The sequence below is a fragment of the Malus sylvestris genome, chromosome 3 (assembly GCF_916048215.2).
Source record: "Malus sylvestris chromosome 3, drMalSylv7.2, whole genome shotgun sequence".
Lineage (NCBI taxonomy): Eukaryota > Viridiplantae > Streptophyta > Magnoliopsida > Rosales > Rosaceae > Malus > Malus sylvestris.
Window position 1 is genome coordinate 18483262 of NC_062262.1, and position 144179 is coordinate 18627440.

The 144179-nt window shown below is 37.0% G+C and overlaps 6 protein-coding genes, 1 long non-coding RNA gene and 2 pseudogenes across 12 annotated transcripts; 4 read left to right on the forward strand and 5 right to left on the reverse strand.

Moving 5' to 3' along the window:
• Positions 1-9079: 9079 nt before the first annotated feature.
• On the forward strand, positions 9080-27099 carry LOC126615211 (ubiquitin carboxyl-terminal hydrolase 8). 4 transcript variants are annotated; one of them, XM_050283004.1, is made up of 13 exons: positions 9080-9533; positions 18416-18667; positions 19586-19727; positions 20760-20819; positions 20898-20990; positions 21185-21529; positions 21669-21809; positions 21901-22071; positions 22185-22442; positions 22585-22733; positions 24325-24870; positions 25589-25862; positions 26586-27099. In XM_050283004.1, the coding sequence occupies exons 2-13, from the start codon at positions 18513-18515 to the stop codon at positions 26700-26702; spliced, it is 2451 nt and encodes an 816-aa protein (XP_050138961.1). In that variant the 5' UTR covers positions 9080-9533; positions 18416-18512; the 3' UTR covers positions 26703-27099. The 4 variants fall into 4 exon arrangements, with proteins under 4 accessions (XP_050138961.1, XP_050138962.1, XP_050138960.1 ...); XM_050283003.1 differs by lacking the exon at positions 9080-9533 and adding an exon at positions 17863-18124; XM_050283006.1 differs by lacking the exons at positions 9080-9533; positions 18416-18667 and adding exons at positions 19164-19301; positions 20263-20536.
• A 5307-nt stretch (positions 27100-32406) lies between these two features.
• Positions 32407-35363, forward strand: LOC126617043 (uncharacterized; annotated as a pseudogene).
• Positions 35364-46323: 10960 nt separating this feature from the next.
• Positions 46324-53538, reverse strand: LOC126616426 (putative axial regulator YABBY 2). 2 transcript variants are annotated; one of them, XM_050284476.1, is made up of 6 exons: positions 53197-53538; positions 50774-50902; positions 50074-50221; positions 49169-49217; positions 48927-49002; positions 46324-46738 (listed from the first exon to the last, which is right to left on the reverse strand). In XM_050284476.1, exons 1-6 carry the CDS (start codon positions 53266-53268, stop codon positions 46625-46627), a joined length of 588 nt encoding a protein of 195 aa, XP_050140433.1. In that variant the 5' UTR covers positions 53269-53538; the 3' UTR covers positions 46324-46624. The 2 variants fall into 2 exon arrangements, with proteins under 2 accessions (XP_050140433.1, XP_050140437.1); XM_050284480.1 differs by having other exon boundaries at positions 50074-50215; positions 53197-53530.
• A 995-nt stretch (positions 53539-54533) lies between these two features.
• On the reverse strand, positions 54534-56926 carry LOC126616019 (uncharacterized). 2 transcript variants are annotated; one of them, XR_007620964.1, is made up of 5 exons: positions 56739-56926; positions 55612-56064; positions 55375-55510; positions 55194-55294; positions 54534-55033 (listed from the first exon to the last, which is right to left on the reverse strand). It is a non-coding gene; the product is annotated as an uncharacterized LOC126616019 (long non-coding RNA). The 2 variants fall into 2 exon arrangements; XR_007620963.1 differs by having other exon boundaries at positions 55375-56064.
• Positions 56927-63845: 6919 nt separating this feature from the next.
• Positions 63846-66827, forward strand: LOC126615773 (protein STRICTOSIDINE SYNTHASE-LIKE 3). Its single transcript, XM_050283671.1, has 4 exons — positions 63846-64315; positions 64896-65171; positions 65686-65853; positions 66122-66827. Exons 1-4 carry the CDS (start codon positions 63987-63989, stop codon positions 66522-66524), a joined length of 1176 nt encoding a protein of 391 aa, XP_050139628.1. The 5' UTR covers positions 63846-63986; the 3' UTR covers positions 66525-66827.
• A 23-nt stretch (positions 66828-66850) lies between these two features.
• On the reverse strand, positions 66851-70856 carry LOC126615774 (uncharacterized; annotated as a pseudogene).
• An 8419-nt stretch (positions 70857-79275) lies between these two features.
• Positions 79276-82316, forward strand: LOC126616744 (succinate dehydrogenase subunit 6, mitochondrial-like). Its single transcript, XM_050284841.1, has 3 exons — positions 79276-79569; positions 80844-80946; positions 81977-82316. Exons 1-3 carry the CDS (start codon positions 79372-79374, stop codon positions 82129-82131), a joined length of 456 nt encoding a protein of 151 aa, XP_050140798.1. The 5' UTR covers positions 79276-79371; the 3' UTR covers positions 82132-82316.
• Positions 82317-95710: 13394 nt separating this feature from the next.
• Positions 95711-102768, reverse strand: LOC126615671 (E3 ubiquitin-protein ligase RHF2A). The gene is made up of 9 exons (XM_050283539.1): positions 102608-102768; positions 101975-102115; positions 101849-101895; positions 99885-99947; positions 99680-99788; positions 99182-99567; positions 98989-99096; positions 98489-98844; positions 95711-96022 (listed from the first exon to the last, which is right to left on the reverse strand). Exons 1-8 carry the CDS (start codon positions 102611-102613, stop codon positions 98535-98537), a joined length of 1170 nt encoding a protein of 389 aa, XP_050139496.1. The 5' UTR covers positions 102614-102768; the 3' UTR covers positions 95711-96022; positions 98489-98534.
• Positions 102769-109377: 6609 nt separating this feature from the next.
• Positions 109378-110358, reverse strand: LOC126616969 (uncharacterized). The gene has a single exon (XM_050285068.1). It carries the CDS (start codon positions 110134-110136, stop codon positions 109720-109722), a length of 417 nt encoding a protein of 138 aa, XP_050141025.1. The 5' UTR covers positions 110137-110358; the 3' UTR covers positions 109378-109719.
• Positions 110359-144179: the final 33821 nt, after the last annotated feature.

The window sequence follows — 144179 nt, forward strand, 5'->3', positions numbered from 1 at the left end:
ATTCTTCTTTCCAAGATTTGAAGAGGAGGCAAAATCATACCCAGCCTTTGACATGAGTTTGTAGGCGTTTGGGTCGAAACCTTCTTCGGTTCTTTTGGTTGGAAGATAGTTTGGTTCCGGCCCATTTGGCAGGGGCTTTACGAAACCTTGTGGTGGTTTTGAAACTTTAGCAGTGCCTAGCCTTGTCAGAGGTAAAACTACATTTGTCTTGAGTAGCTTTACATCGTCCTTGTGTATCTATGTGTCATCTTTGCTTGTTCCAGTTTCGAATGGGGATTGCTCATTCTTTCTTCTCGACATTGGGATGTATCGAAAGACGGGTGTGTTTGATCATTTTGAGGGCGTCACACTCCCTTTGATTGTTGGGGCTTAGCAGGCTCATCATCGTTTTTGCTTGAAGATGACACAGCTTCATTTTCTTGTTTCTTGGGCATGACTTGCCACTCTTGTTTCTTAGGTGCGGCTTTGCCTGTGGATTTGATTTCTTTTAGAAGAGCTTCGGGCACTATGTCTTCATCCATATAGAACTTGGCCTCCGCACAGTGTGATTCAGCTTTGGTGAAGGGCTCGGTGTCGCCTTGTATCACCTTTACTCCTTCTCAGTAGAACTTTAAGCATTGATGAAGGGTGGACGACACTACTTCATTCTCGTGGATCCAAGGCCTTCCTAAGAGCAAGTTGTAGGAAGTTTTTGCATCAATCACGTGGAATAGCGTGCTTAATTTAAGTTCGCTAATTGTCATCTCCACTTAGATCATGCCCATTGCTCTTTGTCCTCCTTGGTTAAAACCTTGGAATAAGTGGCGGCTTCGGGATAATTCATCCACTTTGATGCCGATTGTGGTCATTGTTGACTTTGGCATGATGTTTATAGGCGACCCACCATTCACAAACATACGGTTGATTTAGTTATCTTTTAGATACCTAGAGACAAAAAGAGGACGATTATGAGGCTTTGACCCTAGCAGCAAGTCTTCGTCAGTGAAGTTGATTGTGTCATGGGTGGCACATCATGTGGCGTATTCATATGGCTGAAGCTTCAAGGCTATTTCGTCCTTGCTTTCTTGCACCTTGTGGTTGTTGGGACTCGCCAAGATCGCTTCTAGTGCTTTTTGTATCTCCTTGGGCAATCGTAGTGCTTCCTGGATACTAAAGTGTGCCTGCAAGCTTTCTTTGGGCGTGAGGGTCTTCTCTTCCTCAATGGCGATAACGTTGCCTTTTGAAGGCTCTTCTATCTCCACTTCAACCATGTGACAGGCAACAGTAGTGTACTGTTGGAAGAAGTCATTTGGGATGTACTTGTGCAACGAGACATAAATGTGCGGTTCTTTGCTCTATATGTTCCCCTGCGTACGTTGGCTTAGCAGTTTTTATGTTTCTTTTGGGCTTCTTATTGTTGCAGTGGCGGTGCTTTATCCTTTTTCCATCTTTGGCCATGTGGCTTGTGGTCTTGGCTTCCTTGGCTTTTGTAGGTCACTAATGTCCACCCTTCTTCATCATTGGTAGGTTCATTTTGGTCGCTTGCCCTCAGCAATAGTTGTGCAGAAGGTGCCATGTAGCTTGAGCATGAACGGGAGTGGTCATGCGTCACTTGGAGAGACACATGATCAAAGGATCCAAACGCAATCGTAGTAGTATGTGTTTCGGCCGTGTCTTCAAGGTCAAGCTCTATCTGCACTTGTTGTGCTAACTTAATGATAAGCTCATTGAGGATGAAGCACTTACTGACATGATGACTTATGGTACGATGGTATTTACAATACCTAGGATCGTTAATGTGATTCATCTTTTCGGGGTGCTTGCATTCAAGTAACTCAATCACCTTCTTTTCCAGCAAGTCATCTAGCATTGCAGCCACGTTAGAGTCAGAAAAAGGGTACGTCTTCTGCTCTAGTTCCTTAAGGTGTTTTTGTACCTATCTTGGGTGCAAGAAAGCTCGCATTTTTTCATCTTCTTGGTTTTATTTTTGGAGGAGATCTTGATGGGCACATAGGAGGTCTTGATGGGGGTAGTCTGGACAGTAAAATCTTTTAGCAGGTTTCTTTCCAATCTTGTCTACCTTTGGGGCGACCACCTTATCCTTCTTGAAGTCGGTGATTGGCTCATTCTTTGCATGATTGGCGATACTTAGCTCCATGTCATGGGAATGAGTTGCCAGATCCTCAAATGTTCTCGATTTTATGCCTTAGAGGATGTAAAGTAACCCCCAGTGCATGCCCTGAACATACATCTCAATGGTGGAGGTTTCAGAAAGCCGATCTTTGCAATCCAGACTTAATGAATGTCATCTATTGATGTAGTCGACGACAGGTTCATCCTTCCATTGCTTTGTACTTGTCAGCTCCAACATATTTACGGTGCAGCAAGTGTTGTAGAAGCGATTGAGGAATTCCTTTTTAAGCTGGTCCCAACTGTTGATAGAATCAGGCTCGAGGTCGGTGTACTAGTCAAATGCATTACTTTTTAGTGAGCGCACGAACTACTTGGCGAGGTAGCCTCCCTCCATCCCAGCATTGTTGCAGGTTTCGATGAAATGGGCAATATGTTGTTTGAGATTGCCTTTTCCATCAAATTGCATGAATTTTGGTGGCTGATAGCCCCTTGGCATCCTCAAGGCGTCAATCTTCTTGGATTATGGCTTTGAGTACAGCACAGAGTCATGTGAGTTTCCTTCGTACTGTGCCTTGATAGTGCTTGTGATCATCTCTTGCAGTTGTTGAATAGAGAGAGATCCCATGAGTGTGGTAGCTCGGTCCACCTCCAGCTTCTCTTTGGCTTTCTCCACTAGAGGCTTCTCTTTTTCATCAATTTCTCTCTTTGGTGGATTAACCTTTGGGTCAGTTTTCTTGTCATGCAGCGCATCTAGACGGTTGACGAGTGTAGCAATCTGCAAGTTCTTTTCCTCCACGGTCCTTGTCAGTCGTACGATTGCTTTGCTCATTTATGCCAGCTGCTCTTCGATTGAAGTCGCACCAGTAGTCATAACTTGTATGGCTATAGGATACGAGCTGCTGCTTGAGTCGGCATCATAAGTCAACGACTTGGATTACCTCATCGGGCTTTCTTCCCTTGGTGCTCTTAGTGAGGCCAGGGTGATCACGAGCTCGTGCCTCAGGTGCTCTTGCTCCTTTGGCAAAGTTGATGTAGGGGTGGAAGGCATGGCAAAGAGAGCTCTTGCCTTGCTTCAGGTTGTTGAAGGAAAATTTTTTGTCCTAGCCAAGAACAAGTAAGAACATTTGAATACACATGCAAACTATTAACACATTAAAGTAGGCATGCATTAAAAAACAATTCATAAAACCCATGACTTTCAAAGCCTAGTATATGGTGAACCAAAAGACTTTTTAACAACATTAAAGAGAATTAAGAAGTTAGAGATTCTTTACCCTTGAAGCTCATCCTTGTTTACACAAGGGATTCACCCAAGTGGAGGGCCTTCAAGTCACCTCCATGCTCATTGGATCTTCCTTGTGATTTTCCTCCTTTTAGTGCTCCTTTTCTTCTTTGAGGATTTGAGGATTAGTTCTCCAAAACATCAAAAGCTTGATGTCTCTAAGTCTCCACACCAAGGATGAAGTGTGAAGATGAAAATGGATGACTTAGAGAAGAAAAGATTGCTAGCTAAATCCCCTCTAAGTGGCCGGCCTCTTTAGAGAAAATGAGAGAAAGTGTTTCACCTCATTTCACCAAGAAAAACCCTAATAAGAAATAAAGCTATAAAGTTGATTTTATACTTCATTTCAAGTGAGTGGCAAACTTGTAATTAATCCAAATTTGCAACCCCTCACCCTATGGCCGGCCTTACCTTGTTATTGGGCTAATTTGCCCATTTTGTTTTAGTTGTCATACAACTTAAATATAATGGGCCTTGTGGACCAAAACGCTTTTGGGCCCCGAAGCCCAAAACCAACTTAAAAGCCTAATACGAACATTTCGTATAATTAATTAACTAATTAATTAATCTTGACCATTTTTCAATTAAACAATTTAATTGCATATCCATCTTATTTATTTCTTCACTATCATCCTTACTCGGTGTACGATCCATTAGGTTCCATTCAACGAGGTAGTGGGCGATTGTTACTCTTAACGATCGATTGTGAATTGAAACCACATTTCAATTCTCCCTTAGAATTAGTGTTTGCTAATCATTAGGGCTTCCACAAACCATGAGTGACACCTAGCAGTATGTCATGGTTACCCAAGCTAAGTAGAATTGGTTGGAGAACCTATCCAGTTACAACTACAATGCAATACGGTCATTCTCTAATACAATACTCTTAATCACATTGTTTAAGTGATAGTTTGTTTCATGTCTACTATCCAATGTGATACTTCTCTATATGATTTGGAACAAACTTCCTAAGTCATATTCATATGCTTTGGCCAAAGACTCCCGAATCATATCTTAGAGTATTCTCCTTCCACCATGGAAGGTTAGAGATCCCTTGTTGTACATTCATATGCCTACATGACTAGATAGCTTGATCTCAACAATGCCGTGGACACTCCAATGGAATGCCATTTAACATGATCAAAGATCAAGGACCTAACCATTAGACATCTATGATGCCTCAGGTCAAAGGACTACTTTGCATATTGCAACTATCGAGTTCTTACATGACATGTATGTTTGAACTCTCTTTTGATCGTTGTTCAGTGTACTCGATTACTCTTTCGAGCACCTATGTGTTTGTCTTAGTGTCCAACACTAAATGACTTGAGACTTGTCATACTCGCGCTGGAGTCGACATAACACATACTAACCTTAGCGGATTGTCAATGCCCAATTGGCAATCCTATGGCTAGGAACGTTTTAGGAATGAACATAAGAGAAAGGTCTCGTTAATCTAACTTACTTAAATCACTTATCTCTTAGATCAAATACATTCCTTGGATTCCCTTATTGCTTAAACACAAGATACAATAAATAGTGATTAACAATAAGCTTTGCCCTTCATTAAACATATAAAAGTTTAATACATTAAGTATTCCAAAAGCTATTACATCAAATGAGTGGCTTTGTGGGCATACTTCCAACAGTTGTGACGCCCAAAGTGCCATTACTTGCGGCAATGACAACTTCATCCTTTCTTGATGCCATGTGTGTTTCTTGTGGATTTGAAGATAGAGATGAGAGGTAGAGAGGTCCCACCGGGCGTGCTAAATTTGTAAAAATGAAAATTTTGTAATGAATGAAATGAGAACACGTGTACGAAGTTGATTTGTATTGATTTGAATTTGTAGGTTACAATCTCTATTTACAATTTTCCTCTGATTCATTTTTCAAATTTGATGTAGATGTGTAGGTTGTTGATCCAAGGGTCACGATGACTTGATCTCGAATGAACGATTGAACGATTACTTCAAGTTTTAAGCTTGAAAACAATGCGTGGATGGTCTTCACATCAAAGTTGTTGCAAAGGTGGTGTAGATGTGAGATTTTGTTGATTCAAGGGCCTTGACAACTTGAACTTAAATCGAACATCGTTACAAGTTTTGAGCTTGCAACAAAGTCTTGAAAGAATCGACACAGGTGCTTGTTGATTCTTCAAGGAGTGCTTCGGCTTTGGTCGATAGAAAGCTTCGGCTTTGTTTATGTGTTCTTCGAAGATAGTTTTAGTAGCATATTAGTCTTCAAAGATTCGTGTAGAGGTTATTCTCAATGTGTAATTTTTTACCTTTATGCTTGTCTGAGGACTTTGTATTTATAGACTTCTTAAAGCTTGCCTTTGGATGGATTTGGCTTTAATTTGTGTCTTGATTCGTCCATGGGAGAATTTAGGCATGTTTTGTGTCTTAATTTCAGCCACTTTCCCTTATCTTGGTTGAATTATATAGGGCTTGTTGCCTATTTTGTGAGCAATCTTCAATTCTTGCTTGTTTTGTGAAGATGTTTTAGCTTTCTTTCTAGTTTTGAGAGATTTTGAACTCCTTGCCGATTTTAAGAGATATTTCTCCCTTTTGCCGAATTTTAGGAAGGTTTTGTACTTCCTTTGCTTGATTTATGCCATGTCATTGATGACTTGTCCATTTGTGATGAGTCATATGCCGCGTGGAGCTTTGTGATGCATCATTTGTATGCAACGAAATTTATGTCTACAGATGCTTTTAGAGTTATCATGGTAATGGTGGCACATTTGATTTTTTTTTAATCAAATGAATGTAAAAACAACTTTCTTAAATGGTAATTTGGAAGAAAATATATAAGTAGTACAACCTAAAGGCTCAAGAGAGTAAGGTAAGAAGAATTTAGTTTGCGAATTGAAAAAGTCCATCTATAGATTAAAATAGGCATCAAGACAATGGTACTTAAAGTTTCATCCAGTTGTCAAAGAGCATGGCTTCATAGAAAATCTTCAGATGCCTGCATCTACTTAAAGGTGAGTGAGAATAGTTTCATTATTTTAGTGTTTTACGTTGACTGTATACTACTAGCCTCTAATATCTAAGTCTCTTGGACGAAACCAAGTCCTTCTTACAAAGCAATTTTGAAATGAAAGATTTAGGAGAAGCTTTCATGTTTTGGGAATTGATATTAAAAGAGACGAGAAAAAAGGTTTGTTGGGACTGTCTCAAAAGGGATACATAGAGAAGTTTTAACATCTTCATATGGCACCATTGAAATGCCAATCTCGCAAAGTGACAAACTGAAAAAGAATCAATGTCCCAAGAATGATATAAGAGAGAAAACATGAAAGGCAAACCATATGTATCTCTGGTGGGGAGTTTAATGTATGCATAAGTCTGTACTAGGCTAAACCTTGCCTTCACAATTAGTGTTATTGGGAGATTTCAGTTTAATGCAGGAAATGCACATTGGAATGCAGAGAAAAGAGTGTTGAGGCGTCTTCAGAAAACCAAGCCACACATGTTAGTTTATCAAAGTTCTAACAGTTTGGTTTTGAAAGACTATAGTGATGCAGAATTTGCTGCTGTCCAGATGATCTCAAACCAACTTCAGGTTATGTTTTTGTAATGGCTGGAAAAGCATTTTCTTGGAAGAGTGTCAAACAAGATATGGTTGCAGCTTCTACTATGGTGGTAGATATTTATCTTGTTGTGAAACTGTGAATCAGGCTATATGGTTGAATAATTTTATTATGGATCTTTGAGTTGTTGATTCGATTACAAATCCTATTCAAGTCTTTTGTGATAATAATGCAGCAATTTTATTCTCAAAGAACAACATAAGATCAACTATAATAAGAAAAATTGGACATCAAGTATCTCGTTAAGAAAAGGTGCTGGCAGGATTGGTCAATATTTGATTACTTGGAGACAAGTTCTATGATTGCAAACCCCTGAATAAACCAGTACCAATTGCAGTTTTCAAGAAACACATTGCAAAGATGGGAGTGTTAGCTGATTTTGATGCAGTAGAATAGTGGGAGCTATATGTTAATGATTTCAATTATCATGTTCTCATATACAAGTTATTATTTTATGCATTGAAATACATATAATAAGCCATTCTTAACTAAAAAAGTTAATTGTTACTAGTTGTTAAAGTTTCCTAAAGTATACAACATTTTATTATGATAATATATGTTTTATATATATATATATATGTTTGGATGACAATTCAAGGTATTGTTATAAGGAAACAACCAAATGAGCTTCAATTTGAAGGATAAAGACAAACTGTTTTAACAGTAAGGAGGACTCAATGTTGGATGCGTTATAGATATATATACAATCACATCTTGCATAAGTGTAATTATAGAGATAATGTTCATTAGAATGAATACCTTCCTTTAATTCTTCATGAATACTGACTTATGACAAAAAGTTCAAATCATGGACTTTGGTGATTCTAATCTCATAGCCATTCAAGCATGATTCCATAGAGTAAATTGTAGCAATGGTCCCTCAACTAAAAATCCATTATCATTGGTCCCTCAACTCATACGGTCCTTTTCATTAACTTCATCAGAATTTTGTCAAAATGAGTTATGTTAGAAGGACCATTGCTACAATTGGGGTCCCTCTACTCATCAAAGCGTGTAGCTATGGTTATTTTCGTGAACTTTGTCAGAATTTTGTTAAAATGAGTTATGTCAGAAGGATCATTGCTCTAATTGAGTTAAAGTTGAGGCACTATTGCTACAATTGGGGTCCCTCTACTCATCAAAGCGTGTAGCTATGGTCATTTTCGTGAACTTTGTCAGAATTTTGTTAAAATGAGTTATGTCAGAAGGATCATTGCTCTAATTGAGTTAAAGTTGAGGCACTATTGCTCCAATTAGGTTAATGTTGAGGGACCATTTCTCCAGTTGGATTAAAGTTAAGGGATCAATGGTAATAAATTTTTAGTTAAGGGATCATAGCTGTACATTTTGATGAGTTGAAGGACTAATGGTAATGAATTTTTAATTGAGGCACCATTGCTCCAATTGAGTTAAAGTTAAGGGACCATTGCTACAATTTACTCTAAAACAAGTGTACTTTAGTGAGAGTGTAGATTTTGTTAATAGCTGCACACTTGCTTTACACGTGCTTAAGGTCTGGGATCATAAAAGATTAGCATCGACTGTGTTTGTAAGCTGCCAAGGAGTGCATATATTTAGGTTTCTTTGCAAGAACAATCGTGATGACATTAGAGTTATTACAACCTGACATAGATGTTTCAGTTTTGCGGTGATAAGCAGTTCGATACGGATTACATAATGGGAAGTGTCATTGTTTTTTTAATATCCTGAATATTTTAGAAATGTGACGTGGATTTTTATTTTTATGTTTATGTGGAGGAAATCGAAGATAAATCGATTTATGGTTGTGACATTCAAGTGGGGGAAATGAAATCCCATTTTTGGATGTTATTATTAAATTAAGTATTTTGGTGCTGTATTTGTAGTTACGACACATTTATATTTACGGAGTGAAAAATGACAAAAATGCCCTACCTGGCTAAATAGAATTATACGAGGACATATTTTATCCTCATATGTTTTACCGTATTTCTTGGCATATTTGGATAGAGCTCTATCCTACGAGTACGTAGGCGAAAATCGTTCGTGAAAAAGAGTTTCAACGAAGGAGAAACGGTTAAATGCGAGGATAAAATGGTAATTAAACATTTTCTAAAAGGCTTCTAAAAAGCTGGAGAGGAGGGAGAACTGAGGAGACCCGAATCTCCCTTTGACCCGTGTGAGACTCGACTCTCGACCCAATTTCTGGGCAAGAAATCCAATGCTTTCTCCAGCCGTTCACGCAAAGACACCACCTGTAGGCGACTCCTTAACCTCCCTTGTTCATTTTCCACCCATGTTCAAATGGGTTTGACCCTATATTCGTGAAGAACTAAGACGAAGGGTTTCGAGGGCTTCACGGTATCGATCCGCTGTTTTTGTGAGTCACGCCATTGATTACCACCATCGATCAACTTCTCTCAACCCCAGGAACAAAGCCCATGTGTTGGTTGAGGCGTCATAGCTTGTTTTAGGGTCGAATCAAGAACACCCATTTTTAGGGTTTCCGACAGATCGAGGTTGATTTCAGGTGTTTCCCAACCGAATTGGACTTCGGCTCAGGTATGAAAATTCTTCCCCGTGGTTTGTTCTACAACCTTGTAAAATTTGGTAAATTTTAGAGTTGGTTGGAATTCGTGGTTTTCGTTCGCCAGAAACCGCCACGTGTGGTCAGAAGGCTGATTTTGTATTTTTAAGCTAATTTTGATATTCTGAGATAATATTTGATTTTCGTTTGATGTGATTCGATCATGTGGATGTAGTTTCATTTTTATTGGCCGCTTGAATATTGTTAGTAAACGGTTTAAATTAGATGCAGCCATGGAAGAAAATATCGATAATATCGGCAATATATCGCCGATATTATCGAATTTTGCCCAAGCCGATATTTTAAGTGGTATCCAAGGGGTTTTCGTCCAAATTTCACGATATTATCGCGAAATTTCGGAACTGTGCAAGTCGGAGACGAACGCCGGAGCTTCTACAGCTCCGGCCGACTGTAAAACAACCTCCTAGACTCCGATCTAGGTATGAACATGAAATAGAAGACGAGAGGAACGTTTTTATAACGTCCGTTTACCGTGAAACGGCCGGAGGTGTTCGGAAAGTTCTTCGACACCCACGGCCTCGCCGGAGATGGGTGTGCCTATTCCCAAGTCGATTTCATCCTAAAAACCTTGCAAAAAGACGAGATAGAACTTCAATTTCATATCTAAGCTTCGATCTAGAACATAAAATGAAAAACCCAAAGCTTACCTAACCGGAGAAATTGAAGGAACTCGCCGGAGCAGGTGCGATGGTGTGCGTGTGGGTCTCGGTGCAGAGAGAAAGGAGAGGTGTATGTGGGTCTCGGTGCAGAGAGAAAGGAGAAGGAGGAGCAGAAGGTCGTGGTGTGTGTGTGGGTCTCGGTGCAGAGAGAAAGGAGAGGGAGAAGCAGAAGGCTGTGGTGTGTGTGTGGGAGAAGGGAGAAGAGAGATCGAGAGATCTCTGTGTGTGTGTGTGTGTGTGGGAGAAGGGAGAAGAGAGATCGGAGAAGGGAGAAGAGAGATCGAGAGATCTGTGTGTGTGTGTGTGTGTGGAAGAAGGGAGAAGAGAGATCGGAGAAGGGAGAAGAGAGATCGAGAAGGATCGAGAGAGAGAGACAGACAGAGGTCGTGTCTGCGTGTGTGATGTTTGTGTGTGTGCGTTGTGTGCGTGTGTGGTTGCGTGCGTTGTGTGTGTGTGTGGGTTCCTCCTGTCAGGAGGACACATGACTCACTCAGGATTCCCGACAACTTTTACAATTATTTTGACAATTTCAAACCACTTTTACAATTATAACTTGTATTCTTTTCAGACCATGGATGGTGGTTTCATTCAAAACCGTGTGCTGATATTCTTTCAAAATGTGGAGTATCAGAGCCATTGTGATATTCTTTCAAAGCTGCCATTGTGATATTCTTTCAAGAGGTGGAGTATCAGAGCCATTCAGAGCATTTTCGTTTCTTCTTCTTCCCTTACCCCTTTCAAAGTCATTCCAGATCCATTCCAAAGCTTGAACACAAAGGGTTCCATATTTAAAGTAAGTTTACAAACTTATAATTATATTATTGTAATTTATACAACAACAAAAAAATTTGTGTGGACTCGTATGTTAATTTTTTTAAGTAATTAATACTTGCATGTTAGTTTTTGTAAGTAATTAAGTAATGTTAACAATTACATGTTAATTTTTTTAAGTAATTAAGTAATGTTGTATAATTATTCCCTAGGATAATTTTAATATGTTTAATGTTATTTATTATTTTATTTCCCTTACCATTTTCAAAGCCATTCCAGATCCATTCCAAAGCTTGAACACAAAGGATTCCATATTTAAAGTAAGTTTACAAACTTATATTTATATTATTGTAATTTATACAACAACAAATAAATTTGTGTGGACTCGTATGTTAATTTTTTTAAGTAATTAATACTTGCATGTTAATTTTTGTAAGTAATTAAGTAATGTTAACAATTACATGTTAATTTTTTTAAGTAACTAAGTAATGTTGTATAATTATTCCCTAGGATAATTTTAATATGTTTAATGTTATTTATTATTTTATTTCCCTTACCATTTTCAAAGCCATTCCAGATCCATTCCAAAGCTTGAACACAAAGGGTTCCATATTTAAGGTAAGTTTACAAACTTATATTTATATTATTGTAATTTATACAACAACAAATAAATTTGCGTGGACTCGTATGTTAATTTTTTTAAGTAATTAATACTTGCATGTTAATTTTTGTAAGTAGTTAAGTAATGTTAACAATTACATGTTAATTTTTTTAAGTAATTAAGTAATGTTGTATAATTATTCCCTAGGATAATTTTAATATGTTTAATGTTATTTATTATTTTATTAATATTAGGTTTTATTATCAAATTGGATTATTATTCATTAATATTAGGTTTTTTTATTATCAAATTGGATTATTATTCATTAAATTAGATTATTATCAAATTGGATTATTATTCATTAAATTGGATTATTCATTAAATTGGCTTATTATCAAATTGGACTATTCATTAAATTGGATTATTATTAAATTGGATTATTATCAAATTGGATTATTATTCATCACTATGTTTTATATTAGGATTATTTTTTTATCAAATTGGATTATTATTCATTAAATTGGATTATTCATTAAATTGGCTTATTATCAAATTGGACTATTCATTAAATTGGATTATTATTAAATTGGATTATTATCAAATTGGATTATTATTCATCACTATGTTTTATATTAGGATTATTTTTTTATCAAATAGGATTATTATTCATTAATATTAGGTTTTTTTTTATTATCAAATTGGATTATTCATTAAATTGGATTATTATCAAAAAGGAATATTATTCATCACTATGTTTTATATTAGGATTATTTTTTTATCAAATTGGATTATTATTCATTAATATTAGGTTTTATTATTCCATATTATTTTTTTAATTACTTAAATTTTTACAATCATTTTCTTTACGTCATATTTAATTCTTCTGTAGAATAACTTTATTATTTAGGTTCTCTTATATAACTGTCATCACTACTATATTTTTTGGCCAAAAAATATTTGTCTAATTTTCATGAAAAATAAATGTAGGTACATTTACGATGTCCAGTGGAGCTACTAAACGTGATCCAGCTTGGGAACATGGATACCCAATAGACGGAAACAAACATGGCACAATTTGCAAATATTGTGGTCGGGTAATGAAGAGTGGCGGAGTGACACGACTTAAGTACCATCTTAGTGGATTAGATCCAGCAAAAAATGTCCAACGATGCGATAATGTCCCCCCATAAGTGAAGGCATTCATCAGCACATTATTAAAAATTAAAAAACAGCAAAAGGAAAAGATAACACAGGGAATGGAAAATATTCGAGCTGGGCTACGGGGAGAAGTCTATGGCCAAACGATTGACAGTGATGATGATGACGATGAGGACGAATGTGATGATGACATGGGACCTGAAGAACGACGCAGTTTGAAACAAGCATTACGTGCCTCCAAACAGTCAGCATGGGAAGGAGAACACCTTCATAAAATTCCTAATAGAGCACAAGGTTCCGGGACAAGTGGTGGTGCACAAATAAGACGGGGAGGCAGTCTTAGAGAATCACAACCAACACCACCAATAGCCCCAAGTTTATATAAGTCATCCAAAGCACGTCAAAAGAGTGTTTGGAGTTATTTCATTGGAGGTAATGTGAAGGAGGGAATGGGGTATCTAATTAGCAAGTTCTTTATCTATGAAAATGTCCCTGCTGCGAAGGCATCATCACATCATTTCAAAAATATGGTAGTGGGATGTCAACACGCCGGTGTTGGAGTACAACCTCCCACTCCCTATGAGATAAGAAACAAATATTTGGATATGGAGTATAAAGACATTGGCGAGTATGTTAACAAGTTGAGGTCAAAGTGGGAAACTAATGGTTGCACAATCATGTGTGACGGATGGACCGGCCCGACCAGATTGTCTATCATAAACTTCATGGTATACTCCAAGGGAAAGACAATTTTTTTTAAGTCTGTTGATGCTTCAGACCATATAAAGAATTACAAGTATATTTACAAATTATTGAGGGATGTAATCATGGAGGTGGGAGAGCATAATGTTATCCAAGTCGTGACCGACAACGATTCTACATTTGTCAAAGCTGGAAAAAAGTTAATGAAGCATCATAATGTGTTTTGGACATCATGTGCAGCACATTGTATTGATCTTATGTTTGAGGCAATGGGGAAAAGAGAGAATGTTGCTACTGTGGTCAAAAGAGCTAGAACGATCACAAATTATATTTACAATCACGGTTGGTTGTTGGCAAAGATGCGTGAATTTTGCAAAGGAGAAATTATTCGTCCAGCTACCACTCTATTCGCCACCAACTATATTGCATTAAACAGCCTACTTAAGAAGAAAGCAGGGTTGAATCAACTATTCACTAGTGACGATTGGGCCAACCACAATTTGAGCCGCTCAAATACAAGTCGTATGGTGGAAAGTATAGTGCTTGATCATGCTTTTTGGACTCAATCAGAACATGTGTGTCAAGTGTTTGAACCTCTTTACAAAGTTTTACGGATTGTTGACATAGAAGTGTATCCTACTATGAGGGCAGTATATGAGTTGATGCGTGTAGTGAAGGATGAATTGGAAAGAAAACATGGTGCAAGGTGGGTCATAAAGATAATTGAAGACCGATGGTATAAAACATTATACCACGATTTCCATGCAGCAGGTATAAATTATGTCATAATTTGCAATTCATTTCTTTAGTTGCATAAGTATTATTTCTCTTATTAGAGTATGTGTTTCTTTGAACAGCATATTATTTGAATCCCTGATACCAATACAGACCCGGTGTTGGAGATGATGGTAACCTTATACGTGCTGTACATAATGTATACTCTAAATTAGACCCTGCATCACCAGCAGTTTGCCAATTTGGAAATGAGGTACACAATTACTTAAATTATAATAATTACTTTGTTGGATTAAACTAACACGATTTATTGAATTCAGCTAACATGGTTTAAAGATGCAAGAAGAACTTTTGGAGAACCAACATCAGTTGTTGCTCGAACAAATATGTCTCCTAGTGAGTATAAACATATTTCACTATAAGTTTATAATAGAATTTGTTGGAGTTATTAGGCTTATCAACATTGTTTTTCATTGTAGCTGAATGGTGGATCATGTATGGGACCGATGCACTAACTGCGAGAAAGTTAGCAATCAAAGTATTATCACAAACAGCTTCCTCATCTGCTTGTGAAAGAAATTGGAGCACATTTGCACTCATACACACAAAGCAAAGAAATAAGTTGGCTCATAGTAGCTTGGAAAAATTAGTTTATTGCTACTACAACATGAAGCTTCAAATTCGAGATAAGGAAGCAGAAATAGATCATGTCGACCGTGGTGACCCACTAGATGTGTTTGATATTGTTGGTGAAGATGATGATACAGAGGGTAACCAACTTTTTCAATGGATTAGACCTCTTCATTTAGATGATGATGAAGGCAACCCAGCTCCCAGAGTTACTGAAGAAGCACGTAATGAAGGGATAAATGTAGAAAGAGTATTAGAGGAGGAGGTGGGATCTAGCAGCGCTGACTCTTTGGAAGAACTTTTGCGCCCAAGACCAAGAAACACTGGAATTCCACCTTCTTCCAATCCTACACAACCACAACATCGTGCTGATACTAATGATAGCTCTAGTACAAGATCAGGAGACTCACCTACCACCGGAGGTGGGAATGATGAAGGACATAGTGGAGCTGGAGGTAGTGGTGGTGGATATGGAAACTATTATGGACCACCTTCCGAATTTATGAGCCCCTTCACTGGTGAGGCAAACTTCACGCATGCAACACAGGATGATGACCATGGCAATAGGCGGGCAGGACCAGGAATTGGTGCCATAGGGAAGGACTATACTCGCAGAGAAAGAGGCAAGGGGATTTTGTCAAGTCAAGAAGATGACTCGTTATCTAGAACTTCGGACTCTGTTGGAGTGGGAAGTAGTAACTATGGTAATACTCATAACCAACCATTTCCCTACCCTTCATATCCCATTCCTGTTGGGATGGAATCGAGCGATTCATGGAAACAATCCGAGACTCAATCTTCAAATGATTTTGCTTATGAACAAGGTCAACCAATCTCAGATCCATATGGGTGGCATGTTAACAATTACATGCAAAATTATTTTGGGGATTTATCATTTGATAACTACTCTTCACAATACACTCACTCTACACATAGAGATGATGAAGATAGTCAAAATTTTGAACCTCATAGGAACTCTATGTGGTACTAAGTCACTCATGTATCTTACCATGCAATGTATAAAGTGTAAAATATTGTACTAATTCATTATACATAAATGATTATGGTGTGTTTAGACTTCTTTCATTAATTACTACATATTTTCTACACTCACAATGTTTGTCAGCTCGCTATATAATCAACTTGATAATGTTAAATCCATCATGCAATGTATTTCCTTCCAATTTTTTGTGATCAACTAATAGATAATTGACTAAATAAACATCCTGCAAAGTTTCAATAAAAATTTCCAAGTTTTTCTTACAATTTCCGTGGTTTCCATGTAATTTTTATCGATATCGATATTATCCCGATATTTCCATCGATATTTCCGTGTTTTCGGACTACCGATATTTCCGATATTACTGATATTTTCTTCCTTGGATGCAGCCATAAAATGACGGAATAAAAATTATTGTGGTTAATAGAGTATTGATTAACCATGACTTTGTTTTTTACCTATCACTGAGAATCGCTTCCAAATAAATTTTGGATCGTTACAATGTTGAACACCACCATCTACATTATAAATTTAGGGTCCCTGCTCTCATTTGGCAAGCTATACTAAGCCTTGGTCCAGCTTTTTTTATGTTTGGTAAACATTCAGCTTCAACTTTTTTTCACAGTTTTGGATGAAAAAAAACAAAAAACACAAAGCTGCAAAACCTAGCTTTGAAAAACCAATTTTTTTCACATCTGTTTTACATAAAAGTTTATCAAACACTATAATACTGTTTTTTTTCTTTCAAAAGCACTTTTACAAAAAAATTTACCAAACAATCTGCTGTTTTATTTCACATTTGCTTATTCTCACAACACAATAGAAACAGTTTTTTTTTTCAAAGCATAACAATACCAAACCAGCCCTAAGAGCACCACGCCCCATAAAGTAAGAGTGACAAGCAGCAGTAGAACCATATATAACCTAGCTGCAAGCCTGCAATGGCATATTTAAGTAAGTATTTCGGACCATGTGAGTTAGCTGGATTGCACCACCTATTGCTAATATTTTACTAGACGACATGGATTAGATAGGTGTGCAGAAAATGAAATACCTCGGCACATTGCAGAGGCTTTTGCACTTGACAGCAGTCCAATCTTAGTCCATGAGTAACAAGTATGTAACATGTTGCCACTTCAATATTCGTTCAATGGAGAGTGAGCTTACCATTCCATAAAGTCCATATGGCACATGACTTGCTGCTGAAATTTTGAAGAAAAAAGGCAAGTTATAAAAGATGATTGCTTGAGCATCACTCGAATTTACAATCATTTGATAAACCTGATCGTGATCCAAAGCAACCATTGTGTTCAGACTCCATTTCTTGCCTTCATTCTTCAAAGAATCAGAATCTTTCTCCGCAGTCTTTGCCCCAGGCTCTTCTTCATCCACCCAAGAGAATGAAACAGGCATTAGCGTAGTCTGTCATGGCGCGGAAGATCTCAGGCAGGCGAGTTTTGAGACTCCCAAGTGACTTCTCCCTCACCTGGATACAGTGCCTCTGGTGAGCTTCGCATTCCTCTTCCATTCTCTTCTTCAAGCTCTCAACAATGAATTTCTTCTCTGAGACCGGGTCCTTGGGAATTGCATCTTCACCTCTCTCCTGATCCATTTCAGCGTGCCTCTGCTCGTACTTTTGGTACCAGTGTTCGAATGCCCGACTTTTACGTAGAAACTCCTTCCGTGTCTCCTCGAACTTCTCTTTTAGCTTCCTCTCTTCCTCCTGATGAAGTATGATGGTCTTTATCACAGCCGCAAAGGACGATATTGCAGATTTTGCGAGTTCATCACGAAGCCAAATGGTTTATTAAATGGTTTTTAATTCCATTTTTTAATTTTTTTATTTTTAATTATTGGTTTATTAAATGATTTTTAATTTAAATTAAATTCAGATTAATTTAAATGATCACGTTATATATCACATAAAGTAATATATAAATGTGGTATAAAAACATAAGAATAACATTACTGATTAATTTATATTAAAAACCCGTATAAATATAAATATATATATATTTTTTCCCTCCTTTGAATCCTCTTCACATAAAAAAGCTCCATTTGTTTCTCTGCAAATCCGCCTTTCTGCATCTCTCTCTCTCTCTCTGATGATCTGCATTTTCCGAACCTGGTTTCGAACTCGTTCCTAACTCGCTCATTCTCTCTTTCTATATAAATAACATACACAAATAGAAAGTGAATGGAGGGCGTTGCTCTCTCTGAAGATCTCTCCGATTCCACTCAGCGTTCCGACTGGGACAGCGACCAGAGAGTCTACTTCATTCCCTACAGGTCTAGCTCCTTCGCCTCTCGATTTCGTTTGCGTTTTTCACTTCCCACACCACTGCATTTTCCAATCCAAGCTGGTTTTTCTTTTCCTCAAATATTGTATGCATTTTAGTTTATGGGAATTTTCCAGAATTAGAAATACTTGGGGTTAGATTAGGAATTTGAATTTTAGAATTTTGTTGTTGTTAGTATAGTTTTTTTGTTTTGTTTGAATTCTAGATTTGGGAGTGTCTGAATCGTAGGGTTGTGATTGGATTTATGCACGGAATGTTCATATGTGAATTGGGTTTTCAGTTGGTGGAGAGATGCACAGGAATCGGTTTTGGGCGATTCGGATGGGAAGAGAGGGATTTTGTACGTGACGTCGCAGGCTTCTTCGTATGCGGGCCCTATGAAGCTTATCAACAACATTTTCAACTCAGATCTTGTGTTCAATCTCAGGAGAGAGGATGATGGTGTACGGAGTGGTGAAAATGTCGAAGTCGGTGTCTCAGGCCGAGACTACGCATTGGTGCCCGGAGAAATGTGGGTTCAGGCACTCAGATGGTGAGTGCTTTTTAGATCAGCTTTTTTTGCCATTTTTATGACATGGGCTGTTTTGAATATGATTGGAATGAAACAAGAGCCAGGTAGTAATGAGAAGTACCCTGTTAATCCAACGTGGTCCTTTTTCCCCCAGAATGGTCTGTGTTTGATGTTGCCTCTTTTGCTTTAAATGCTTTTTAGTCACATGAATAGTTGGCAGTACAGTCCTGTGCCCAAACTTGATTATTGTTGTACATTTTACATGAAATTCACAGGCATTTGTGGCCCTGTAATGGTATCGCACATTTAAGTGGTGTTTTGTTGTCTTATATTGAAATGGATTGATGTGAGTTGTTAATTATTATTTCCATGAATGCTGCAAGGAATGTTTTGCAGGTGTTTAACTGCTTAAATTTTTACCCTTGATTTGGTTCTACTTCTAGATTAGGCAGTTGAAATTTTAACCCTAACCTTCTAAGAGCAAGAAATTTTGAAAAAGATTGATTGTTCTTTGACTAGACTGCAGCAACTTAATTCCTTTAACGTTATCCTCATTCCAATTATGCAGTGTGAAAATAATCCCCTATATTTTGAGAACAGTTAACGCTTGCTCTTGCATTAACACTTGAAAAGCAAACCTTTTGAGCTCTCCGAGGTATGTATAATGCAATTTTGCATATTTCAAAATGACTAAACCCCCTCTAAATGCTAAGGCAGTCATAATAGTTATATTGTTTGTAATTAGTATTTCCAATTAAGTACATTGTTGATCTCAGAGTTCTGTGGTAATGAATCAATTTGGTATTTTTGTAACTCATGGAATACTATAAACGCGATGCATTTCCCTGAGTGTGAAAGTCATGGCATACTATTAAATTTTAGGGGATACACATAATTTGTTGAGTATCTTAGCACTCTCCGACTGTTGTCTACATGTAGGCATAGTGATTCTAAAGTTGCGGTGAAGGGCAGTAAGAGTTTTTCAGCTGCGGAAGATGACATCACCGATGTCTATCCACTGCAACTCAGACTTTTTGTTTCACGAGAAACAAATTCATTGGGAGTAAAGGTTACAAAAAAGGTCAGCATATGTACTTAATGTCTTGTTTCGGTTTTTTATATTCAGGTTTTCATTTTGTTTATTTTTAGCCTTGGATTCTTAATGTTTGGATGACTAAGATTTGAACTACTAATGATGATAGGTTTGTGTGAACAATGTGCATGCGGGCCATCTTTTGGAAAAGTTTGAAGCATGAAAATAATGTCACAAACATACATTTTAGCTGGAAAAGTCTGCAACATCAGTTTACTAGCTGTGTTACAGTATAGATAACGTTTTTCTCCCCCAAAAAGTATACAGTTAATGATGCAAGACATCATAAAAAAATTTCTTTCATTTTGGATGGATTCCCACTTTCAATTTATGCATCTCTCACGCTTTTCATCTTTCCCATAATTTTCTTTTAACTTAGAAATGAAAAATGTTGATATATGAAATTGATTTATTGCTGAACCTACTATCATATATATGCTTTTAAACTGTTATTCAACAATGTGTTTCTAACTTCTGATGAATTTTTTTACTTTCACTTGCACTGCTGCGTGAACAAGTAAAGGATGGAAGAGTATTTGTAATTATGAGTTCATTGGGCTGCACCTTTTCTTTATATTCTTTTGGTGAACGACCTATGTATTATGAGAATCACATATATTCCCACATCACATGGTAATACATAATGTCCTGAGCCTCTCCACCTGTTGCCAATTGGTTTTGAGTTGGATGCTTTGATTCTCTCAAGGTATCAAAGGATGCCATATATGTGTCAGGCCCAACAGCTTCATCTACTTGCCACAGCACCCAATTTAGGTTGTCCACATGTTTGGCTCAAGGTGAGTGGGCACATTGAGGGAATCCCACATTGGGAATTTAAACCCTTTCAAAGTAGTATAAAGTGTTTTCGGCTTCTCATCCATTGCCAATTGGTTTTGGGTTATATGCTCTATTTTTTCACATGCAAAATATAATCTGCTGATTCTGATTATTGTGGGATTCCATTGTCTTCCACATCTTAAATTGATGTTCTATTATTTCATTTGTGCATTTCTCTTGTAGGATAATCCAGTCGAGTTCTTCAAGAGAGCCTGCAAAATCTTTAGTGTGGAGTCTGAGATGGTAGTTAAGTTCATTATTTAAATGTGTTCTGTTATCAGGATAAAGTGGATGGCTTTTTAACCTCTGTCATTGCACCAGATACGCATCTGGGACTTTTCGGGGCTGACAAACTTATATTTTATAAATGAAAGAGCCAAGTCTCCTAGAGACTTTCAATGGGAGTCAGATGAGGTAAGTGGCAGCTTGATACAATACATTTGTTAAAACTTAATTCATACTCATCAATTGTTGATACACTGCATGCATACTCCAGAATCTGTTTCATGTTTCTCAAATTGATTACTATTCTTGCTGTCTTCTCATTTTTTTTATTTTTATCATTTTGGTGCACAATATCTTATGGATGGAATTTTATGTTTGTCCAGATACTGTTGGAGTTGCAAGTTTATGGGTTCTCAGATTCCCTTAAGTGCAGGGAAAGGAAAAAAGATGAGATAGCCACGCAACATTCGACCATCGCAAATTCCCGTTCTGGTGCTTCAGTTATGATGAATGGTTCTGCTGGAATCACAAATTCTAACTTCATCCGTTCATTATGGGGAAGCTCTTGCGAAACCTGTTCTATAGGATTGACAGGATTACAAAACCTTGGAAATACTTGTTTCATGAATAGTTCCATCCAGTGTTTAGCGCACACTCCAAAGCTTGTTGACTATTTTCTTGGAAATTATGGTAGAGAAATAAATCCAGACAATCCGTTGGGCATGAATGTATGTCATCTTTCGATGCACTCTTCATAATTTATGACCTGATGTTGTGCAATGAATGTGTTAGTGAGATATTCCTCACTTTATCAAGTATATATCTATCTTTTTTTACTGTATTTTAACTTTATGTACTCTTTGTCAGGGGGAGATTGCTTTAGCTTTTGGAGATCTGTTAAGGAAGTTATGGGCCCCTGGAGCAACTCCAGTAGCCCCAAGGCTGTTTAAGTCAAAACTTTCTCGATTTGCTCCACAGTTTAATGGCTTTAATCAACATGATTCCCAAGTTAGTGGCCTTTCTTGTTTCCAGAATTGCTTTTGTTTTCGTTCAACATTTACAAGGAGTTTTCATTTATCATACCATAATATTGTCATAGGAGCTCCTGGCTTTTTTGCTGGATGGACTTCATGAGGATCTTAATCGTGTAAAATGCAAGCCTTATGTAGAAGTCAAGGATAGTGATGGTCGATCAGATGAAGAGGTAGCTGATGAATATTGGGAAAATCATTTAGCCCGCAATGACTCAATAATTGTTGATGTGTGCCAAGTGAGCATCTTTCTCAGATTTGTCTCTTTTTTTTCCACTCTTTGCCAAATTAAAATCTGAACAGGAATGCAAATTGCTTACTTTTGTGATGCACATGATGATGAGCCTTGCAGGGTCAATATAAATCAACATTAGTTTGTCCTGTTTGCAAAAAGGTCTCTGTTACATTTGATCCATTTATGTACCTCTCGCTTCCATTGCCTTCAACAATGATGCGGACAATGACTTTATCAGTTGTCAATACCGATGGGCATTCTCAACCATCTCAATATACCATTACTGTACCCAAGCATGGAAAACTAGAAGATCTCATCCAGGGTTTAAGTGTTGCATGCTCATTGGGGATTGATGAAACCTTTTTGGTAGCCGAGGTATTTTTCAGTATTAGAATATCTGATAGGAGCTCCTTGAATGCTGGTGATATTGGATGATACACACACAAAAGTACAATATATATATACACCTGTCCTTTTGTCCATATGTTGATCTCTGAAGCTATATAGTTCTGTGCAGATATACAACAATCGCATTATACGCTATCTTGAGGAACCAACTGATTCATTATCTTTAATTAGAGATCAAGACAAGCTAGTTGCTTATCGGTCGATGAAAGATGTTGAGCAAGTCCCCTTGGTTGTGTTCATGCATCAGCTGATGGAGGAGTAAGTATTATCTTTATTTTGAATCTTATTTTATTGTAATATTATGTATGCAAGTTTCAGACTTAGGGTGTAAGAAGGGGTGCTGTGAAGGACTTCTTTTGTAATTTATACTATACCTCAATCATAAATTCATAATGGATGATAACCTGTGTCAGTAATTTAAATGTATGGGTAAATTCACCTGTGTAAATAAATGTAAATTAAAAAAATAAAGTAGCATGTTCTATAATCCAATTATATATATTCCAAACTTATTTGTGAAATTTTAGTTGCCTACTAGGTTCACCTGCGCACAGAGCTTGCATATGATTTCTTTTGAGAATCACAGTAATTTTAGACCAACAACAAGGTCGACCAAACCACATTCATTGCATGGATGTGAATGGCTTTTGCCGTCTCTGTTATAGTTCGTGGTCCTAACTGTTTGTCCTTTTAAGATAAATCTTAGAACCGTGAACATTTTAATCTGTGAGAATTTTCTTCAGACGTATGTGGCAGTTTAGTTGTTCATGCAAATGAGGCTAGAGTAATCCATTTTAGACACCGTCAGGTAAGATTATAAAAACAACAGAGAGTTCTTGACATCAGCAATGATATTGACATGCTACGACAATCTTAAGCTCTCCTAATGTTTGATCGCAACCTGATATTCTTGTTGGCTTGGGGAACAGATACAATCAGAAATCCAAGCTCTTAGGAGACTTGAATCTGGGGTTTGCATGTAACCTGTTGGGCTGCTCATGGCTTGGACAGGTTTTTTTGTAGTATCAAAACCGGATTCACCTCTTCAGGTTGCATGGTCTGTGGCCCAATGATAACGATACACATTGGAAAATGAGCCTGCCCATTCATTAATTTGGAGGATGGCAATGTGTTTAGAACAGTTCAGAAAGGGTACTTCTGAATTGAGGGCTCAGTGGAGATGAAAGAGGAAGGAAAGTGAAGGCTAAGAATCGAGAGGGGGATGTGAGGCTGTGACCATGAGAAGGGTTGATGTCCCTGTGGTTTAAAGTGTGGCAGTGCAAGAGATTTGGGGTGGCAGATGGGTCGGAGACTTGGAGGAGGGCATATTCAAAGAGGCTGCTGGAGAGATTAGAGATGGATTTGCTGTTTTTTTTGTTGGTAATCAGTAAAATAGAAAATAACCGCCAGGAGACTATGTCCACATAGTAATATCAGTATGATGTAAAAAATGTGTGTGTGTTTTTTTTTGGGTTTATTGGTGTTGCCTTAAAAATCCAAAACCAAGGCTGAATTGACCTCATCTGGTTCCCCAAGAAAGACTGATTTGATCAGACCAATCAGCCACTAAATTTTTAGCCAAAGCAATATGGGGGTGTGTTCATCTTTTACACCCATCATTTTGAGCCCTATAAGTCGTAAGTATTAAGACAAATAAATATGCACTCTGATATGTTCTTTTCTCAGATTATTCATGATCTCTTTAATACTAGGAATTATTTCCATAACAGCTCCCTCAACCATCTTATTTCCGTAACACAGAACTTTCATTTCACATTTCAATAAGAATTTTTTATTGTTCTTGTGACATTGTCTGCCCTCAACCATCTTATTTCTTCTATATTGTCAGGCAGCACATGCATGGGAAACTGACCTCTAGCTTTGGAATTCCTCTTGTATCAAGGCTACCCAATTCTGCTAGCGGATCCGATATATGCAATTTATACTTAAAATTACTAAAGCCATTTCAAACACCTGCAAAAGATTCCCAAGAATGTTTTGATAGTTCAAGGGGCACCATTCTTGAAGAAGTCACTAGAACAGAGGATTCCATACCTCCTGTTAAAGACGGCGGTGTGAACCCCTGTAATGGAAATGGGGCTGACTCACCCTTTGATTCTGAATTTAAATTTTACATAACAGATGAAAAGGGAATTTCCAAGGATAAAAAGATACTAATGAAGGAGATAGAAGAGAGGAAAGAGACTAAGCGGTTGAATGTTCTTGTATGTTGGCCAAAAAAATACATCGAACAATATGATACTCGCCTTCTTAGCTCATTGCCGGAGGTTTTCAAGACTGGCCTCTTTGCAAAAAAACCTCAAGAGTCTGTTTCTCTGTACAAGTGCCTTGAAGCATTCTTGAAGGAAGAGCCTCTTGGACCAGAAGACATGTGGTCAGTGGGTACATCTTGAGCCTTTAATTTTTGGCTTTAAAAGCATTTGTGTATACCTAGGAGTTGGAAGAGCTGAAATATATTGATATCTATGGGTGTATTCACTTGCTTTTTGGTATAGCCAAAGAGCATTTGGTATGTTCTGTGAAATTGTTATTTGTTTTACTCATTCCAGTACTCTTGACCTCAAATTTGGTATGAGATCTGATTTTTTCTATAGTTTATTTATTTATTCATTCATTTATTTGTGGATTAGGATTTAAAGCTCTTCTGTCTGATTTACAGTCATTATTATTGCTTATGCAAATACATTTTCAGGTTGCATGTGAGGTCATTGACTTTTTTATTACAAAATTTTGACTTCTTCACTTGTCCATCATGTTTGTTCGAATGAATTTTCTACAAATAGTTCCTTACATATGTTAAATTAGTAATTTTTATGTCTATCACTGTTATCACAACACCCTCGTCTACTCATCGAATATTGGTAATTGATCTTTTAATACTCAAAATAGTGGTATTTCAAGCGTTACTTGTTATTTTTGCTCAGTTTTCGGAATCGACACTCAGAAAGTGGATAAAGTATATTCTCATGGTTATGAAGTAGAACAGTGTATTTGGAGTTGTACACGACCTCTTATCCTTTTTATTGGTTATTAGATTGTGAGAACTTGCTGTCAAGGTATTTCTAATGTTAGTACTGTTATTACTATTTTAGGTATTGTCCTGGCTGCAAAAAACACTGTCAAGCCAGCAAGAAGTTGGATCTATGGAGACTGCCGGAGATCTTGGTCATTCATTTGAAGAGGTTCTCATATAGTCGGTTTTTTAAGAACAAGCTAGAGACATATGTTGACTTCCCTATTGACGATCTTGAGTTGTCAACATATATTGCCCACAAGAGTGGCCAGTTATGCAATCGTTACATGCTCTATGCAGTTAGTAATCACTTTGGAGGCATGGGAGGTGGTCATTATACTGCATTTGTCCACGTAAGTGGTGTTTCTTGCTCAATTTTTACTTAGAGTTACTATTTTCTTATTTTCTACTCTTTAATCTGATGAACTTCCCATATACTATATTTTTAGTTATTTTCTTGACTCAATATTTCTCTGTTTCAAACACAACGAATAAAAGCAAAAATGTTTCTATTTCGAACTCTTATATTATTACTTCACTTAGTCTAGTAATACTATTATCCATTTGCCGAATAAATCTAGCACGATGCAAGCCCTTAGCTGGCTTAGGCTCCCTGGAACTAGGTCCTAGTTTCTACCGTTTTCAGAGTGGTTCTTTCGTGGTGCACTAAGGAAATTAGGTTTCAATCTTTTGTAGCCTACTCTAGAAATCTCACAAAGCGTGTGGCCACTCTTTGATCTTAGTCCCACATTAGTGAAGTGTCAGGAATGGAGTTTGCATGATTTCGTTGCGCCTCTGCAGCTAAGAGTTTATACACTTGGGGGTTCAAAACCTTTGTAACCTCTCTGATCTCCCATTGCTGTAGATTATTACATTGGAATCTCCACCATGTTACATAAATAATTTGAAAGCATGCAATAAATATAGTTTTGTACCTGACATTGTGTGTAATTTGTAGTTAAGTTGAGGCATAGATTCCTATTATTTCCCTTTTCTTGTATGGTATAATTAAATGTGTACGTTAACTTATGTTGGTTGACACAGAGCGGTTTAACTGAATTATTTTTCTTATGTAGCATGGGGGTGATCGGTGGTATGACTTCGATGATAGCCACGTTAAACCTATCAGTCAGGACAAGATAAAGTCTTCATCTGCTTATGTTATTTTCTACAGAAGAGTTGTGGAAGTGTGATATCAGAGTAGAGACGCATCTTTGAAATCCCATTTGAAGATCAATCTTGTCGAATATATATAGTTGTTCACCTCAGTCCTAGGACTAACCGCAGAAAATGCCATTCTTTTGCCGTTGGCATCGATTAGTTCAGAAATTTCCAGCATGGATAAAAACGAGGGAAGTTCTTATGCTTAGAGGAAGTGCTGAAGATGATTGTAACATAGTAGCAAATTGAAGGGATGAGCGACCATACGGAGGATGCTATGTGAAGTTATAACCATCCATGAAGAGACGTTTACTACCCGACTAGAGAGATTTCTGAAAGGGTCTGCTCTATGAAAGTGTAATGTTTGCTTTTAGATATTGCTGATGAGATTGGTATTAGATGTTCAATGGGCAATTCATTAATTTGTAATTTTGTGCTAGCATTTTGGCGATCTTCGTTTCTCAGTCATCTTGTAACCATGGACCGCTGGAACTAGGTACTGCACTGCCGATGACCTTGGGGTTGTGTGGCGGTAGTTCTTCCCTTGCTGCTGATGTGGCCCCAAGTAGGAAGAACGAAATGTCTTCTTTTATTTTTAATCACTGTTCCCACCTAGGCTTTGTCTAGGCGTTAGGCGGCTGACCACCGCTTCGATTAATGCTTAGATGTTTGAAAATTAAGAAGGGGCGCCTAGACTTGCTGGCACCTGCATAAACAGCCTAAGCATCCGCCTAGCCCGCCCAAACTTGCTTAGGCACCCGTTTAAGTCGCAACTCATTTTGATAGAAAATAGATAATTTTAATTTTGCATTTTATTTTTTTCAATAAATTGTAAAAGACTTGTTGAATACTTAAATGAACACATATTATATGCTTGTTCTCCATGTTTTTCATTATGTTTCAATACTTCATAATATATATGTCATTCCATTTAATAGTTTTTAATGAAGTTATATATATTCAAGTATAAGCAGACACTTATTTATATAAAATATAATAGATTTACTTAAATAGCCCTAGCCTGCTATTCGATTAGTGTCTAGTGTTTTTTAGAACTTTGTTTTTTATTGGTTGATAAAATAGGGCATGAAAGAACTGTCTGGTTATCTGTATAATTTTCATTTGTTTTTTCTATTAAACAAGTCCTTTTGTTATTATTTTTCAAACTTTAAGTTTCATTAATTGCTCATTTCTGTATCTGGAGAACAACCGATTTGGCTTGGCTCGAGTATACCGTGACGTGGCTTTACGTGTCAATCAAATTGTCAATGAAAGGAGGGCATGTATTGATCACGCAACTTGGAGGATGCATGCATGCATGTATATAATTTTGATTAACATTGAAGGTGATTCCAAGATCTTGATACATGCAGTTAACAAGTATATTCAAGTTCCTTGCCAAATTTTATATATCGTCAAGGACATTTGTGCATCAAATTCCTAACTATACAATAAATCATTTCTTCCGAGAGGCCAACATAGCAGCAGATGATTTTGCTACATTAGGACACAACTATAGTCTACATTGTAGGAAAAATGTTTAATCAAGATTGACTACATTTGGATTTCTGGTACATTTTATTTTATTTTATTTGTAATATGTGTTTCTTGATTAAAAGAAACACAACATAATTATATTTAGAGCACTATGTTTTCTTCTCTACAATGTTTGATTATATTGGTAAGTTTTTTTATTTGTAATATGGGTGCATTTGATTTTATGATATATTTGGATTTCTTGTACATTTTGTTTCCTGATACATTTAGAATCTAAACGTACCAAAAATCGGTATGTTTATTTTCAAGTGTAGCATAAGTTTTAAATACATTTTTTATATAACTATACGAAAATTTAAAAAATTACTGAAGTTTTCTTATTAAAGTATCAATGACTTTTTTTTAAGGAAGGAGGAACTAATTAAATATAATAAAAAAAATAAAAAGTTATTTTTTAGTGATGATGAGGAATTAGTTAAACTTATTTTTTTAATAGAAAAAGTCACGAATTTAAAATTTCTAGATCGCAAGAAATTAGTTGTTAGCTAGCTTAAGAGAGATGTGTGTGTGTGTGTATAACTATAAAAATGTTGAGTTGACAATTGATCAAAACATTTTAATCAAATTTTATAAAACAACATATGTTTAGTCTTAAATATTTAAAAAATATAGGGGATTCTAATTATTCCTTTTTATTTTTCCACCAAGATTAAAAATTATTTCTGTTTGTTTCAAAATTATGTCTTTACAAAGCTTTTCTCTACGATACTTGTATATTGGTATATTTTTCACAGATATCAATAAAAATGACGGTTGTAGTCATAGGTGAATATACATGTGGAATTACTGGTGGAATGACGGGCAACAATGTGGTTCGTTCGATGGAACGCGCATGAGCTTCCGAATGGTCCTCTTAACGGATTAGGATCTTTTTTTAATTCTCTTTTTTAGAATCTTAGGGATGAATTTATCTTAGCCGTTTATCGTACATCGTTCGATCCGATTTCGTTAGATACTGTTTGTATTCAATTTTAAATAAAAAAAATTCAAAAAGATTTTTGACCTCAGGATGACTGATGAATGAATAGAATGAACTGATCCCTAGATCCTTACATGTCTGAGTCTCGGTTCTAATTTGTCTCGAAAGGAAAAGCAAGAAGCGATCTTGTGATACTTAGACATTGGCAAGTTTATCAAGATCAAAGTCCTCACACTCCCTCCCTAATATAGATCTTAATACAGTAATTTCGCACTTATTTAATCCAGATTCGTTATTGATAACCTGTAATCGTTTGTACTATGTCTGATTATATATTGCAAAATGTGTTACGTTTAATATGTTGTGAGTACGTACATTTCCGTTACGTGGTCAAGAAATTCTAAAATACAAGTGTAACAAATATGAAAATGAAGAACGTTACAATGACGGTGAAGATGAACAGAGTGACCCCTAGACCATTAAATTTAGCTTCAGTGAGGTCTGAGGAATCAACTGGCGATATTGCACGCGTGCTTTGGTGACGGGAAAGAGTTGCACTCCAAGCTCCGAGCTCTCCGGCGAGTTTCAAGCTAGAACTTGATAATTCGACCGTCGCGAATCAAGGTTTTGACCTTTGTGAAACCCCTGTTCCTCGTTTCCAGAAACCTTTGTTTTGGTAAGTTTTATGATCTATTCATGTGATTTTTTGGTGAAAGAATCAAGCTAAACGAAGCTCATTTTTTGGAAATTCTGCAGTTTTAGTGAACAGACGACATATTCGTTCATTTTAACGGAATCATCCAACGGAAAGGTATATCCCGTTATCCATTTTAGTTCATACTCATCCAGCCCGTGGTCACTGGCAACGTACACACTTGCGTGTTGCACTCATACTGGTAAATGCTAGTATTATTTGTTGAGTTGCTCAGGTATGACTTCTGATTGAACATGATTTCCTTAACTATATATTGTAGTAGATAATAGTATTTAGTTTTAAATTATATGAGGTTTTTCAAAATGGGGGTTAGTTTGTTTGAAATGATTATGATCCACTCACACTTTATTTTTCGCTCCCTCATGACCTAGCGAGACCAAGATGGCATCTGATGACGTGTGGCCTTAGCAGTACAGTCTTCCTATGGGATAGGGTGATTCCTCGTCCATTATGTTTTATCTAGTTGTAATAATGCATGATCATACTTTCAATTATGCTTAGCACAACACATATTTTGTTATTACTGATGTATGCACTAGTGTTATGCTCTAAACTGATGTGATAATAATGGGGTTATTGAAACCTAATGTGTCCCCAAGTTGGGAGCTTGTTGTAGTGACTTGCAGGATAATTTTAGTACTTAATAGTAATGAGTTTTTTAGTTCAAATTTATTCACATATTTATTACCTATGGTTTCGTCATCATATTGGTGATGTTTCGTCATTATTTTGGTGATGTTACATTATCAATTTGGTGATGATCAGCACATCTTTACTCTTAGTTTGATGGCTATTTGGATCAAGGTTTATCAATTACGCCTCCATCCGTGACTGTGGCAATTTTGATTTCAACAATTATGACAATACAAGCTAAAGGCAACCAGATTTTCCATTAGGAATCATTGGTAGCTCGTTGACCTTGAAAATTCTGGAACATTTGCAATGCCAATGTATAACAAAAGTCGTCCCATTCAATAGTAGCTTAAACAGATGTAATCCCATCATCAAAATTATTTTATTCTGTACCTTTTTAACGATTTAACAGCTTTGAGTCCACAAATGCTAAAAGTTGTAAAATCGTGAGCTTCTAAAACTAGATCAGAAGCTTGCTCGGTTCTATAAAATTATGCAACACACAAAATGCATTTATAATCTTAACTTATTTTAATGTCGAAAAAGGAAGGTGTGGGTACTATGCTATGTTTTTTTTTAACAATCCATCAATACCATTCATTGCCCTTGAATGACGTAAATTATATAACTCATTTTAGCTTTCAAGTCGATGGTTTCCAACATACTATTGGAAGTGATATCTTGTTTCACAATGGGGTGCCAAAAACTATGTCCATTACTTTACCATGTATCCAGAACATAATATTGATATATGTTGATGCACAAAATCAGTGAGACTTTAAAACAACGTAAAGTGTCAAGTTTGTGACCTTCACTCGGTTGCTTCGGTCACCTAGTGATGATAATATGTAAAGAGATAGAGATGAGGAAGCAAACACAAGATGTATGTGGTTCACCCTAAGTTTGGCTACGTCCACAAAGTAGAAGAGTTCTCATTAATAGTGCAGGATTTACACAAATACATAGGTTCAAACATAATAATCATTAGTGGATTCTAAAGACTTGTTTAAGTACAATAATGACATTCGTCCTTAATTGTAGGAGAATGATCTTCTTTTATAGTTGAGAAGAGTCTCCGGCTTTCATCCGCGGTCGATGCAGGACTCTAGGAGCTTTATTTTGACGTTGACACATTTCGTGATGTGATTGGTCTCTTGGGTGGAGGGAAACTCTTGTGCTTCGGAGGGGTGCCTCAACATGAATCCCTCAGTGGGTCCTTGAAGGTATGAAGTTGACCGGTGCTTGGTAGTTTCGGGATTGGTCAAGTATGATACAAACACTATTCCCCTAAGTTCCCAAATGAGGAAAGCTTCTCGGTTGGGGACTTGAAAAATCCAAGTCACTAAGTAAGCACGAAATTTCTTAGTATCGAAGTGTAGTAGCATATAGTGGGAGTCCCCCAAGTTTCAAAGCTAAAATGATAGCTGAAAGAGGTGGCTTGATATTCTTGAGTCTTTGAAGAAAAAAAACTTCAAAAATTATCCCTCTATTTTTTTTTTTTTTTTGGAAGTAACCCAAGTATATATATATATATATTTTTTTTTTTGGATAAATTACATAAAACTACCTCAACTATGGGTCGAACCACAATCTTATACCTCATGTTTTAAACATTGCAATGTCATATCTCAACTTATGAATTCATTGCAATGTTAGACATCCGTTAACGTTTATGTCAATTTGACTATTAAATGATGATATGGCAGGTGTGGGGCCCACTTCTTCACCAATTGAAATAAAAAAATAATTAATTAATAAAAAAGTTTTTTTTTTACAATAAATTTATTAAAAAAAATCTCCTTCCTTTTCTTTTTTCAAATGGGTTTTTCAAAAAAGGTGAACTCAAAGAGGGCCCACTGAAGATTGAATCGAAATTTGAAGACCCAATTGAAGGTTGTTCAGATGGGGAAGATTTTAGCGAAGAACAAGAAGACCAAGAATTCGAAGGGAAGGCAAAAGCTTTCGTCATTCTTCTTTTTCCTCCACGTCGCCGAAGAATGCCTTGTTATTAACCCAATGCAGATCTACGCCATAAAGTCTTTGGTGAGCATATTTTAAGGCTCGTCAATGAGAGCTGAGGAAACAGAGGGACGACAAAAACCCATTCTTCCTCTTCATCCTTAAACACAGCCAAATCCACAAAAGTCGACCCTCTAGACCCCATAAACAAAACCCAGATCGTAGATTGAGATATATATAAGAAAATGTTAGAGATCAATCTGATGGTTAAGGGGCTTTAGAGGTCTGAAAGAACGTTTAGGAGGCAGGGCTCGTCTGGGTTGATTTGTGACGACAAGTTTCTACAATAGGCGTTGAACCAAGGTGAGGCAGAGAAGTAGGCGGAGGCAACTCAGGAAGCTTGGGGCAGTGCGAAATCCAACTCAACAGGACCCACCATGGAGCGGAGCAGATCGATCGGAGAAAGAAGCTATCAGACGATCAAGGTTTAGCCACAAGCTATGGACCCATATTCCTAGAAAGTCTCTGACTACGGGATATGCAGCGCGTTTGGAAAACTGAAGCTAGCGTCGGCGTGTCGACTAAGACCAAACAAACGGGGATTTTCTGTTGATTTTGCTGTGTTTAAGAGAAAGGAGGAAACAGTTAATGGATGCATATTTTCATATATTTCCTTTGGATTTTGTATATATGAATGGGTTAAATGCACTAATTTATATTGTTTTAATTTATAGGCATTCAATACGAAAGTTATGTGAAAAAGAGTGAAAAATGAGCTTTTCGGGTGTCTAGAGTAATTCCAGTACAGCAATACGCTAATTAACTGCACCAAGGCATATGCGTTACAACAAGAAGATGAGATTGCAACAGTTTTAGAATCAAATAGAGATGAGAATGCTATTCAATGGAATCTAGGAGAGAACTTAATAATTAGTTTTATTATTTCCGTTTATTTTTTATTTCTTAAATAAGGACATAAAGTCCATTAGGGTTAGTAATTAGTATGCTTTTAATTGCCTTTAAGCACTTGTTTGCTGTTTGTTTTATATAATGAGATCCTTCTTCTTATGATATGGGGGGTCAACCACAAAAACAAAACCAAAAATCATTTATTCTACATAGGGGGCTACGGCAAGGAAGACCAAGAGGAAGAGCTACTTTGGAGTTTTTCTTTGCTAGGGCTACGATGTAGCCTAATCATGAATGCTTAATTGCCTTGTGGCATTGTTATTATCAAGTTTTTATTTCATATTGAGTATCTTTTGCTATGCGTGATGCGCTTGATTTTTATTTAGATGCTTGATCACCATCTAGGTTTTAATTAAGTTGATTTGATGCATGTTAGAGTAGATGTCATACTTAACTTGGGTTTAGCTTCTGGCAATTGATATCATAACCACCTATTTGTAAATGCCATACAATTAGGGTTTGTGTGATTTTCCAACGATTTCCATAAAGCTTAATGGGTTCTTACTTGTTTAAATCCATCTAGATGCCATAGAGGGTTAACATGTAAGGATACTTTTGATGTAACCAAATGCCATGGCCGTCGAATAATTTAGGGAAAATCAATCATCAATATTGGGGAACTACTTGAGCATAACATATTAAGGGAATTAAGTATGATTGGTTACGGTGAATTTGGATGCCCTAAGTTTTATTTTCTTATATTTATAATTTTATAATTTCATGTATTTTATTTTTAAAGTCATGTTTCATTTTTAGTTTAATTCAAATCGTATCTCTTTTTCGTTAAAGCTTCTCAATTAAATTTGTTTCAATTTAGTTAGTAAGATTTTAGAATCAATTCGATCTCTGTGGGATGATATTCGTGCTTATATGCTATACTATCATTTGATTTGTATACTTGCAAGCACAAAAATTCGAGACTTAATGAGTTTAATTTTGGTTATCTAATTTTCGCAACAACAGTTTTTTTTAGGGTAAATTACATAGTAACCTCTCAGGTTTGAGGTCTATTACAACCCCATACAACAACTTTAAAGCATCTCACTTTCATACATCTAGTACCATTTTATTTCAAAATAACACCTCCGTTAGATTTTCCATCCATTAGTCTATTAAATGCTGATGTGGCTGCCACATTTGTGCTGATGAGGCTGCCACGTGGCAAAAAAAATAATTTTTTAATTTTTTTTAAAAAAAATCTAATCTTCTAAATATATATAATAATAAAAAAAAAAACCTGAAAGCTTTACCCGCAACCCCCAAAACCAGAAACCAATTAATCCCAAACCCACCTCCCCATTAATCCCCCAGAAACCCAGCGCAGCAACCTCCTCCTCCCCCCCACCCCCCAACGAACCATTCTCGTCAAATCCCCCTTACCCCGACGATTCACTCCCGTCAAATCCCACCCCCCTCCTCGACGACCCACTCCCGTTAAATCCCCCTTCCCCCGACGACCCACTCCCGTCAAATCCCACCCCTCCCCCCTCGATGACCCACTCCCGTCAAATCCCACACCCCCCCTCGACGACCCACTCCCGTCAAATCCCACACCCTCCCCCCGACGACCCACTCCCGTCAAATCCCACCCTCCCCCCCCCCCCCCCCCCGACGACCCACTCCCGTTAAATCCCCCTCCCCAACGAGATGGGTTTTTTTTTCACCTTTTCTTTTCTGGGTTGCAGATACTGGGTGCAGAGGAGGAGGTGGAGGATGGGTGCACGGTGGGTTTGGGGAAGACGAGAAGGAGGAGAAAAGGGTGCGTTGCAGGGAAGATGAAGATATGGGGCTTTTTTTTCTCTCTTTTTTCTTTCTGGGTTGCAGGTTGGGCTCGGATGGGGGTGGGGGAGATGGGAAGATGGGTGCGCGAAGGAGGTGGAGGATGGGTGGGAGTGGTTTTGGATTTGGGCTACAGGGAGGGAGGACGGATTGGGAAGATGAAGGAGATGGGTTTCGGCGGGGTATAGGTTGGGGGAATATGGGAGCGGGGAAGAAGAAGGTTGAGGGCTTTTTTTTTTTAATAGGGTTATATTATAAAATTTTTAATTAATAAAAAAATATTTTTTTTTTACCACGTGGCAGCCACATCAGCACAAATGTGGCAGCCACGTCAGCATTTAATAGACTAATGGATGAAAAATCTAATGGAGGTGTTATTTTGAAATAAAATGGTACTTGATGTATGAAAGTGAAATGTTTTAAAGTTGTTGTATGAGGTTGTAATAGACCTCAAACCTGAGGGGCTATTATGTAATTTACCCTTTTTTTAATTAATTTTAACTTTTAAATAAAAATTAGTAATTTTGTTAATAATTAATTAATTTTTTTATTTCACTTGGGGAAGAAGTGGACCCAATTCCTGCCACGTCAGCATTTAATAGTCAAATTGACAGAAAAATTAACAGAGGTTGAACATTGCAATGAATTCATAAGTTGAGATATAACATTGCAATGTTTAAAACATGAGGTATGTCACTGTGATATGACCCATAGTTGAGGTAGTTTTATGTAATTTACCCTATATTTTTTCTTAAGCCCAATTCCTTCTTTCTTTCTTTTTTTTTGTGAGAAAAAAAATATGTGGTTGAAGCCTTTTCCTTACCTAGCTTGAATGGTTGAAACTTTTTCCTTTGGGCACATAACTTGAATGGTTGAAGCTAGTCATAGGACCCCATAAATTGATTTTGCTTCACACTAACTTGATCAAAAGTGTGTAAAGCTTTTTACATGTTGTAGTGTTGAAGCTTTTTGGTTGAAGCTTTGTAGGTGAAGATTTTTAGGTGAAGATTTTTAGTTGAAACTTTGTAGGTGAAGCTTTGTAGGTGAAGCTTTTTGGTTTAAGCTTTGTGGGTGAAGCTTTTTGGTTTTAACTTTGTGTGTGAAGCTTTTGGTTTAAGTTTTGTGGGTGAGCTTTTTGGTTGAAGCTTTGTACGTGAAGCTTTTTAATTGAAGCTTTGTACGTGAAAATTTTTGGTTGAGGCTTTGTAGATGAAGATTTTTGGTTGAGGCTTTGTCGGTGAAGTTTTTTTATTGAAGCTTTGTTTTTTGGTTGAAGCTTTTTCTTTGGGCACATAGCTTGAGTGGTTGAAGCTAGTTGTAGGACACCATAACTTGATTTTGCTTCACACTACCTTGATCAAGAGTGTGTGAAGTTTTTTACATGTTGTAGTGTTGAAGCTTTTTGGTTGAAGCTTTGTAGGTGAAGATTTTTGGTTTAAGCTTTGTGTGTGAAGCTTTTTGGTTTAAGTTTTGTGGGTGAGCTTTTTGGTTGAAGCTTTGTACGTAAAGCTTTTTAGTTGAAGCTTTGCACGTGAAGCTTTTTGGTTGAGGCTTTGTAGATGAAGATTTTTTGTTAAGGCTTTGTAGGTGAAGCTTTTTTTTGAAGCTTTGTTTTTTGGTTGAAGCCTTGTAGGTGAAGCTTTTTGGTTGAAGCCTTGTAGGTGAAGCTTTTTGGTTGAAACTTCGTAGGTGAAACTTTATGCTTGAAGCTTTGTAGGTGAAGCTTTTTTGTTGAAGCTTTGTAGGTGAAGCTTTTTTGTTGAGGCTTTGTATGTGAAGCTTTTTGGTTGAGGCTTTATAGGTGAAGCTTTTTGCTTAGGCACATGGCTTGAATAGTTGAAGCTATTCCTAGGGCACCATAATTTGATTTTGCTTCACACTATCTAGATTAAGAGTGTGTGAAGCTTTTGACATTTGTAGTTGCCTCATATGTGTTGAAGCTTTGTTGGCCTTTCCACATGTCATAATTAACAATTAATTAATTGCTTAATTAAATAATTAATCATTATTTCAAAATAATTATTAATTAATTAATTTTAGAAATTTAAAATATTTTTTTGGCAGAATTTTTTTGGCCTTTTTTGGCCTTAAAAAAAACTAGAACAAGAAAATGTGGGAGAGACCATATATATAGATTTTGCTTCCACACTTTTGAGCAAGAGTGTGCGAGACAAACCACATATTGTAGTAGTTGAAGGTTCGGAGAAACCATATAGATTGATTTTGCTTCACACAGTCTTGATCAAGAGAAGCTTTCTATGAGTTGTAGTATTTGCATTGTTACAGAGGGGAAATGTCTGGAGCAAATGCAAGAGGGTTAAAGAGCTTGATCTTTGTATACCATGCACTGAAGCCTTTGTTGGCTTGTAATAAGACTTTGTTGATAACTATAACCCTTGTTGGGCAAAAGTGCTCCCCCAATTGGGTTGAGTTAAGCTTGCTTATCCCCCTTTTGAGTTGTAAGGCTTGAGGGTTTTTGATTATTTGTGAATGCTAAGATTTCAAATGTACAAGTTGTACCTTCCTCACCTAGTTGGTGGGAAGAATGGTGAGTTGCCGAGACAAAAATGATTATTAATAGTATTAGTTGTACTCTTCATCACCTAGTTGGTGATACGAAGGTGAGTTCCTTCATCATCTAGTTGGTGATAAGAGTGGGAAGTTACCTAATGATATTAGAGTATAGGTTGTACCTTTCATCACCTAGTTGGTGATACGAATGTGAGTTCCTTCATCACCTGGTTGGTGAGAATAAGGGCAAGGTGCCAAGGCACATTATAGGAAGTGCCGTTATGTATGAATGTGTTGAAATGTATGATATTTATGTTGATTAACATGAGTGATGCTTATGAATGTTTTGCTATGCATGAAGGAATCCATACTTCGGATATGTGAACCATGTTGGTTGTAACACTTAGTTTCACTTCCTTTGTGCCAAAGTACGCATGTTGAAGCTTTGAGTTAAAGTATAGAGGTAAGTCAGTGTAGACCAAGTGTTCTAGTGCTAGGAATGTAAAAGACATAGACGAAGTTGTCTGAATTCCCTCTTCATTAAATATTTTGCCAAATGGCTTGTGTTACAATAGATCTCAAACGATTGAGGGTCAAAACATTTATAATGTGTATGCCTTCTTATAATAGCCTTTCCTTTAGCACCTAGTCCCCCATCCCAACTCTGAAAGAACAAGGCTTAACCCCATGGTCATAATAGTTAAAGGTACATTCACCCCTGGTTGTCTTGATACAAACCTTTATCCTTCTTGTTTTAATGAGCTTGCTAAGAGTAAAGATCATTCCTCTTACCAAGAGACGAATACGTTTGGTGACTTAGCAGTAGCTAAGTGAGGTAAAAGAGGATAAAATGAGTGTCTGAATGGCTAAAACCTCCTCACTTGGTAGAACTTAACTTTCACTCCCCACTTGTTGATAGGGCTTAACCATATAAGGGTTCCCTTGGTATGTCATTATCTCGGCAAAGGCATGATTGTAAGCTTGTAGCATCACCTCAGAGTAAGTCCTCCAAATGTTAACATTGATCATGTACTTAAAGAAGCATTCACATATGCCTACAGTGAAGACCCTGAGTGTTGTTTTATTATCTTCCTCAGTGTAACGAGAGTACTCATGGCTGAAACAACTGGCATATTCACGCAATGACTCGTCCGATTTCTGACTAATGGTGTATAACTCATCATCAGAATGTAAGCGATCAACTTGGAATATATGTGAGCCACGAAGAGTCTTCTTAACTCAACGAAGGAATCCACCATATTAGGTTGAAAACGACAATACCAATTGAGAGCTTCACCAAAGATAATTAAGGGGAATATAAGACATTGTTCCTCATCATTGTTCATTCGGCATGCCATGGTAGATACGAGACGTGGATATGCTCAATTGGATCCCCCCCTCCCAAGTATACGATTGTAAGCCAAGCTTCTATTTAGTTTTTCCTTGTAGAGGGGTGCAAAGGATCTTCCTTGTTAGAGGGTCTGGCCTTGGATGATTCCAATAAAGTATTTTGGCTTGACCCTCGACCTTCAGCTTATTCACTTCTTTGAGGAGCTGCAAGATAAGGGGGTCCTGAGTGGAGTCAAGCACTATTATAACTCTTCTTTGTAAGTTTCCCTCATCCTTTGGAAGTAGGGAAGTTTGGTTAAAGGCATGTGGCCTTTTTTGGATTCACCATACTCATTTTCGGGATGTATCCATTGGAAGTTCCTTAAGTCTCCTACACCTTCTTGTCCCTTAAAGGTTTGTCATTCTTTTCCTATATTGAAGGCTGGCCTACGTTGTGGTAGGGGACTGAACCCTTTGATGACCTTTGGATCTTTAATCCTTGAGCTTATATGGATGGGGTTTTCTCGACAGTCGCAAAAATGATCTTCGATCTTTCCACTCATTCTACAAGGAGGTGCCTCCATTCACTTCTCCTGTTTCAGGTTGAAACAGCTGGGTTAAGAGAAGTCTCACGTTGACCAACACATTAATAGGTAGTTTGCTCCTCATTAGGAGTATCCATGTTGAAGACCGGTGACCTTCCATGTTAGGGGGCACCTAGGTAATGGTTAACATCCATAGGGGCAATGGGCTCGTGAGATTGAGTCTGCCTACCCTCGTGGAGCATCTCGAAGAGTTTCTCATTCTATTCTTATATGATCTCATTCATCATTACTATCTTGTTATTCTGAGCCTTAAGATCTTCGACCTTAGCCTGAAGAGCAAACTTCTTTCTTTCCTTCCTTTATTATCTCACACTAGGCACAAAAGGGTGTTGTTTTGCGTGCTATGGCTTTCTTTGCTTCCCATGTTGGAAAGGGATGTATGATCAAATGAGAGTGTACAAACGATGGAAATTAACTTGACAAAGCTGGAGAGAGTAGGAATAAGTGTCGTTCCCACAGACGGCATGTTGATGCACAAAATCAGTAAGACTTTGGAACAACGTAAATTGTCAAGTTTATGACCTTCGCTAGATTGCTTCGGTCACCTAGTGATGATAATATGTAAAGAGATAGAGATAGGGAAGCAAACATAAGATGTACATGGTTCACCCTAAGTTTGGCTACGTCCACAAAGTTCTTATTAATAGTGAAGGGTTTACACAAATACATAGGTTTAAGCATAATCATCATTAGTGGATTCTAATGACTTGTTTAAGTACAATAATGACATTTGTCCTTAATTGTGGGAGAATGATCTTCTTTTATAGTTGAGGAGAGTCTTCGGCTTTCGTTCACGATCGATGCAGGACTCTAGGAGCTTTATTCTGACGTTGACACCTGTCATGATGTGATTGGCTTTCTGGGTGGAAGGAAACTCTTGTGCTTCGGCAGGGGTGCCTCAACATGAATCCCTCAGTGGGTCCTTGAAGGTATGAAGTTGACCGGTGCTTAGTAGTTTCGGGATTGGTCAAGTATAGTACAAACAATCTACAATAAAAAAATTAAGAACAAAATTAGATATATTCTTGATTATATATATGTAAATATTTATATACTACTTTGCCATTTGGAACATGAAACCGGTTCTCCTTATGTAGAGCATCATGCAAGACACAACCATTAGATGTAAAGTATAAATAAAGGAGTATGATTCTCTCCCCTCCTATTCTCATCCCCTTCCCTCTCCTCCTCTTACATATTGCTTTTTGTCTTATTGTCTCTATAAAAAAATCAATATAAGATGTTGACGTGACTTAACCGTGACTGGTCAAATAGGAGGGGAGAGAATCCTCCTCCATAAATAAAAGCTTAAATTTGGACCACAAGCTCCTAACATATTAGTGGAAATATCACTTTTTTCTATCTCAATATTTTTGTCTTTTCTCAGCCATGGTTGTTACTAGAATGTGAGTTCTAGTTCTTTAAGACAACTCCAAATAAAAATGCCATAAAAGAAAATAAAATAAGTCTAGAAAAACTAATATAAAATTACCAAACAAAGACATAGTTTTTGTGTTTTGTTTTTAATCAATTACCTCAACCATCGCCACTTCTCTCTTCAGAAGTACCAATAATACAAGGCTGATAGTCTAAACCACAACTTTAAACTTCAAGTTATGCCAAGTATATTTAAAAAATTATAGCAAATTCTTCGGTGGACACATTTCTTGTGTGAACTAATCACCAATTAATTCTTTGTAAAAAAATTCCACAAAGCCATTTAAATTCACTCTTGCTAACTCGTAAATGTTCAATGAAAGTTGATTATTTTCCATCAAACAATCGGTTGAGGTAAGATTGTCTTTCTTGATCTTAATCATGTGAAGGTTCGTTGACAATAAACCTCTCACTATATTAGTGCATTACTATGACTATACCATATATAATTGTTTAGACAATTGTTTTCCTCTTTTTACTATTTTTCTACTCATTTATAGAACGTCTTTTATTGGCCATACCTATTTGATTGTATGAATAAGATGTACTGTGATACACTCAAGCATCAAAATTAAGGAGACTTCTGCAAAACAAACAAAAACACAATTGGAAGAAAGCCCCCTTGTATGTTTAGAATATCCACGATGTACCAATGAACTAACACAAAAAACACAAATAAAAACAAGGAACTAACATCAAAAACCATCCTAAACTATAACAAGGAACTAGCACAACAACATATGTTTATCAGAAAATAATAAACATACTAGTAAAATTCACTATTGGCGTAGGAAATCCCGAAAAGCTAAAAATAAAGTTGAGGCGCTAACCTAGAATAGCGATGCACAAGTAGAAAATCTTGTCGAAATTTGGAGCATTAGCGAATTGAACAATGCAGCATATCCTTCTCAGGTTTTATCATGGAATTTGGTGCTATAATTGTGAAATTTTGCACCCTGATTTTGAAATTTGGCACACGCTATATTTATCCTCTATGAGTTTGCAAATCTCGTTGTAGTTGGAATTGTGAAATAATGCCTATTTAGACGGAAATTAAACTTAGAAATCTTTATCCCTAATTTTCACTTATTTTGTTGTGGAGAATTTGTCGTTTCCCTCGTTTGTAGGATTAACACTTATTTTGTTACGATTACATTACGCTACTCTTGGATAGGATTAACACTAATTATTTTGGAATAACTTCTCACCCACCTGCAAAAATGTGCTCCTGGGCAACTATGTCAAATCACATGTGTTATTCAATCGATACAATTTTAATATGGAACAAACCATTCACATTGTCTTGTGTTGCCCCACCATCGGCAATTTTGGCTCTTACATTGGAACTTGTTCACTTTGAACTCAAAACTTTCATGATTTTTTTTTTTTTTACCACAATACGCTTGATGTGACTTTTGTCTTTGAAGGTACCATGAAGAACAAGTTTTTCCATACGATTCTCACTGTGCCTACCCACCTCAAGATCCAGCATTGCAAATGAAAATTGAAGGTGTTCCTCTGAAAATTAAACGATGTCGTGTCTTGTAGACTGACAGGAGTATCCCCTATATAGGCCATCAACATGAGTAACCAAGCTTGGAACTTTTTATTCTGGCGAGGAGTTTCATGTACATCATGATAAGGAGGCTGAAGGGCACACCCAACAACATGTTGTACTCAATGACGATTTGTTGCTGATTACTTACTGGGGGATTTATAACACCATCGACCATGGTCGCTTAACCAAAGGCTAAAGGGGATAGAGCTTTGCACACTGGTACCATTGTTGCAGTATAGTTCAACAAATAGTCAACTGAGTTGTTGTCTTCATTGATAATGTATTTAATTGTACCAACTAAGGTGGTGGCGGAACCAGAATTCTTTGTGGGAGAGGGCCTTTCATATATGTATTGAGAAAATTTTCAAACTCATAGCATGAGCAATCGAAGTGATCTTCACAAAACTAAAAGACCCATTAAATTTAATAAAGATAATCAAAAGAAATGTATAATACAAGTAAGTGGGAGGTAGAGGGCAAGGTAACCAATAAAAAAAAATTGAAATTATAGGAAGAAAATACAAAGAAATTTGGTTTGAATTGTTTGACAGAAAAAGTAGGGCAAAGAAGAGGGCTGCAAATAATAGTTGAATATGTTGCTTTATAAATAAAATTAAAGTTGATTTTAAAACCTCATCCCTAAGTTTCACTAATCCATAAAGACAAAACAAAGCAAAATTGTTAGAAAAATATAAGATACGATGTCCTTCGACTCAACTTCTTTACGAGAACAATTCATCTTCTTCCTCATGCCTTACGGTTCTATAACTGCAAACTTAAGGCCGTTAGAAATTTCTTACACAATGATCAGGATGGACCCAGGACCACTCTGGTCCATTAGTGGCTCTGCCCATGGGTGCAACATACTTCATATAACGATGTGAGTCAACTCATTTGCCGTTGATAAATCGAGAGTCTTTTCACGAAGCTCAACCTAGCTTGTGTTGCATCTTCCCATTGCAGTATAGCTCATTGCGATGGAGTGTTGGTGCTTGTCTTACCTAATTTTAACACAGAACAGGGTTTTCAGTTTTGTGCAATTTCTTTGGTAGTCTGCAATTTCAAGTTCAATTCTCGCTACTTTTCACGGGTTGGTGTGGGAGATGCCAGAACCACTACTCAAGTTTAATAAAGGCATAATCAATGCTAATTCATAAAGGGTATTCTAGTATTTTACATTCATTGTTTATGGGTGTTTACTATATCAATTATTTGTGAAAGGAGAAATGCTAAGAACTTTTTTTTTTTTAAAGTATGAATCTTCATGAACTCTCTGTTACTTCATAGTTTAACGTTCTATTTTATACTAAAATTATAAAATGTTGTATCGAAAATATAAGATAGCAGAAGATCTATGAAGAGTGCCATTTTGAAACAGCCACTTTAGATTTCTTAGATGGATGAGACATGGTGATTTCATTTCAGCGGTTCCCTCCCTTCAAAATCAGTAAAGACTGATATGACAGTGCGATCCGGACATTCATAAAGCTACTAAAGTAAAGTAAAATCACCCGTCCAGTCCATCCTTCTGGACAAGACTCACTCACTCTCACCCACACATGATTTCAAAATACCAACTACATGATTTGACGTTTCAGATTCTCTAATCTTAACCGAATCCCAATAGACAAACCAATCCAAATCCCCACTCCCTCCCTGGGTATTAGTACTGTATATGGCATTTTTATGGGAACAGAGATCCAAGCCGGATCTTCCTCACTAAGTCCTAATGATCTAGAAATTTGGACTTTTGAAATTTAATTTAACGGTTACAATTATTATCACTTTTAGAAAGATCGTTCTATTTGTAACCGTTTGATCAAATTTCAATGATCCGGATCCTTAGAATTTGGTGGGATGAGATCCGGCTGGGATCTCTGTCCTTTTTACGGGGCCATTTACATAATACTGCTCATTCTACAGCAATATAAGTGGGCATATTTGCAGGCGTTACAGAACAGTCCACATTTTCAACAGAACGTACCAAGTTAAATGATGGCAGTACCATTTACGACCCCACGTCTCTCATTCTTGCTTCCTCTAATCAACCCTAGGTGATGATAATCACACCCATCAACGGCGAGTGAACTAGCTAGGGTTAACCATGCACGTCAGCATGACCAAAGCAATATGCATGCATCCTGCAGTTTTATGTGCATGGCCCCTTGAAGATGCATATATAAGTTGGATAAGTTTCTTAAGTTGCTTAATTAAGTTGAGCAAATGAATTTCCTAAGTTGAGAGGATGCATGCATGGAGCAAACAAGCAATCAATGACTTAATTAAGTTGAGTAATGCAAATTTCAATTTTTAGGAATATTAGTGGGTGGGGAATTAACATATTAGAGGTTATTTTAGGACTAATAGTGGATGGGAAAATAGCATTTCAATTTTTTAACTTTTTATGGTGGGTGTGATTATAATGTGGATGAGAGAAATAGGACATTGGAGTGGGTCTAGCAACTCTCTAATTTAATTTTAAAATAATGGATGTGAACAAAAGTCAAAGGACCTTGGTAAAAAAAAAATCAATTAATGAGAAAAAGGGGTTTTTGAACTTTAATCCTTGAAGGAGATTAAAATTCAATAAAAACCTAGTGTTAGATTGGATATTGATTTTAGTCCTCTAACGTGTACTTAATCCAAATTCATATTATATTTTTGTTTTAATATTTAATAGATATCTTATTTAATGTCATTACATTAAAATTTATACTCATTATACACATTTAATTCATTAATTTTATTTTACTTCCTCTAATTAGTGTACCTACTCGTCCATATCATAATATGTTTTACTAAATTAGTGTACCGGAATGTCCATACCTAAATATATTGTAGTGAATTATTGGCACATAAGAAAATATGCAAAAACATACGTGTACTGAAAAATTTCGTACCTAAATATATGATACTAAACTAGTGTACCGAAATGTCGATAATTAAATATATTATACTAACCTAGTATACCGAAATGTCCGTACTTAAACATATTATATTAACCTAGTGTACCGAAATGTTCGTATCTAAATATATTGTAATGAATTAGTGGCACATAAGAAAATATGCAAAAACATAAGTGTACCGAAAAATCTCTACGAAAATATTTTCTTATATAAGTTACTTACCATAATGAGAATTAAAATTGATAATATTTTCAGAAAATTTAATTTGAACACCATAAAATTATAAATAAAAAATAGAGACATTGAATACATATGTTGTGATTAAATAGAGTCTAAGGACTAACATCAGTTTTTAATCTTGTATAAGATATTTTTCTAAATTTCATCTTATTTAAATATTAAAATCTAGTTTTCTAGAGAGAAAAAAAAGAAAAAAGAAGAAGGAGGAATGAGAACTTAATTTATCCATTAATAATTATCTGAGCTCTCTCGGTAAGAGCAAGTGAAACATGAAAGTACGTTTGCATCATCTATATATCTTATGAATAATGGCATCTCTCTCTCTCTCTCTCTCTCTCTCTCTCGTGTTGCTTTCGTACAGCTCGATATACACTGATAAGCTGGCTGTACAATTATAAACAGCCAAACATATTGGTGTGTATTAACCTATGGTTCCTCCGGGTGGATTCCCAGATGGATGGAATATCACATTGGTTAATTTTGTGGTCCTTCCACCCACAGAGAGAGAGAGAGAGAGAGAGAAAGAGAGACTATGGTTGGTAAATCAACAAATGCATGTTTAACTGTTTACTTAAGAGAATCAAATATGTTCAACGTGAACGAACCACAATAGTATATTTGCTTCTTGGCAGTTAGGGAAAATCAATTTAAACACGTAGCTATAGATAGTAAAAACAAAGTGAGGTTCTAAAGAGGTTTCCCAGCTATAGGGTTAGGAGACTTCATCAACCTCAATATTTTTTAGTAGTTGCGTCATACATACATATATATAGAGAGAGAGAGAAGCCTGCAGGTGCTTCTCACAGGAGGGGGTATATTGTGTATACCGGTTTTGTTTTAGTAGAAGCCATTAGACTTTTGAGTTCCCTCTCCTGCAAAAGCCTGGTCTAGCTTTGGTTCCCTGTTGGCATCCAGCTTTAATCCAAAGTGAATGTGGGGAAAATGTGCCCACTGCAACACAAACGACCTTTTTCTCAGTTGATATATTTAGTTTTTATTCTAACTAGCACATTGATATTGTATCATAAATGTATTATCTATAACTACTCATAATACTGCACAATCTTAAAGAAAAATGCACATATTTCATACTGCAGATGCTCTATTAAAGAGTGTTATACCTTCTACAATTAGGATGCCTGCAATTTGTGCTCATGTTTATGCATCAATATATTTGGTGATCTTTATATCTATAAGCTGTTAGAACAGATATATTGAGGATCACTCATGCATCTTTAAAAACTTCGATATTGACAACTGAATTTATGAGCTAAGCCACTGGGGTTAGCCTAGTGGTGTGAATGGATAGGAGTAAGCTACGTCAAGGGTTCCAAACCTTTCATTGTAACCAAAAAGTATGTATGAGCTAAAAGAACGTATCAATATTGTATAAGCAAGTCTAAGTAACTAAACCCTAAACCTAATACATATATAATCAAGTTGAATGTGGTGCTGAGAACGCCATTCATGCTGTATGGGACTTAAAGCCTAACTACTATTCTGATTGAGGACAATGATCAGAAGGCTAAGGTTGTGCTTAAAAAATTTTGACCAGACATTAATTTCCTTTTGTCCTAGACAATGTAATAAGGAATAGCTTATTCCATTTCTAGAGCTGCACTTTCTTTAGATCATCCTTTATTATTTCAGTTGGATGTTGAGCCCCCAAGGTCTTTACATTTCTTAAGTCTGATTTGAATGTAAATTTATCTTCGAGTTAATCAGTAATTCGATATGAAAAAAACCCTACAAAAACAGATTGAAGTTTTTACAAAAGGCCTCAAGGCAATTTTAAGTCGGGCTACTGGCCACTTAAAGTAATGGATGTATACTTCCCAGTATGAAACACTTGCATTAATTAACAATTGCTAACATCTTGTCCTATGGATGTACTGATAAATCTTGCGCTATCTTAACCATCAAGTAGATTTGTAGTCTTTACTTCACATACTTAATTAATTTGTTATTAGTCAAATGCTAATTAGTGACAGGCAATTAATCCACATAAAATCCAATCTCGATCCTTGTTATATGTTACTCTCATAATTCAAGTTCACCATGCAGTTTTCCGTAAGTTTTTACTTACAATCTTCAAATTGCAAAAGCCGATGGATAAGCTATTTTGAGAGCTTGATCTTTCATTATCTTCCTGATTCTTCCCTTGGCCTTTTATATTAATTAGGTTATTATATTTAAAATGATATAACATTTTATTCCAGATGTAATGACATTCCCCATGCAAGTCTTCTCTACTTATGGCACTCATGATCAGCGTATCCTATTTTTCCAAGACTTGCCAAACCGTGAGTTTCCTCTTTAACCCCGGCCGGAGTCATTTTGAGGTCACAAAATATTTTTAATATAAGGATTGAGTCAATCATATTGTAAGATGTCAATGTGAAATTTTAACACGTACGTGATATTGAAATTAGTTGGAGAGGAATATTGTTTCAACTGCTAGAAAATGAAATGACCATTCACGGATGCTGAAATTTTAAATTAATTATTGACCTCAATAATTTTTTCTATTAATTTAAATACTATTCAACCTCTAATAAACTTTTCTTTGAAGCTTGCATCTATATGAACTAAGAACCTTGTACGTAGTTTGTGGTCTGTTCAATTTTATCTAAAGAAAAATTTGTAAACTAAAAACTAAAAGGAAAAGAATTACAATCATGCATGGTGCGTACTAATCATGATGAGAAACTTAGTTCTGATTTTAATAATTGTTATTTGATTATTAATATTTTTATTGCCAAGATTGTTCTTTGATTGGTTAGTCACCATATTAGCACACACCTATCTGATTGGGTTTTTTTTTTTTTTTTGTTAGAATTGTTCTTTTAATTAATAAGTTCTCGATTATTATGATATATCGTATGACTCTTAAGTTATTTTCAAGAGCCATATATATTCTAACACATGAATTATTTAGTAACATGGGTTCTCGAAAGCAAGAATCAATCACAACTCACTATAACATAGTATGGATCAACTTGGTGGTTCCATTATATATATACTACCAAAATAAAACTTGATAGTTCTACTATATTGTAATGAATTAAGACAAGGTCTCCCATATATATGAAAATATTGAGAGACATGATGGCTGCTTTTTTTGAAACCCATAACTTACATTTTTAGCTGCTGTGCTAAAAGCTTCCCTATGGCTAATGTCAGGATTACTAGCCTTAATCCTTTGGATCTCCTCCCTAGAGAGAGAGAGAGAGATTTAAGTTAATTATCATATCAGTAATTCATCTTCAAGGGTAATTCCATCTCTTAATAATAATAATAATAATAATAATAATTACCATTATCGTCAACTTGTAAAGCAACAAAATGTGTGGCAACACCAATGATTAAAAATAAACTTACTTGATAAACCTGTTATATGCTGAAGGAACCCGCTGTCTTTTCTCTGGTGCTATATATGTTTAACAATTAATTTGAAGAAATTGGTTAGAAAAATAGGACAAAATTACATCAGTATTAGATCGAGCTAAAGGTCGTACCCAGTGCACAAGACTCCCGCTTTACACAGGGTGGAGAGCTACCTAGGTAAAATATTTTGTACCTCATTCCAATGATATTATTGAGATTGAGATCATACACACATATATATGGCTAGATTCCACACTTCAAAAAGTACAACCTGTTAATTTGTTTTTCTGAAATATATATTGTATTAAAATGTGAAAGTATTAATACTCATGAGCATATATAGTTTCTAGGACATTGCTATCCATTAACTGATGGGTTCTGAAATCTGCTATGAAAGGTCACCATCCTAGTTGGCCCGTGAGAAGTGAGGACAAATCCCTAATTGAGCACTTGTAAATGGTGTTTGCATGCTTATTGTTCAAACTAAATGGCTGTAGATTTTTATTTTTTTTTCTTGTACATATTCTATTTGAAACCAAATCTAATTAAATTGCACATAGAGAACCCAAACTCGAATGCACAGGATGAAGCACATTCAGCTAACCTAGGTACGTAGTTGGTTTGCATTTAACAGGATCATCTTGAAGAATTAGGTGATTATTGTTCCTTGTTATTTACTTTTTTCCAATTGTGTGGAGACACTTAATTTGCTCAAAGCTATCATCATAAGATAATTAACCCAGGTAGTTGGTTTGCATTTAACATTTGGTATGAGACATTAAGTGGTTAGGGGGTGGGGGGTAGGTCTGGTCGACTTCATTAATTTGAAGTGACTGCAAAAGATATGTCATATTATTTGTGTATAAGAGAGAGAGAGAGAGAGAGAGAGAGAGACTCACGGCGTATGGGAGAGATTCTAGGTTGGTCATGAAGCTCTAGAGACTCAAATGCATGACCAAACTTGTTGGATTTGGATGATGATGATGATGATGATGATGAGCCGCAGTTCTTATTTGAATCCTCAGAGCTCAGGTGTTGTTTCTGTAACTTTCAATTAATAAATTATTAACCAGCAAACAACCAATTAAATTACATTAAAATTATATATATATATATATATATATATGTATATATCAGTCAAATCACAGTCAACACCTTGGCACCAAAAGAATTTGAAATGAAATTTCAGAGACACGCTCATCACGAAAATACATAATAATAAGTTGGTACTGGTTGAATAATCACTGCTTGATCGATCTTTGAAAAACGAAAAAACACTGTCTAATCCTTAACTGATCACGAATAAATTGACTCGCACACTTCATAAAACTACCTTGTTTACACACACACCCATCAAATTCCTTGTGGAAATTTAGGGAATCCGAGTCAGAAAAATATTGAATATAATTACCTAAGAAAGGAGGCAAAATGTACATTTTAACTTGTTTTACAAATATTATTACTAATCTAACTTAAACCAAAAGAATGGTAGGGTTTGAACCCCAATACAGTAAGCTTAAAAGAAAAATCTATCAACTAGGCAATTCACAACTTGCAAAGCCAAATGCACATATATATTTAAATTAATAGTACAATTACCTGGGGATCTTGATGAGGAGGAATAGTAGTCGACTGAAGGGAACCTCCAATATTAACAGAGAGCAGATTGGCACAATGCCCACATCTCACCGTCACCATATTCATTGAACTATTGCATGGAACACTCACCTGCATCCAATCGGTTCAGTTACCGATCAGTATATAATGTAAGAGGTACATTGAATTATTACCAAAATGCTGTATTCTTCTTCAAAGGAAAATAAATTAATCACTACAATACTAATTGGTGTGAGATTCTAGCTAGGTTATTGCTTAGTTCCATGTTGATTGATTTTTTTTATTTAATTTGTGGGCTCCTGAATCTTAATTTCTTGCTCTCTCGCACACACGCACTCAAAAGCGTTAATGTAACCATCATATGAATATGATCGTAAGCAAACCCCTATTAACCAAACAAAGTACAAATCCTAATTCATAAAACAGAAACAAATCTTGTATGAGAATAAACCAGATTGCATTGATGGACATATGATCATTATGAAGAACTCTATCAATTGAAAACAGCAATACATATAGGACACACATCAGCGATAGGAGGACGAATAATTTATTTATAAAGGAGAAGAGGATGAAGAAGAAGAAGAAGAACAAGGAGAGGAATGAAATGCCTAAATGCATATCGATGCTGAAATCCTCTTTTCTCAAATTAACGAAGTACTGCAGAATTGATCTCAGACCACACATGGGTAAATAACTATAAGGTCTCTTAGCCCCCTTCATTTAATTACTTAAGACACACACACACACACACACACTCTCTCTCTCTCTCTCTGACTCACACGTAGACATACAGAAACTCACACGCGCACAGAGATACTATTTCTTTTCTTTCCCTTTCGGTGCCCCTTCTGGCTTTTCTGCCTGACACACCCGCAAGGAAGATGATAAAAGATAGAAGGAAATAGCTCAATGCATCTCCAAAGAGAGAGAGAGAGGACGAAAGAAAGCGACGTGACGGGAACGGAAACCATTAAAGGCCATGACCAGCAGCATTAACCACTCACTCTTCTTCACTATCAAACATAACTACTCATGATTAAAGGAAGAGAGCCTGAATTATCATCATCATCAACTACACTAATTTAATCACTGTACATTCTGCTGCGTACTCTCCAGTGTTTAACAGCTTCATTTTCCGTATATATACTTTCTTTTTTCTTTTTTTCTTTTGTCGAAATCCGTATAAATACTTTCTCAATTATCACAAAACATAACGTTCGGAAAGGAAAAAAAAACAAAGGAAATCATTTTAGAAGGTTTAATTTATCAGAGGCACCTTGTGATGAAACAAAGAAGAAAAAGAAGCACTATTTGCTGCTCTCTCTCTCTCTCTCTCTCCCTCCCTCCCTCCTTAGACTCTATTCACAGGTTTTTATAAAGAGTAAGGAAAAGGTGCCTTCTGTTCTTCATTGGTATTCAAAACCTGAAATATGCAACAACTGGATCACATTTATTCATCGAGAGAGAGAGAGAGAGAGAGAGAGAGATTAAGTGAGGCAACAACTGGATCACATTTATTCATAGAGAGAGAGAGAGAGAGAGGGAGAGAGAGAGAGATTAAGTAAGGAATGAAATGATAGAACGACAAAAGAAGATGAATCAGTACTGCCATGGCTTAGTAATAAATTAATATTATATATAACCCTACAATTTAATAAATATGCATATATAAGTAGCTTGAGATGAGAGTAGGAAAATGCATAAAGTTGTGCACATATAGCTTGGGATCTGAAACTTCAACCCTAGCTTATAACCTAGCTACTTGTTGCCCTAGTACATGGCCACGAGAATCCCGTAGCGGAACACATTCAGGAGATTTGTTTGCTATCTTTAGCCGGAAGCAATCGTCCCTCACTTTTGAAATTGTTATAAATCCACTGAACTCTTTATGGGGTCGATCGATTGCAATTCTACAACCACTGGTCGATGTTGACGTACATAAAATGAAATTTTCTGATTATTTTCATCTACTGGGAGGCTTGCAGGCCAAACAACCCAGGTACAATTCTTCATAAAATATAAGGTAGGAGACAGATTCTTTGATCAATTCCATGTGACTCTCAAGAATTTGCAATTCTTGGCGTCAATTCGAGTACTTAAACTTTAACAGGAAAAAGGGCATTTTAAGTAGTCGGTTAAGGGACACAATTGTTTTATATATTCATAAAAACCCAGTTATAGATTCTTCTACACCTTTAACTAAGTTATTATTTTGGGGGGCATAGAGGGACATGACGAATCAAATTCATTCTTGATCTGAAAGCTAAAAATATGAAAGCTCGGATATTGGTCAATTCAGCTGTTGGAAGACATGGCACAAAGAAACCTGATAATTGAATAATTAAGGACGGACATGACTAAGAGAGAGAGAGAGAGAGAGAGAGAGAGAGAGAGAGAGATACCGCTAAAATGGTGTTGCAGAAGTTGCAGTGAACATAACAAACGCGTTCGGATGCCATCAAATCCATTGACATAATATTTCAAAGCTTAATTTGTAATTTATAGCCTGATCAGGTAGTATTTCTTGAGAGAGAAAGGCTAAGGTGTGAAACAGAAAAAAGAACAAGATATAATTTGTTATTATTAAAGAAATAAAAATGTACAGAGAAATGAACACAAAGACAAAAGATGAGAAAGCAAGAACTTTTTATGAGAGAGAGAAGAAGAGAGAGAGTGAGGATGGGACTAGTCTGGTCGGAGTGGAGTGGGAATAGATGTAAAATGTAAGTAGTGGTTTTTGTAATATGGATTTATAAAAGGCGGTTTTATGGGAAAGGTTGTTTGTGGATCATTTGAGAGAGAGAGAGAGAGTGTGTGTGTGTGTGTGCGCGCGCTCGCGTGAGAGGTGGTGGGCGTGGGGTTGGGTGTGTTATGATTGAGGGAATGAGTGGGTCGGAGTGACCTATCTCTTAAGTCTTAACCCTCCTCTTGGCTTTCTGTAGCGGACGAGGGGGGCGTGATTGAGATATTTATGCTTGGAATGTTTAGGGAAGAGAGAGAGAGAGAGAGAAATTAATAAAAATAGATCTTATTATTGGGATAAGATCAATGAAAGAGAAAGGAGCTTATGAGAACGAAACAAACACATGTACAAGTTTTTATCCGTACAAATAAAACAAGATGTGTATGAGTTTTTATTGACACAAAATGTCACGTAAAATATATTTACACCATATTATTTGTCATCTGAAAGACGTGCTTAGGATTTCTATCATGTATTTGTATTATGTGTGTCTATCAAGTGTCCAAGCTAGAGAGAGTCGCTACAAAAAGAAATTCATTTCCAGACGAAATATTCATCAGGCAAATTAATAAGGTTTCATCGTCTATACATTTGCCCGATGACATTTCGTTGGCCCATATCCATTGCATAAAACCCGTCATTCAAATGTTTGCCCAATGAATTGTCTTATCCCATCAAGCAAAGTATACTTGCCCAACAAGTTGTATTTGTCGAGTGAAGTGTGTTGACCTACTTAGCCCGATGAATGGAACTTGCCTGATGAAACGGTTTCATTGGGCATTCGGAAATAAAATAAAATTATAAAATCTTTCACCTGACGAAATAATCATTGGGCAATTAATTTTAAAAAATAAAAACTACATGCTCGACGAGTGTTTTCATCAGGCAATTAATTAAAAAAAATACAAAACACATGCTCAACGAAAACATTCGTTGGGCAACCATCGTAATTTTTTTTTAAATTCAAAATTTAAATTAATTAATTAAAAAATCTAAATAAACCATAATGTTAAAAAGTATGTTTAATTACACTAAAACTGAAATATTCGTACAAATTTATGTAAAATATCCTAAACTAACTACCACTAGGGTGGCTGGTGGGATGGCGGCTAAAAAGGTCGCTCGGAGGATCAGGAAGGTGAATAACAAAAGCTGTCATTGCTTAGGCAATTGCATCAATATGTCACCGAAACTCCTCCCATCACTAGCGATGCGCTTCTTCCTGAGCTTCTTTTCAAGCTTTTTCTTCTCGCTGGGGTAGGTCACTAACTTCATCTCCATCTACTGGAGTCTGGAAGACGTCCCGCCTAGAGTCTGAGGCCCCCAACCTGGCCCGCTCTTAAGTCGTGTATCTCCTTGCCTTTTTGTCGCCCAACTCCGTCGATCAACAACTGTAGAAACATCTTTGGATCAGATGTCAGCTCCTCTATTGGCATGTCTGGTTGCTGCTAAGAAAGGTTGGCGAGATACTCATCTTTTTTCTGCAACATAGAAGCCTACAAAAAAGGAGAAACCAATAAAGATTATCGATCATAATATTTACTAAATTTTGAAATTATAATTATGAACGTAATACTTATGTAAATGTCATCAGCCATCTGGTTACTAGAATTGGCATGCGCATCCCCCAATCCTTGACTTCAGGGCAAAGTTTACCTTTCTTACGCTGTTCTTCGACCCTATAAGTGAGGGGTTAAGAATGAGAGCGATGAAGGTACGGCTTCGCTTCCTGATTAGCCTTATTTGCCCCTGATTTCCTATGTAAATTAAAAAATTAATTAAATTTAAAAAAAAATTGGAAAAACAATGAATTGGAATTAATTTTTTTAAAAACTACCGAAATTCTGATCTCTGAAAATGCACAACGACTCCCACTCGACCATCATCTCCACAAACTCTAGGGGTAGATCGGTAAGAGCTTTAGCAGGAGATGCACACGTCTAGTAGTACACGTGCAGCTCGTACTTCCTCTCCTTATACCGTCAAGTGCACACCCGATTTATGTACTTAGTTTAAAAAATACATTAAATAAGTAAAAGTAATACATTAAAAATTTTAAAAATTTCACACTTACCGAGATCTGTCTCATCATCTCCTTTCGCATCTCAAGGGAAAAGTTTTTCCATGAAGAGGAGAGCATGGGGTACTTGGTGTGAATGATGGCAACAATGTCATGAGTCAACAAGCTGTTGACCTCTAAGTTCGCTCGCCAATGCAGTTGGCTGTAATCGACAACGATCTTATTTTGCGTTATAACGAGCGATCCAGTTCGAATACAAGCCTCTAAAACTCCCCTGCATCTTGAACTTCTTCCCAGCTCAGTTTCCCTTGGGTGCACGGCGACAGAATTGGCATCGGCCTCAGCAGTGTCAACATGGGGGTTGGGGCTGGCAAAACCTTGTGCCGTCTCTGGCTGTGAACACGCCCAATAGATTGAGGCACCTGGCCTGATGAAGCAGATGTGGTAAGGCTGGCAGTCGAGTCGGTAATGATCGCCTGGGTATCTTTAACGCTGGATCACTCTAACCTGAACCGGAGGTAAAGTGGCAGCCAATGGTGATCAACCACAATGACATTTGTGAAGAAAAAAAACACAATAATTTCTAAAATTTCACGTAATTTCCAATTTTCCTACAAATTTCTTAATTTTTCCTACAAATTTCATAAATTTCCCTATTTCCTACATTTTCCCCAATATTCCTACAATTTTCACATAATCCTACAACTTTCACCTACAAAATTCACAAAACTCCTACAATTTTCACAATATTCTTACATTTCACAATATTCATACAATTTTCGCAAATTCCTACAACATTCACATACTCCTACAATTTTCACTTATTCCTACGATTTTCACATATTCCTATGATTTTCACAATATCCCTACAATTTCACAAATTCCTACAATTTTCCCCAATTCGTACAATTTTCACATGTTCCTACAGTTTTCACATATTCCTACAAAGTTCACAATATTCCTACAATTTTCACAATATTCTTACAATTTTCACAAATTTCATCAAGCATCACACATGCAATTTATATAATGAAACAAATGAGCAAACATACCCAGTTTTCACATATTCCTACAAAGTTCGCAATATTCCTACAATTTTCACAATATTCTTACAATTTTCACAAATTTCATCAAACCATCACACATGCAATTTATATAATGAAACAACTAAGCAAACATACCCTTGATTATTGGGGAAGAGAGAGCACAAGGAGAGAGAAAGCGCATAGTGAGAGAGAAAGAGAGAGAGAGACCACGATGAGAGAGAGAGAGACCACAGCGACAAAGAGAGCACAAAGAGAGAAAGAGAGCAGATAAAGGGAGGCATAGAGAACAGAGAGCTAGAGAATGAAGCAACACAAGGAGGAAGAAAAAGAAGGCTCTCGGTGTTATAAAATATCAGATATTTGCCTGATGGATAAGTTCGTAGGGCAAAGGTCTTAAAAAGTGTGCCACATGTAGTTTGACTTAAAAAATTCGTTGGGCAGACTGACGTGGGCAAAGGTTGTATAGAAATGTCTTGTGGTTAAATTTTTGGTGAAAAATGGTGGGAAAACATGTTTGGCCAACAAATTTTACAAACTTTATCGGGCAAACTTCTTTAATCTGGGGATAAATTTGATTTTTTGAAAAAACAATTGGGAGAAATTTGAAAGTTTGCCCGAAAAAATAGTGAAGTTGGCTCGACAAAATAAGCCAACTTCGTCGAGTAAACACCAAAAGTTTCATTTTTCTCACTTTTTAAATTTATTTTCAAATGGTTAAAAGATCATCGAATTTGATTATCAAGTCAATTGAGTGTATGGTTTTACCCTCAATTAGCATCCTTGCAAAAATCATTGAATCAGAGCTAAAATAATTGTTTAGTCGTGAAGATACGCTTCTAACTGTCGAAGAATTTCGTCCCGTTACCTAACCCCCAAAAGTTTGTTTTGCTTATTGTTGGCATATGCAGTCTCAAAGCAACTGCAAACAAGTTTGACAGTTGATCATTCAAATTAGCTATATAGAATACGTATCCCGTCAAAACAACAGATTCAACAAACAGTTAGAGTTTATTTTATACTTCTATTAAGTATAACGTAACATTTTTGTGGTAACCACTAGTGTAAATATTTTAATTTGATTATCTGGTCTGTTCATTGTATTCTTCTAGGGTCCTTGCAAACAATCATCAAAATTGAAGCTAAAATAACCATCGTGATGATACGTTTCTAACCGTCAAAGGATTTTGTCCCATTACCTAATTGTCAAAAGTTTGTTTTTGGCATATGCGGTCTTGGAGTACATACCCATTGACATTTGAATTGTTGAAATTAATTTTGCTGACTACGAAAATCATCAAAGGAATTGAATATGCCAAAATGCTCTCACCTTTGCCCAATGAAAAATTTTTAATTTTGCCAGATAAGACCCTAAATCCCAAACCCTAAATCATAAAATATACTTGCGTACAACGAAATTCGAAAGTTCATCTTGCAAATGGTGGCATACTACACACCAAATTCTTCCCTTGGCGCGAAAACTTTGCCCATCAAATGTTCTTCGTCGGGCAAATAGCTTTGAAAGAACTGAAACGTTGACCACGCTTGCCTAACGAACTATTTTATTCTATCGGGTAAAGTTACCTTGTCCAACAAAATATGATTTATTGGGCAAATGATAATATCTGGTAGTGAGTGAAGATGTTTTGCCTTATTACTCGTTCGTCATTATTTCTCCTTGTCATTTCTTGGTTTTCAAAAAATTTTCCTCCACTTAATGGGAAAAGGCTTTGTTGTTGTTGTTGTTGTATGCATGTTCAATATTTGTATTATTTTCATTTTTGGTTGATTAACCTTAGAGGGAAAATGTTTTGGTCTCTTATTTCGACATGACATTTATGTGTTGCATCCCAATCTACTTTTTAATTCTACATGGTGAATGAAGCTTTCACCACACCTAACCTAATATTATTATTTTTTTTGGGAAATATAATCCTTTTTTTGTCAGAAACTAGAAAATCACATTAAATTCCGAGATTAATATATGTTTGCATCGTGAAAATTGCCTACTCTCTCAAAAGTAAGTCCTCTTCATAGATTTTCTGCCACCGCATATTTTTTTGCACAATTGTCATGCCAACATCATGAAACATTATGCCAAAAACATAAGATAACAGAGAGTCCATGAAAAATCCTATTTTGAGAGAGTGTCCTTAACATTTCTCTAGCATCCCTTCCAAAAATGTTAAGTAATCACTTTAGACCAAGTTGATTCCATTGATACTACCAACCATGCATATACACATGATGCTACAACATGCTCAACCTATGTTAAAAAATATATTTGGACTAATTACATTCATATCTTGGGTAAATTGTACTTGTGGGGGTAAATTTGTCCTTGTGGATTCCATGCCACACATATTATAAGCACATGCAATATAATTTGTATGTTATGATGTATTTTTTTAAATAAAATTTAAGGGGGAGAGGAATTCAAAACTATTACAATAATTTAGGCGAGGGGTGAGTTTCAAATTCAAGACATATGGGCAAAAACCCAACACCATATCCACTAGTCTATTGAACCACATGCGCTATGATGTATCCTCATTAACTAGAGTTTGTCATTTTGTCTATATAGACTTATACCATGTGGAGCTAAGTCTAGTCGCTACACAAACATCTAACATGATTACATCTGGACATCATAGTACAGTAGTGATGTAGGTTATGACTAGGAGACGTCATGAAATTACACAACATCATAACATAAAACGTCCGAATTACAAGAAAGGTAAGTTTACATTATAATTGTTGAAGGTTATACTACAAGGTTGCTTATGATGCTAAAGTTGTAGTTAATTAATAATACAAAATGACATTATTACTATAAACAAGGTAGGTCATTACATTGTCAATGTTCTATTGCAATGTAAAGGTAGTTTTTTTTATACTTAGATGTGACTGAATTACAATAGCAATGTTTATGATTACACTATTGACGTATTACAATATAAATATAGGTTATTACAATGGGACGTAATGAAATTACACAACACCGTAACAACTTGAATTACAAGAAGGTAAGATTACACTATAATAATTCAAAATTACACTCGAAGGTTACATACTTAAGATAATGTTATAGTTAATAAGACAGAATAGGGTTGTTATCACTATAACAAGGTTGATAGTTACATTGAGAACATTCTATTACATTGTAAAGGTAGGTTTTTACAAGTAGTCATGATTGAATTACAATAGTAACATTTAAGATTACAAATGTAGGTTGTTACTACAAACAAGATTACAACGATGGTTACTTACAATTTGGTCAAAAATGCATTGGATCAGGAAGAGAGATAATGAGAGACGATGGAGGTCATGTTAGTGGTGGCTAATTGTGGCGGCTAAAAATCAAACTGGCGACCGTTTCAACGATGGTCACGATGAAGATGGAGATAGAAGATGAAATTTGAGAAGGTGGAGACTAGAGTAGGTTGTGGTGATGGTTTCAATGGCTGCTGCTATCACGAAGATGGTTATCTGATATAGATGTCGCTGCATTATGGGCTATCCTCTTCTACATGTTCATTGTCATTGTCAGCGGCGAAATGGATGATATTCAAATGCTGTCGTTCATGGCATAGATATTTGATAAATATTGTTGATATATACTAGACATATGCTCACACTTTATATGTGTGTAATTGATTTTGTCTATTATTTATTATAAAAATATTTATATTACTTTTTTTAAGGTAAAAAAACTTAAACAAAATAAAAATAAAATTAGATGTGGAACTTGGAAGAAGGGGGGAGGGTTAATGAAGTGGGAAACGTGGGTTAGAAAAACCTTCTTAATTTATATTTAATTTTTCAATAGGGTGTGCTATGATTACCTGGTGTTGAGGCCCAAAAATGTCACACGCAAATCCAACTAAGCCTCGAAGCCCAACAGTCATGCAAGCCTCTATTCAAGCCCAAATACATGCAAAGGTGCTGGATCGAGGAAGACATATTTATGAACATGCCATGCTACGGTAATTAGATCGGATCACGTCATGCCTATTTGTCACACTAGTCACTATTCACGCTAAGCCCAAGTCACATGTCGGGGGCTTATCAAGTGAATTGTGGTGTGAATGGCTATGGAAGTTCATTGGGTCTACGTGGAGTCAAGATTGTGGAAGACTTTGGGTTGCTTGGGAGCCCAAAAGTCCAAGCCCATGACCTTTGTATTCCGCGTGAGTAAGTTTGAGAGAGAATTAGCCTAGTTTGCCTCTTTCCCTAGCAAGCCAACTTTCTTAGCTAGGACCAAACCGGATTCTTGCATTAAATGTATGCTAAACCCAGCAAGTCGGGCATTTAATGCTGACTTTCCCTTCCTAGCTTGCATAGATAACGAAAGTGCGAAAGCCATGAGGCGCACTACCAAAAATAGCGCATGCAGAAAGCCGCTCTGGGAAAGCCGCTTCTCAGGAAAAAGCAAACTACAGGTCTCAACAGTGCAACTATCTTACACCAAAAAGGGAATAATAGGAAAGCTAGGGAGAAAGGAAGGGAAGACCAAGCCACAAAGAGAGATTCCTTTGAAGCCTAGAGAAAGACCATTCACTTACATAAGGAGGGAGAAACCATTTGAGAATAGGGAAGTAGAACACAGGAAGAGGATTAGAGGTAACATAGAAAAGAGGGAGAGAAAATGCAGAGACACAGAGCCAAGAAGCAACACCAAGGAAACATACCTAAAAAACTTCATTAGTCCAGAAATATCCTATAAGCCTCAAGAATCATCATCCATGCAACCTTAGTGTTTCCCACAGCTTTCCACTAACATCTCAGCCATCGTAAGCCTTGAAGTTACCCTAGGAAACCCAGATTATTTACCGGAAACACTATGCAACCATGCCAACTCTCTCTCTCAACATGCTAAACTAATGAACTTCTAGCTTTCACACCACGCTTCTCTTGATCAAGTCATTATTTGCCTAAATCATGCTATCTTTGAGTTGTTGATCTAACCAGGATATTTCCGAAGATAAGCTAAGTTTTTTGAGATATTCCGAGACTTGGTACGAAACTGAACCAAGGGAGACAAGAGAACGTTCTCAAAGCCCAAGACCACCTTAACTTAAAAGCCCCCCCAACACTTGGTTGTGAGGTTTGCGTAAAAAACAGCAAAATTTGTGTTTATGTAATTACTAAATTGGTCATGTATTTTATTTTTGTTTAATTTTGATGAGAGGGTTAGAATAGTAGTTTTGTGTAGTTTTGGTTGACAAACATTGTTCTATTAATAAGTAGTTAGGTCAATGTCTGGTAGACATTGGTGGTGTGACGTCTATATTTAGTACCACAACGTCATTAAGTAGTTTAGATAAGGTCGATGTTTGGTAGACAAGTGGTGTGACGCCTATATTTAGTACCATAACGTCATTGTATTGTCGTTAACAAAGCGTTGATACAAGATTGTTATATCGTTGGGAGTGGTTGGGAGATTCCAATATTGAGATTTTTGTTATGAATATATACGATATTATCTACATTAAGGGGTAGGGGAGTGGTAACCTTATATTGGGTTAGCCATGATAATTTAGTTTGCATTCATCTTTAGCGAGAATCAAACCTAAGACCTCTTACTTATAAGTGAAAAGAAATTCCACTAAATCGTAGTACTAAGTGACCAATATTGAGAATTTTATAGTTAAATAATTGTATGGAGGAAGTGATGGGCTAATGTTTGACAAAATTGGCTTCAAAAGAAGATTTGCGAAAAAACGAATTGGGCTGGGCTAATATTGCTACCCAACTTATGTTCCAGCCTCTGCAAATGGAAGCAGGTCAACTGACTTTATACGAAATCTAATCTGGTGGATGATGTGGTATTTTGTTGACTCAATTTTAGTTTTTTTTTTTTTTTTTACACACTTATGTTTATTTCTGTATTAATTCTCCTCTAACTTATGCAATTTGATGGACAAACATACAAATTAAGAATGTGTCGATAAAAAATAAGTGTAGAAATCACTTTTATTTTTTCATGTGGCATTGCAAATAGGGACGTCTAAGCCTCGAACTTTTAATGCACGACTTGTCTTATGTTTTTGGCCAACGCTTTAGTCTTCACCTAAAATCTTGGTCATTGCCTCATGTATGAAATTTTTTTTACTGTACTCGAAATATAAGACATCACACAACTTGTCATAATATAAGCAGAGATATGATATATGGGTTGTTTTATTAACACCTCATATATTGTTGAATACACCTCACATTTGTTTTTTCAATTAAAATTTATCTTAATACACCACATTACTTCCAATAATATCCTCACACACTACACTCTCAACATAAACTCCACATTTTATATAGACAATCCACACTGTTCTGTGCATAATTCAAACAATTATCCTAGATATGGCGATCCTTTTGGATCCCGCATGCACAGTGGAACTCCTCATCCATTTCCCAAGCAATACGAGCAAATGTCGCTTCTATACTTTTCTGGACATTATGCTAAAAACAATCCTGATCCATATGGGTTTTGCCTACATAATGGATTGTTTCACCATCCTCCGTGCCCTTGCTTCTATTGCTATGACAAACACCTGAAGCACAATACGAGATGGTCAAATGACCTTAATCCCCAAATGGGAAGCTTTGTTCATTCCCATCTAGATAGGGTGGTGTTAACCGATGGTGGCCGGCCATGTTTTCCAACTTCTGGTGGTGCTCCATTTGTATATTTAATTAGGTCAAATTTGTCATTGTATAGTAGGGTTTATAAGTTATTTAAAATATGGAATGTATTCAACATTGTTTGGGGTGCTAATAAAAAAAGCCACCATTATATATATATTTTTAGTATTCCTCCATTATATCATGACATGTGAGGCATTGGCTTGTGTTTTTTGTAAGAACACTAAACATTTCTCATAATGTATGAATGTACTCAATTGAGTAGAATATATTTCTGAGTTGAGCCATTTACATAGAACGAGAACTTCAAAGTATTGTTTTTCTAAAATCTATCATGCATCATCTAGTTTTTTTATTTTTATGAACAAACGAATATTATCTATCACGCATCATGTAGTTCAAATTCACTTTTAATGAGAATCAAACATAACATCTATAATTAACAAATGAAGAGCAATACCACTCGACCTAACTGTAATCCTAACGTTTCCACTTGATTAGGGCGGACCAAACAATATTGACCAAATTTAAAATTGCAACAGACGATAGAAAATTGGTGTTCTTTTAGTCCAAAAACGAAAGCCATGGCTCTAAACACCTCCTATCTACCGCTCTTGATTGTACCACCTACCCTTCTTCCAACTTCCTCTTCCCGTTTTCTTAAACTTGGCATCTTCTCTCTCAAATCCTCACCTCTCTCTCTCTCTCTCTCTCTCTAGCTGCTACCGGAGGTGGGAGACGATGAAGCCCAGCAGAGTACTGGCGGCTCTGTTCCTTTTGGTGGCTGTCTACTGCGGAATCGACCCTTTTAAGCACAGTGCAATTGTGGAATTCCCGGACTTCCAAGCCCATAAGGTGGAGATGCCGCCGTGGTCCTTGGTTCCGGAAGACAAAGACACCGAGAACCTCCTGCAGAAATCGGAGATTAAGTTCCTTAACCAAGTGCAAGGCCCTGAGAGCGTCACCTTTGACCCGCTTGGCCGCGGACCTTACACCGGCGTTGCTGATGGCAGAGTGTTGTTCTGGAATGGCCAAGCTTGGACTGATTTCGCCTATACTTCGCCTCACAGGTAAGATTTTCGGAATTGGGTTACTGGGTTTTACTCAGTTTTGGTAGTGGTGATTGTTGTTAAATACTTCTGTGATGGTTGCTGTTGTCATACCTTTTTGTGCAAGAAATGTGATAACTAGTAGTGTTTGTTGAAGAAAGTACATTGCACAGTAAAAAAAAAATGCATGAATCATTTCTATTTGCTAGTTGGTTGGTAGTCTAATGTAAGCGAAATTCCGTTCTCAGTTCAAGGATGCAATTGCTTGTGATTATGATAGTTGATCATTTGGAGCTCCGATTTTCAAACTAGCAATTTGTAATGTTGGTTTCGTTTAAAGCTTCAAAATCTTAGTTACTGCCAGAGATGCAATATATTGAGCTTCAAACTATTGAAACTAGATCTCATCATGGAAATTGCGCTTATCAACGAAGAGATGATGAGCTAATTAGTTATGTTGTCGTTGAATTTGAGTTGTCTTCGTGTATTTGTTGTTTTGAAAAATAATTAAGTGTAATACAGCTGTGTTTTTTGGTTGTTCTCTTTCAGTTATTATTGTTCGAATGGTAAATTTCTTTGTTTGTTTTGTTTCGGGATACAGGTCAGATATATGTAGCCCAAAGCCATCACCTTTGAGTTACTTGAAGAATGAGCACATCTGTGGAAGGCCTCTGGGGCTACGCTTTGACAAGAAAACAGGTGATTTATACATCGCAGATGCATATCTTGGTCTGTTGAAGGTGGGGCCAGAAGGTGGTTTGGCAACTTCACTTACGACGGAGGCAGAAGGGGTGCCGCTAAGGTTTACTAATGATCTTGACATTGATGAAGAAGGGAATATTTATTTTACAGATAGTAGCACCATGTACCAGAGGAGGTAGGCTATGCATTTCTTTAAGTTCTCTCTGAAACAGCATACACAGCAGGATACACCTTTTCCTTTTGAGTGTGATTGGTTTGAGATTGGTAGTCTTGTTGATATGATATGGAATTGACAATTTGACATCGATGACCCCTTCTGAGTATTGGGGGTATTCAATCGTTTGTGTATTTATGTTCATTAGTCCTTATCTCTTTTTGTATTAGTTGAGTTGTCTTCTACTGGGCCTGTCAATGGATCTTCAGCTTCTCTACATCGTTCCATTAGTTGGTTGGTTACCAAACAGTCAAAGATGAAGCCAAAAGATTAGTCATTACTGTGGGTGACATCTAGTATCATTCTCCTTACAAATCTTTGGTCCTGTTCTATCTATATTGTGTGAATGTTTTGGTTTTTCTTTTCCAAGAACCATTCTTTTTGTTATGTTTTTTTTTTCATTTTGCTTGTTTATTTATATTCTCAACGGAAGAGAAGCACCATGCATGATTCTAACAGAAGTAATTTCATTCAGGAACTTCATGCAATTGGTTTTCTCCGGGGAGGACACTGGGAGGGTTCTAAAATACAACCCAACCACAAAGGAAACAACTGTTCTTCAGAGGAATATCCGATTTCCAAATGGTCTGTCTCTGAGCAAGGATGGTTCCTTCTTTCTCTTTTGTGAAGGAGCCGTGGGCAGGTGAGCTTGTATATTCTTTTTAAAACGTTTAACTTCTCAGGTTACAACCCCTCTATGCAAATTCAACCCTCGTCTAGGTGCGGTCCTTGCATAAGTAGGATACACATGACAAGGAGTTATTGACCCTTGTTTGTCTTCATGATTCGTTTTACACATATATATTTGGTTGCCTTGGAACCAAGTGCAGTTATCTTAATCTGTTCGTGAAAAACCTTCAGGAATCATTTTGAACTTAATTATAAAGCACATTCCATTATTGATGTTGTAGATTACGCAAGTACTGGTTGAAGGGTGAAAAAGCAGGAACTTCAGAAGTATTTGCAGTGCTGCCGGGATTTCCAGACAATGTCAGAACTAACGAAAATGGTGAATTTTGGGTGGCACTCCACTGCCGCCGGAATTTGTACACTCATATTTGTGCTGCATTCCCACAATTAAGGAAATTCTTACTCAAGCTTCCAGTTCCATCACGGATTCAGTTCCTGCTTCACATTGGAGGCCGACTCCATGCAGTGGTTGTGAAATACAGCCCAGAGGGTAAGATTTTGCAAATATTGGAAGATAGCGAGGGGAAGGTTGTTAAAGCTGTGAGTGAAGTTGAAGAAAAGGATGGAAAGTTATGGATGGGGAGTGTTCTGATGCCCTTCATAGCAGTCTACGACTTAGATTGAGGTAAAAAACCGTATAAGTGTTTGTTTACCTAAATGCAAGACTACTTATTATCATGCTAGAGGTTTCGGTGTTTCTGCTATTAGGTTCAAGCCTTTAACTTGTCATCCCCTCTCTTTTCTCCTCCATGTTTCTCATTTAGAGGAGTTAGAATGAATAGGACCGGGGATTGTCGTGTATCGTCATTGTAGGAGACGGACTGCAGAACGCAAACGTGTGCGTGTACTAAGTTTATAACAACTTTGTGATTGAAATAAGAAGTAACTCTTAATGACCTTGTTCAGAAAAGGTATGTTTTCCTTCAACGTTTAATTCTTCTACAAAAGGATTGTCCATCGTGTGGCTTAGCCGAACTCCCTCTCTGCCTAGTATAAAAATATCAATGTACTAAAAAAATCAACAATAACAATAACAATAACAAAGCCTTTACCCACTAAGTGGGGTCGGTTATATAAATCCTAGAACGCCATTGCGTTCGGTTCTATTTCACGTCTTCCGTAACCGTTAGATCCAAGTACTCTTAAGTCTTTTCTTAGAATATCTTCCAAAGTCTTCCTCTACCCCTCTGGCCCTAAACTTTTGTCTCGTGATCACATCTTTTAACCGGAGAGTCAATATGCATTCTTTCACATGTCCAAACCACCGTAACTGATTTTCTCTCATCTTTCCTTCAATTTCGGCTACTCCTACTTTACCTCGGATATCCTCATTCCTAATCTTATCCTTTCTCATGTGCCCACACATCCAATGAAGCATTCTCCTCTTTGCTACACTCATTTTATGTACGTGTTGGTGCTTCACCACCCAACATTCCGTGCCATAAAGCATTGCCGTCCAAAATTCTTCAACAAAAGCACGTTACCAAGTACACATCTGTTACTTTTGCTTCAAACCCTTAATTTGAAACATAGCGAGCCTAATCGAACTGAATACTTTAAATGCAAGAGTGCATGCTCTTACCAACTAAGTTACAAACAGAGTAGTGATGGTTACTTTCAAATAGTAGGAATCACTCTGGCATTTCATTTCTCATTTGTTTCTACACCTTTGCTCTGGAATGTGATCTAAGATACAAGTTACAGTTTCTACTTCAGATCGCACTCGGTGAGCAAAGGAGAACAAACAAATCTGAACTGAAATATCAGACTGATTCCTATTGTTTGAAAGCAACCTCACATTCATAGGTAACATATCGTCTCCAAGATGTTCCCAATAATCATTTCTGGGAAAAGAGTTCTTCAAAAAGTGTTCTTGCATTTTGCAAGCAGAAAGGTTGATGGAGTAAAGAACATTGAATTCGCATCATAATCCCACCTGTAAACCAACTTAAACTGTTCAATCAACGTAAATGAGAACTTCATCTTTCATCTTTCGATCTTGCCCTGCTTATCCTTCAAGGAAGTATAAGGAACTGGGTGCCAACCATTTACCCTCTCTTTGCCGAGGCGGTCTTGATTCCCAGAACCCTGTTTACCGAAGTGATCTTTCTCAGAAGGCTTGCTAGAGTCTGAACTACTAGTGTTAGTTGCCCATGTTACAACATTTTTCTTCCCACTACTTCCCTTGTGATCCCTCGTCAGCCTGCTGGTAGTTTGCGTCTTCGATTCGACCACAATTTCCTTCAGTGCTTCTTCCAGTTTATCTAGTCTCACTTTCACCTCCAAAAGCTCTGGAACAGATCCTGCTTTTTTATTTTTTTCCATCAGTAGCGTTTAGTTCGTCTTTTGCTTTTGTTGCTTCTTTCTTCTTTTTCTTCTCCAGTTCCTGAGATAGCGATTTTGGTGAGAGGAAGAAAGATAACCGGCAACCCGGTAAAGTTTTTTGCGTTAGCAACCATATAGCAACATCTCATTCAAGCTCAATGAACGATAAAAGTGAACTGTTCTCGACTCTGGAAATCTATAGGTGCTGCCTAAGAATAATGAAAGATTTAAATGAAAGCTAATATAGCTCTGTGCTGTTCTGTGTTAATGCTAGTGGAAATTTTGCACTAGTTTTGCCTGATGAATTTCTTATATGATTGCCCCAACATTCTTTTAACGAATGTGGGTGGAAAAATGGGGCCTCCATTCTTTGGAAAAAGCAAAGCATTTTAGTGAAACTCATATATACCTTGCTCAATTTCCAAACTTGCTCTTATCGAACTTGACATCATCATATTTCTGTGTGAGAAAACAATGCACCGTCTTTGAAACCAATCATTGAGATGAAACTTTCATGAGCATCGATGGAAGAAGAAAGATATTTGGAGTTCAGTAAATTTTTTTCAAAAGGATTCAATATTCAGACAGCGTACGTGTGTGTGTGCGCGTGCGTGCATGAAGAACCAACCAGATGAGTGTATCAGTAAAAATGCATTGCGACCTCTTTCCGCAAAGTTGTTTTGTAAAATCGACAGATTCATAAGGAGTGTCATTGTAAATCCAATGCATGAAACAAGTATTACAGATTCATAAGGACGGTCTATGATGGAAGATAATGTCACAAAATCCAATAGAGACTTTACACTATATGCAGAATTTAAAGCTAACATAAATGTTTAGTTACCGCTTCCATGCTTGTAATTTCATAGCGAGCATACTGAGCCCCCAGACACACGGCTGTTACATGAAATAAGTTTTCAGATAGTGATGTGCAACCACACGAAAACCCAAATATGAAACTTGATACGTACCCAGGGAAGGCAGGCAACAAAAGAACAGTTGTACCAAATGGAAATCGAGCCTGATCATGAAAAGGAGAGAAGCAAAGAACATGTCTCAGTACCAGTAGGATATCCTAAGTACAGAAATATCTTTCATCAACAGCTTCTTTAGAAAGTAATCGACGCCACACACACACAAATTAAGGCAAAACTAACCTAGACAAACGCAAAAAAAGGACAAAGGGTTTGCTGCAAAATGGTGAGAATATACAAAATCCCCTTCCATTTCCGGGTTGCATTATTCGATCGTTCCACTGCTCAACCTAGGCATTAAACTTTTGTATTTCTTTGAACTCAATAGGAAAATTCTAACAATTAAAGACCCGAAAATACGGATGGTTTACTTAGGTTTTACCCATGCACCAACATTTACTTGGACTGCTGGACATCTTGATATCCTTCAACAACTTCAAATAAACAAGAACGCCACTAGCAAGTACTTTTGCAACTGGCTTCAAACCCAATTTTCAATACCACCTTTGCCAACATTTGGTCCCTTTAATAAACTTTTCAATCCAACATTCTACCAGCTATATAAGGCCATTCCCAATGGAAAGAGCTATAAAATGGCCTAATTTGCCCAAAAACTGTAAAGCCAAAAAATGGCCTGATTTGTCCAAAAACTCATCTCCAACCGATGGTTAGACTATAACTCTTTGGAGCCTACCAGACTATTATTTGGCCAAAAGGGTGGCCAAATGTAGCCTCCTTCTTAGCCCCTTTTTGGGCTCAGCTCATCAATTGTAATAATTGATTTTCAACGACTAGATTTGAAAACATTCAACAGTAATTTAACTAAATTAACCAATACATTTAAAGTATAAACTTAAAACTAATAAATATTGAGGGGGTTATGTTTAGCTTATTCGGTTGAAGATGGTATATGAGCATGGCCTGACACTATTAATTTATAAATAATTTTTTCGGAAGCTGTAATTCTGGACGGACTATGTTTAACTCTTTCGGTAGGAGGAGATGGTCTAAATATCCTATCTACACATATGCCCCAATCTGTTCGACGAAATGCCAAAGAGAAACGAAAGCGACCCACAAGTTCCTATCAGAGGAAAAGCAATACCAACGTTCGGGACAATCAAAAGAACGAGAAAACAACGTTAAACAGCAGAAAATTCGAAGCAAAACAATACCCAAATTTAATTTTCGAAGGGAGAGCAGTGAAGAGCATTTAGTGGCGGTCATGAAGTCGAGCTTCTCCAGCTGCTTATACTGTTCATGGTACGAACTCACACTCGTCTCCGGGACGTTGCCGTTGTTGGCATTTGCGGGGGATTTGGCGCAAAATGTTCTCCTTGGCTGTAAGATTGTTTTGGGTTTGAAAGGAGTTAAATTTTGTAACCGCCTGAAAAGGAGAAGGAATTCATGATTAATCATTGGTACCTTGTTTCCGGCTCAGAAACCAAACAAACAAAGCCTATAAGACAAAGGTTGGAAATTTAGAGAAAAAAAAAAAAAGCGAAGGACAGAGAGAGGAGGGGATGGATGGATCAAGTAGGCACCTGAGTAGCAGGGAAGTGATCGATCTCCTACTGGATTTCATTGCGGTTGTTGGAGTATGAAGGGTTTAACGGTTTAAAGTGGGTGATTGCAGAAATAGAATTATGAGAAAATTGTTATAATGGCTCCTCAATATTAATACAATTGGAGCGTTTGTACTCCAACTAAAAATTCATGACTATTAGTCATTGGTTAAATTACACTTTTACCACATCAGGTTTGAAATTTATTACAATCTTATACAACATTTTCAAAAAATAATACATCCGATATATTTTTCATCCATTGGTCTGATAAGAGCTGACGTGGCTGCCACATTTGTGCTAACATGGCAAAAATATAACTTTTTATGCATTAAAAATATTATAATAATTTACCCTATTAAAAAAAAAAAAAAACCTAGAAACCCATTCCCCCCTCCCCTGACCCACTTCCCTCTCCTCCAATCTCTTCACCTCCCCTCCGATCCAAAAACCCACCCCACCCCACCCCCACTTCCCCAAAGACCTAACCCTAGACTGCTCGCTCCTCGAATCCCTCGAATTTAACCACGTCGACGACCTCACGTCCTTCAACCTCTTCCCTCATCTTCTCTCCTCGAACTCCTTCCTGAACCTCTGCCACGACAACACTCCACTCCCGCTGTCTTTGCTCCTGGACCTATCCCGCTCCGATCAAAACCCTTTTGGAAACTTTGTCAGTGACCTCCTCGACATAGATAAGCTCTCGGACCGATGCATCAAATTACTATCGTACCCTCCACCATCTCTGTTGTATCGATCAGTCCCCTTCCTCCTATCGAAATCGTTGAACTCGTGCTCCGTCCTCTTTTGGACAGTTATAGACCCGTCACCGGAGCTAGCCGATTCCCAATTGTCATAGGAGCAAGCCAGCTAAGGGTGGGCGTAGTTCGGTTTGGTGCGATTTTGAGTGAAACCGAAACCAAAACCAAAACCGCAAGTTTTTGAGGTTTGGTTCGGTGTAGTTTTGAGGCTAAAACCGAAATGAAATCAAACCATTTGGTTCGGTTTGGTTTGGTTTTAAACAGTTTTGATTTCGTTTCATTGTTTGAAAAAGCTATTATGGTTACCTAGTTGTATCTCATTTCATCCAATTCAATAAAAAAAGTTTTGGTGTTTAAACTTTTGACATTAAAAACAAGTCTTTAGATAGCCCAAAAGCAGCGTTATTTATTGTAGTCAGTGACCAAGCATGCAATACACATTCAATCCTAAGTTCAAGAGAGTTCACATCATGATGCAGGGATTGAAATCAACATGCAGCCCTAAGTAATGCGAACATCTCCTTAATCAATGGAGCGAATTCAATTCGTGTAGGTGTGTGTAATTGTGTATACTAGGCGGAAACCTATCTAGTATCTACCCATTATTCTCATGTTATATAAAAATTGGAAGAAAATGAAATTTCAAGGCATGGCCATTCCAGTAAGCAACAAGCCTAATTAATACTTAATCTGCTAAATTTAATACTTAAATCTAATAAGAAGTGGATTATATCGACTAATCTAGGAACATATATGACATTTTGTCTTTTTTTTGCAGAACCCGTGAACTTGAATCATATTCAATTTTACTCTGATTTATTAGGTTTATACGTATGAGTAATTTATTTACCAATCAATAACAATATGACATTCTGATGTTCATGAACGAAGAAAATTCAAAGACTAACCAACGAAAAACCAAATCCCTTTTTGATTCAAAACCCAACCCTGAACTCTAGAGGCTAGGAGCTAGAATGAAGGGGAGGCCAAGAAAGAGAGTTAGAAGCTTAGATGAATAAAGTTGAGCAGTATAGACTAGAAGAAAGAAAATATAGAGATTATGTGGAAATATGATGAGGTTGAGTCCATAGTAAATGTATGGACTTAATGAAATAACCAATTAAAATTTAACATTTAATAAAATTATGCGGTTTCGGTTTCGGTGCGATTTTCAAAAGCCAAAACCAAAACCAAACCATTTCCTACTTTGCGGTTCAGTTTCAAAACTGAAACCGTTTCAAAACCGCAAAACCAAACCGTTTGATGCGGTTCAATTTGGTTTGTGTTTCGGTTTCGATTTTCAGTTCCAAGTGCCCACCCCTAGAGCCAACCTTTTAGAAGAAGCCGAGGTGGGGGTGGGGTGGGATAGGGTGGGTTTTTTTGGATGGGAGGGGAGGTGAAGATAGTGAGGACAGGGAGAAGGTGGGTTTCAGTTTTTTTTTTTTAATTTTCTTTATTTTAATAAGGTAAATTATTATTATATTTTTAATGCATAAAAAATTATTATTTTTTGTCACGTGGCACAAATTTGGTAGCCATGAGGCACAAATGTGGCAACCACGTGGCACAAATGTGGCAGCCATGTTAACTTTTAACGGACCAATGGATGAAAAATGTAATGGATGTATTATATTGAAATAAAATAGTACGTGAGGTATGAAAGTGAAACTTTTTGAAGATATTGTATGAGGTTGCAATAAACCTCAAACCTGAAATGGTAAAGTATAATTTACCCTTAGTCTTTTATTTTTTTGGACAAAGACTATTAGTCATTTAATTAATCAAAACGTGCAGATATGATCATTTTCGTTAACTTCGTCAGAACTTTCGTTAAATAGGTCATGGTGGAATGACTATTGCTACAATTGAATTGAAATTGAGGGACTATTTCTCCAATTGGATTATAATTAAGGGATGGTTGCTATAATTGAGTTACTTAGGGATCATTACTACAATTTTTTTATTTTGTTTTTCATACTTGTCTCTTAGCCTCACGTGTGTGGCACGTGACTCATTTTGACTAAAATTTTGATGGACTTGACAAAAAGGACTATAAATGTACATTTTGATGCATTAAGAACTATTAGTTACGAATTTTTAGTTGAAGGACTTTAGCTCCAATTCAGTCAAAATTGAGAGACCGTTGTTGTAGTTACTCTATAATTCTGGAAGGAACCGGATCCCCTCATGTGCATTGTAAACTGAGCAGCAAAGGATCTGAGTCGTTGAAATTTGATCCAACCACTACATGTATTATAACTTTTAGAGGGGCCCCTTGTTTGTAGTCATTGGATCAAATTTCAACTGTCTGGATCCTTTGCTTAGGAGACTCAGTTTACAAGGCTCAAGAGAAGGGAAATGGTTCCATTCTGGAATGAGGGAGGGAGAGGTGTTTATGAGAGCAGTTCCACCGTGGGCAATAGCCCGATGAACTGGCTCTCAAACAGGGCCAGATGGCACAAGCAAGGTGGTCCACCGTGTGCTGGCGAGGGAGCTCGAGCGACCCTGAGGGAGAGGCCCGACATAAGTAGCCGGCCCGAGAGCCCGAAGGCCATATAACACAAGGGTGACGTCTGGGTGACGTCAACCATGTTTTATATATTTTTTGTGTCAGTGGCGTGCATCATCCGACAAAGTTTCAGAGCTATGGCCCGCAACGCATTTCAGAATTGTTACCGTTAAGGATGCCATATGGCTTCCCCACGTCCATTGGATTTCAACGGCAACAATTTTTGGACCGTTGGATTTCCAACGGTAATTTTTTTTAAACCTTATTTAATTTTAGCCGTTGGATCTGAGATCAACTGTTCACGTTATTAGCCTTTATAAATTAAAAGAAAAAACAGTTTTAAATTCATAAATCTTACCGTTGTGCCATGTGGCACAATCTGGAGTGTTGGAATTCAAATTTTTTTAATCCAACGGCAAAAATTAATTAGGTGAATAAATTTTTTTAAAACAATGTAAAAAATTAATAAAAATCCAAAAAAAAAATTTAAAAAAAAAAACAAACGATTTTACTTTTCTATAAATACCTTCTCATTATCTTCTACCTTACACCATAATTTCATATTTTCTCAACTACTTTCAACCACATTCCTATCTTTCTCTCAAAGTTTCAATCCAATTTTTTTTCCAACAAAATGACTAATGATGCAGGTACGAATTGGACGTTTTTTAAAGATGTTACATTATGTACTAGCTGGGTTGAAGTTACTCATGATCTAATAACGGGTAATGAGATGCAGTTGCGAGAAATGTGGAGTCTTATTCATAACAATTATCTTGAGAAAATTGGTGGGAAAAAAACCAAAGAATTGATGTCCATTCGTTGGAAATTACTTGGCCAATCGTTTAGTACTTGGAGAGATGCCTTGGCACAAGCTAATAGTAATCTTCGAAGTGGGGAAAATTTAGCAGATCAGGTAACAATATATTATTTATTCATTTGTACTATACCCAAAGTTACATTACCTATTTTGATTATAATTATTTCTTCTCCCGCATTGTGTAGGAACTTCAAGCACAAGCTTGGTATAATGCTAAAACCAAAAGCAAAAACGAATCATTTAACCGGTGGGAATGTTGGAATATTGTCAAAGATTGTCCTAAATTCAGAGTTGTGCCTGTTGGTCCCGAAGTTTTCATGAACAACGCCCCTCTACACTCTACGCCTGATCATTCCTTGCATGTTCATGAAGATGACGCAGAAGAAATGCCCGAAACGCCCCACTTGAACAAGTGTCGGGGTCGACCCGTTATCCAATTAGGCTTCAAGGTAAGAAGGCTTCAAAGAGAAAAGGGAGTGCTTCCAAGAATGATTATGCAAAGTATATGGAAGAACTTGCTCGCCAAGGTGAATTGAGTTTGGCGCGGGAAATGGCTAAATTTGAGGCTAATAAGGCTAGAGAGGAGGCAAAAGCTGCAGCTATTGAGAGAGAATTTCAAGCTAATGAGAGAGAAAGATAGCTACTTAGGCAAGAAAGGGAACAAGTTAGAGAAGAAAGAATGGCTCAACGAGATTGTGATATTATGAACACGCCTTTAGAAGGGAAGTCCTAGCATGACAAGAGAAGATCATCCTAGCACCACAAATTGGTTAGGTGAATAGAGTACTTTGGGTTGCAATTTATTATTTATTGAATAGAGTACTTTATGTTGTTTTCAATTGATTGAATTTAGTACTTTATTTAAAGTAAGAGTAAATTTATTTAATTTGGTAATTTATTTATACTAAGAGAATCTTTATTCGAAGGATATAAACACACCAAATAAAATTACATAAACATACCAAATAATAAATAAAAAAACCCACTAAATGAACTAAAAAAAACACACCAAATAAAATTACATAAACATGCCAAATAATAAAAAACTCACTAAATGAACTAAAAAATACACACCAAATAAAATTAAATAAACACACCAAATAAAAACAAACACACTAAATGAACATAAGTATCTTGAGCTTGTTTCAATTCCCACTAATGCTCTATCAAGTCAATTTTCCAGGCATTGTGCATATGTGACCTTTGAAGTGCAGTATATCGTTGAATGAGCCTTTCATTGTCCCTTTTCTAATGGCTCATGTTGCACGGGTTCTTCAGTGGTGTTATGAGCACAATATATTTGTGTTTTGGAATTGCTCATCGTGTCTGGCTTATATTCATCAATGGCATCATAACGTACTCATCTTCCACAATCATGTTTTGAAGAATGATGCACGTCATCATGATGGATTGAAGCGATTCTAAATCAAACATTATGGCAGAACCCTTGACAATCGCCCAGCGAGCTTGGATGATACTAAAATAATGCTCCACATCCTTCTTGCACCCCTCTTGACAGCTTGCAAAGTGTTTTTCCTTTGCACTTCGCGGACGTGACACTGTTTTGACAAACGATGACCACCTTGAGTAAATGCCGTCTGTTAGGTAGTATGGCCTGTCGTACTTATGTCTGTTGACCCAGTACATGACTTTTGGTGCCTTTCCTTGCAAGACATCGTTGAACACTGGGGATTGGGTAAGGATATTGAGGTCATTTTGAGTTCCCGGAACCCCGAAAAAGGCATGCCAAATCCATGTATCAAAAGATGCCACCGCCTCCAAAATAATACTTTTTGCTCTTGTTCTGTCCTCATAAGCGCACTTGGACATTTTTTTTCCAAGTCCAGTGCATACAATCGATGCTTCCAATCATCCCATGAAAACCTCGCATCTCGCCTTTCTTCAGAAGTCTTTGTAAGTCCATCTCAATAGGTCTTCGGAGGTACTTTGCGGTGTAGATAGATTCGATTGCTCTACAAAACCTCATCAGGGACTCAAGAATGGTTGATTTCCCCATCCTCGTTATCTCATCCACTTGGTCTGCAGATGCTCCATATGCAAGTATCCGCAAGGCAGCATTAATTTTTTGCTCAGGAATGAGACCTATAACACCAAAAGTATCATTCTTTTGCACAGTAAGAATCATGGTTGCAAAACAATAATTATGATTTTGTTGAACAAATGTTGTTCCATTCCATAATGACATCTAAAGTATGTATCAGGGAATGCACTGTTATGGACAAAATAATTGTCCAAAAGTTCTGTACCTCGTCGTTGCCTACTTCTATCAAGGTTTGCAGAATGGCTGGGCTTGCAGATCTGATCCACAGCTTGGATGACTCGACAGGAATGTGAGGCTCTGGCTATTCTTGCTTCGTCATTGTAGACATTGACATTTCGGTGAAATAAATGTTGAACGATGCATTAAAATTTCAACGTTCGTGCGTCACATAAAATTTACACGCAGCATGTGACTTAACAAAAATCAGAAAAGTCATAAAAAAGGACACATGTCAATACCTGGAAGAAATGATTTATTTCATTTGATTATTCTATTCAAAATTAAGCCTTGAAAAATTTTATAAATAGAAGGCCAAGCCTCTCATTTCAAGGGACCAATTCACATATACATTTATCTACTCCCAAATTGGAAGAGAATTCCCCAAATCCTTGAAGTTATGAAACTCTAAAGCTTTCAAGCATCCAATCTCCCAAATTCCTAAGAATCCCAAAGAATCAAGAAAGCTCTCTTCATTCTTCGTCAAATCTTTGAAGAAATCCACCAACTGTTCATCAAGATCAAGCCAAGATTAAGCCCAAAGGCCCTTGAAGATTCGTTCATCTTCGTTCATCAATATCAAGATCAAGCCCAAAAGCCCTTGAAGATCCGTTCATCTTCGTTCATCAAGATCAAGCCTAACGGCTCTTAAAGAAATCCACATAACTGTTCATTAAGATCAAGCCCCAAAGGCCCTTGAGGATCTGTTCATCCTTGTTCATCAAGATCAAGCCCAAAGGCCCTTGAAGATCTATTCATCTTCATTCATCAAGATCAAGCCCAACAACTCTTAAAGAAATCAACACAACTGTTCATCAAGATCAAGCCCAAAGGCCCTTGAAGATCTGTTCATCCTCATTCATCAAGCCATCAAGATCAAGCCCAAAGGCCCTTGAAGATCCGTTCATCCTCATTCATTAAGATCAAGCCCAACTGCCCTTGAAGATATGTTCATCTTCTTTCATCAAGATCAAACCCAACGGCTCTTGAAGAAATCCACACAACTATTCATCAAGATCAAGCACCGAAGGCCCTTGATACCGTTCATCCTTGTTCATCCTAAGATCAAGCGCCGACTGCCCTTTGGATCAACAACATCAACAAATCCACACCACTGTTCATCCATAGACCAAGCCTCGATGACCCTTTGGATCATCAGCACATCCACAGATCTACACCTTACGAAGATAGAATCAGATGATCAAATTGTAAAAGAGATTGTAACACCAAAATTAATACAAAATATTATTTTGTACACGTGTTCTTGTCTCATTCATCGCATGAATAATTTGTGTTTACAATCATCTATCCTTCTACGCCCCTCATCATCTTCCATCTCATTTTGGGCCACCTGGAGATTGAACATATCTTCTGATTGGTTAAACAATTCTTCCTCTTGCTGATCGATTTCCCACATCATCCTTGAAGAGGAAAACATTGTAAGAAGGAAGCAAAAACTATGAATAATGATATAGATTTTGATTTGGGTGAAGAAGGAAGCAGAAACTATGAATAATGATAGAGATCTTGAGAAAATTGGTGTGAGATTTCTGAGGATGGATGGTGGATTATATGGAGGATTCAGAAAGGATTAGGTTGTAGATAATGCCACATGGCATGCCATTATTCGTTAAAAATCTAATTGAAATCTATCCTCAAAGATTGTAAACAGATTGTGACACATGACGCAACGTGATTGGTTAAAAATATTATCGGAAATCTATCCTTAACGATTCTGAAAAGGTAATGACATGTGGCACGATGACATTGGATAAAAATCTTATCGAAATCCATCACCAATAATTATCTTTTCAGATAATGACATGTGGCGCAACGAGAATGATTAAAAAACTTATCCGAAATTACAAATTAAATTATTTTGTATTATTTTATAAATAAAAAAATACTAATATTTTATTATATATTGTCAGGGCTATTTAGTGTGTGGGTGAAAATGCAAAAGGTAATTACTGTTTATTGAGTGAATTAAATAGTGAATAGCCCGAGGGAAACCTTTGCAACGGTGGAGTTGCTCTGATGGAAAAGATAGACTAGAGAGAGAAGAGAGTGGTGGGGCAGGAAAGAGAGAGAGGATGGGCCAAAGTTTGTCACTCGTTGGATTCCCACTGATGGCCCAGATTAGTTTAGTCGCGTACATTTTCTGATCGGAAAGAAGCAAAACCCTCTCCACGAACAAATTTAAGAGCTGAGCGACAGTAAGATTTCAGCAGCAGCAGCAATGACTGATTCTTCATCATCCCCTCTTTCTAAGTCCTTCGTCAGTGAGCATTGGGAGGGTTACAAGGATTTCTGGTGCGAACGATTCTCCTTCGTCACCAACTACTCCAAGTTCGTTAAGCGGGACAAGCCCTTCCCTCCCTGGTCCGACTCCGACGTCGAAGCCTTCATTGCTCTCGACCCTGTTCATGGCCCCGCTGTAATTTCTTACCCTTCTATTTGTTTTCGTTCTTTTCAGTTTTTAAGTGTTAATGGTAAATGGGTTTCTTTGATTTCGTGTTTTTGTGACCCCTGTGGACCTGGGTGTTTGTATTTTTGTTTTCCTTTTGATCTTTTTCCTGTTTTGTCATCTGGGTATTTGTTTATGTTTCTCCTTGATTTAATTATTGAGCTGTGCCCCTTTTTGTCATTGTTGTTCGAGTGCTCAATCTCTTGGTGGAGGTGTGTCTAATTTCTGGATATGAAGGTTTTGTATTTTCTGTTTCCGAGATGATTTTGGTTTTGAGTTGGTGGTATTCATCTGGGTATGGTTTTTCTGCGGCTTTCGTTTCATTATTTTTTCACATACTATCTATGCTTGGTGCCTTTCAGATTACTATTAAGTAAGGTTGGTGTTTTAATGTATGGATGGTCTACCGGCGGGGTATTTAAATTGCTTAGGGAAAACAATGAATGAAACTTCAGAAATTTGCATTGGATTTGATTCGAGACTGTTGCTCTTTTGGCATGAAGGTAATCAAAATAAGAGAGACATGCATTGTGTTTGGTTTTGAATTGTAGTTTAATGATTTGTTGAAGAGAAAAAATAACGACTCTAAAATCAGACAGAGGATGAACTAGTGGAGAATGCAAAGAACTATGTGGCTGGAGAGCTCTTCTTTTTAATTTTCTGTCATGTATTCTAAGATTCTTGATTTTCGAGAAATTTAGTCTAGTTACCAGCACAAGCAAGGAAACAACCAACCAGTCTTGACAGTGCAAATTGTTGAGGTTCACTTCCAAAACGTGTGATGTATTTCCAGTTTGGGAAAAGAAACACGTCTAAATTGCTACTATTCTTTTGGTATCTTTCCATATGTCTAGTTATGTCGCCACAGACCTCAGCCTGAAGTGCAGCATAAATGAAGTGGAAAAGCATATCGGATTTTCTTTACCTTTTATAATTTACTTTTCTTGTTTATTCTTTCTCCAACTCCTTAAGTAGGGGCTTTGGATTTAGTGTCCTAGACAAAAATGACTAATTTCCAAATGCGATGAAATACCATTTGGTAATCTTGACTCTGCCGACGCTTCCTATCTTTGTATGTTGTTTTATATTATTGTCCAGTAACCTAGTTATTGTACCTGTAACTCAAGAAGATGTCTGCTACTATGATATCCGGCTCTCGTCTTATGGTTCAATGATGCATTTCTGTACAGCAAAGATGGTCAGTTTTCTTTAAATAGCTGAGTTAACATGCTTTTATTTTTCAGCTGAAGACTGCTAGGGAAGCAGTGAAATTTGGTCTTGCAGGAAGTGTTATTGGAGCAGTATCAACTGCTGGCTTTGCGTGGAGATATTCAAGGAGTTTACATGGTAACCTGTTGCCTCTTTCTTTTAGGTGTTCACTTTTTACGATTCTATATGAACAAGTACTGCACAGGGATCAGATGTGTTTGGTTTCTTGTTTTTACCTTAATAATTAAGCTGGCTATCAGTTGAATCTCTAAACATTTCACCATTTCTTCAATTCTGCTAGATATTTTTTTGTTTTAAAGTCCATCATTTTCTTTAAACAACGCTACAAATTTGTGGATGAATTAAAGACACATAATAATTGGACACATCAACACATCTTATTGCTGTACTATGTCATGTTCAGTGGCAAAAAATGCTACGTATGAAAATGCTAATTCTTATAACCGGGTATGATACAATGGACTGACATTCATTTCTATCAGTGGCAAAAGAAAATATCATATGAATAGTTCATTATTTCTTCCTGACGTTTCTTCTGTTCCACTTGGCTTGCATTGTTTATCTATATCCTGGAAATAAATTTGTTGAAATAAAATTGGATATACTTAGTACACATATTTTACCCTTTCCTTTATTGGTTTCCGTATGCTTCTGGTGTACATGGGTGTGCCATGTTTTCAGTAAGGTTACTTTGTAGTGTCCTGTAATCTCATGGTCTGTAAGCAGTGGAAGAAATTTTCGTCGTAATCTTGTTTTTTTGTATTGTTTTCTGTTTTAACTGTTCCCCTTTCCAACAGCCGGACTTCAAGTAATCTGTAGCCTTTGTTGTTGAAAACAAATTAAGATTAAGTGTTCATGCTTTGGTAGAGAATCATAAAGCAGCGGAAGGTTATGATCCAACTATTTCGTTGTCTATCTGAGTGAGCTTATGGTCATGTATAACATTATAGATTGTGAAGATGTTAGTAACATGTCATGGTAAAATCAACTGCATTCCGACCTTACTATGCTGTATTGGCAGATGAGTGATTTGCTAAGTGACATCTGTCTGCATTTTAATTTCAAATCTTTGTGTTTGAATCAGAATTATAACAATGGACGATAGGTTTTAGAAAATCTGGTTTATGAACCCCTTTGCATTTTACAGGTGCTGGACTGTCCCTTCTTGCTGGAGGTGTTTTTGGTTGGACATATGGACAGGAAGTTGCGAACCACTGGCTGCAACTTTACAGGTTGGACACATTGGCTGAAGAAACCAAGTTCCTCGAGTGGTGGCAGGACAAGAACAAGAGACGGTCTTAAACTTGGCTTCCTCTCGGAAGCAAAGATAATAACCAATGTTCCAGTTTTACAATAAGAATCAAACACACCTGTGTTGACAAATGTAATGGGAAAAATTTGGGTGCACTTTTAGCTTCGTCGAGATTTGTTTTACTTTGTGCTTCTTTCTCAAAATCAATCCGATAGCACTGCAACACTTTGTGATCTTTAAGCTTCTACTTACCTATTCAGTTTGAACTCTGCAAATTTCGATTGTGTGCTGAAATGTTGCTGTGTTAAGGTAGACGTTACGGATGCTACGTACGTTATCTTGGGGGTGCGCTTTATTTGTGATAGGTTTCACAATTAAAACGCGCCTCGTTTGAGAAGTTCCAGACTCCGCCACTTCAGAATATGACTTTCACTTCCCTTATCCAGGGGCAAGATCATAAAAGAATCCAACAGACCATGCCTCGTCTTCATGTAAGAAAAATATGGCAGTATAATGGACTCTTCTTATTCAATGACACAACCATAGTTTCAAATAAACGATGACCGAGGAACTTGGATAAGATTTGCACTATCACAGAGTAAAACGTAGAAGAATGATAAACCATGTTAAGTTGTTTTCTTTGACAAACGATAATGTTCATGGGTCAAATTATTAGTTGTAAGGGGTGAAGGGGATCGGTGTAGATCGAATCCGCATAAGCATGATTTCTTTCCACTATTGACGTCACAGTCATGCTGAACTTACAAGCTAAATGGATCATGAGACATGGACTATACAAAGAAAACTTCCATGCCTCTTAGTTTTCAAAATAGTAAAAAACCAACAGCAAGAGTACGAAGAGAGTCTCTCGTGCCAAAGTAGTTACAACTACCTGCAGGCTGCAGAGTGGGGAGGACGTATTCCGCAGAGTTGGGAGCGAAGGCCATTCAAACAGAGGTAACCTGAGAAGCTGCATGAGAAATAGCACAGCAATTTTTACTCGGCAAAATGGGGGCACCTTGACATGAATGAGAAAGTTGGCAAGAACACAATGTTGTTTTGTATTGAGAAAGCACGGTATCGTCGACGCTTACAGAGGAAACAAATTGTGATATCGATGTTAAGACGTGACAGGAAAAGAAAAATGAATCCCGTTTTCGATTACACTAACAAGAACTTGCATCTCACCTTAAACACCTCTACTGCAACGATGCAGAAGCGATGCAACTCACCCACCACTGCATTTCTCACAAATAGAGTGTTGGAATCAAATTTGCACACCTCCATGAGCAACGGTTGAGCACAACTCGAGCAATCTACAAAATAGTAAAACAACTGTGAGCAAGCCTAGGGCGGGGATGTGCCAGCCAAAGCTCTCCGCCGGTCAAGTTAGTGTGTAGATTGTGTTACCATAGATGAACCTACCGTGGGGAGAGACCTTTTTAGGATAGAATACTTGTTTTAAGCCCGGAGAATCCTAGAGGATATCTAAGAGTAGATATTGCATCCTCTTAGGAGTTATGATTACTTGGGGCACATGCCAATTTCTAGATTGTAGGAACTCCAAGACTTGATCTGATTGTGTCCATATCTAGATCAGATCGCGTATCTTGCAGAACAAGCATGACTTGACTTCTAAGGTAACGGTATTCGGATCAGCACTACTCCGGCCCTGGAAAATCATCGTCCCACACAAAGAAAACAAAGATAGCATCCCAAATTATCGGCTAAAATTTCTTACAAGTATCAAAACCATTATCATGTCTACTTGAGCTGTACACTAACAGAATTTCTTCAGAGGAGATGAAACTCAGCTAGGCAGCTTCTCATTTGAAGCATCCACAACCTTAGTAGATGGTGCATCTTCCAGCTTAGAAGTAGTGTTATATTCAGTTTTAAGAGTATTGAATTGATGATGGCTCGTAAGTAGTCGAAAATAAGTAGTTTCAGTGCCTGTTAAGGTGGTTCAATCTGTCAACAGCCTTGGTGTTGGGCGTCGGCCGATTCATTGCTGGTGGATGTAAGAAGCATGTTTCTACCGAGAGTTTCTTGTGGTCTACTCTTGTATTACTACTGTTTCGCTCTTTTCAAACATTGCTTTTTCACGGCAAACACATGCCATTTTGTATATCTGGACGCACACAAATTGTTTTATTTTAATGACCATTGTATCCCATTGTTAAAGTTACTAAAATACACAACTAAGTTAGGTTTTGGAGCCAAATCATTTTAGGGTGTTGCGGCCACAAGCCAACTATTTCTCTCTCTCTCTCTCTCTCTCTCTTGTCACTTGAGTGGTGCTTTAGCTTATAATAAAGGGAGTTTTAACGAAAAGCTCACGGTACTGCTCACTTTAACGAAAAACCACATTTTTACATTAAAAAGTCAAACATGGTACTATTCATTTTACCCTTTATTTTGTCCTTATCATTAAAACTCAAAGTTTTTAAGCCCTTTACATTAGTTTTCCTTATAATAAAAGAAGAAAAGTCATTGTTTCTCCAATTTCTTAATGCAATGGGTCTCCATAGCTTTTGCCATCAATTTTAAGAGTATTGAATTGATGATGTGATGGAATCTGGGTTTTTGTTGTTTTTGGACAAGAATGAGGAGAGCCAAAAGAAGAAGAAAGGGTTTGGGAGACGGGAGTTGAATTCACGATTGAGATGGTTGTGGCAATTTTTTCAACTAGGGATAATTTAAAAATATTGCAAAGGCTTATTTTGGTTGCAGTCCTTGTTTAACTTAATTGTTAATATTTATTAACATATTTTGATCGAAGCTCAACATTTTTCATTATTTAGAGAATTTATCTACCGCATTTATAGATTTCATAGCACACAAATTGTGAATTTCAAACAAATTCAAATAGTATTTTTGAAATATAAAAATTACTTAAATATCAACAATGAAGTAATATTGTTCTTTACATAGTTCTACTGAATAAATAATGTACCCACGTAATTGTTAATATTTTTAAGAAATAACGATATATAGTTTAAAACGCAAAACAAATACTTGTATTAGTATGGCTACATTCATAAAAAAAAAAAAACAATATGGGTACAAATCAAATTTAAGAAATGTGTACATATCAAAATTTAAAATTACGGGTACACATCAAAAGTTAAAAAATGTATATATGAGCATAAAAAGAAATTAAAAACATATGGGTACGAATTGAAAATATAATTATGTGAAAAACATCAAAAGAATATATTTAGAATTGATTAAATAAGTTTTTCAAGTTTAAAAATATTCAAATAATGATGTGCACAAATGTCGAAGGACCTTGATAAAAAATAAAAGGCTTTAGTCAAAATGGTCCCTGAGATTTGCATAACTCATATGTAGACAGTGAAATTTCGGTGGCATAAATGTTAGCCATTACATTAAGATTACATTTGTAAACATTGAAATTTTGGTGAAATAAATGTTGACAATTGTATTAAAATTACAACCTTCATTCACTTCACCTACATCATACACTAAGTTCACCTACAACATCCACCAAGTTCACCTACAACATCCACCAAGTTTCACCTACAAACATTCACCAAGTTTCACCTACCACATCCACCAAAATTCACCTACAACATCCACCAAAACAAATGGATGGTGGTGATTCGTTCCCAAAGCCTATAAATAGGCTCCTCCATCAAAGAATCAAGGAACCAATTCACAAATACATTTCTCTACTCCCAAAATGGAAGAGAATACTCCCCACACATCCAAAATCCTTGAAGCTTTGAAACTCTAAAGCTCTCAAGCAAATCTCGAAGGATCAAGAAAGCCCTCTTCGTTCTTCATCAAATCCTCTTTCAAGATCAAGCCCCAACGGCCCTTGAAGAACTTCCACCAATTCAAGATCAAGTCTTGACGGCCCTTGAAGAAAGTGTTCATCGTTCATCATCCGTTCATCCTAAGATCAAGCCCCAACGGCCCTTTGGATCAACAACATCAACAAATCCACACAATTGTTCATCCTAAGATCAAGCCCCAACGGCCCTTTGGATCAACAACATCAATAAATCTACACAACTGTTCATCCCAAGATCAAGCCCCGACAACCCTTGGATCAACAAACAACTATTCTTCCGAGATCAAGCCCCGACGGCCCTTGGATCAACCATCCACCAATTCAAGATCAAGCCCCAAAGGCCCTTGAAGAACTTCCACCAATTCAAGATCAAGCCCCGACGGCCCTTGAAGAAAGCACCATCGTTCATCATCCGTTCATCCAAGATCAAGCCCCGACGGCTCTTGGATCAACAACATCAACAAATCCACACATCCAACCGTTCTTCAAGATCAAGCCCGACAGCCCTTGAAGATCCGTTCATCACCGTTATTCAAGATCAAGCCTTAACGGCCCCTTGAAGAAACATTCATCCTCAAGATCAAGCCCTAACGGCTCCTTGAAGATCCGCTCAAATCCACCTCCCAAGATCAAGCCCATGGCCCCTTGAAGAAACTCCCAACAGTTCATCCAAGATCAAGCCTCAACGGCCCTTGGATCAACGAAACATCCACAAACCAACACCTTACGGAGATCGAATCAGAGGATCAAAATAGAGAGAGATTGTAACCCTAAATCATCAAAATATAAATATTTGTTTGTGCACGTTGTTCTTGTCGTTTTCGTTTCAGGAAATTTTCGTGTTCACAAATTGGCACGCCCAGTGGGACAATCTCCACCTCTCATCTCTTTCTCCGTTCAAGGAATCCAAACACACCTCAAAGTTAATGGCATCAAGCAAGGGACAAGCCGTTCTCGCAATCACTGAGGGAAGGATCCTAAGCACTTCTGTCGCAAATGGAAAATCCATTGGCGCCACAACCGCTCCTCAACATGCCACTGCAAAGTTGGTGCCGCTAAAAGAGCAAAGGGAGCATCAAAGGTGTGAGTCTGTCATCAACCTGACCTCGCTGGGGGCACCGAAGCATGCTGCTGAGGCACACAAGATGACATCCCAAAACAACCAACGACGTTCTTCGTCAGCATCTTGGATGTCTAAAGGAAAGTCACGTCTATTGGTTGCACAAGTCATGACCATCGACGTTATCTCCATCGAAGAACAACTGGCTCAAATGAATGAAGCAATCGCAAGGCTAACCCGAACTGTGGAAGAAAAAGACTTGCAAATCGCTGCACTCGTCAGTCGACTGGAGCCACAGGACGGCGAGAACCCTAACCCAGAAGATGAGCCTACGGTGGAGAGAATCGATGTGAAGTCGGAGCCAGACCAAGAAGCGGCACTCATGAGATCTCTTTCTATCCAGCAATTGCAAGAGATGATTGCTAGCACCGTCAAGGCACAGTACGAAGGGAGCTCAAATACCTCCGGGTTGTACTCAAAGCCTTATTCAAAGAAGATTGATGCCTTAAAGATGCCGAGGGGATATCAACCACCAAAGTTCATGCAGTTTGATGGAAAAGGAAACCCAAAGTAGCACGTTGCACATTTCGTCGAAACTTGCAACAACGCGGGGACGGAGGGAAACTACCTTGCCAAGCAGTTTGTGCGCTCGCTGAAAGGAAACGCCTTTGAGTGGTACACGGACCTAGAGCTTGAGTCCATCAACAACTGGGAACAGTTGGAAAGGGAATTCCTCAACCGCTTCTACAGCACCCGCCGCACTGTGAGCATGCTAGAGCTAACGAGCACAAAGCAGTGGAAGGACAAGCCAGTCATTGACTACATCAACAGATGGTGCACTCTAAGCCTCGACTGTAAAGACAGGCTATCGGAAACCTCTTCAATCGAGATGTGCATCCAAGGCATGCAATGGGGTTTGCAACACATCCTTCAAGGCATTAAACCACGGACCTTCGAGGAATTGGCCACCCGCGCCCATGACATGGAGTTGAGCATCGCCCATCATGGGAAGAAGGAACCGATCGCCGACTACAAGAACGACAAAATTCTTGAGACAAGGTGGAGAAGGCTACGTGGAAATCCACCAAGGAAGCAATGACAGTCAACACATCTCCCGTCAAAATCCCTACACGAGGCAAGGCGATTCAAGCTGAAGCTTTTCGTGATCAAGAAATGCGTAGACGCACTTTAAAGGAGCTTAAGGAGAAAACTTATCCATTCCCCGACTCTGATGTGGTTGCCATGTTAGAAGACTTGCTGGAAAAGAAGGTGATCGGCTTGCATGAGTGCAGACGACCAGAAGAGATGAATCGCACCGACAGTCCAAGGTACTGTAAATTCCACCGCTTCATCAGTCATCCGACAGAAAAGTGCTTCGTGCTGAAAGATCTCATCATGAAGCTGGCTCAGAAAGGAATCATCGAGCTAGATCTTGACGATGTGGTGAAGTCAAACTATACCACCATCACTTCTGGCTCTTCCGACTCAAAATTTTTACCTCAACCTCAGGGGGCATCCTCCAAGACAAGCAAAGTTGAAGGATGGACTCAAGTCACTCCTAAGAAATTGCACAAGAAGCATACGTCTCCTCCACAAGTCCGCCAATCGAAAAGGGGGCAAAACAGCTCTTGTCAACCTTCAAAGCAACGTGAACGTGTTGAAGATGATGAAATTTCGACACATAGATCGTCTATCCCCATCACGATGCGCGATTTCTTTCCCAAAGACTTCTTCAATCACTCGGTCAAGGCTCCTTGCTATGAAGATTGTGAGGAACGCTTCTCCAAAATTGCTTGACAAAATTCACAAATTCTCTTCGCCCGTATGAGTCTAAACTGCATGGCACAATTCTCCTCGCCCGTATGAGTCTAAACTGCATGGCACAATTCTCCTCGCCCGCACGAGTCTAAACTGCATGGCACAATTCTCCTCGCTCGCATGAGTCTAAACTGCATGGCACAATTCTCCTCGCCCGCACGAGTCTAAACTACATGGCACAAAGCTCCTGGCCCGCAAGAGCATAAACTGTGTACGGCAAAATCATCATCAAAATTACTGTTAAATTCATCACTCATTTGAACTACGTTATGGCTTGATCTCTTCTTTGGAAGGGTACGTAGGCGCCGGAGGTTGACTGTTTGAAGCCACACCACTCGGCGGAACTCCAGGAAGAAGAGGAGCCAAAGGTTGATCATTTGGAGCTTCATTACGCGGTACAGCCCCAGAAGACGAAGGCAAATGCTGCTGGAACAAACCCACAAATCTTCCTCTTCATGTTTGTCGCATAGCTATGTGCGAGCTTATGCAACTGTTTATTCTCCTGCTTGAGTCCTCTAATCTCCTGTTTGAGACTCATCACTTCAGCCGCCAATGATTCAACTTGACGGGTTCGAGCAAATAGGCGTTGGGCCATATTAGACACAGAACCTGCACACTGCACACTTAGAGCCAGAGAATCCTTAACAGCCAACTCATCAGACCGTTTGGAAAGTAGTCTATTATCTTTGGGAGTGACAAGGTTTCGGGCCACCACCGCAGCGGTCATATCATTCTTCACCACCGAATCCCCAATGGTAAGAGGACCAGTAGGGGATATGAAGGATGGGTGCCATATGTTATCTGGAGAAGACGAGACTACCTCTTCACCAAGGTTCAAATCAAAACGACGGTCGGAAGGTCCAGACATTTTCAAAGGTGTTGAAGAAAGAAGAGGTCGGACAAATCAAGATCTTAGAAGTGCAAGAAGGGGGTTTCTACAAGCGAAAATTCAAGTGTGCTTTGAAACGAACTGCGTGCCTCTATAAAGATCAACACTCGACGGGATTTCAAAGATCGAATAGGCGAGCTCAGAATTCGAAGAGGCCAATTCAAAAATCAAAGAGGCAAGCTCAGAAATCGGAGAAGCATCTTGCTTTTCCAGACGCGTTAGCACCCGTCACGCGCAAACTCAGCTTTGCGGAAATCACGGGCAATTTGTTAAAGCGCCAATCCCAGATATCGAAGAGGCGCCAGTCTTTTTCAGCCTCGTCAGCACCCGTCACGCGCAAACTCAGCTTTGCGGAAATCACGGGCAATTTGTCGAAGCGCCGATCTCAAATATCGAAGAGGCGCCAGTCTTTTTCAGCCTCGTCAACACATGTCACATGCACACTCAGCTTGACGAAAATTACGGACAATTTGTCGAAGATTTCTAATAAAGAAGAAAGCACGTGAAGCCATACTGATCAATCATGCATTGGTTGCCGACACGAGTAAAAGAATAGTACCTCTACAGGTACTAAAGAATTTCCTATAACTGTCCACCTTCACCCTCCATAGCAAGGCAGACATACATAACCTTTCTTCATCTCCGAGAACCTTTCTTCATTTTCGAGAATGCCTTCCCAACGAAGTCTCTCGAGTCACTCAATGTTTCTTATTCCTTGGGGTACCTCTGCAAACAAATGACACCAAAGCAAAAGTATCTCATATCACCAGGGTAGAAAGCAAGAGTATCTCATATCATGCGTTTTCCCTGTCCTTTCCTTTTTTCTTGTTCTTACCTACAAAGACAAGGATAAAGAAAACAATATGCCGGAACCTCCACTCAAACTCGGATGCCACATTTGCCTGGAGAACAGATAAGGCAAGTGAAAATGATACCTTGCAGCATGTGGAGACAACGTGCAGAAGAAACAAGCAGAGAAGAATGCAGTTTTCACAGTCAGCTCAGCAGAATGAGTCCGAGCTGAGGAACTCAAGAAGCTGCCACATCTGCCTGAAGAAACAAGCAGAGAAGAATGCAGCCTGCACAGTCAGCTCAGCAGAAGGAGTCTGAGCTGAAGAACTCGATAAGATGCTACATTATACCAGAAGAATAGATAAGACAAGGGAAAATGATACATTGAAGCATGTGGAGACAAGCACAACAAAGCACGTGTCGATTCATCCGCTACTTCTTCAAAATCAAAAGTATCTCATATCATCAGGTTTGCAATCACTCTGGGTGGAGGACTTGTTTTGACCCTCAAATTCTTGGGTCGACTTGCTAGGCGTTGTGGGCTGCATGTGCCGTTTCACCACCCTTGAATCAAGTCCTTAAAGATCAAGTCACCAACTGGAAGAAGAGCCCATCAATCTTGAAGATCATACCGTTGACCAAACTGCTCAGGTGTGAATTAGAAAGATTGAACAAAGCAACAAGTCGTCACCTTCACCTCGTGCCTGCTTGCCATGTGTTCGAGTCAACCTTCAAGAATCAAGCATCAACGGCCCTTGAAGAAGTTTCCGGCCAAATTCAAGATCAAGCCTCGACGGCCCTTGAGGAAATCACAAGTTCGATTCAAGATCAAGCGTCCACCATATTTGAATCAAATCCAGTTCAAGAATAAGCTGTGGAAAATCAACAATTGGAGGAATCCAAAAAATCCTCAAACCCAGTTCAAGATCAAAGCTGTGGAAAGTCAACAAAGTGCAAAAACAAATACGTGCCGATTCATCCACTACCAAAGCCAAAGATCATCTACCACATAAAGCTCCTTGTGGTCCAATTTCAACCTTCAAGATCAAGCCTCGACGGCCCTTGAAGAAATTTCAAACAAAGTCCAAGAACAAGCCTCAACGGCCCTTGAAGAAATCTCCAGCCCAATTCAAGATCAAGCCTCGATGGCCCTTGGATTGACAACTACATTAAGGGACTTCAAAACGCATCTCCTACATGTAACAAGCACATGTATACAACGCGCCTTGAAGTGGGGGCATTTGTAGACATTGAAATTTCGGTGGCATAAATGTTAGCCATTGCATTAAGATTACATTTGTAAACATTGAAATTTTGGTGAAATAAATGTTGACCATTGTATTAAAATTACAACCTTCATTCACTTCACCTACATCATACACTAAGTTCACCTACAACATCCACCAAGTTCACCTACAACATCCACCAAGTTTCACCTACAAACATCCACCAAGTTTCACCTACAACATCCACCAAAATTCACCTACAACATCCACCAAAACAAATGGATGGTGGTGATTCGTTCCCAAAGCCTATAAATAGGCTCCTCCATCAAAGAATCAAGGAACCAATTCACAAATACATTTCTCTACTCCCAAAATGGAAGAGAATACTCCCCACACATCCAAAATCCTTGAAGCTTTGAAACTCTAAAGCTCTCAAGCAAATCTCGAAGGATCAAGAAAGCCCTCTTCGTTCTTCATCAAATCCTCCTTCAAGATCAAGCCCCAACGACCCTTGAAGAACTTCCACCAATTCAAGATCAAGTCTCGACGGCCCTTGAAGAAAATGTTCATCGTTCATCATCCGTTCATCCTAAGATCAAGCCCCAACGGCCCTTTGGATCAACAACATCAACAAATCCACACAATTGTTCATCCTAAGATCAAGCCCCAACGGCCCTTTGGATCAACAACATCAACAAATCCACACATCCGTTCATCCTAAGATCAAAACCCAACGGCCCTTTGGATCAACAACATCAATAAATCTACACAACTGTTCATCCCAAGATCAAGCCCCGACAGCCCTTGGATTAACAAACAACTATTCTTCCGAGATCAAGCCCCGACGGCCCTTGGATCAACCATCCACCAATTCAAGATCAAGCCCCAAAAGCTCTTGAAGAACTTCCACCAATTCAAGATCAAGCCTCGACGGCCCTTGAAGAAAGCACCATCGTTCATCATCCGTTCATCCAAGATCAAGCCCCGACGGCCCTTGGATCAACAACATCAACAAATCCACACATCCAACCGTTCTTCAAGATCAAGCCCGACAGCCCTTGAAGATCTGTTCATCACCGTTATTCAAGATCAAGCCTTAACGGCCCCTTGAAGAAACATTCATCCTCAAGATCAAGCCCCAACGGCTCCTTGAAGATCCGCTCAAATCCACCTCCCAAGATCAAGCCCACGGCCCCTTGAAGAAACTCCCAACAGTTCATCCAAGATCAAGCCTTAACGGCCCTTGGATCAACGAAACATCCACAAACCAACACCTTACGGAGATCGAATCAGATGATCAAAATAGAGAGAGATTGTAACCCTAAATCATCAAAATATAAATATTTGTTTGTGCACGTTGTTCTTGTCGTTTTCGTTTCAGGAAATTTTCGTGTTCACATCATCATTTTGTTCATTGAGATTTCAAATCAATAGAAGTGGTCCTTGAGATTGTCCACTATCCATCATTTTGGTCATTCCGTTAAAAACTCCGTTAAGTGTCCCGGAACTCTTGACCGGAAGTTTGAGCAATTTTCAAAGCTTTGTAACTCAATCGTTTCTTAACAAAATTCGACCCATAATATATCACAATGAAGCTAGGAAAGTGTAGAATAAGATTATACCTATTTGAAAGCCCAATGATTGCCATAGATAGTTGGAAAATAGCCTTAAAGTTGACTGGTCCGAGAGAAAACTGGAAAACTTGCTGAAAACTGGGTAAACTTTAAACGTTCATAACTTCTTCAATACTTAACGAAATCAAGTGATTCAAAACGAAAATCATACTTCTCAACGAGACGAAAAGAATGGTACCTTATTAAGCAGCTAGCTCACCGTGGTATGTTTCCAGAAAACAGCTCGAAAGTGGTTGTCTTGGTCTCGAGTTAGCCACTTTCGAGCCGTTTTTCAGCCAAACCACGGCGAGTTAGCAGTCAAAAAGGTACCATTCTCTTCGTCTCGTTGAGAAGTATGATTTTTGTTTTAGAATCACTTGATTTCATTGAGTATTGAAAAAGTTATGAACGTTTAAAGTTTACCCAGTTTCCAGTGAGTTTTCCAGTTTTCTCTCGGACTAGTCAACTTTGAAGCTATTTTCTGACCATCTTCGGCAACCATTGGTCTTCCAAATAGGTATAATCTTATTCTACACTTTCCTATCTTCATTTTGATATATTATGGGTCGAATTTGATTATGAAACGATTGAGTTACGAAACTTTGAAAATTGCCCAAACTTCCGGCTAAGAGCTATGTGACACTTAATGGAGTTTTTAATAGAATGGCCAAAATGATGGATGATGAACAATCTCAGGGACCACTTCTATTGGTTTGAAATCTCAGGAACCATTTTGGCTAAAAAGCCAAAATGAAAAGAAACGAAGTTTCAATTAATAAGAAAGAAAAATGAAGAATGAGAACCTAATTTATCCTCTTGTAAATTTACATGGGTGTCTTAGAGAAATATATAAATTTAATTATGTGCCCAAAAATAAAACTTGATGTAAAGTACTTTAGTGAAAATGTTTTTGAAACTAATAATTAGGAAAAATTTGAGTGGATCCTAGAAACGTAGTTGAAGTGCTTCCAGCAAGAAGCACATGTTTGATGTTTCTTCCAAAAAAACACTTACAAGTGTTTTTAGAATCCAAAATTTCATTAAAAGTGCTTTCAATCATTCTAAAAACGCTTCCAAACGAGCTAAAAGTTGATAAGCTTGCTTGGAAGCAAATACTCAATTGCCTCCTAAATAGCCAACAGTTTCTCATGAGTTCACCATTTTGACTAGTGACGAATTTGTTGCAACAACTTCGAGCGATTGTGGTTACGACATAAGCCTACTGAGCAAACTTCCACACAACATGGGCAGTGGGACAACGTTTCCACAATGTACCAAGACTCCTGGATGAAATTAAGGATCGAAGCACGCCTTACACAACTATCTTCCTCTCAACTAGCATAAGTTTCATCATATTCGTTCGGACCAAGGTTTTTTTCCCTCAAATGATGTCCCACCGTGCAACCAGTGATTGTCAAGCGGGAACTACAAGACCAGTAGGGAATTTGGAAATCACTGGTAGCCCAAAATCCCTGCTGGCCTCGTAGTTCCCGCTGGTAGACATTTCGACAACCTTGGTAGAACCGGAATCGGAACCATAAAAATAAATACAAAACCTATTAAGGAAAATTAGGGCATGGTTCACGGCAAGCAAACCAAGTACAGGCACGACAACAGCTACTGATGACAACCAAATTTTGGGCATGGGCAAATACATAGAACCCCTATAAGTTTAGGGTAAGGGCAAAGACAAAGACAGAGACGTCTTAAGAGCCTTAGGCCTCGTTTGGGATTGAGGTGATTTTAAAAAAAGCCACTGTGAAAAAAAGCTGAGGGTCATTTTTGTGTTTGGTAAACTGAAAAAAAAAGGGCTTATTTTGGAAGCTGCTGTGAGAATAAGCTGAAAATCAAAGGAAAAACTGAAGCTGCTATTTGCTGCTTTGAAAAAAAGCCAGTTTTTTCAAAGCACACGGAGCTACAGTGCTCCTTTAATGAAAAGACACTATCATCCTGATTTTTTTTCCAAAAGCACTTTCACAAAAAAATTTACCAAACACTCTACTGGCTTTATTTCACAGCCGCTTATTCTCACAGCACAGCCGCTTATTCTCACAGCAGCTTTTTTTCAAAGCACAGCAATACCAAACCAGCCCTTATTACAATGGCATCAGTGTAATATATAGGATTTACGTAGTGTTATATAAGAAGAGAATACAATATGCAACTAATCTCACATCTCAAATCCAATAGGGATGCATAATCATCCGAGATAAACTATTTAGTTCAACAATGATCACTTTGGCACCAACTTGCACCGACTTCCTCGTCAGCGCATCCTATTTACACTTGCACTAGCCCGATGATAGACATTTCGACAATTTGATGCTGTTGTGTATAGTACCACAACATTAAGTTCAGTCCTAACATAATTTGGCAGAAGAATGAAAAATATTCAAAGGACCTACAACACGAAGAAAATTACCGTATAATCCCATATAAAAGTAAATTGTCTACATGTATGTATGTATGATTCAAAGACACCTAACATGTACGACATAAGTATATTCATAAATAAGTTATAAGATAAAGCAATTTACAAGCAGATAATGGCATTCAGGTTTAAAAAGTAGAGCATTTACTCTATGGTTTCTTTATTCTGAATCAGATCTTAATCAGCAAACCAATGCTCTTTCCAAACGTAAACAGACCATCCACTGGAAGACGATGACGATGGCAAAGCATCATATCCACAGGGCTCTGGTAGCTCAAAGGGGCGATTCCACCTACATTTAAATGAGTAGCTTTCTGTAAGGTCATGGTTTACCAAGCAAATCAAATCTTTGGCAGACAAGACAACAGAAGATACTGTAATCACTAGTTAACAAAGATGGCAAGAGTAATGAACTCAAATATACACGGTAAAAAGCCAATAAAAGAATGAAAATCCTCACTCTTCAGTAAGAGGCAGCACATCTAAATGTTGCATGATATAGTAAAGGCCGCACATTAGTCATGGGGTTCATTAAATAATTCCCTCACAAAGGGCAGAGATTTTCCCAATAAAAGGTTCTTTGTTTCATTTTTTACCATCACCAGGTGCTTGGTGCAATTTGCAATCAACTAAAGTCTCAATCATTGCACAACAATCAATTCAACGGTCGCTGAGTTCTGGCTGTCCTTGAGGACCTTATCCCTAACCTGTGTTTGGATGAGAGACTTCAAAGTTACACAGAACATAGGCTGATCCCTACAAAAAGTAGACAGAGGAATATGAAATGACAAGAATCAAGACTCAATACACTCAGAGAACTATCAAATAACTCCTTTAAAGGTGTCATTTTGTAAGTCCCTTGTTTACTGTCTTTATACTGCATTTAGCTTTGTAGTGCTTGAGTAGTGCATTGTGGTTGTGACTAAAGATCCTCGGTACTTTGAAAGTCCCTCGTCCAGCACAGGGTAAGAGACCTTGAAACTTGGGTCAAATGCCACTTGTCCATGGAAATCGAGGTGAGGGCTTGAAGTAACTTGGTATTTGGTTTCATTGATGGTACTCCCATAGATCATTCCTGATATAGATATCTAGGAAAAATTATCAACTCATATACATGTCCTGCAAATTGAGGATAACCAGATTCCAAAGATGCAGTCACTTGAACAATCCATGAACAGGTAGAGCGAGAGAAGAGATTCGGATCAGAGACTGAAAGGTGTGTCACAGATTTGGTGGTAGTGGATTTTAGCATTTCCTTTTCAGGAGTTACACGGAACAAGAGTCATAAATTAGACTGATATGTGACGACCATGCATTTTGATGGAAAATATTAGATTCTGAGAGAAAAAGAGTAAGGCGAAATGCGAACGTGCATGAATGGTAAAGGTAATTGACCTGGGGGTACAGAGTGAGCAAAGTGAATTGGTTGAATTGATCAACCACATTTATGAACTGAAATTCGTCCAATCAACACCCAATAAGATTATGGTTCAATAAAAAGACAGCACCCACAAGGATTGATTGCCTGACTAATTATGTGACTGGACCAGGCTGCTAGCTCATAGATCTATGCAACTATTCATATGCATTAGTTTTCAACAATTATAAGCTCATCCTAATTTCACACCTAAGACCATCCAAAGTATAAAAACAATAGTTACAATTGAATACAGGAAACACGGCACCACAGATGCGAAAGATATGATGCTAAACCATATGTAAGCTGTAGCACATTCATCAGCATAAGATGTTAACTGAATAGGACCAGGATAGACTGTGCAACTAATACAACAATGACACCCCTTCTTAAATTTGGCCGTAATTCATCTTTAAATAAAACCATGCAATACACGAAGTTGATGAAAATGAAAGGGACAGAGAAGTCTACTAGCTTGTGTATATTTTGGTGTGCATAAGTTTCAGAGATGAAGCATATCAACTCCTCTTAAGGTATACAATCACATTCCATCCACAAACACCAAAAAGCTATCCGATTGTTAATCGATTACCAAATTGGCCTCCAACTTATGAATACCCCAGCTCTACAAGACCGATATCTTAGCTTTCATTACTTGGAACCTTTATAAATCTTAAATCGTTTTTTCTTGCCCTTCCAAAGATGGCTGCTGCAACCTTATTCAAAGGCACATTACTACATTAACAATGAACAACCTCTAACCTTAAGAAACACAAAATTCCTCAGCTCGAGATGCAAACCACAAGGTTCCGCATTCAGCTAAGAGAGCTTCTGGTGAAGAATATTTGTTTTTACCATGATACTTAAAAGAGAAAATGCTCCTATATGCAGGAACATCATTAGTGCAGCTTCTGCCAAGGAAACAGTCCACACAAAAAGGCATGTATAGAATGCACATATGATCATAAAACAACCCTTCACCTTCCTCGCACAAATCTTGAACTCCCAAAGAAATCCATGCCTATTTCTTCCACACTACCAAAAAGTTAAAATATGAAGCCACAATACAGATAAAAGAAACAAAGACAACACACAAATCAAACACCAATATAATTCATCAAGATAAGCAATAAATACATTAACCAACTTGAGAATAAGACATGAAACTCATGCAAAAAACATGGAGACCCGAAAGACGAGAGAAAAATAAACTGAATAAAAAGAAAAGAAAAGAAAAGAAAACATTACAGGAAAAATATCTAAGTGGATTGAGAAAAGAAAAACACAAAAACTACATATCGAGTTCTTCAATGCATACAAAATTCAATTCATAAGACTTACCTTATATAAAGAACTTCTTTGAGTTAATGCAATTGCTGAAGAATGCCTAATTTGAACTAGAACCTGCAGCACAGGCGGCCGGTCTATTGTGGTCATTTAAAGAATTTTCACCATCCCCTTCTGATATCCGCCGATTGTTTGATTCAGAAACCGGACTGTCTAAACTATTTGACACAGAGGCCTCATTAATTGTGTTATCGTCTTTTGTTTCCAGATGCTCCATCATGCGTGATACAGTTGCGATCCCTGCATTAACCTCTCTTTTAACTTCTGAACCAAGATCTGCCATGGAAGCATTGCGAGAGAACAGTCTCTCCTTCCAACCTCTTGTGCTCTTTGAAATTGACTCTTTGTATCTAATTTAAAATGAGAAACAATACTTGTGATGTTTATGAAACAAGAAAGACTTGTCTTTTTGTATTGGCCGGGGCCACGGGGTGGGGGGTTGACTCATTCAGAAAAGGAATAATTAAATGGCAAAGGTTAAAGCATATTAATACCTCGTTGATACTGCATTAAATCGAGATTTCAGAGATTCTGAAAAGGATTGCAAGTCTGATGGTCCAGCTCTATCTTGGGTACTTGGGGATGACTGACTAGGCGACCTCCTAAAGGAAAATGATGATAAGATAACAAGAAATATGTGATTTTATGCACCAACATATATCCTGACCAAACTGAAGAATCTAGTACCTATTGCTCATGGAGGACCCTTGTTGATTCAGAGCCGAATTACTAGATCCAGATGCTGATGCAGAAACAGAACCAGATTGTGACGAATGAACAGGAGTGGTTACTTGAGAAGATTCTTCCCTATTCATAGGAGGCGACGGGAAAGTTACTGCAATTGAAGGAGATGGTTCACCTTCTCCCATCTGATCAGGGGAAGAAGAAGCATGAGCCTGAGGTGCATTAGGATTGGTAGAGAAGACCAGGTATTGTGGACGACCTTGAGCTGATGACCTATTCCTTTGTCCTTCCCTTCTGGCAATGTGGCGTGCCCGACCCATTGCGGCAGCAGCAGCTAAGTGCTGGATTATACGCTCTTCAAGTTCAGCATCATTTACACCCATAGGTAACTACATCAGGAGCAAAATTGGAAAAAAAAAAATTGAATAAGAATCTCCTGTTTTGGTAGGTTTATACTACATTTGACTTAATGACAATAAAGAACAAAGATAGAATACAAACATGCTGCAACTCAAAATCCCCAAGAGTTGGATGATGAAATATTGTGGTATTTCGAGGTGGATTTGACCTTATACTTCTCTCTTGTTCTACTGCCTCTAACAGTTCCTGGCTGTAAAATTGTAAATACACACAAAATGAAGACCTTATCATTATCTAATAGTCATATGAATCCATGGAATATCAGGACCAGTAACAAAATACTAACCCAGTGGGATCCTTCAAGCTGATGGGTTGCCAGCACATAGGGCATTGGGAGCTTCGCTGACACCTACAATTGAAACGAAATTTCAATTTTTGAGAACTTTGTAAATCATCAATATAAGATCAGTTGCTAGAACAGCCACTCATTCAATCATTTTTTTCCCATTTGACATTGTCCTAATTCTTTTGAAATGTTAATATAACTCACATTTTTAAAACCCATGTTTTAACTACTTATTCCTCACTTGCCTTCCACTGGTTTCTCAGGCCCAACAATGGTCCCAACCTAGCACTGTCACTCCTCCAATTAGTCACCTCTGTTCTAAAGAAATTTGTAGATTTCCAATTATAACAAAAAAGGAAATTGAAAATTGGGGTCTTCAGGAGCGTCATACTTAATCTTCACCAAGAAATTAAAAACGCCATTACAGTTTTTGTTTAGTTTTGCTTTCCTTTCAGGTTCTCTCAGCTGAAATAAAATGGTTTCGATTCTTTTCTTTCTTTTTGTCTCAGTTTGTTATCTTCTCCTTGGTCATTCTTTCTAATTTTTTATATTTCTTTTTAATACATTGTGTGTAATTGACTGAGCATTCCTTCTATTAATTTTGCCTACTCTTAAGTGCACTTGGTGCGATGGCAAGTGCCTTCGCCCATGAGCGGTAGGTCTCGGGTTCGAGACTTGGGAGCAGCCTCTCCATAAATGGGGGTAAGGCTAGCCGACATTCACCTCTCCCAGACCCTGCGTAAAGCGGGAGCCTTGTGCACTGGGTACGACCTACCTTTAAGTGACGGCAGTCCGTTGCTTTTGTTTGGAATATAGTTTTATGTGTAATTAGAAAGAAATACAGAAATGAGTTCTGGCTTTAGAAAAAGAGGGGAAGCAGGGGATGTAAAAAGCTACAAACGGAGGAAGAGCAGATGGAAATTGAGTAAATAAGTAGGAAAAACATGGTTCTTAAACATACAAGGTAAACTAACATTTTAAAAAAGTTAAAAGGACAGCCACGTGCCAATTGGGCAACAAGCAACTGAACGAGTGGGTGTTGCAGCAATTGATGCTAGCATCGCTCTAAAGATAATAGGGAACTGTGCTGGAAACGAGCTTCTGGCATCATCTAAACTTAAACCGAAACATCCAGTGACCAAATTTGCGTTAATATAATCCATTGATAACCAATAAAAGTTTCATTATATCTATCCTGATAACCATAATAATTGAAAGAAAGATTCATTTTGTAATAGAAGCTAGGATACAGATTTATACCCTTTGGGTTCAAATTATGCCCAGGTCATTATTGTACAAGTTGATTAAGGCATGGTGTTGGTAGTACAAAAGTAATTAGACTAGAAATGAAACTAATATGAAAAGACAGTATGATCATTCTAATCTATTCCTACAATGCTTAAGGCAACCTGTTGAGTACCTCAAGGACGAAATGGGAACAAACCTATGTATCAATACAGAACTGTCTAATCACACTTTCAAAAATACAAAGGGACCAGATGAGATTTCATGTGAAGTATATTTGAAGGCTTTAGCAAGTAGAATTGGAGTAGCTATTATGCCAATTATAACATCACATTTTGTAATTTTCACAAAAGTCAATCACATTGAGTTATTAGGAGAGAAAAAGGAAAGGGGGGGGGGGGGGGGGGAGTGTTGCGGTAGTGGGACAAAAATGAGAATAACCTACTTACTTATTTCAATTTTAATACCGCACAGAGTATTCCCTAGAAGTAAAGATGTGGAACTAGAACAGAGTTGGCTAAAGGATTCTGACACAAATGCAAAGCCCACATCTAATCTTTATTTCCACAGTCGCAATATTTGGCTACCTTAATATCCCGTGTTATAGTTCATACGCGTTTCATGAATAAGAATAAGAAAATCTAACTATCATATCAACAACAAAAAATTACAAAGGAAAAATGAGCATTAAACACTAAAAAATGGAAATCAGAAAATACCACTCAAGAATGCACTGAAGATGAAATTCATGCTTGCAACCGGTCAACTGCATAAAGCAAATGAGGATTGATTAAAAGGAAAACCATAAAAGAAAAGATAATAGTGTCTAAACTATTTATATATACCGTAGAAGGATCGTTGTCACAGAAGGCCTCCAGGCATATACTGCAAGCATCATCACAGGCTTCCTGGATTCCTCCCTCCACAAAAGCTGCTGCTGATGTCAAGTGGGCATCAGATTTGTTGGTCTCTTCTCTTCCCGGAGCCTGTAAAGCAAACACTACAGGCTTAGAAAATACAATATATACAAATTCACATCACTTCTTTTCCTCGGGGACATAGAAACTAAACAATGAAGGTGAAGCATTAACGCAATCGAAACCAGTGTAGTTTAAAAATTATGTACATAATCAAATAATTTACAACAAAAGAAACCGGTTTAGCACTGGGATGCCAACACTAAGAACCATAAATAATTTAACCCACCAAGATAAACAGATCAAAATTCATAAAATCAAATTAAGAGCTCTAAATATTGCAAATAATCCTCTTGAATTCAGAATTAAAGCAATCAAGTACACTAAAACACGTGATAACCAACAATCAGAAGAATCCAGAGTCAATCAAACAGTGTTTGATACTTAATTTAAGAGGGAATATCACAATTCATGAGATTCTGATATTTTCTTACGAATGGAAAATTATTTCAATCAACTCAGGGCAACCAAAACAGTGAAATCACAAAAGTATTTAATTACCTCCATGAAAAACTGTATACAGCCAAAAAATGGATCTTTGATTGCAGAGATGAAGCTGGAATTGGGATTAAGGGGACAGCGAAAACCCTAGAGAGAGAGAGAGAGGGAGGAGAGAGAGAGAGCACAATGAGTTTCCCTTTCGGTGTGCTTTCTGCTTTGTCTACTTTATTCATTGTGAGCGAGCGAAGACTTGACTATTCAGTCACCACAGTGCTCACACGTGTCCTTCCCACCGAATCTCTTTGACGATTCTTTCTAACTCATTTTACCCGCCACTCCCAAGTTGGTTGTTAAAATGATCCTTTGCCTATAAATTTGTTGTTTTATCATATTTTTTTTAGCTTAATTGGATTATTAGTCTCTGTATTAATAGAATAGTCACAAGATAACTCATGTAGTAAAAAAAAAATTAGAATTCAAACCCCTTTGTTGAAGTCTGTTAGGATTTAGGCTTAAAATTATAAATTTTGTAAATTCTCCATTAATTATTAGCACGTGAGCTACACATATGAGACTAAACGAAACTCTCCGTTAATTGTTAGCATGTGGGGCTCATATGTGAGGCTAACTTTATCATTTTAGTCTCACATGTGAGCCTCACGTACTAACAATTAACATATAATTGACAAAATTTTCAATTTTGGGCCTAAATCTTAACAAATTGCACCACAGGGGCTTATATTTTAACTTTTTACTACCGGAGCTATCGTCCAACTACTCTACCACCACAAAAATGATTAATCCAATGAATCCTATTTTTACCTGTGAAATGTCTAAATTGTTCTCGTATAAATACACACTCCAGCAACTCCATCAACTCCATCAACTCTTCAAAATTTCAAATCTCATTCTCTTCCACACAACTCTGTCTTTCCTTCTTCGAAATTCTCGATCTCCTCCCTTTCTGAACCTCATTATCTTTCATGCTCTCTCTCTAGGTTTCCCTCTTTTCGGCAAGACCAGGTGGCTTAGAAGGATTTTTTGTCCTTTATTTAGATGCGCAAGCCTGGCCTAGGTTGGCAAACGTAGAAAAGATGTGAGGTTAAATTGGGTTTGCGCCTTGAATTTAAATTCTAATCCAACAATGAAATGGCTGAGTAAGGAATTTCTTCTCGACCTAGGCTCTTTCTTTACCTCGAATATAAGGTTTTAAACGAACGACCAAATGATGTATGATGATGATGGTGAAGATCAAGTGAGAAAGTAAAAAGAATTTGAAAATCAATGAGATTAAGATTAATCTACTTGTGAGAATGTAAATTAAATGAAGAACGATTGTGGAGAAAATAAAGGTGACGTAAAATTAAATAGAGGTCTTGAGTGTTCTTGAGGCTTCTCCCTTAATTAAATTCATTTTTCCTTAAAAAATGCCTGTATCAAATTACATAAAAGATATGAAATTGAATGACAATACGTAATACAAAGGAATTGAAATGCTACAACCACGATGCTAATATTAAGATCATACATGAACTGACTAATCACACTCATTGTGTACGGAATATCTAGCCTAGTGTGAGCAAATATATTAACTTTCCAACAAGGTGCTGCTATGGTTCCTTATCGGTTGGTATTGATCTTCATGCATACACAACTTGTAATTGATCTTTATTAGTGTGTCACCAAGTTTCCAAGCAAGCACTCATGTTTCGTCAACAATTCAATTACATGCATTGAGATAGAAAAATACTTGTTGATGATACAAACACTTCGATCCCTAAGAAGTAATTCAAAGGACCGAGATCCTTCATCTCAAACTCTTTGAACATATTGCATCTCCTCTTTATGCTGAAATTATGGCACTTACACATGGTTTGCTATGGGAAACAATTATGGGACATAAAAATTGGATGTTGAGAGAAATACGCTCCAAATCATAATAGCTTGCGCGTCTCTTGACATGTCCTATGTTGGGCAGATAGTGAAGGATGTGAAATCATTGGCGATTAGGATCACTGCGGTTTGTTTTACCTATGTTCGTTGTCAGGCCATAAGAGTAACTCACTGTCTTGCGCGCTCTGGACATCATACAAATTTGATTAGTACTTGGTTTGAAGAACCACCTAGTTTAAATCAAGACCAAGGTTCTAAAAAACTTTAGACGCTAGTTGGCCGGCAAACAGGGGCCTAGCGCCTAGGTGGATTTTGTAAATTTATTGTATATCTTGTAAATAAGAAAAAAAAAACTTGATAGAAGTAGAAGAATAACAAAGTAGATCCTTCCAACAAGTACAATATTTAAAACACAGTAAGCATATAATCATAATGAGGAGTATTCTTGGCTGATAGACTAAATTCTTCTTGTTCATAATCCTTGCATTGGATTGAACATAGACTAAATTATTTAACCTTGTTGTATCTAGTTTATTTCTTTTCCTTGTATGTATCCTCTGAAAAGTGCTCCAAATCATTTCACAATTGCATGAACTTGTAGTCAATCCATCCCTTACAAATTAGGTACACAATTTCCATAAGCATACCACTATGAAACTAAAAAGGAAAAAAAGCACACAATTAATTAAAAGAAAAGAAAAAACCAAACCGCCTAGGTGTCGCCTAAGACCACCTAGCTCCAGACCGATTTTTCAAAACGATTTGCATTAAATCGAGTCAGACCTTCACCACCTAGGCTTATTTTTAGAACACTAATCAAGACATTATTGAGGAATGAAATGCTTAAATAAACTAAAAGTAGGGTTTCAGGGGACCATGGGGGGAAGAGGGAGGAGGGTGTCCAACTATCGGAGAGTTGATCCTTTTTAATCACTCTGAGTGAGAAAGAAGTAGCCTACTGGTTAAATTAGGAGTCTTGAATCTTTCTGACTGTCTCATATAATAAAGAGTGGCAGTCCGAAGTAACCTTATGTCTAATTCGATTCGCATAGTAGTTCACTTTTCCACCCAATATCTAAACTTCTAATTTTCTCATCCTATATATTCAGCTTTCAATAATAATGTCAATTTTCATTAAAGAGTCAATTTTCATTAATGTCAATTTCAAATTTCGGGGATGAATTTTTTTTTTTAAGGTGGGTAGATTGTGACAACTCATCCCAAATTTTATGATTTTATAAATTCTAAAAGAGTGATTTGATGAAAATGCCCCCAGAGGCAAGGATTTCGACTTTTGTTGACCATTGTTTAGAGTGACGTGTGACGCATTCTTTTAGCGTAATTGCATAGTACGCGACTATACGAACACGGGGGCATAAGCAAAATTGAATTGGAGTTACGATGGAAATTTTACAAATTTACAACGTGAAGGGCGATTTGGTAAATTCATGTTTAGAGATATTTTGCGAGTTGTTTTGTGAGTCATGTGGGCCCACACCCCTACTTCTGCCTATGCCGTGTCCCTTATCTCTTCCTAACACTCTTTTTTTTTCAAACTGTTGGACCACTCTCTTACTGCCATGTGTCCCTTTCCTCCACATATTCCCGGAGCTCCCTTTCTTCACTCACCTCTCTTGTGTTGCAACAACATCCCATTTCCCTCTAACCCTCTCAACTCTCTCCTCCATTCTCTTTCATTTCTATGTTTTGCAGAGACCATCAAAATGCAACCACTCGCCCATTCTGGCGAGACCCCTTATAGAATCACCATCGCCGACAGTCATGACACTCTCCCATTCTTTCATTATCTCTCTTTCTCTCTTCTCTTTACCTCGGCTGGCATGGAGATGCAAACAGTGCATTACCAAGCTAACTCCAACGAGTTTTGGTTTTCCAACCAAAGGTAAGTCTCGGGAGCCCTTAACCTCAAATCTTATTGTTTTTGGGACTTATGATAAGGTCTTTAACCTTCACAATGAAATTTGGTAGAGTTGATGCATAAAAACATCTCGGTGGAAATTTTCCTAGAAATTTTGGAAGCTTGAATTGTGGCCGTTAGGCCCCTTTCAGAGGGTTTTTCCGACCAACTCCGACCGTATCTTGGCCCCGATCTGGTATAGGTCTATTCCCCACATTTCCTACTTCATTATGAGGAAGGCGAGTACAGTCGTACCAAAAACCTGAAAAACGCAGGCCATTGTGAGGAAGGCGAGTACAGTCGTACTCGCAGGCACGTGGACACACATGAGGGAGCCACTGCGAGTGGTGCGTGTTGTGCGTGGCTGCCAGTGCAGCCACCTTATGGCAGCGCATGGAAGAACCCGAGGTCCCTTCTTAGGCTTCTCGACATGCCAGACTCGAATCTGCCATCAACGAAATTCGATCATTTTAAAATAGTTCCTTTATTAGCCGTACTTTGTACGAAAATGCATTTTTATGTCAGTATGTTACGTAATTACATAAATGGTTTCGTTTCTAGGCGAAACGCATCGCAAGGACTCTCAATGCTACGAGGTAGGTTCGACTCGACGACATGATTTGTGAGTGGGTATTTTCTTTGATATATACATATATATGTTTAGTTTCCATATGTATACATCTAATAATGAACTTTCTTTATGACTACTGTAATTAAATTAATGTTTATAGAAAACGAGGTAATGTTGAGAATTAGGAAATCATTATACATCATACGGGATGCCTTAGCTTAACTTACGGCTATGAATAATGTTATGTCGACTAGAATTATCGAATCACTGTGGCATGATTATATTTGTTTTATCTGCTTATCGTTGCTGCACCGGTGTTAGTACTCGCCCAGGCCAAGGCTAGTCTTTCATGTGTATGTGCACATCGCACTGTACACTCACTTTGGATCCATTGTAGGTGTCAGTCCTATCCTAGATTGCTATAGGCAATTAGGACTAGTATATGCTATGCATTGTACTAGTCTTCACATGATTGTAATACTAGAGCGTATATCATTGTTACACCCAGTCCTGTTCATGTCAGAATATCTCTGCATGAACTCGTTTGTCAGCATATGTCGATGAGCACTCGATATGATATATTTATTTATGCGAGAATATGTGATTACGGACGTCAGGTATTTATTTACGAAAGTTGTGACGTATGGCATTCTTGAAATACAACTGGCTATGGTAAGTATTTTTATACTATACGTAGTATGTTTATTTTGGAAATTATACTTGTTTTACGGCGATGGGTTATTATGTTTTTGAAAAGGTTTTTACAAAGCTTTGTTTTTAGGTCCACTTACCTTTGTTTTTTACCATTCCAGGTTTTAGTAGCTGAGCATTCATATCGACGAGGATTTGTGGCAAATCTTGGTATCGAAGATTACCTTCGATGGTATAATTCTCAATCCACTCTACTATTCTTTACTTATGCTTTAACATCATGTGTGAAATGGGTTCAATCCCGCTCACAAGCGCACTCTTATACTTAGGCACTTTTAGGTTTAAATTTACTTACATTTTCCACATCACTACACTTTATGGCTTTGTCACCCTCCTGGTGTTGACCAACACAACTCGATTTGGAGTCCAAGTGGACATTCCGGGTCGGGGTGTGTCAGTACTGAAACCATTGTCTATTTTTTTAAAAGTAAGATAAAAAGATAATTCCAAATGTGTGGCTTAAATCAATAATTTCAAACGTGTGGCTTAGAGCATCCCTAATGAGGGGCTCTATATAGGGCTAGAAAAGTGGTGGATATAGTTGAATTTAGAGTTCCGAGGAATCTTTGGGGCTCTAAAAAAGAATATCCTAATGAGGGGCTATACATCTTTCAAGCTATATATGGGGTTATCTATTTTATTTACGTAGTAATTTGATTACGCGGTAACTTTATCTTTGCCTTGACTTTTCTTAATTTGATTTTTGGCCATGTTATCTTAAATTTTAATTTATGAACTTTTTAACCTAAAAAAATTCAAATTTTGACAAAGTTATATTTCATCACTTATGCAAGCTCTCTTATCTCAATCTCATATGGTGGTTTGTTTCTATGAAATCAGATAAGATAAGATTTTATTTCATAATAGCCATTGGATTTGATTATCTTATCTCAATCTCATCCGTTGGTTTATTTCTCTGATTGACATATTCTCCGAAATCAAACAAGATTTTCATTTCATAACAACCATTGGATTGGATTATCTTTTCAGAATTTAGTTACTTTATTTGTTTATATATTCGATTTAGGTCTCTAAACTACCAATGTTAAATTTCATCACTTTATTATGAATTTTTCAATCTAAAAAATTAAACACAAAGCATGATGTTTTTTTTTAATCAATCACACAAAAAATAGTTGTTGTTTATATATGTTTTCTTAATCAAACAAACGGTTGAAAATAAACCCTTAAAATCCTAAACAGTTGAAAAATAAACCTTTAAAATCATGTTTTGAAATTAAAAATGGGGAACAAAAAAAAAAAAGAAAAAAGATTGGGCCCTCAATTTGGTGTGGGTCTCCTTAGTTTTTTGGGGCTTGATATAATCTAACTTTTTACTATCCAAGAATTGAAATTGCTTGATGAAACTTTATTTTCTGGCCTATTGAGAATGAAATTTTTATTAAAGCTACATTGAGAATGAAATTTTTATTAAAGCTACAAATGTGGTAATCTCAATAAGAATAAAGCCCCTGTGAATGCTTTTAAATCTCTTTCTTGGCCTTCATGCCGACTTTATATTCTTCATTCTTCAATAATCCCAAGAATATAACAATTACAAGACTGACATATCAATTAGGATGTCCCCATCGTACACCACGTGTCACAACCATCACTCATATCTCGTCGGATGAATAATATCTCTAACTTCCAAGAAAAATTCTAGGATGAATAAATTTTCACACTCGATAATTGAATAGGATCTTATATGAATACTCTCTCTAAGGATCTTGAAAATCACTTAATTGTTTTCGTTCAATTGATCTGAAATTATTTTATATTTTTTATATAAAATTAAACGCAAAATGTAAATAAAAAATAATCTTACAACATACGATGAACGTTTTTGGATTATCTATTTTTTTAGATCATTCTGGTCATCAACCGCCACACGTGTCATGTGGTACAGAAAATGGTACAGAAAATGGTACAGAAAATGATATAAAAATTTGTTCTCTGTCATCCCATCCCTCCAAGAAAACGACATCTCCAATTCCTCTAGGATCAATTCCAAATTCGCACAATGCCACAGAATCATTACCAAATGAAAACGACATGACAGTCCCAAAACGACATCCGTCACGATTCTCTCCGGGAAGCACTCCTCCAAAATCCGGCACCGTGAAATCGGTCCCACATCTCCTTCTCCAACAAATCAGCGCCCTCGGTTTCGGCGTTGCTCTTCTTCTCTCCGTCACCTTCTGTACAGCTGCTCGCTCTCTTCCCGTCGTCGTCGTCGCCACCGCCGCCGAGCCGTCCCTTCTTCTGAACCGCGCACCGTCGTTTCTTTTTCGTGTGGGCCCAGGCCTTCATGCACAGCCCCTTCGGGGCCTTGTACACCGCCAATATAAGCAAATTCATTACACTGCACGGGCAGCAGCAACACACCGCCGCACACTCGGCTGCCGCGCCTCCGGCCACTTCTCCGACTCGCCGCTTCTCTCGGGGCGGCGGCCGAGTCAACTTTGGCGATTGAAAGAGGGGGTCCCGGGCCATCGCGGAGTCAAAATCACGAGTCAAAACAGGGAAGGGAATTTGCTGGAATTAGGGATCAAACTGGATTCTGGGGTGGCGGAGATTGAGATCTTTGTGGATTCATGGGGCTTCATGGGGAAGATCTTTCCCACAAAGCCACAGAATCCCAAACCCAAAACGTGAAGAGAGAGAGAAATGGAGGGGATTGGGGAGCGAAAGTTTCGGGAGAAAAACGGAAGTATATATGATTTGGTTTGGGTTGGACGATAAGAAGAAGAAAACTGGAAGGGCGTGAAACACGTGGCAGCCAGCAGAACCGCTCCACGCGGAAACGATGAGTCAGAGAGAGAGATCGAGACGAAAGAGATGTGACAGATTTTTCTGAGGTTGCATATCATTTACCCTTTTTCTTCTAAAAAAGAAAACTAACGAAAAATTTTAAAAACTTTTAGTTTTAATAAAAAAGATCAAATAAAAATGTAATCAATAATATCAGAAAAATGTAAAAACGTGATTTTTGATTAAAAGTGAACAGTATAAAAAATATTTCGTTAAAACTTCATTTTTTTTAATTACTTTTTGATAGTACATAAAATTAGAGAAAAATTTATGTAAAACTTAATTTGTTATTGAATAATGCTGAGCAGTACAACTATTCACTCAAAACTTGTCACCTCGTGAGTTGTAAGTATTTTTCATTTTTCTTTTATATTCAAATTTATCATAATTAATTTTCATCCTATTTAATATATACCATCAAAATAACCTAAAAGCTCTGTTTTTGTTTCCTTTCTCTCATTTTTCTTCTCAAATTTTACCTGCCGTATGAAAGTGGATATCTCAACTTTAGCTTTTCAAAGCATGCTTCAAGAAAATATCGAGAATCAGGTATTTGTGAGAGGAAATAAGTGTTAACCAAAATTAGGGGAATGATATAACAAATAGATTGCGAAATTCAACTCCATAATCTGGAGTCAGTATGTACGTTTATATTTATAATTTTTTTGGTCAGAAGAAAAATTTTATAAAATAAAATTAAAATTGACAAATTATATAAGGATCAACATACAGCAAGAAGACGCCATTTATGCAAACAAAACATTAATAAAGGTTATTCTCTATAGTAAATTACAAATAGTACATAAAGGTAATAAACATGAAACAGTTTCAACCTAAAAACAGATCCTCCACAAGGACTGAAACAGTAAGGGCTCAAATAGTACATATAGATTTAAGAGTTTACAATTAAAATTTTAATACTTGTAGAATAAGGATTAACGCACAAACTACTGATCATAAATATATTAGGATTACAACTTCTTATCGAGAGAGGATCCGATCCTCTTTCTGAGGATCTTTAGGATCCTTCAATCACATTTGTTCATTGTATATCGTGCGGCCAATTTTTATCATGTATTGTTTATATTCAATTTTAAATAAAAAAAATTTACAATGATTTCTGATCACACAATGTACGATGAACGGATGTAATTAGAGGATCTCTATGATCTTCTCCAGAATCCTCATCCTCCTGGCTTCTTATCGATCATAGATTTGACAGCAAGAAGAGTTGAGCTGGGCACAACGTATTGACATTCTGGGCAATAAAGTCTGTTGGTTTATTACCATAAACCTAGATAAAAAAAATCTTACTTTTGGAAGCAGACAACTACAAGTTCTCTAATACCTTATGGTCTAGTGATATTCATTTTCATTTGTAAGTAAGAGGTCTTAAGCTCGAATCTCTTAGATGATGAATTCGATATCAAATTAGGTTGCCCATTCTGTGGCTTAGCTGAACTAGCCATTCACCTTCGTGTAAAATATATCGTTGTACTAAAAAAAAATACAATTATAGATTTTTTATTGGGTAAATTACACAAAATTACTATAACTATGGGCGAACCAAACTATCATACCTCATCTTTTAAAAATGACAATGTCATACCTCATCTTTAGAATTTGTTGCAATGTTATACCTCTGTTAGTTTGTCCGTGAATTTCTTAGTTAAATACTGACGTGGCTTGATGCAGGGCCCAGTTCCTCGCTGATGTGAAAATTACTTGACACACAAATTAAACCCTATTGATGACAATTGTAGTAATGATGTAAGTAGGGATCGTTCTAGACCGGGGATTAACTAGGGATGCTAATCAACAAATATAAGACTCAAAAACACTAAACTAGACTCTATAAACTCAAAACTAACTTAAAATACTCAAAACAGCAAATAACAATAAAAAAGATTCAATTCTAGACCTAACAAGTGATTTGGACGAAAATATAACTTTAAAAGACTCAAAAGATTTAAAGGAAACAAGTTTTGACTCTAAAAGCAAGACTTAAAAGCAAGGGGTTTTGTTTTGACGAAAATTGAACTTTAAAACTTTAAACTTTGAAAATAAACTTAAAACAAAACAGATTGTGATGAAATAGAATGATGAGAAACTAGTTAGAGGGTTCCTTATCCACACATGAACATATGCATATAATTTGATTCCCAGTTATGACTTCAACAAACGATGAATGACAATGTTCCAAGTTAATTAGGTCCGCTTAAATTAACTCTTAGATTTCCCTAGATTCATTGGATTGAATGGAATACGCATTACAACCAAATTATTCCTCATCAAAGTCCCTAACTATGGAATACGCATGATAGAGACATTCAACAAAGATCATTAAGTTCAACGGAAATCATAAACATTGACTAGGCATTCATAACTATGGAATACGCATGTTAATCCAGCCTAGGGTTTACTTAAACACAATCGTGACTAGCGATCTTTACTACTCATGAATATAAGTTCATAACGATTAGGTGAAATTCCCTTATATCCTAGCATCAAGTTTAGGCATGCAAATTAAGTGTCGACCCTCAACCCACATACATAAACAAGTTCTTAATCAAAACAGAAAAGTAAACCACATCTAAAGTTCATGAATTCATAACTGGAGTAAAACAAATCATAACCAACATATGTCCATGGCTTCAAATTTGCCTCTAACTAAAAAGAAATTAGTTCCACATGTTTAACATAATTGAACAGCAAGTTAAATTAAACATGAACATAGAATTAAAAGAAGAAAGAATTCCAAACACTCTAATAGTTGCAGATTGCATAAGCACGGCACTACTCCTCCTCTCCTTCAATGGTGGCGGCACAAGGTGGTTATGGTGGTTGAATGATTGGTTATATGGAGGAATGGATGGGGAAGGTTTAGATATGTAGGGAGAGGCAAGGGAAGGCTTGGAGAATGGTTAATTTCTGGATGATTTGAATGAGGTTGCTGCCATGGTATTTATAGGAAAAGGATGGACTTGTTTAACACAAAATTCTGGTGGAATTGAGTAGGTGAGCAAGGCAAAGAGTGGGAATTGTTGGTGGGTTAGGTATTGAGTCATCCATTCACATGTCATGGTGAGTTAAGCATTGCATCATCCACTCACATGTCATGGTGATTTAAGCATTGCATCATCACTCAAATTTCTGGTGAAAGTGAATCAATGCCCACGGCATTGAAGAATTTCTTGGTTTTGAGTGAAGTTTTGGTCAATCCTTCTAGAAATTTATCCCTTCTTGCAACTTGTATTTGTTTCACCAGATTTTTAGCATGTTCATAGCCTCTTTTGTCTTCAAATTCGTCCATCCTCATGCCTCCATGCTTGCACAATCCAATCTTGGCCCAAAAATGCTCTAAAATGTTCCAAATTGCTTCTTTTTGCATACTTTGACACTAAAACCTGAAATTGCACGAAAATAACTTTAAACACTATAATTATCATAGTTTAGCTAATTAAAAGCAAGAAAACAAGCTAACTAAGTCGTATAAATATGCTCCTATCACTCGCCCAGATGGATTCCACGTGGCACCACACCCAAAGTTTTCCCACCAAACAACATCCAGTTAAGATTTCCAATACACTTGGCTTTCTCACCGGATGACACGTGGATATTCCATTAAAATTAAAAAAATATATATTTAAATTAAAATTTTAAAAAATTTTAAAAAGTAAAAGTACGTTGTAAAGTGTGCCATTTGAATTCTTTTTTCCCTCGGTACACCCAAACCCTATCGATCTAATTCAATTCCCAATTCTAGAAAAAGAAGAACCTTAACCCTAGTTCTCATACCAACGGCTCCAAATCTCGAACAATCAGATTAGAAATTCAGCGAAAACCCCAAATCATCTTGTTGACTTGCTTCCTTCACTTCGTTGGTGTTGGAAGGGGGTTTCATCTGGGTTCCATTGGCTTCAAAGAAAAATCGAAGGATTCAACATAGGGTGGTACGTGCACGAGGATCCCGACGAAACGACGTCTACCCATTGTAAGTTTTTGTTGTGCTTTTGATGATTCCAAATGCATACTGAACTTATTTATTGGAATGGGTTGAATGTGAGTTTTGTTTATTTAATTCGAAATGGTTCCTGAGGTGTCGGATAATGGGTTTGTAGCTTTGTTTATTCTTGTTTGAAAATGTGGTTTTATGTTTTTCTTAATTCAAAATGGCTACTGAGTTGTTGGATAATGGGTTTGTTGCTTTGTTTATTCTTGTCGATATAAGGTGGTGTGTTGCTTTGTTTATTCTTGTCAATATAAGGTGGTGTGTTGCTTTGTTGCTTTGTTTATTCTTGTCGAGAAATGGTTACTGTGTTTTGGTTGGTTGCATATAGTGTGTCGGTTTTGGCTTTTCTTAGTCATGTGCTTTGATTGTGAAGAATTTTGTGCTTTGATTTTTGTTGGCTTCTGATTAGGTTAAAATGCAATTGTTTTTGTTTGTTGTTAGCTTTTAATTATAATTTGTTTTTGTGAATTTCAGTATAACTATAACTATTCTCTATTGAATTGCATCATGGTGGGGAGATAAGTTATGACCTCTACGTTAAGGGAAAAGTGACATAGATAACTGTGATAAAGACCTCATGTCACTGCCGGTGATAGATGATATGGTGAAGGCAGTTGGATACAGTCTTGTGTCGGCTATAACCGATAGAGAATTAATTAATAATGAATAAATAAAAGCATTATTGTCGGATAAAACCGACAAAAAATATATTAATAATAAAAAAATATAAACCATGTTGATGCATAAAACCGGAGGTCTTGGAACAACGTAAATCCGACCGTGAATTTGCAAGAAATGTAAATAACACAAGATGTATCGTGGTTCACCCCAATGTTTGGGCTACATCCACACTGATTGTATTTCTCTGAGATGTTGAAGAGGGAGAGAGGGAGAGAGAGAGTTTCCTTATGTGAGGATGAGCTTCTCTGCATATGAGAAGGGATGTGAGGCTCTGAGAGGGTGAGGGTATGGCCTAAGAAATGGCCTCCTTTATTATGAGGGTGAAAAGTCCTTTTATAGAATAAAGGCTTCTCACTTATTACATATTTGCCCCTTTCTTTATTACATAATTACATTTGAGTCCCCCGAGTATTTATATGAGGTCTAAATACGGAAGCCCTAAGTATGGTACAAACAGTAGTCCCCCAAGTCTTCAGTCAATAGAGTCTTTTGGTTGGAGACTTGAAATTTAGTCCATGTGTAGGCCGAAGTATCTAGATGTCGTCTAGGACTGATACTCGATATGAGGCGGTGCTCAATCCGAAATGATGCTCAACCAGAAGTAGCACATGTTGCGAGGCTGCTCTGTTTGTGGCTTATGTTGCCTTGGTTGGCTCGGCTTGTGGCGTTGGAGGTGAGGGAGTCCCTTTTATAGAATAAGGGTTCGCTCTTCAATACATAAATGATGGGCTAGAGTTGATGCTCGTGGCGATGTGGTTGCTTAGTAGGCGGTGATACTTTCTAATGATGGTGAATGAGTCCCTTTTATAGAATAAGGGCTCACTCCTCAATACATAAGTGATGGGTTATGAGTGAAGCTCGCGGCAAGGCGGTTGCTCAGTAGGCGGCGATGCTCTCTAATGAAGGTAAGGGAGTCCCTTTTATAAAATAAGGGCTCGCTCCTCAGTACATGAATGATGGGAGCTTTCTAATGAAAGTGAGGGAGTCCCTTTTATAACATAAGGGTTCGATCCTCAATACATAAATAATGAGCTAAGCCCCCCAAGTATTTTTCATGAGGCCCAGTTGAGGCCCAATATATGGTACATAATGTAGTCCCTCAAGTCTTCGGTCAATAGAGTCTGTTGGCTGGAGACTTCAAATTGAATCCATGTATGGGCAGAAGAGGCGGTTGTTCGGAGCTGGTATTTTGTATACTCTGCATTGAAGCTTTATAGGTGAAGCTTTGCAAGTGAAGATTTGAAGCTGGAGCTCTGTAAATGAAGCTTTTGAAGCTAGAGCTTTTGTAAATGAAGCTTTTGAAGCTAGAGCTTTGTAAATGAAGCTTTTGAAGTTAGAGGTTTTTGTAAATGAAGCTTTTGAAGCTGAAGCTCTGTAAATGAAGCTTTTGAAGCTAATTGACATGAGTGATGCTCATGAATGTTTATGTTGATTGATATGAGTGATGCTCATAGATGTTGACATGAGTGATGCTCATGAATGTTTATGTATGATTGATACGAGTAATGCTCATGAATGTTTATGTATGATTGACATGAGTAATGCTCATGTATAATTTGAAGTACTTGGCGTACTTTTGATCACCTGGTTAGTGATAATAGCGGTAGGCTGCTGAATAATTTGGAGTATTGGGCGTACTTTGATCACCTGGTTGGCGATAATAGCAGCGGAGTGCTGAATAATTTTTTGTAGTATTGGGCGTACTTTTGGTCACTTGGTTGGTGTTATTTTGGGCTTATGTGCCTTCACCCTTCACACAACATTCCAGCCCATTTATTTTGGGCTTGACGTTTTTTTTTATTGCCCTCTGATGGGGTTTATACAGATGTCTCCGAAAGATCAGAAAAATAAATCACATCATACATCTGCCAAGAAAAGTAAATCACATCATTCTGGTGGGGTGTTTATTCTTTGCTTTTGCTTTCTCTTTTGCTTTCTCTTTTTGCTTTCTCTGTTGCCTTCTCTTTTCCCTTTTGGCAGATGGCAGACAACGCTTCCATATTGCTTGAGGAAGTGCGCAGGCAATTATCAGCTATCACAGCTGGGTTTCTTGGGTCATCCTTGGGAATATTTCTTTCAACCTTGCCGACAAGATCTGCACCGACATAAGCAGCTTTGGTATATATGCCTCCTCATTTTTTCTTTTTATGCTGTTTGAACACAAGCTGGTGTACTCCAGCTGTAAAAAACCCCATCATAGTGCTTTTTTTTCTTTCCATTTTAGCTTTATTCCACTTTTGCTTTTCTAAAAAAAAAATGATTTTACATGGCCCTGTAAAAAAGATGTAGGGACCCGGCTTTGGCTTTTCCCAGTCAATCGAGAAATCGAGAGGGTTGCGGCATGTGAGCTTCTCCTCATCCGGTGTCATACGCATTACCTGACTCCTCCGATGCCGGCGAGAATCGAACCACAGGGTGGAGGAAGGAGACGGCGACCTTGCTAGGGATTTGATGATTTATGGACAACTTTGGAACCTGTAGTCCTTTGGAAAATCGTGGGCTACGATGCGGAAATCATGACCTGGATGCCGCTGTCCATGAAAGCGTCGGTGGAAGAGCTCAAGGTGGCCAAAATCTCATTAGGGATGCCAACCATGACCTGGATGCCGCTGTCCATGAGAGCCCGAAGAGAATCTGGGTCGGCATTGAAAAGCTTCACCTTTGATATCTTGTTATCTTTCATGAGATCCACTACCACGGAAGCTTTGAGCTTGATCGCATTAGACTGATTTAGTGCTTCGAGCCTTGTCTTGATAATTTTTGCTTTCCGAAGTACTGCAACCAAGTCAGACTCTCTCCAGTCTCTAAGCTCGCGTATAATCTTATCGCTGTATGTGGACTTTGACTCTTCGTTTAGGCACTGGAGATAGTGCAACAGATTGGTGATCTCTTTCATGTCGGCCTTGATTGCTCCGACTTCTTGGAAGAACTGACAAAAGGTTTCTTCACCGGACGGGTTGAGTTTGCCTGTGCCTGCTTTGACATCAAGATCTGTTAGGCCGAGACTGAGAGTCTGAGAGTGCGTTGTATTGTACGTACTCTACCAAGCGATTTCAGCGCGGAGGTCTTGTGCCCCAAGAGATCGAGTGATAGAGCTTTGAGGATGTGTGGGCCTAGATACTTGGGCGAGAGAGACAGCGCCTTCTTGGCCTCTGTCAAGGCGTTTTTGGTGTGGGCTTGGGATTGGGCCTTGTGGGGAGTAGACCTCGCTCAGGTCAGGAGCTACGATCCGTGGGTAAAGTGGTGGGTCGATTGGAGGTTGGCTCGGTTATTGGTTCAGAGCTTGGTAAGGGCGTTTCTGGAGAGTTTATGTATGGCGAAGAACATCGCTAGGGTTAGGATCAGAAATCCGACCTGCAGCACCATATCTGGTGTCATTAGATTGAACGGCTGTGATTGTAACAATGATAGGTTGATTGTTATCCAATTGGATCTGGGTCGTTGATTTGCGTTTGTCAAAGAGAACAGAGGCGAACTGATGTTTTCGTAGTCTGAGAGTAAGGTTTGTGGGTGACAGGGTCAATTCCCATCTTAGAAAGCTTCTTTTTGAGCTTGGTGTTCCAGTAGTTTTTGACATCATTGTCTATTCTTCCTGGTAGTCATTTTGCAATGAGAGACCACCGGCACTACATAAGCATGGAGTAAGAGAGAGAGAGAGGCAGTGATTGTGTTTCCATCGTTGCCATCGTGATCGGGAGCTGGAGCGGGAAACATGGGTCTTGCAGTGATTGTGTAGGTGTTTTGTTCTTCGGTTTCTGCAGATTCACGGTGGACAGTGATGAAATTTGATGAAAAAAATGAAAGAGAACCGACATAGTTTTTTGTGTCGATTCCCACAGACGACGTCAAATGTTGATGCACAAAACCGGAGGTCTTGGAAAAACGTAAATTCGACCGTGAATCTGCAAGAAATGTAAATAACACAAGATGTATCGTGGTTCACCCCAGTGTTTGGGCTACGTCCACACTGATTGTATTTCTCTGAGACGTTGAAGAGGGAGAGAGGGAGAGAGAGCTTCCTTATGTGAGATGAGCTTCTCTGCATATGAGAAGGGATGTGAGGCTTTGAGAGGGTGAAGGTATGGCCTAAGAAATGGTCTCCTCTATTATGAGGGTGAAGAGTCATTTTATAGAATAAGGGCTCCTTACTTATTACATATTTGCCCATTCCTTTATTACATAATTACATTTGAGTCCCCCGAGTATTTATACGAGATCTAAATACGGAGGCCCTAAGTATGGTACAAACAAACCACTTTTTGAATCATTTCCTTCCCTTTCAAGTTGTCCTCCCCTGCATTCACTGCATTTTCCATATTCAACCTATGTTTCAAATCCTTCCTCTCTGATGACAACATGTTTGACAGGGGAAGAATTTCTATATAGGTGATACAAACAAGTGACGCATAAATATACACAATTAATGCAAATAGCTTTGCTGGGTGATAAGAAATAATCAATTGCCAACAAACAAACATCACTGCCAAAGCATGACTAAACATTGCAGATTCACCTGATTACAGCATCGTAAAATCTCGCTTCTCGAGTAACCTGTCGGTCCAAAGCTATGGCAGACTGCTTAAAATACTTTCCAAGATGCTGAAATAGTAATCAATAACACATAAATAGATATCCACGAACAATCAAAACAAAAAGTTACCGAATTTAAAAAATTTACGAAATTTACCCTGAAACATTGAAGCTTGGTTGTTGCAGACACAGCAAGATCAGACATAACTTCATTAGGAAGCGGCTTAGGACGTGTCATGCTAGCCACTATTACAGAATCGTTTGTTTCTACCTGCACACATTCACATTCCATTAGAATCACTCAATCATAGTAAGCATTGCTCATTCAAATGAATCTCTCCCTGAAATCAAATGAAAATTGAAATACTTACAGTGTTGATGAGATCTATGATAACGGAGAGCTCCTGGTGCGCCAGCTGCAAGTTCCCCACCATGCTCTGCCATTGCCACTACGTCGCCGCGCTCTTCTTTTGCTTCTTGTTCTCGTCCTTCTCCATAGCCCAAGAGAAATCAATTATCCGAATCAAATTCTGCCGCTTCTCGTCGTAGCCTACATCACTTTAATCGAAGAAATAGATAATTAGGGTTTTCGAGAAATCAAAAGTTGATGCCTGTTTGGTTGCCGTGAAAATAAAATCAAACAAAAAGAGGATAAATCGAGGTAGCGCAAGAGCTTCAGCCTTCCAATTGAATCTGGCAGTGTGACAACTGTGCTTGAACTCATGTCTAGCACACACATATACATAAGTGAATGAATTATTTCACCTTGTCATTTCCCAAAGGCTCTCAATTGTAAGTGTTGACCCCAACAGAAGGAAGGGTGGGGAGAAAAGGGGGAAGGAAGGGGGAAGGGAGAAGGAAATGAGGAGAGAAGAAAAGAGGAGAAGGAAATGCGGAGAGGAGAAAAGGGGGGAGGAAGGGGAAATGGGCGCAAGGAAGAGATGGAGGGCTTTTATTTTGGAAAATTTTCATTACCATCGGTTAAAACCGACAGAAACATTATTTAAAATATAAACTGATAGAAAATTTTCATTACTGTCGATTATAACTAACAGAAAAAAAATGGCGGCAAAAATCTCCCCAAAAGTCCCTCCCAAAATTTTAAATTCCCCCCCCCAAAAAAATTTTGTTACGATTTTAAAAAATAAAATAATAATTGTTTGGTTTAATAAATAAATAAATAATATGTATTTAAATAGAATATGTTTTTAAAAATTAAATAAATAATTGTTTAATTTAATAGATAATGACCCATGTAAAATATGCAATAAAGAAACAAAAAGATGATTGTACGATGAAAATGTCATCACACAAACTAAATATTGTCTAATCAATACTTGAAAAACATAAATAAAATTTGCACAAATTACTTTTCCCACTTCAAAATTTAGGCAAATTTAATGGAGATATGGTAACGGAACAAAACATTTTGACGGTTATAAACGAAAAATCACAATTTAACGGTTATTTTAGCTCCGGTTTTGATGATTTTTTTTACAGTTACACTCCTCGACCCTATAAAAATGCAATGAATGAATTCGATCTTCAATTTAAAATATTTACACTAGTGGATACCACAAAATCTTATTTTATACTTAATGGAAGTATAATATTATCTCTAAGTGTTTGTTTAATCTATTGTTTTGATGTGATATGCATTCTATGAAATTTTTTTCTACGATCCAGCCGTTAAACTTATTTGTACACACTCCGAGATTGCATACGTAAAAAATCGTAAAAAGAAAACATTTAGAGATTACGTAACGGAACAAAAGTTTTCAACGGTTAGTTTAGCTCCAATTTTAATGATTTTTTATAGCTACACTGCTCGACCCTATAAGAATGCAATGAATAAATTTGATCTTCAATTTAAAATATTTTCACTAATGGAAGTATAACATTAACTCATACGTAAAAAATCACAAAAAACAAATATTCATATATTAGGTAACAAAACAAAAGTTTTCGACGATTATAAACTAAAAATCACAATTTAACAGTTATTTTAGCTCTGATTTTGATGATTCTTTACAGCTACACTCCTCGACCCTATAAGAATGCAATGAATAAATTTGATCTTCAATTTAAAATATGTACACTAGTGGATACCACATAATCTTATTTAATACTTGATGGGACATCATAACATTAACTCTGAGTGTTTGCTTAATCTACTGTTTTGATGCGATATGCATTCTACGAAACGTTTTTCAACAATCCAACCGTCAAACTTATTTGTACACACTTCGAGATCACATATGTAAAAAATCGCAAAAAACAAACATTCAGATATTAGGTAACGGAACAAAAGTTTTCGATGATTATAAACAAAAAATCACAATTTAAAGGTTATTTTAGCTCCAATTTTGATGATTTTTTACAGCTACACTCCTTGATCCTTTAAGAATGCAATGAATGAATTCGATCTTCAATTTAAAATATTTACACTAGTGGATAAATCTTATTTTATACTTAATGGAAGTATAACATTAACTCTTAAGTGTTTGTTAAATCTATCAATTTGATAGGATATGCATTCTACGAAACTAGTTTCAACGATCTAACCATCAAATATGTTTGCATATACTCCGAGATAGCATGTGTAAAAAATCGCAAAAAAAAAATAAAAAAATTTAAGAGATTAGGTAACAGGACCATGAATAAAAAAAAAAAAAAACATTTAGAGATTATTCTGGCGGCTGTCCAAATTTTTGCTTTGTTCGTGTTGGTTATATCCAACAAGGCCATTATGGATGCAAATTTCTTCCTCCTTGATCTTGGACAATTTTGCACCTACAAAACAATTAACACCTTAGGTTAAGGCCAAGAGCCTCATGCGCCCACGATGAATTGGGGGGGGGGGGGCTTTGGTCGAAGAACCTTCGATGCCAAAGTTAGAATTTAGAGAGAAAGAGTGTTTAGAGAATTTTGGGATTTTTGCCAAAGTGTTGGAATTAGGTTTTTGGTGAGAATGGGAGCCTATTTATATGGATAGGGTTCTTGATTTAGGTTGAATTTAGGAGTTATGTGATTAATTGACTAATTAATTTGGCAAAATAGGATTATTACCAAATGAATTAGCTAATTAATGGGATGAATAAGCAAAGTATGGCCAATTCCTTTTCTATCAATAGATGGCCGGCCATTTATTGCATATTTGGGGATATTTTGTGGTAATTGGGATTTTATGAAATAATTAGCTAATAATTCCCTATTTATCTTAGCTAATTATTATCATAAAAAGGAAAAATATGGTAGAAAAGGTAGGAAATAAAAGGAGATGGCCGGTTCTTTTGGGGGAGTGGGTAACCGGCCAAAAGAGGTATTTTTTTGGGTGTGATTGGTGATTTAATTGGTTGATTAATGAATTTAGGAATTAATTCATTAATTAGCCAATTAATCTCTATTTATATGGAACAATTGATAGGTTATGAAGTAATTACCTAAAATGAGGATGGATGAGATAATTTGGAATTGGTTACCTTTTTTTGGAGCATTTTTGACTTGGTTGAGGATGATTGTCTACTGCTCACGTGTAGAAACTTGGTACGCCTCAAGGGTATTTTTGTCCTTTTTACCCAAAAATCCACGTGTCGCCTTGTGATATTTTTGGCTCCACAGCCATGAGTGAAAAAATAATATTTAAACTATGTTTATTTATTTATTTTTGATCAATATAACATTTTAAAATAATAAAATAGTCAATTTCTGTCGGTTATAAACGCCAGAATACTAAAATAATAACCGCCAAAAACTAAAATAATAAAATAGTCAATTTATGTCAGTTATAACCGCCACCATTAACTTAAAAACCGCCGGTATATGTTAAAAATATTTATAAAAAAAAGAATTCAAAAATACTGGTGGTTATAATAATTTTATGGCGGTTGCATCCAACACTAAATACCCGCTAGGAATTTATGTCGGATATAACCAACAGGATTTCATTGTTATCCGACACCAATTGAATGATGTGTCGGATATCTTTTATCCAACATAATGGCTTATTAAACCGCCACCATCATCCGACATCTAAAGCTAATATTGTAGTAGTGCATCTCCAAGAACTGAACTTGTTGAGATGCACTATGCTGTCCTATAGAGTCTTTGCTTCCATTCCCTAATCTCAGGTACCCGAAGTTTTAATTTTTGTCATCGCGCTACATGTTGTTACCTATTCATGTATTATTATACAAAAAGACTATCTTGATGTTTTTTGTAATGAGAAGTTTTTATTTGTGTGGCTAGGGTGCTTATGCTAGGATTGGTTGAGTCAGTTAAAGAACTTAAGTTTTACCTAGACTGCTTGCTTAATGGATGCTTGTGCTTGGAGTCTTTATCTCTTAAGATTCGAGGGAGACATTTTGGTTCAACTTTTTTTAGTTCGTTGATTTCTTCTTGCCTAGTACTCTTAAAAGCATGAAGTTGCAGTCAGTATTGCTTAAGCATGATGCGTTTCGTCTAATAGATCAATAGAGTTCGTGTTGGTAGGAATAATATGCAAACGTCAACAGTCAGTGAGATTGTGTGGGTTCTCCATAGTCAGTGATGCAGGTTACACATCAAATTTGTGTAGGTTCTTCATGGTTCCGAGACAAATTTATGAGGGTTCCGAGACAAATCCAAACTACATCGGAGGCTGGACCTTATAGATGAAGGAAATATTTGTGAAAACAAGTTCATTTGAGCAACATCTACAACATGTAATTAACAATTAAAGGCGAAATCATGCTTGTATGCACTCAAAAACAAAACTTTACCCATGAAATTCAAGGCCTAGTGAGTGTGGTGAACCAAGACTCAACTCAAGAACAAAGTGAGTTGATAAATATTATACCTTTGTTGATTCCTTTTTGCATAAGCAAAGGCTAATCCCCTAAGAGATAGGGCCTTCATTCCTTAATTCTTAGCTCCATGGATTTCTTGGATGAGGATGGTAAAATGGATTCTCCAAGTTCCCAAAATAGAGAACCTCTAAGTCTCCACACCAAGGAGAGACTAAAAGAAGAGATGAGTAACCTTGGAGGAGGGAAGATTGCTAGCTAATCTCCTCCAAGGGGCCGGCCTCTTAGAGAGAAAGAGAGAGTTGTTATATCCAATTTCCTCTAAAAGAACCCTTAATGAATTTTGGCTATAAAGTTCTTTATATAGTCATTTCACTTAAGTGATAAAAAGAACCAAAACCCTAGTTCATCAATATGGCTGGCCTTCTATGGTCTTTGGGCTGTTTGTGTCCTCTTTAATCTTTATTCATTAAGTTGTCATACAACTTAAGTCAATGAGCTTGATATTCGAAGCCCATTGGGCCTTGAGGCCCAAAACTAACCCGAGGTCTAAAACGAACTTATTCGTTTGATTAATTAACATATTAATTAATCCTAGCCATAAACAATTAAACCATTTGATTGTTCTTACTCAACTCCGTTGTTTCTTCAATCTCTACCTTACACGGTGTACGATCCATTAGGTTCTTTTTAGCGAGGCAGTGGGAGATTGTTACTCTTAATGATCGATTGTGAATTGAAACAACATTTTAGTTCTCCCTTTGATGAAGATTACTAGGGCTTCCACAAACCATGAGACACCTAGCAGTATGTCATGGCTACCTAAGCTAATTAGAAGAGGTGGAGAACCTATTTAGTTTAGGATTACAATGCAATATGGTCTTTCTCTAATACGATACTTTTGAGCACATTGTTTGGTTTGATAGTTTATTCATGTTTATTATCCAATGTGATTCTTTTACTTATATGATTAACTTATATGATTACCTTGAATGTGATTTGGAACGACTTTCTAAATCTCATTCATACTCTGCCCAGAGATTCTTAATCATATCATAGAGTATTCTCCCTCAAACAGTTTGAAGGCTAGAAATCCTTTGTTACGTATTCACTTGTCTTTGTGGCTAAGTGGCTTAACCCTAACTATGTCGTGGACACCCTCCTGATGGAGTGACTTTGACATAGTCAAAGATCAAGGACCTAACCACAAGACAATTATGATGCCTCAGGTCAAAGGACTACTTTGCATTATCCCAACCATGAGTTCTCATGTGACATGAGTATGAGAACTCCTCGTTGATCGTGTTCAATGGACTCATTCTCTATTGAGCACCTACATGCTTGTCTTGGTGTCAGTCATACCAATGACTCGAGACCAGTCACTCTCTCTAAGAGAAGACATAACACGTACTGATCTTAACAAACTGTTAATGCCCAATTGGCAATCATATGATCAAGAACGTTTAGGATATGTATAAGAAAGAGAATGGTCTCTTGAATCTAACTTCTTTAGATCACATTCTCCCAATTACATATTCCTTGGACTTATCATTTAAGCATATAACATTTATATGAGACGGCTTAAAGATGGCTTAATAGAATAATCTTTGCCTTTTATATTAAACTAGATTAGTTTAACATGTGAAATGTCCCTAAAGTATCATCATATGATTGGTTTTAGGGCACATTTCCAACAATAGATTCCACTGGTTTGTCTGTTAATTCTAAGGTTCTAAAAGACGCTAGGCGTTAGTTGGGCGGCTAGGCGGGTGCCTAAGCAGACTAGGCGGATTTAAGTAAATCTATTGTATTTTGTGTAAATAAATGTCTGTTTATGCTTTAAATATATATAATTTTATCTTAAACTACAAATTAGAATGACATAAATATTATGAAGTATTGGAACATAATGAAAACATGGGGAATAAGGATATAATGTGTGTTCATTTAAGTATGCAACAAGTCTCTTACAATTTATGGAAAAAAATAAAATGCAAAATTAAAGTTATCTATTTTTTGTCTAAGTAAGTCGCGACCTATATGGGTGTCTAGGCGGGTATGGGTGGGCTAGGCAGGTGCCCAGGTGGTCTAGGTGGATCCCTTAGTAGGTCTAGGCACTCTTTCTTAATTTTCAAACACCTAGGCATTAATCGGGGGGATTTTTAGAACAGTGATTAATTCATGGTCTAATATATTGTAGAGTATAATTATATTTTAATATTTGTAATTGTACAACTTATGGATCTTATTTAAAATTTCATTAATATAAAAATTACAAATTTTAATGTTTAATTTATAAAATCTATAGAAATACATTATTAATAGTAATGAGATCCACATGTGTTGGTAAACCATACCTCTATTAAAAATGTGGTACAAATGTGGTAAGTGTAACATTACTCTTCGAAAAATCTCATTACTCCTAGTGTAACGCTAAAAGATTTTAAGCTTACTTTTGTTAACTAATTAATAATGCAATTACATTGTTAATTAATATTAGTATCCGGTCCCTAGTTACTAATATTTATTGAATAAGACCTTATTAGTTTTCATATTTTGATCGAAGTCCCTAGTATTAATGTAATGATGAATTTATATGTCAGTTGCATCATTAAAAAAATAGTAGTTGATTTAGGGTTTTAATACTCACACCTTTATGAAAGGAAAAACTTGATATGAGTATAATTTTTTAAGCCAATAGTAGGAATAGTCCAATTTATTAAAATAAGTCAAATTCCTTAAATTTAATTATTTCATTATCAACAATTATCTCTTCAATGATACGCTTTAATTACCTCTTTGATTATTTTTTTTATTTTATTTTTTGTTATTTCTTGTTCTTTCTCCTACTTTAAACCCCATTTATAGATTTTATTTTTAATTTTTATAATCAATCTATATCACAGGTTAATTGTATTTATCCACCTATATGACAGATTCTATATTATAATCAACATGTCACATATCAATGTGTCTTGTTTGTAGGTAGATGATTTTTTTTCTTTCTACCTTTTAGTTAGGTTTCATATCTCGCTTCTAGGTATATATACATTCATATATTTGTTATTTGAGTTAGGGTAAAATGACACACCCCAACCCAGAATGTCCACCTGGACTCCTAATCAAGCTGTGCTGGCTTCGTCACCTATTTGGTATCAGAGTCAGGTTTCGATCCTGGGACCTGTGGGTTATGGGCCCACCACGCTTTTGATGTGCCTACGAGTTCGTATCGTTGAGTATAGTAAAATAGTAGCTCATACATGTCACGGAATGACGGTTAACGAAAGTCAACAATCCCGCCTAAAAGGGCATTTTGGTCAATTCACTCATTAAAATGTATAAAGTCGTAGAATTAGGGACGGGTTGTTAAATAAAATATTTTGCAGATAGATTTTTGTTACTATATTAGTTTTTTTGGTATAAGATATTAATTAGATTTTTTTTGGAGTTGGAAAATGCATAATTTTAAAAGATTTTTAATATTTTTAGAAAATATGAAATGAGTAGAAAAGAATAAAAATATGTAATCAGATAACTGGACTCAATCCTAAAACAGTCTATCTAGTTGGGACCTGGATCTAAAAGCCCCTTTATTAAACTCGTAATTGGTTTTCAATTCAAAACATTTCCAAAAAAAAAAAAAGAATAAATTTGTACCCATTAGTTTTTTATGAAAAGATTTTCAAATTTTTAATCTTAAATGAACCCATTTGTATAATTTTTATGAATGTACTAATTCTTAAATATACCAATTTGTTTTATGAATGTACCCTTTTTTCAATATAAACTATACCCACTTTTTTTTTAATATAAAATTCATTCAATTTTTTTTTGTAATCCATTTTTCAACTTATATGGGTACATTTTTTTCGTTAATTTGAGAACGTATCCATGTCAAAGATTAATCTAAGATTTTTGTGTGATTTTGAAGAATATACCCATGTTTTGGTCCAATAATTTTTTTGTTAATTTTGATGAATATGCCCATGTTTATATATAGATACACACACACACACACACAATATCTTGGAGAGTATAATTATATTTTAATATTTTTAATTGTACAAAAATTATGAGTTTTATTTAAAATCTCATTAATATAAACCATTACAAATTTTAATGTTAAATTTAAAACGTATATATAACCTACATAGAAATACATTATTATATTAATGTCTACAACAACACATCTTTGGCCTGCGAAACACCGGTGAGGCAAAAATACCTCTTGCATGCGCGTGAGCACGTGCAGAGTGCCTAGTGGATGGTTGAAAGTCATCGGGGGAGGGGGGATTGATAAGTGAGCGTAGGATTTTCCAGGGGATGAACGGTTGGGATGAGAGTTGTCAACTTCTCGTAATAATACCGGCTGTAGGATTCACTCCAGACCCCGGACTCCGGACTCCGGACTCCAGTCCCGCCTTTTATAGCATCTCCACGGAATATTGTCAAAGGAGTTTTTTTTTCTTTTTTAATTAAGAAATTCATAAAATGTCATATTTTTTTGGTGTTGTGAAAGACCAAACAATGCATATTTTAGGCAGATGACGCTTTCCTGTACTAGCGTAAAGGTACGGTTCGACTCCTTCACAAATTTCTTAACTCATTAATGCTATCATCTACTAAAAACATCATAATATTTAGAATTATTAAAAAAAAAAAAATAGAAAGACATTATGGTTTACAATTTTACAACTAAGCTCAAATATGCAATTTCTTGCTTGAGCTTTACCCCACCACAGTTGTGGAAGCCAAGCCTAAAAGTGTAACAACTATCCACCCCACATCTTATAACATTGTGCATTTTTTGTCTCTTAATCACTCTAAATTTTAAGGTTGGCTTGGAAGTACTTTTATAACGGCTAAAAGCGCTGTTGTTGAAAGTGTTTTTAGGTTCTAAAAGCACTTAAATGCTTTCTGCAAGAAGCACCACTTCAAGTACTTTTTTAGAATTCACTTTCGTGTTAACTAAGTATTAGTTTCAAAAAAGCTTTCATCCAAAGCGCTTTCACCTCCAAACAATCCCTTAATCACCCTAGCATCCAACTTGATACTTCTCATGAAATGGTTCTCTCCTTCTATGTTGTTTCCGAATGATATTTACTTGCCTAACTCGTTTGCTCTTTAACTTATCATCTAACTATTTAAGTCATATATCTAAATTACATATTAATAGAATTATTTTTGTCAACCAAAATCAATGAAATTACAATTATAACCTTTAATACATAACTTAAAAAAAATAGAAAAGAAAAATTGTGGGCATTAAAGTAATTTGACACAAACAAGTTTTTGTTGTTTCTTTTAACCTCACAGCCATGTCGCCTTATCATTACCCTCTAAACTCACACTCTTTCTCTTTCTCTTTCTCTCTCCTTAACTGCCAACCCCATTAAAAACAAATAGCTCCCCACATAAAAAATAAATAAATAAAAAAACAATATTTGAGAAAAATAAAAATAAAAATATGTTTCTCACACATAGAGCTTGTGGCCTTTGCTTTGGATTACAACTGCATGTTCTTGGTTTCAATAATTTTTCACAAGATTACAGAGTTAATTACCGAAAGAAACCGAAACAAGATTATGATGTTAATTACAGCCTTAAATTTTCATAAGATTACAGTGTTAATGATGATTTCATGAGGAGTGATATTATTCCAGAGAAAAACTTGTATGGAGCTCAACTTGCTTTTGGAATTCACCGAGTGGCACTACCACTCAAAATTTGTCATGTGATAAGCTTTAAACATAATCATTTATCAACTTATTAATATACACCATGAGATTCATCTAATGGTTTTTATTTTTTTATTTTTTCATCTTCTGCTCCCTCTCTTTCTTCTTACCAAACTCTGTGTCTTATTCGGTCTTCTTCCCCAAACCGTCTTTCTTTTCTTCATATCAACTATCATGAAATGAAAAAAAATATCCAACGCAGATTTCATTTTCCAAAAAAAGTTATATGTGCCTTTTTTTAATTATGAGCAATATTTCGTCGAAAAAAGTTGTTTGTTTCATTAGGGTTTTTGTGTCAACATCTTGTCTCAAGAGAAACAAACAACTCTCTCTTTCCTCTCACCATAAAACCGGTCACCATAGGGAGAAAGGTGCTAGCCTTCTCTTCTCTCTTTGGTTATCCCTTCATCCATCTCACTACACTAGTGGGTGTGGATCTTTAGAAGTCTTCAACTTTAAACGCTTAAGGAGAATCGAACGAGTTCCAAATCTTCAAGGTGGAGTAAGCAAGGAGGGAGATTAGGCTCAAGGAGTTCTAGAGGTGAGGTCTTGGAGGTGGTCACTTATTGGACTCAAGTCAAGGTCCAATGGTATAGCACACAAATCTTTGCTTTTGAATATGATTCTTTGATGTATCAACTATGAACCAATGCTTCTTGAAGGGGATTTGCATGATATAGCTTTGATTATTATGCTTTTGTTGCATATGTTTATGAATTTTGAATTGTATATGCATGCTAGTGTACACACACACACACACACGATACAATATATTGGAGAGTATAATTATATTTTAATATTTTTATTTGTACAAAAATTATGAGTTTTATTTATAATCTTATTAATATAAACAATTACAAATTTTCATGTTTAATTTAAAAAATATATACAACCTACATAAAATACATTATTATAATTATATTTTAATATTTTTAATTGTACAAAAATTATGAGTTTTATTTATAATCTTATTAATATAAACAATTACAAATTTTAATGTTTAATTTAAAAAATATATACAACCTACATAAAAATACATTATTATAGTAATGTCTGAGCCTTTCAATAAAAATTGAAAACAACAAGGTAAAAAACGTTCCGTGACACACCCCGATCCTAGAATCAAGACGTGCTGGCCGTCACGTGAGTGTGACGTAACCAAAAGTGTGATGCGGAAGCAAAGGATATGAGAAATACGAAGGAATAAAAACCAACTACTAGCAGCAATATCCAACTAGCATGCTAGAATGAGTTTAAGTGTGATGTACACAATTTCAGAGCATAAAAACTAGGTGCAGTCAAGTAGGACTATAATTAAATTACAACACCCGCAGGTGAGTCCTACATGCAGGAAGTCTATCAGAACGCCGAAGAAAACCTCGTGAGCCACCAACTGCTAACTAAAACCTGGAGGGGCGCAAAAACAAAATTGAGTGGGTCAGTAAAACCAAAGCTTTCCAAAACATTTCATTAAAAACATTTCTAACCCCTCACTGTAAAACCTGTATACTTTCCCAGAAAATAACATAATAGTATATAAAACCTCATACGTCACAAATCACCAATATATCACAAATCCAGGAATATGCCATGCCATAAATGTCAATAACAAAACATGGATGCATCAAAATAACAGGTGACATAATGAATCAATCGGAGACCCTGCAGTTGGTCCTGTACGGTTAATTCTATAGCTCAATATCCAACCCAGCCGGAGTCACCACGGTGACCTGTATGGCACTACTCTGCACATAAGTCGGAACTACCTGAAGTAGTCTGTACGACAAGAATGGTGTAATGATACGCTTTAGTGCTTATCTCATTAATCATCTGCGCGCGTAATCTAAGGTCACCTACTAGTCGGAACCACCTCTAGTGATCTGTACGACTAGCATGTCGGAACCTTCTCATGGTCTGTACGACATGCACCTACTTGGATCCTAGGTGAGCGTGCGGTGCGGTGAATAATATAAACACTAACACCAGGGGTGCAGGTTATGAGCTCTCAACACAATTCACATCATCAATGATTCACATGAGTAACATAAAACTCACCTGATACTCACCTGTGCGTCCACAACACCAATTCACATATATATATGCATCAATATCAACTCATATAATTCATAATATGCATGCATGGCATTTGAAAACATACTTTCATATAAAATCAATTTCTGGGAAAATCAATAGTATATAGGTATATACTGAAAACAAAACTGCCCACTCACTGGTAAGTCGATGGGTTGTAACCCCCGTGACGTCCCTGGATGTGCTCGTCCTCGGGATAGGTGTCACCTATATGCGAAACAACTATAAAAACGTTAATTAAAGCACATAACTGACAATTCGAAATAACTTCTCATACGATGCTCAATTTGGGTATATGAATATACCACATCGACCTACTCGACGTCACGGACGTCGAGAAATTTTTAGAAAAATTTTCTGAGGCCACACGCGCCCCCACGCGCCAGGAGGGGCACGGACCCACGCGCCCCCCACGCGAGTCTCCTACCTCGGCTCGCCGGACTGATTTTTCCGGTGGTCGGAAAACTGGAGATTTTTTAATCTCCTTGTTCTCCGTCGTTTCTCAACCATTTTCTTCGTATTTTATATCAAAATGAAGCCCTAAGCATGTAGTTTCACGTTATACTACTTTAAGGCTCTAAAAACTACAAAATCTCACCGAAGAAATTCCAAGAAAACCGGCCAAATTCGAACCCAGTGATCCCGACGTCCAAAACCTTCAAACGAAGCACTCCGAGCCTCCTTAGGACCTCACTAAGCTCACTATAAGCTTAGAATTCCCTGAAAATCGACATATTACGATTGCATGAATAGTGACACAAAATGGGGGTTCGGGTTTCACGTCCTAAAACTAGTACCAAATGATTCAGGAGGTCGAAAGGATGAAAAACCATACCTTTTTGGCGTCGATTCGTGAAAGTTTGAGGGTATTGACCCTTGTCCGTACAATTCAAGAGGGAGAGAGAGAGAAAGCCGTGAGGGAGGAGAGAGAGAGGCACGGGGGAGGGAGAGAGAAGTGAAGGAAATTTTGTGAAAAACATGTTCATTTAAGCAACATCTATAACATGCAATTAACAATTAAAATGCGGAATCATGCTTGCATGCACTTAAAAACAAAACATTAACCATGAAATTCAAAGCCTAGTAGATTGGTGAACCTAGACTCAACTCAAATCAAAGTGAGTTGAGAAATATATACCTTTGTAGATTCCTCTTTGTATAAGCAAAGGCTAATCACCCAAGGAGAGGGCCTTCATTCCTTGCTTTTTAGATCCATGGATTTGGATGGAAGAATATGTTTCTCCAAGTTCTCAAAATAGAGAACCTCTAAGTCTCCACACCAAGGTAAGATTGATGAAGAAATGAGTGACCTTGGAGGAGAAAGATTACTAGCTAATCCCCTCCAAGGGGGCCGGCCTCTTAGAGAGAAAAGGGAGAGATATGTTCTCTACAATTCTCTAAAAAAAACCCTAAATGAATTTTGGCTATAAAGTCATATTTATACCTTAATTCATTGGAGTGGCAAACTTGTAAATAATTCCAAAACCCACTCCATCTCTAAATGGCCGGCCATAGGGATTCATTGGACTATTTGGGCCTTTGTGAATCATTATTCATTAAGTTGTCATACAACTTAAGTCAATGGACTTGACGTTCGAAGCCCATTGGGCTTTAAGGTCCAAAACTATCCCGAGGTCTTTAACGAACTTATTCGTTTGATTAATTAACATATTAATTAATCCTTACCATAAATAATTAAACCATTTAATTATTCTTACTCATCTCCGTTGTTTCTTCAATCTCTACCTTATACGGTGTACGATCCATTAGGTTCCTTTTAGCGAGGCAGTGGGCGATTAAAACGCTTTCAAATCGATTGTGAATTGAAACTTACTTTCAATTCTCCCTTTAGTGTTTATACACGTTTAGGGCTTCCACAAACCAAGAGTGACACCTAGTAGCATATCATGGTTACCCAAGATAATCAGAAGAGGTGGATAACCTATTTAGTTTAGGATTACAAATGCAATACGGATTTTCTCTAATACAATACTCTTGACCACATTGTTTGGTTTGATAGTTTATTCATGTCTACTATCCAATGTGATTTGTGTGCTTATATGATTACCTTGAATGTGATTTGGAACGACTTCCTAAATCTCATTCATACTCTGGCCAGAGATTCTTAATCATATCATAGAGTATTCTCCCTCAAACAGTTTGAAGGTTAGAGATCCCTTGTTGTGCATTCACTTGCCTCCATGGCTAAGTGGCTTAACCCCAACTATGCCATGGACACCCTCCTTTTGGAGTGACTTTTGACATAATCAAAGATCAAGGACTTAACCACAAGACAACTATGATGCCTCAGGTCAAAGGACTACTTTGCATTATCCCAACCATGAGTTCTCATGTGACATGAATATGAGAACTCTTCGTTGATTGTGTTCAGTGAACTCATTCTCTATTGAGCACCTACGTACTTTTCTTGATGTCACACACACCAATGACTCGAGACTAGTCACTCTCCCTGAGAGAAGACACAGGACGTACTGATCTTAACGGACTGTCAATGCCCAATTGGCAATCCTATGATTATGAACGTTTAGGATATGTATACGAAAGAATGGTCTCATGAATCTAACTTCTTTAGATTACATTCTCCCAATCACATATTCCTTGGACTTATTGTTTAAGCATATAACATTTATATGAGACGGCTTAAAGCAATAATCTTTGCCCTTTATATTTAAACTACATTAGTTTAACTTGTGAAATGTCCGTAAAGTATCATCATATGATTGGTTTTAGGGCACATTTCCAACAATCTCCCACTTGCACTAGAGCCAATCAGCTTGGTCATCAGTGATGATACCTCTTCTGTAGTCATTTAAAAAATGGCTGAGTAGTAGGCCTAGGCAATGGATATCTATATGTTATCCATAGAAGCAACCTTGAGAATAATGACGTCACCATTATACATGATTCTCAATCATGTGGTTTAGTCTCTCATTTGAGTTCGGATCTTGATGAGACCTTGATTCCTTGGCTTGAGCTATCGCCCCATTAGTGTCGTAGTGTCGGTACACTAGAGACACTTTCTGGTTGGAAACGAATAGAGAGTTCATAAATGAACTTTCCCATCCAAACAACATTGTTTTAAGCTTCTATATGGCAATATATTTTGCATTCATAATGGAACACACTAAAGTCATTACTTTTAATGTTTCCATCCAAATATCTCTTTAGTCATAATAAAGAGATATCTGATTATCTCTTTATTCATAATGAAGAAACATCCAATGATGGATTAGATTCATAATCTAATACATTTACGCTTCCTTTATGTTACTCTAATTCTTCCTCATTCTTTGAGGAATCTATCCTTTAGTATTTCTTAAATACTTAAGGACTCACTTGACAGTTGCCATGGTTCTGATCATGGGCTTGCACTGATATCGTCTTTTACCGTTCTAGGTACAACTCATATCAATGTTTTTCATACAATATGAAATACATAAATCACCTTTATGCGTATGCATAAAGGATTTTATTTACGCATTATTTCTTTGGGAGTCAAAGAGTACGTTCTCTTTGAGAAGAGCAACTTCTTAGTCTCACTAGAGTTGTCCTTCTAATTGAAGTTTATCATCATATGAGAAACTTCCTAGCATCTATTGTCTATTATTAGGGATTGATATAATCCAATTATATCATGAAATATATTATTATAGATTTCCATCCCATGTATATAGACTATATCTCCCATATACATTCTATCTTCATATAATGTTTTAAAGTCATAACTTTAACGAAGAAGAATTCTTTTCATTTCCAAAATTAATATATCAAATATATATATTTAAATTTTAGGAACATGATTAACTCCCACTAATCTTTTGTAAACCTAGTAAACAAAAGATTCATTTACATCTTTATGAGAAATCAAACGATTTGATCCTTTTCTCATAAGATGCTCATAGCTCCCACTAGCTTGCTTAGATTCATGATGGATGGATCTCTACAACTTACATGTCTTGTGATTCATAGTTTTAGACATATATTATTAAGACTATCTTAATAATGGTTTCGGAAACCCATATTATGTCCAAACATTGAATCACCATTTAGTTGTAGCTAGCTATCTTCGAATTAATTGAAACCAAGACTACGTCAAAGATGGTTTCTTCAAAGTCAACCATTCTTTTTTATTGTAGTTACCTTAAGCTACCAATTAGCTTATGAAGGTTTCATTATTTCGGGTCAAATGGTACTTTACCATTTCCTTGAGTATATATCATATATACACTCAATGTAGTCATAAGGATTTTCATTCTTATTTCTTCGAATTAAGAGGTGCAACTCTATGACATAGTCATAAAGTTCAAACCATTCAACTGAGACGGTTTATAAATCCTTCTCGACTACCTTGGAGCTTGTGGTATAGGAACTAGGTTGTTATATTTGTTGATCACTATCTTGTTTCTTAAAGAACCATTTTTGAGTTCTATCCCTCGTTCATTTGCTCTATCTTGGGCAAATCCTAGTGTAGGATTACAATGAACTACCCAACAAACAACATTTGTCAGTTGGTTTATAGAAGTGATATCCAAATGTTAATTTAAGGATACCCACAAGATAATTTTCAAACAAATATTGCTTATTAGCACACAACCCCAAATCTTAACACTATTAAGACTTGTCTTTTTTTCCAACTACATCCTATGGAGTCATGAAAATTTTGGAAGATCTTCTAATTGACAATCATATTGTCTTAGAAGTAGATATCCTATATATGGGTAATTGATAATATCCAACGAACTAAATCTTATTCAAGTTCGTTCTTCTCTTAATGGAGAAATCCATTATCTTACGATGCTTCTTTCCTTGATATCTTTCAAGGAAACTATTCTAAAGTGTTACCTTATCTTGGATCAAATCTAAGGAGGTAAATACTTTAGACGTCTTACTCATCAACTTACATTTCTTGAATTCTTTGAAACCTTTTGCAAAGTATTCGAACTTGTGTTTATTCAAAATAAACTATAGTCCAACCGAGAGTGATCTTTGGTGAATGTCATACAACATGAGTAGTATTATGTTGTGGACAAGTGCCACTAACATCTAAGTGAATTAACCTCAACAACTTTGTGATTCTTTCTTCTTTCCAAAAGAATAAAGATTCGAACATTTCGCCTCTATACAATTTTAATAAGAAAGTATTGGATCCGGATCTAACGATCCAAAGCATCAATCTATGACCAACTCGTAATTTATGTTTTTAGAGGTATCACAACTCAGTTGGGATTAGTCACTATCTTGCAACCTTTTGGGTTTTAAGCATCATTATATTCTAAACAGTTAACACTACCATATCATCTCTACTATAGAGACAATCAATTAGATTACTATAATCCAATCATTGATTAATAAAGAACAATGTTTTGTCAAACAAAACATTCATCCATCTCTACTATAGTGACGGAATTAAGTTCCTTAAAATTGGAATGTAAAGACAATCTTTGGTTTTTCCAATTTCTTTGGTAGTTCATATGAGGAAGTAAGTATTATCTGCTTTCGCAGAGATCTATATTTTATTCACGTTCCGAATGTGAAGCACCTTTTCTTCTCACATATTTCTTCTACTTCTTATTAGTCACACTTTTACAATGATTGTAAAACATAGTTACTAATATGGAATCAAGCATTCAAGTAGAAGAACCAACTATTTTGAACTATTCAAGAACAATTTACAACACCTTCGAAAGGTGTGTTCTTGACACTTGCAAGACATTTCTTGCAAATACCCCTTCCAATGTCCATCCTTTCATAAAGAAAGTTTGTTCCCTTGGAGTTAATTTTATCTTCTTCATTTGACTTCTCCTTTGACTACAATAGTCATGGTCCCTAAACTCCCACAATCTCTCTTGAAACTTATTTCAATTGTGTTATACACATCAAACATTTTGGAGAGCATGTGTTTATTGTTCACTACATAGTTTACAATAAACTTAGTGAACCATTAGGATAGGGACATAAAGGTGAAGTCCTAGCCTATTTTTCCGTCTCTAGAAGTGGTTTAACACTTCAACACTCAATGATTCAAAATCATCATAAGTCCATGTTGATGGACTATTTTTGTCAACCAACCATTATGTTCTAAACATATTTACAAACTTTCAAGAGTTGTTTAAGGCAACTCTCATTTCTTCATACAACAATTTGTAAGTGAAGAATCATGGCACATAAAGTGTCCATGCCATTGTGCTTTCTTCTCAAGTTCTTTGTTCATTTAACAAAGAAACAAGAACTAGTGTTTGCATTGATTAAGGGTTGTTCAAAGCAACTCTTATTTCTTCATACAACAATTTGTAATTGAAGACTTATGACATTAAAAGTGTTGTCCTCTTTATGATAGACTTATCTAACATGTTCTTTCAATGATACATTATCAATAGGAAGATTGTGAGGATAAGACTACTTAGATACATATGCAATCCTTTTAAGATAATCTTTGGGATTGTGGTACCAAGTCCGGAAACTAAAGCATTCGGCTTTTCTTTGTCAAGTTTTGGATATCGTTTGCAAATATATTGGTAAACAAATACATAACGAATATAAATTTATTGATTTTAAGCCATTTGATTCGAGTCTTTAAATCAAATAGCACCACCCACTATTTTTGGCAAATTCCATATCCCTCATCGGAATTCGAGAGTTTTGGAGGAAACTCTTAGTAGGGTATGGGAGGCTCACTACTACCAAGCCCACCTCACAATGATATGATATTGGCTAGCATTAATAATAATGAGAGAGTACGCTTACTCATTTGCATCTCTTGCAAGTACCCATCTTATTTGGCCTCTAGAGAATGTAACCTCACAATGATATGATATTGGCTCCATTGCACTTAGTTAAGTCATTCCCACCATGCAAGTTCGGGTAGGGGTTCAAGAACAACCTCACAATGATATGATATTGATCATTCTCGTTGCCTACGTCTCACATCATCAAGTATGCATATAGACTCCTCCTGAGTATAAGCATGCACTTTGCACTCCCCCATGATAGGGTGAAGGCGGTGTACAAGTCATAAACGATTGGAGCCTACCACGGTGGAAGGCCACGAAAGAGTGTTCAAAGCACTCTCACGCTTGTCAACTTAATAATGGTTTGGTTGAGGGTTTTTAGGTCTCATCACATATAAATATTCATTTTAATTTTTATTATAACAATTTTGGTCCTATTACAACTATTGGTCCATTTGATTGAATTTAGTTGTATATAATACTCCCACTATGCTTATAAAACTGTTTTTAAAGCAAGAATATATGATACTACTAACATAAACTTTGCATTCATTTGATGGACTATATAGTTGCATTAGGGCCTTAGGATGACTATGAACCTTTGTTTAGATTCAACACGAGCCTAGTGTTGAATCTCGGTCTAGGGATGGTGATTGATTTTAGTTACGCGTTTAATCACATTAAGGCGTGTTGTCTTAGGGGCGTTGGACCCTCTACTCCATTTTCATGCATATCAAATAATACAAGAAAGGAGTACTTTAAAGTAAAGATGAGCTTATGCTCTTTACAACATTTGAATAAAACAAATTACTTTAAAGTAAAGAAGAGCTTATGCTCTCTTACAACATTTGATCAAATCAAATTACAACCAAAATCTAATCTACACATTCCCATGGTTCAAAAAAATTTGAAACGGCCTTTCACATAGCTCAATTATCGTAGGCTTAGGTTTATAATCACCCTTTAATTAATTAACACTTTAACTAATTAAATTGAATGCAACATTTTCATTTGGTTTTTGTATCCATAAAATTGATTTAAATGGAGCTAAATGAAATGAAAATCCAATTCTCATTTAAAGAGACAAAACACTTTTGTTCTCAACCTAATTTGGGCCAAAATGCAATTACCACAACTTTTTGGGCTATATTGCAAAAACATAAACTTTTGGGGTCACTTTGTAAAAACACAAAAGTCCACTACTTCATGTAATCACAACTAGAACCCAAAAATTTCAACAAATTGAAAAACATCATTAAAGGAACAAAACAATTTGTCCTTTAGCGTTTTTGTACCTAAACGTAAAAACGTAAACTTTTGGGCCAAAGTGCAAATACACAAAAGTATCAAAACTTTATGTAATTGCATAAAGCCCCAAAAGTACCCTATTTTAATAGGGTGGCCGGTTTTAGATAGAAGGGAGTGATGTGTGTGTTGATTTGTAGTTTTAGACATAAAGCATGCAAGTGGTGCAAGTGGTGTGTGTGAAAGGGAATTAATCCTTACACACCCACCAATAAATCTACCACCTTTCTAAACAAATATCTAATACATTTAAACATTTAAAAACATAAAACATAAACTTTATGAAATAAATCAAAACTTTGAATCAAAACACAAAACTTTTTGTTCTTGGCAAAAATGTCAAGAACAATGAAGAACATTCATGAAAAAACCCAAAAAATTTCCATGAACATTTTTCATCCAAAAACATTCCAAAACCATTCAAACTTTAGGGAAATAACATATAACCAAACTAGGGTACATAGGGGTTCCAAAAGTTACTTGAAAACACTTTTAACAAGTCAAACAAGAACCCAAAAATCCACCATTTGGATTTGGCCGAAAATTCCCAAAAACATGGCACCAAATTTTAGCTCCAATATTCATGCTCATATGAACTACATCTACAACATTTGAGATGGCAAAATTTCTAACAAAATTTACATTCAAAGAAACAAGAATAAAGCTTGTAACATATTACAACTTTTAAATCAAAACTATGAACTACAAAACCCAAAAGGATTCACCAACTACTAGACCTAGGCTCTGATACCACTTGAAGGAAATTTTGTGAAAAACATGTTCATTTAAGCAACATCTATAGCATGCAATTAACAATTAAAAGGCGGAATCATGCTTGCATGCACTTAAAAACAAAACATTAACCATGAAATTCAAAGCCTAGTAGATTGGTGAACCTAGACTCAACTCAAATCAAAGTGAGTTGAGAAATATATACCTTTGTAGATTCCTCTTTGTATAAGCAAAGGCTAATCACCCAAGGAGAGGACCTTCATTCCTTGCTTCTTAGATCCATGGATTTGGATGGAAGAATATGTTTCTCCAAGTTCTCAAAATAGAGAACCTCTAAGTCTCCACACCAAGGTAAGATTGATGAAGAAATGAGTGACCTTGGAGGAGAAAGATTACTAGTTAATCTCCTCCTAAGGGGCCGGCCTCTTAGAGAGAAAAGGGAGAGGTATGTTCTCTACAATTCTCTAAAAAAAACCCTAAATGAATTTTGGCTATAAAGTCATATTTATACCTTAATTCATTGGAGTGGCAAACTTGTAAATAAGTCCAAAACCCACTCAATCTCTAAATGGCCGGCCATAGGGATTCATTGGACTATTTGGGCCTTTGTGAATCATTATTCATTAAGTTGTCATACAACTTAAGTCAATGGACTTGACGTTCGAAGCCCATTGGGCCTTAAGGTCCAAAACTATCCCGAGGTCTTTAACGAACTTATTCGTTTGATTAATTAACATATTAATTAATCCTTGCCATAAATAATTAAACCATTTAATTATTCTTACTCATCTCCGTTGTTTCTTCAATCTCTACCTTACACGGTGTACGATCCATTAGGTTCCTTTTAGCGAGGCAGTGGGCGATTAAAACTCTTTCAAATCGATTGTGAATTGAAACTTACTTTCAATTCTCCCTTTAGTGTTTATACACGTTTAGGGCTTCCACAAACCAAGAGTGACACCTAGCAGCATATCATGGTTACCCAAGCTAATCAGAAGAGGTGGAGAACCTATTCAGTTTAGGATTACAAATGCAATACAGTCTTTCTCTAATACAATACTCTTGACCACATTGTTTGGTTTGATAGTTTATTCATGTCTACTATCCAATGTGATTCGTGTGCTTATATGATTACCTTGAATGTGATTTGGAACGACTTCCTAAATCTCATTTATACTCTGGCCAGAGATTCTTAATCATATCTGATGTGAAAATTATGTTGACACTCAAATTAACCCTCTTTTTATCAATTGTAGCAAAGTATGTAAGTAGGGATCGTTCTAAACCGGGGATTAGGAGGGATTGCAAAATCACTTGAAAACTGACTCAAATATGTAAAAACAAGTTTAAAACACTAAACTAGACTCAAAGAATGCAAAACTAAACTTTAAAACACCAAAACAAACCAAAAGACTCAAAACAGCACCAAAACACTCAAAACTGCCTTAAAAACACAATCTGGGCAGTTTTGGACACTAAGCACCAAATTAGACGAATTTGGGTTTTAACTTGAATCAAAACACTTAAAAACACAAAGTAAAACACTTACTAACTAATTTGACACTTTAAAACAAAGGGGGATTGGTTTTGGACGAATTTAGAACAAAACAAACTTCCTAGCATTCAATTCATGCATGATAATTAAGTGTGCACTCTCAACCAACACACACAAATCAATGTAATTCACATAGATAAGTAAATTGAATTCACAACTTATGAAACGCAATTAGAAGTAATCAAATCATAACGCAAGCATAAACATGTATTTCGAATCCCCCCTAGCCAAGGGGAGGTTTAGTTCCTCATACGCACAAAACAAAGAGAATTGAATTTAAACATTGAAATCAAAGGAAAAGAAACACCTAGAAATTCCAGCGACGCGAACTTGAATTGCATGAACTTCCGAGCTTCCTTCTCCTCCTCCTTGGTGCGGCAAGGGTCTAGGGACAGGTTTAGGACCTTAGGTGTATGGATGCATAGTTATGGAGGGATGTAGTAGTGTTTAGGGGAAGGGAATGGTGCGGCAAAGATGTGGAGAGAGTTTGGACGAATTTCTGGAGTGAATTGTGAATTGTGGTGAGTGGTCATCTGATTTAGGGGTTAATAGGAGTATATATAGGCACTTAAAACCCTAGGGTAATCAGATATGGACTTGGATAACCCAAATCCACAAGGAAATAGGTCTAAACAATCAGATTTTGCAAGGAAAAAGGCTCCTAGGTGCGGCTGGATAGGGATAAGGTGGATAAGGCTTCTAGAAAGCCTTGCAAGGCAAGGAAATCAGATTTCTAGAAGCTAGGGTGCGGCACCAATGTAGGGATTAGGGATAGGGCTTCTAGAAAGCCCCAAAACTGATAGGAAATGTAGGAAACTCACGGCAAGGAGGGGAACACTCTAGAAACTTCTCATTTGTGTTCTACAACACTTAGGAGTCCTTCTAGCATTAGGAAAACATGTGAAAATCCTCCCTTGACTTGGAATTCTTCTCCTTCTTCATCTTGGATTCCTTTTCCTTCTTGGACTTGGAAAACTTCTTTGTTGCTGAAACTTGATGCCATTTGGATTTAACTTTCCTACTTCAAGTAGGAAACCTTGTTTGAGTAGGAATCTTCATCTTCTAGGAATCCCAATTCAACTAGGAAACCCATTTTGACTAGGAATCCTAATTCAACTAGGATTCCATCTTCACTTAGGCGCTTTCCTACTTCGACTAGGAAACCTTGTTCAAGTAGGAAACATCATCTTCAAATCTTCAATTTCGTCCATCCTTTTGGCTCCAAGCATATGACATTCATTCCAAGCTCAACTTTGCTCCAAAAGGCTCCAAAATGCATCCTTTTGCATACTTTGCCCTTAGAACCTGAAAGCACATAAAACTAGCTTAAAAAGGCTACTTTACTAAGGAAAAACACTATAAATGCACAAGAACAAGCTAAACTAAGGCGCATAAATATGCTCCTATCAATATCATAGAGTATTCTCCCCCAAACAGTTTGAAGGTTAGAGATCCCTTGTTGCGCATTCACTTGCCTCCATGGTTAAGTGGCTTAACCCCAACTATGCCGTGGACACCCTCCTTTTGCAGTGACTTTTGACATAATCA

What these genes read in the sequence shown, in the direction of transcription:
- LOC126616744 (XM_050284841.1), top strand. Translation starts at nt 79,372, where the DNA reads ATGACTGATTCTTCATCATCCCCTCTTTCTAAGTCCTTCGTCAGTGAG. An exon ending in ACCCTGTTCATGGCCCCGCT is followed by an intron (nt 79,570 to 80,843) that starts GTAATTTCTTAC and finishes TTTATTTTTCAG; the next exon opens with CTGAAGACTGCTAGGGAAGC. An exon ending in ATATTCAAGGAGTTTACATG is followed by an intron (nt 80,947 to 81,976) that starts GTAACCTGTTGC and finishes TGCATTTTACAG; the next exon opens with GTGCTGGACTGTCCCTTCTT.
- LOC126616969 (XM_050285068.1), bottom strand. Translation starts at nt 110,136, where the DNA reads ATGGCCCGGGACCCCCTCTTTCAATCGCCAAAGTTGACTCGGCCGCCG.
- LOC126616426 (XM_050284476.1), bottom strand. Translation starts at nt 53,268, where the DNA reads ATGTCAATGGATTTGATGGCATCCGAACGCGTTTGTTATGTTCACTGC. An exon ending in CTCCTCATCAAGATCCCCAG is followed by an intron (nt 50,222 to 50,773) that starts GTAATTGTACTA and finishes ATTAATTGAAAG; the next exon opens with TTACAGAAACAACACCTGAG. An exon ending in GCATATAACAGGTTTATCAA is followed by an intron (nt 49,003 to 49,168) that starts GTAAGTTTATTT and finishes CTCTCTCTCTAG; the next exon opens with GGAGGAGATCCAAAGGATTA.
- LOC126615671 (XM_050283539.1), bottom strand. An exon ending in AGCTTGAAGGATCCCACTGG is followed by an intron (nt 99,789 to 99,884) that starts GTTAGTATTTTG and finishes ACAATTTTACAG; the next exon opens with CCAGGAACTGTTAGAGGCAG. An exon ending in TTTAATGCAGTATCAACGAG is followed by an intron (nt 98,845 to 98,988) that starts GTATTAATATGC and finishes ATTTTAAATTAG; the next exon opens with ATACAAAGAGTCAATTTCAA.
- LOC126615211 (XM_050283003.1), top strand. Translation starts at nt 18,033, where the DNA reads ATGGAGGGCGTTGCTCTCTCTGAAGATCTCTCCGATTCCACTCAGCGT. An exon ending in GTCTACTTCATTCCCTACAG is followed by an intron (nt 18,125 to 18,415) that starts GTCTAGCTCCTT and finishes TTGGGTTTTCAG; the next exon opens with TTGGTGGAGAGATGCACAGG. An exon ending in CTTGGACCAGAAGACATGTG is followed by an intron (nt 24,871 to 25,588) that starts GTCAGTGGGTAC and finishes TTACTATTTTAG; the next exon opens with GTATTGTCCTGGCTGCAAAA.
- LOC126615773 (XM_050283671.1), top strand. Translation starts at nt 63,987, where the DNA reads ATGAAGCCCAGCAGAGTACTGGCGGCTCTGTTCCTTTTGGTGGCTGTC. An exon ending in AGCACCATGTACCAGAGGAG is followed by an intron (nt 65,172 to 65,685) that starts GTAGGCTATGCA and finishes AATTTCATTCAG; the next exon opens with GAACTTCATGCAATTGGTTT. An exon ending in TGTGAAGGAGCCGTGGGCAG is followed by an intron (nt 65,854 to 66,121) that starts GTGAGCTTGTAT and finishes TTGATGTTGTAG; the next exon opens with ATTACGCAAGTACTGGTTGA.